A 121,896-nucleotide genomic window follows, 5' to 3' on the forward strand; every position below is an offset into this window, starting at 1 on the left:
AAACAAAGCAAAACAAAATAAACAATTTTATTCACAATTTATCTTGGTAATACTGATTTACTCAATGGCTAATGTTGAGCTGTTCATAGCTTTATCATTTTCACCAACTATTACATTAGATTTTGTTAGTAGGGCAGCCTGGGGTATTACAAATTATATAATATCCACAATCACACCATTCTCAGCTACAAAACAAAAAAAAGTTGAATTATAAACTCCTTTAAAACTCTTTATAAAATGTTTGCATTAGTTACAAACCATAATTTGCAGATATATATTATTCTACCATTATATATACACATACTGTATGCATATATTACATAAGTTTAAAAATCACAGTTACAGAAATTCTACTTGAGATGCAGAAATATAAATCAAGATTTCACAAGAGTTGCCAAGTAAAGTTTGGTAGCAGCATCTGAACAGTTAATTTAAAGTTGCAGTATTCTGCACCCCTTCTCTGTCTCTCTCTCTCCAGTTTACCTATCACACACAAAATGCTAGCTGCAGGTAGGACTGCCAAATCTTCAGGTACACCCTAGAATCTGGAGCTGTAAGCCATGAGCAACTCCCAAGAGTAAGATCACAGTCAGCTTAAAAAAATTTATTTTAGGAGTTTTTATTTACTTAAAGAAGGGAGGGTGAGAAAAAGTCAATCTGACTTAAGGTAAGAGATCATATAGCACAACGTCCGGTAATCTATCAAGAGTGGGCAACTGGAGCTGCCCTAATTTTAAAAACACTGGCTGCACATGAAGTTATGAAACAAGGTACAACTAGGAGTGACTATCTTGATGCAACAATAGAACAGATTGCAGCTGATTAGGGCAGTTAATGAATAACTGAGCAGTCAATGGCCATAACAGGCTGGGAATATAAATGCTGTAAGCTATAATTCAAAACTGCAAGAACATTTTAAATAAGAATGGATTAAAAGAGTATCTACAGAGAGAATGTTCGAGCTACTTTTAAAGTAATGGATTAATATCAGGGAAAGTAATTATATAACCAGAGTATCCCTTGTCTAATTCTTCCCCCTACCTGCCACTGCTTAAGGAAGTAGGATAACTAAGTGGACTGAAAAGGGAAAATATAGAAATACTCAACAGTCTGGGCCACGTAAGCCACATTGGCACTCAATTGTTCTGATAAAAGATTTTTAGAAATGTTTCTTTCTCAGTACAAATAAGGTCTGACCTGGTAAATATTCCAAACACTTCGTTATATTTCAACTTTCTAACATTTGCAGACTTTGATTTTGTCTCAATTGACTTCACTGCTGTCAAGTTCTAAACCAGTAAAACAGTTCCCAGTACAATCTTTGTACAAGATACTCCAGATACTGGACATCTCAAGCAACAAACCAAAAATTCCTCCAGCATTTGGTATGTGTTACCCAAGGTCCAAGACATTGTCTGTGCATTCCCTTCAATAGATGCTGCCTGACTTGCTAAGATGGCAACCTGCTTGCTTTAACAGTTTCCATACATTGGTTTAAAATGGATAAAAGGGGAGGAAATTCGCATGCCAACTAGTGCACAAGCTATCACAATGGAGTTGATGAATACATTGAACCCCTTTCATTGCTGAATAGGATGACCTCAACAAAGACCAATGGATATTAACCCACAAATCCACAGAACAAAACTTAGTGCAACTTTTTTCTAATTGATCCCTAATTAGACACTTTGGTTTATTGATGTGATATTATCTTTGAGGGAACTTAAATTTGGTGACCCAAGATCAAAATTCAATCAGTGTTCACTGATTGACACAGCCAGAGTTGCAATATATGCATTTGTCCAATAGTTATGCAACAGTGTTTATTATGATTTTTTTTAAAAATAGGAATATAAGAATTACTAAGGCTTACTTAACTGTTGGCTTATATCAGCCAGTGGTAGTGTTGAAACACTTCACAATTCTAGATAAGATTTGAATACATAAGCACATCAGCTGGTAAATTTGGAGGTCATTCATCTCACCATGAGTATGACAGCTCTTTAAAAGATCTGTTCAATTTGATTCGATCCCTGGCTTTTTCCTCTACATATCCTCAATGTTCTTCTCTTAGAAACTTATGACTGAATTCCTCTCCCTCACCTTCAACGTGGCGATCCCAACAACTTCCTTATAAATAGTTGGACACAAAGTACACAAGTGCACATTAGATACTGCAGGGCCTGAAGACTCCATATAGCCTGCTTATTTGTGTTCCAATAATTGATCAACTTTTTTGATAAAATGGAGAACAGCTGATATATGGCCATTTACAGAAATTGCTACACTGCATTAGGGTTCCAGTAAACAGATTCTTTGGAGGTAGAATGGATGTGTAAACTCAAAGTCTTAACTTTTCCTCCCTTAAATATACTTGCTTGCATTCACTTTTATGCCAGTGAAAAGCCTATTAAATGGGAAGCAAAGCAAGAGTGGCTTGCAATGATTTCAATAACTTAGTCCTATAACATCCTGTAAAGTATTCCCACTGCAGTGAGAAAATGAAATACTTTGAGTGAAAGGAAAAGACACAACATCAGGAAATACAAAAGCATACATGTCTTAAGATAAATGTTGATGCTAATTTATCAATCACTTCATAATGTTACAAAACACCTTCAAAAACCTATACAAAGGAGCATTCAAGCAGTTTTAAAAATGTATTAGTACCTAAAACATGGATTGTTCATAGACTCAGATTACCCAAGGTTTATTCTGCAGAAAAACTGATTAAGGAGAATTAAAATTCTCTGCTGAAGAAAGAAAAAGTAATGTCAGGTGCCAATAGCTTTCCATTAGAAAATAACAAGGTGACATAGGATATCTTTGGGAAGAAGCAAGAGAAAAGATCAAGACGTAAAAGCAAGGCACAGATTCCACTGGACCTTGACAGATACACAAAGGCCATAAGGTGAGCTGTAAATTTTCATCTCATTGTAGTAAAGCAAAGTTATCCTAACCAGATCCTATAAGGTAATGCATCATGTATTACATATACATCACCACACCATGGCCAGATTCAAGCTATTAAACACTTTTCAAAACTTATTAAAGGAAAAGGTAGCACGTGGGCAACCATTACAAAACAGTTAAAATTTACCTGAGGTCATCTACATTTTTGTGTGGCTAAAATTCTTCTGGATTGCATAGCCGGATCATATTAAATACTAATTTTACTAAATTATCACTATCTACAGGCAAAAATTTAAAATTAAAACTATACACCTCCATTTTACACAATTCAAAATGTTGTGTTTTGTAATGTTTGTAAATTCGAGTATAAAGAGGATTAAAGGGGATTTTAAAAACGTAGCACGTTTTTACCTCATCATATCCTGCCAATATTCCTGCAGACATCACACAAAAATACAAGCAGAAACCAGAGATCTTGAATTAGATTCTTGGTCCATGGCACAATTTTTTTCACTTCTGGATTGTCAAAATTCTAGTCATCTCCAACATACAACAGTTCCAAACACTCAGAAGGGTATAAATAGGAAGTTTTACAAGATTTTCCAATATTTTTAACAACCATGCAAATATTGGAGACCAGTGAAAGTCCCTTTAGGACCTTAACTCTTTGTGAGTTGCTGGCTGGAAAGCACATTTTGATAGCTTCTAGATTTCTTATATAATCACTGTTCTGTGAGTACTAGCTTGCACACCAATATTTATTGCTCATTGGAAAGAGAATAAATTAGGGGTTGAGTTTCAAAATCCTAATTACTGTGTTGAAATTGCTTTTGTCAACAGGTAATTAAGTGGGGAGCAAGTGTGGTCCCCCTGCTTATGGAAAAGAAGCAGACATTGCCATACTGTAAGCCTGCAAGGAGAATGACAAATGTAAACTCTACAAGTCAGTGGTCACTCCAGTGGGTTGTATAGAAAACAACACAAATAGTAAATCAGCGAAGACTGACTATACACACCTCAAGCATATCAATCCTCATAAGATAGGAACCCCAGAGCTAATGCAAATCACAGGGTCCCTCAGATTTAAAAAAATCCATTCTACTTCTGAATACATTGTATATTCTATAAAATGCTTCTTACAACATCCTAATGGCAATTTCCAAACCTTTCACACAATCAACAGCAAACTCCCCCACTGGTTAGAGGTTATAACCACACAAGTGATAGAATGCAAGATATATCTTGTTAACTCATCGATAAAAAAGTATGCAATGCAGACTTGTTTATAAAACTATACTTAATTTTTTATATTAAAATAGTATTTTACAAGGATTAATACATAGAGGATTATTGCTTCCACTGACCATTGGTGTCCCAAATGTAGATGCAGCAACAGCCTTAGCAAAACAATCCTATCAAATAAACTTAAAATCAACAGTACGCAACGAAGCAGAGTGTTAAATGAATAGTCAGTTAGACATTGGCTCAGTTTGCACCACCATGGAGGAGACAGAGACAATAAATATGCTCACTCTCAGACATTTTAGTCTAGTTTAACCATTAGCTTAATAATTTCTAGAGTACTGGTAGATAGTGGAGGATGGGAATGGAAATATGCATCTCAAGATTCAGAAATTCCCCTGCAAGTTTTTTTCCCATCCCTTAACTTTTTTCATAACTTCCACACAAAAATTATGCCTTTCCATGGTAGAAGCTATCCAACAAGATATTATCAAGTATTTCCTCAGCTCTCCTCCCAGTGAGGAGGCCCCATTGAAACTACTACTTCCACCAGGCTATCGGTCATCTTCTCTAACTTTCCAAGTGAATTGTTCTCAAATTTTAATGTATAATTAAAATAAATCAGTTCAACACTGAATTAACCATTTGGTTTCAGAATTGGCTTGCCCATAAGACAGAGTGTAGTGGTTGATGGAAATTTTTGTGGCTGGAGATTTGTGAGTTGTGATGGTCTGTAGGGATCTGTACTGGGACCTGTGACTGTCTCTCAATCTATATATACACACACACACACACATTTATTTACGTTTTCATCCATCTAGATGGGTGGGTTAGTAAGTTTGCAGATGAGAAGATTGGTGGTGTTGTGTATAGTATAGAATACAGGCAAAGTATCCAGTGGGATCAGATGCAGAAATGAGTGGATAAATGGCAGATGGAATTTAACCCAGGCAATTGTGAAATGTTGTACCTGGAGAGATCAAATGTAGAGAGATGATACACTGTTAATGGATAGACCCTTTAACAGTGCTGATCAGCAAAGAGATCTTGGGGTTCAAGTTCCTCTCTGAATGTGGCTACACAGGTTAATAGGGTGGTATTACATGTTTGCCTTTAATAGTTGAGGAACTGAGTTCAAGAGTCAGGAACTTATGTTGCTGCTTAATAAAACTCTAGTTAGGCCACATCTGGAGTATTGCATTCAGTTCTGGTCACTCCATTATAGGAAAGATGTCAAGGTTTTGAAGACAGGATACTGCCTGGATTAGAAGGCATGTGCTATAAGGAGGTTGAGCAAATCTAAGATTTTTTTTCTGAAGCAGTGGAAGCTGAGGGGAGATCTGAGAGAGTTTTATTAGATTATAGGAGGCATAGACAGTATATCAACCCCTCCCCCCCCCCCCCCCCCCCCGAGTTTAAATGTCTAATACCAGAGGACATGCATTTAAGGTGAGAGGAAGCAAGTTCATAGGAGATGTGCAAGAAGAGTGTAGTTGCCTGGGGTGCTGGTGGAAGCAAATAAAATAGAGGTGTTCAAGAGGCTCTTAGACAAATGAATGTGCAGGAAATGGAAGGATATGGACTCGTAGTCAGAAAAGATCAGTTTAGTTGTACATTTGATTAATAATTTAATTAGATTTGCATAATACAATTTGCCAAAGGTCTTGTTCCTGTGCTGTACCTTTCAATGTTCTATTTTCTGATTCTGCTACTAAGTGCCTTGGGATATTTTGCTATGTAAATGCAAACTGGTGCTACCTGTCACCTCAAACCTTTGAAAAATCAAAAAGGTGGTTTTTATTTAGAGATTGCCAGACAACCCAACTTAACCCTAAACTAATCACGTGATGATTTACAATGACCAATTAACATACCCGGTATGCTTTTGGACTGTGGGAGGAAACCAGACAATCCAGGGAAAACTCACACATTCCATGGGGAGGGTGCACAGCAACTCCTTATAGAACAGCATCAGAACTGAACTCCGAAACCTAATGCCCTGAACCGTAACGTCATTAACTGCTGCATTACCTCCAATACCAGTAACAGTGTAAAATACATTATGAATTTTAGTAAAGGAGCCTCTATCACTGGGTTTCAGCTCATGGGTATGCCATATCTTTCTATTCAGCAAGTACAGAACTGATCCAGGCAAAAATGTGATACTCTCAAATCCCTTTGGGAAAGAACACCTTTGTACTGGAATGTTTTCTCGAGTATCCCTTCAGCCTTGGCTGCAGTGTTTTAACTAAGGCCATTTATAGTCTGCATTCCGTAACAGCTACTCCATGGAGAAAGGTCAATTGCCAAATCAGGTCTGATATTTAGATTAATATCCTGTGCTGGTTTCAACTAGCTGATGGAACTACATATTTACTCATAAATTGCTCATTTATTAAGAATTCTGCAAAATCAATGCAACACAATATGTCCTAGTTACTTGGGGAACAGTGTTATTTTTCAAGGCTACAAAATGCATTATTACTGGGTCATTTACACTATACATATGGTCACCATTCAGCTATACATCACACATTGTTCATGGGGGTTCAGTGTGTTTGCCTCACTTTCAGGTGGATACACATTTCCTTTAACTGTTGCTTTTGAAAATATTGGCTTAATTAGTTGCAGGGTTTCTTTACAGACATTTCTAATCAGACAGATTTATAAGTCATTGTACTGCAACTACAATTAATGCCTGGAGATCCAGTCCTTGTTTCTTTGACTGTACCAATCAGCATGTGTTTTTAACATTTTGATGTCTTCACAAATGGAACACTCAGTTGGATTTGGAGACCAAAAGTTGGGGAATTATTGCTCACCGTCTCTGGACAAACACGTCATACTCAATGCCAGCAAGTCCATGTCATCCCATCTTGAAATATACTGCAGAGCTATTTGAAAAAATTACCCTTGCATGAAATCTCATTGATATCTCAAATCAAAAATGCCTATTTTGTCCCCCATGCTTGTTTAACCCTTTTACATTAGCCTCATCAAGTATGTAAATTCTCACTTTCCTTCCTCAAGTTTAAAAAACACTAAAGATCAAAATGTCTTGTGGAAGTGTATACATTTTTAATAGAGGTTTCTTGTTTACGACAACAACAACAAAAAAAAAGAGAACTTCAACTTCAATTGGGTCTCTGGGTTTGAAGGAGGAAGGACAATTGAAGTTTCTGCTCTGTGCTCAAGGGAAAGCATCTATTTGTATTTACTCCCAAGCATTGATGGAACAAGAGTAGATGATAGTGTGGCGATGGGAACCCAACAGTAAAAGCACAAGTCATGTTTTAACGGTTTATTACAAGGAGCTCTAGTTGATGGTGAATGAACACTCTTCTTATTACCCGAGTTTTGGAGATTATATTTTACCCCACATTTCTATGGCTCACATGTGAACATCAGTGACTTTATATTCAAACCATCTTTCTTTTTTAAAAATAAAATCACTGTATCATGTCTTAATCACTAAAATATGCCATGTGCTTTCAACTTTGAGTAAAAAATACTGTGAATTGCAAAATTTTGTTGACAATGGTGCAAATGAAAACTAAATGATTTCATTTTGAAAAAGGAATATGTTGAGTTAAATGTAGACAGGTTACAGTGAATTTAGTAGTTTCTTTGTTCCAAGTGATGGGATTGCACCAGTCAGATCAGGGGTTTCCAACCTGGGGTCCACAAACCCTGACTAAATGGCATTAGTCTATGGCATTAAAGATTGGAAACCCCTGAATTAAAGTGATTATTAAATTATATGAAACATTGTTTTATTAGTGAATTATAATAAAGGTGTTGCTCAGCAGAAATAAAAGTTGATGGACAGCTTTAATATCAGGTACTGTAATGGTTTGGTGCAGATATGTTTCCAGTTTTGCAAAACAAGGTCAAAGGTCTTCCTCACTCTTGCAATGGAGAGAAATTGTTGTACAAGTCTGCTATACTAAAGAATAACACAGATATGCTTAAGGTAAGCAAGCTGGGAGATTCTTGTGTGAGTATTAACACCAGCACAGATCAAAAAGGCTGAATGTTTCTGTGGTGTAAATTCTTACACCATATATTTTCAGCTGCATCTTTTCAGAGAATAATGTATGGTCTTAACAGGATTGCAAATGATGCTAAGTAGTTTCCAAAACCAGAGTGAGGGTACTAAACTGCTAATCTGTTACTTTGAGTAGCTGAATGAGTTGTACATGGGCTGAAACCCTTGGGCATGATGAGTGACTTTTAATTTTACCATTTCTTTCCCAGATACGTTTCACAAAAAAATATTTAAATCATTTTGAAAAAAAAGGTAAAAATGCTACATCTTCTGGCCACTTCCCAGTTGTTTCTTTGGGATCTCTACCCCAGGGTATCAAGAGTTTTACTTCAGGCAGGATACAGAGTAAAAGCCCAGCATTTGGGATAAAACTGTTTGAAACAACATATAAAAGAATAATAGGTCATTGGGTGATAATTCTTTTTCCACAGATGCTGACCAACTAGCTGAGTAGTTTCTGCATCTTTCATTTTTATTTTAGATTTTCAGTAGTTTTCCCACTGCTTTATTTTTGGACACCAATGGCATTGTAATTAAAAAAGAGGCAAGTAACAGGAGGCTGGACAAGTTAGAAGTATGTGCCATTTCAACTGTGGACTCTTAAGGGAGGGAATGCTCTCCCTTAAATCACCCCACCTCTCCTTTAAGACTTTCTTTTGAACCTTCTGGTCACTTCTCCAAAGTGGATCATGTTGCTTGAGAATACCTTTACCATGTAAAAGGTGCTAAGAAAATGCAAAATTTTGCAAACTTCCCCAATATGCTTGGAAATAATATAAATATCAAACAATTGGAGAAAAATTATATTCAGGAGGTTGGGGAGGGTAGGGTCAAGAAGGAAGAAAATCTCTGAGTTTTAAAGTACACATCTGCAGCTACACCCTATTTATAGTCAATCCTGTGTTTAAAAGAGATCTTTTGCTTAAAAGAAATCTTTGTTAATCTTTCTTCATACAGAATAAGTAGTTTACCCCATTCCAAATAAGGTTACACTTGCAAGGGCTATTGTTGTCCCAACCTACCTGTAAAATTCACTTCACATGATTTCAATTTGTTTTGGGTGTTATTTCTTAAAATTAGAACAAATAAAAGCTTGAGGTACTCCTCAATTACAGGCCTACATAGTAAGCATAAAATTCTCCACACTGCAGGTTGTACATCACTGCATCAGTGTAGTGTTAAAACACTATTTTTTCCCCTCTCTTCTCTCAGAAGGGCCTTGTAGTGAGACAGCCAGCATTTAATCTCCTAAATGTGCTCTTTAAGGCCAGGAGTTGCAACTTGGTTTTAGTTGCAGGCAGATTCAGTTGCCCAATCGGAAGACACCGTCTTTGCTGGTACATGATATGCTGATGGAAAAGTCTCTGGCCTATGAGAGGATAGCATTAGAACGACTAATTCCTATCAAATTGTCAGCGCTAAGTGATCGCCTTATAGCAGCTTTGCTCATGTCTTTGTATTTGTCCTCACACAACCTGGAGATTGCCTGCAAAGAATAAAATAAATAAAATAATTACTCCACTATTTTACTTCAGTCGTTATTTTAAACTACATACGACCTGTGCTACAGCAGTTTGGGTAATGGAAATTTACCATTACAGATATCACAAATCACTACCAAAACATCCAAAGAATATAATAAAATTACACTCACTGAATTTTTATCAACAATATTTTCATTTTTCTTAAACTTGTATTTCTTGGCATACATGCAGATGCTTTGATTTTGTGTTACAGAAAATTGTGATACAGGCCATTTTCTATGAACACCACATCCCCCACCCCAATAATGTAGAGGCTGCCCCCACTTTCTTCCAAATCTCCCCTCCGCATGCAGCATCTCCCACCCAAGGTAGTCCCTGCAATATAACACCATGCAAATCCCCAGAAGGGGGACAATCTAGTAAAAAATTATTAAGTAAAAATCAGCTAACTTCAAAGTAGAGAAGTGAGTAAAGACAATTTTTGTGATGATGTTAGATGACTCATGTTTCATCAGGAACAGTCTATTTTGCTTTGAAATTGAATTACAGAAGATCTGCATCCTAACACTCATATGTCCACATTAACCTCCTATGATAACCTAAAAGAAAACAGAATCAAACATAGTGTAGTTGAGGTAGGAATTGATATAAAAACTGTGTGTGAGGAAATACTTCCTGACATTATACCAATGAATTCTACCTCCAATTTCATTACACCATGAGAGGTAAGAATGGATGTTTAAGATATTAAATGCTTTAATAAAAGACTCCTCTGTTAGATAAATTTATGCTAAATGCTTTCAAGTGGGGGGTGGAGGTAGGTCTCTGGGCACATAGGTATTTATTACATTTTATTGACTTAAATATTATTTCTCTAGTTGCATACTATTAATGAGACTTGCAAGTCCTACACGCCATTTAACTCCCTCATCAGTTTTAGTTTGTGATGTCACTGCTGACAGCAATGGCAGCATTTACAGTTCATCCTACATTGCTCTCAAAAATACAAGGGCGAACTTCCACCTGAATGTTGGTCAAGGAGATATAGGATTTAAACCGACAACAGAAACAGTACTCTGTATTTCTGTCAGGATAGTGTGTAACCTGGGTGGATAATAAAGAGAAAGGCAATACCAATGTGCTTTCTCCCCTGTCCTTCTTAGTGATCAAGCTAATAGGTTTGTGAACACAGAACAACCTATGCTCCAAGCCTACACCAGCATCACTCCCAAACTTTTCCTACATTACATCAATGTTCTATGCATTGATGCTGCTTCCTGCACCCATGCAGAGCTCACTGACTTCATCAACTTTGCCTCCAACTTTTACCGTGCCCTCAGACATCTCATCATTTCTGATCTCTCTCTCTCTCTCTCGCGCTCATCTATTGATATCTTCTATAAACCCACTGATTCTCACAGCTGCCTGGACTATGCTGTATTTAAATGTACATTCGTATTTGGAATAAGTTGGATGAACTCATGGTGCAATTAGAGATTGGTTGGTATGATGTGGGCATCCCAGAGTCATGGCTGAAACAAGGTCATAGTTGGGAGCTTAATATCAAAGGATATACTTTGTATTGAAAGGACAGGCAGGAAGGCATAGGTGGAAGTGTGGCTCTGTTGGTTACAGATGGAATTACATCTTTAGAAAAAGGTGACATAGGGTCAGAGAATGTTATATCTTTGTGGGTGGAGTTAAGAAATTGCAATTGTTAAAAAAACATTATGAGAATCCTATATAGGCCTCCAAATGGTAGCCAAGATGTGGTGGTGAGATTGCAAAGGGGGCTGGTAAAAGCATGTAATAAGGGTAATGGTACAATTATAATGGGGGATTCCAATATGCAAGGGGATTGGGAAAATCAGGTTGGTGTCGAATCGCAAGGAAGGGAATTTGTTGAATACCTACCAGATGGCTTTTTAGAGCAATGTACTCAGGGAAAGGCTATCTTAGATTGGGTATTGTGTAATAACCCAAATCTTATTAGGGAGCTTAAGGTAAAGGAACCCTTAGGAGAAGGTGATCATAATATGATTGAATTCATACTGCAATTTGAGAAGGAGAAGCACAAGTCACATGCATCAGTATTGCAATGGAATAAAGAGATTTACAGAGGCATGAGAGAGGAATTTGTCCAGGTGGATTGGAGGGAGATACTGGTGGAGATGAAGACAGAGCAGAGGTGGCTGAAGTTTCTGGAAATAAGTTCACAAGGCACAGGAAAAGTTGTTCTCAATTGGCTGGCGTACGTAACTGTGACTGACAAGGAAAGTTAAGGACTTATATGCTAAAGAAAGGGCATATAAGGTAGCAAAAGTGAGTGGGAAGTTGGATGATAGGTAAGTTTTTAAAATCCAACAAAAGGCAACTAAAAAGGACACAAAAGAGAAAAGATAAAATATGAGGGTAAACTGGACAACAATACAAAGCAGGATACTGAAAGTTTTTCCAGTTATTTAAAGAATAAAAGGAAGGTGAGAGTTGAAATTGGACCACTGGAAAATGATGCAGGTGAGATAGTAATGCAGGCAAAGAAATGGCATATGAAGTTAATAAGTACTTTGCATCAGTCATCACTGTAGAAGACACAAGCAGTATCCCAGAGGTCCGTCAGTGTCAGGGAGCAGTAGTGAGTGCCATTGCTATTACAAAGGAAAAACGCTAGGCAAACCAAGGGTCATAAGGTGCACAAGTCATCTGGACCAGATGGACCACATGCCAGAGTTCTGAAAGAAGTTGCTGATGAGATATGCATTGGTTATGATCTTGCAAGAATCACTTGATTCAGGCACGGTTTCCAAGGACAGGAAAACTGCAAATGTCACTCCATTCTTTAAGAAGGGAAGAATGGCAAAAGAAAGGAAATTATAGACCAGTTAGCCTAACCTCAGTGGTTGGGAAAGTGTTGAAATCAATTATTAAGGATAAGGTTTCAGGGTATGGAGACTAATGATAAAAATAAGTCCAAGTCAGCATATTTTCTGTAAAGGGAAATCCGAGAGTTCTTCAAGGAAATAACAAGCATGGTGGACAAAGGAGCAGCAATGGATGTCATTTACATGGATTTTCAGAAGGCATTTGATAAGGTGCCACACGAGGCTGCTTAACAAGATAAAATCCTATGGCATTACAGGAAAGATAATGGCATGGATTGAAGAATGGCTAACAAGCAGAAGGCAGTGAATGGGAATAAATGGGACCTTTCCTGGTTGGCTGCCAGTGACTAGTGGTGTTCCTCGGGGCCAGTATTGATTGGACTGCTACTTTTCACATTGTTTGTCAATGATTTAGATAATGGAATTGATGGCTCTGTGGCAAAGTTTGCAGATGATACAAAGATAGGTGGAAGGGTAAGTAGTACTGAAGAAACAATGTGATTGAAGAAGGAATTAGAGAAATTGGAAGAATGGGCAAAAAACTGGCAGATGGAATACAGACTGGGGAAATATACAACAATGCATTTTGCTAAAAGGAACAAAGATGTGGACTATTACCTAAATGGGGAGAAAATTAAAACATCAGAGGTGCAAAAGGAACTAGGAGTCTTTGTGCAAGACTCCCAGAAGGTTTATTTACAGGTTGAGTGTATGGTAAAGAAAAGAAATGCATATCAAGGGGACTAGAATATGAAAACAAGGAGATAATGCTGAGGCTTTATAAGACACTAGTCAGGCCACACTTGGAGTACTGCCAATAGTTTTGGGCCTCGTTTCTCAGAAAGGATGTGTCATCATTGGAGAGGGTCCGGTCCAGAGGAAGTTCATGAGGATGATTCTGGGAATGAAGGGGTTACATACAAGAAGTGTTCAGCAGCTTTGGGCACATACTCACTTGAATTTAGAAGAATTCGGTGGTGGGGGGGGGGGATCGCATTAAAAGCTATCAAATGTTAAAAGGACTAGATAAGATGAATGAGGAGAAGATGTTTTCTATGGTGGGGGTGTCCAGAACTAGAGAGCACAGCCTCAAAATTGAGGGGTAACCCTTTAAAACAGAGGCAAAGAGGAAATTTTTTAGCAAGAGAGTAGTGAATCTGTGGAATACTCTGCCACAGACAGCTGTGGAGACCAAGAACTTGAGTATATTTAAAGCAAAAATTGATAGTTATTTGATTAGTCAGGGCATCAAAGGATACGGCGGGAAGGCAGGTGTATAGAGTTGAGTGGGATCTGGATCAGCCATGATGGAATGGCCGAGCAGACTTGATGGGCTGAATGGCCTAATTCTGCTTCCATGTCTTATGGTCTTGCACCTCTTCCCACACTGTCAGTTGTAAAAATGTCATCCCTTTCTCTCAGTTCCTCTATCTCCATCACATCTGCTCTCAAGATGAGGCTTTTCATTCTAAAACTAATGAAATGTCCTCCTTCTTCAAAGAAAAGGGCTTTCCTTCCTCCAGCATCAACACTGCCCTTACTTGCATCTCTTCCATTTCGTGCACGTCTGCCCTCACCCAATCCTTCTGCCACCCAACCAGGGATAGGGTGCCTCTTATACTCACCTACCACTCTACTAGCCTCTGCATCCAGCACATAATTCTCCATAACCTGCCATCTCTAAGCACTTTTTTCCTCCCCCCCCCCCCCACCGCCACTTTCCACAGGAATCACTCCCTACATGATACCCTTGTCCATTTGTCCAACCCCATTGATCTTCCTTCTGACACTTATCCTTGCAAGTGGAACTAGAGCCACACCTGCTCCTACACCTCCTCCCTCACTACCATTCATGGCCTCTAACAACACTTCACCTGTGAATCTGCTGGGATCATCTACTGTATCCAGTGCTCCTGGTGTGGCCTCCTGAATATTGGTGAGAGCTAATGTAGACTGGGAGACTGCCTTCACTGAGCGCCAACACTCAGTCCACCAGAAAAAGCCGGGTAATCCTGGTGACCACCCATTTCAATTTTACTTCCCATTCCAACACGTCAATACATTGCCTCCTCATCTGCTATGATGGGGCCACACTCAAGTTGGAGGAGCAACACCTTATATTCAGAATTGGTAGCCTCCAATCTGATGGCACAAACATTGATTTCTCGAACTTGCAGTAATTGCTCCCACCCTCTCCTTCATCATTCCCCTCTCTCACTGTATCTCCTTACCCGCCCATCATCTCCTCTGGTGCTCCTCCCCCTTCTCCAGCCCTTTTGTAGGCAGCTATGCACCTATAGCTATAATGTGCCCACGGAGGAGGAACTGAATGTTTAGGGTGATGGGTGAAGTTACAATCAAGTGAGCTGCTTTCACCTGGATGATGCCGAGTTCCTTGAGCATTCTTGGAACTTGGAGAGGGTTCCAATGCATTCCTGACTCTTGCCTTCTACGTGATAGGACTTTGGGGAATTTGAAATGGTGGGGTGAGTCTCTTGCCACAAGACACTCAGTTTATGATTAACGCTGTAGCAGTGGTATTTATGTTGCTTAACCAGAGCAATTTTTAAGTAAAATTTCTGATTAATAGTGAGCAGAGTGCTGATTGTGAAGGGGGAAGAGGAGTTTGAATACTTTTGAATGCCAAAACTAAGTGGTTAGATTCACTTACTTGAAATGATTATGGTCTGGACACACAAAGGGAAATTTAGCTGCCACTGATTTGTTCACAACATGCCTGAATTTTTTCCAGGTCTCTCTCCATCCAGGTATTGTTTGGCTCATTGGCTAAGAGAGTTGTTAATGGAACTGAATGCTACAGAATCATTGGTTTCTAATAATGACCACGGTTCAAAATGCATGCACAATAAAATGACTATGTTGTAGGACTGACATATATTCTTTTAAAGCAGTTGGCAAACAAGTCAATATAATTATGCATGCACAATTCTCTTTCTAAAGAGATTAAACATTATAATTCTCTAAAGTAGTATTTGCATTAATTAGGAAAGTTTATTTTCAAGAGATTGTGTCACCAACAATGTATTATTTTAAGAGGAATGAATGCATTTGATAAATTTTGAAAATCACTTAATTAGTAACACACACAAAACGCTGGTGGAATGCAGCAGGTCAGGCAGCATCTACAGGAAGAAGTACAGTCGACATTTCGGGCCGAGTCCCGAATTAGTAATGACTGGAGAACGTGCCAAATGACCATTAGTCCACAAGATGAGGTGTGAAACAGTAGACTAACATTATGAACAGGCTCAGGTTTATCCATATTTCCTTGTTATTTGCTCATTGATGTAACTGACAGTTCCCAATTAAACAAGTCTGTTGGCACTAGAGAATAACATTGGCATGCCTAAAGTACTCTCGTTAATTATCAGGAATTTGAGCACAAACTGGATTGACACCATTCTGCAATTTAAGAGGGAAATGGCCTTCAGACAAAACTTTAAATTGAGGTCCCATGTCCCATCCCAGTAAACAATTCCAGGTTACTTTTGAAAGAACAAGTGTATTATTGCAATAATTATCTCCCATCCAAAAACTGTTTCCTTTCAGATTTTTCATATCATGGATCACAATGCAGATGGTGGGATCTTGTGGATGAATAAAACATATTGGGCTGACCTGTGGTTAAAAAAAAACCTGTTCTGTGAATGCAGTGTGTTGCTTGATCTTTCTGACAGTCATTACCTCCAGTTTTTGTGCTCGCTCTTTGCTGAGTGGTTCCAAGGGGAAGTTCATATTGTTGTCATCTGCCAGGGAGCGCAGATCAAAGTAATATTTGGCATAAACACTAGCAGGAACATTAATATTAAACTGTAGCAACTCTAGGAACTGCCTTTCCATCTCATTCCTGTTGGGAAAAAAAACACAAAATGAAAAAGGTTTGAATAAACAAAGTAACCAATCCTTAATTTACCAATAATATGCACTTCTGGAAAATACTTCATTAAGCAAAATTTCATGAGCAGAAAAGGCTGGGTAAAATATATTCTGGGAGTTTCCCTTCCAGTATATTCCTCTGGGCAGAGCATCCACCGCTATTTGTTAAATCAAAGTAGATTCTTAAATCATGTACCCCAAAGAGTGGACGGCATCAAAGCAAACATTTTTTAAGTTGATATCTGTAAATCAAGGAACAGTATGCTTGACAAACAGATAATCAAAAACTTAATTAACTTCAACAAATAAGAGTCCTGGGATGTGCAAATATAGCAAAACGCCAGAAGTCAGCCCCTTCCATGTTATCATTTGACTCATCTACGTTTAGAGCTCTCAATATAGTCTGTAAATTTAACTAAATGCTTTCACACCCCAAAGCATCTACTATACAAATCCATATCAACACTACTCAAGTAGCTGCGAACACACAAGCTTCCAGTTGAAAAGAGCCAAATAGTACTGGCACTCAAAGTCAGTTGACATGGTATTGTGGCAGAATTCCCTGCTGCAACCAAGAAATAGGACAGAAAAAGAAGTAGCAAAATCGCAAGAACCTGTAGAAGGTTACATACCCATTCAGCTCCACCAAGGTATTAACCCTTTCCACCTTCACCTTTCTGAACATGCCTTCTTCTTGATGCTACCATCAGGGAAAAGTTTAGGGCTCTTGATAGTCTGTAATTTTAATTAACTAAATGCTTTCACACTCCAAAGAATCTAACTCACAAATGCCAGAAGACCCACATTGAATATTTATAGTAATTGTTTTTGCACTGTATTGCTGCTGTGAAACAACAAACTTCATATCATTTTAACATTAATAAATACGACAGTTCCTTAAGGTAGTGGGGATAAACTGCCACTGCCAATTAAATACTCCCAATGACGTGCGCCTCAAATAGCCTCAGACAATCAAGTCCAGCTCTTGGCCTTCACATCTAGTTTAGTTACCAAGCCAGGGGAACTGTTTCTACTGACAGGAGAAAGGACAAAAGCGTGTTACTGGTGCCTTCAAAACCAGCTACTTCAGGCAGATGGGGCTTGTCATCATCTGTGGTTGGCAGCTCAACTAGGAGAAGAAAAGCTCTGAATTTAAACCTCTGTGCCTTATGGCTACACTCATGGAGAAGACTTCAGGAGTAAATCCCGAGGAAAAATCTGGATCTGGAGTCCTTAAGGCAGTCCTATGTTGAGTTCAATGCTGACTGAGAAATCCTGTGACGCCACTGGGGCCAAACTGTATCATGTCTCTGTTTTTCCTTTGGACTTTCTCAACGGCTTGGAGAAGGGGAGCCTGTTACATGGGCCACAGATTGTTTCCATATCGTACTGCCCTGTCTTACATATCACAAAGACAGCTGGGATGCAACATCCATGGTTGTCCCCGCCCAAGGAGGGCCTTAATACATCTGATTCTGACCAGGTGTTGCTACAGAAGTAATTAGTATTTCAACTAACCACCTCTTTTATCTCCAACTGAGTTTCATTTAACAGGAGCCAAGACTTGGAGCGAGAGACACAAGAGTTTGAAAGAGACAGATCTCAGGAGTTGCTGATTAGTTTCTTATAACAAATCTCTGAAAGAGGAAATTGTTGGTTAATAATTGAACAGTTTATTAACAGCAGCCAACAAAAATATGTTACAGTCAAGTGGAGTAGCTATTTTTGTTATTTGCCAGTTTAAGAACGGGAAGCTAAGGCGATGGCTCAATGTGAAGAAGTGAAATGGTCCGGGTGTGGGGAATGCGAGCTGCATTTTTTTTAAAAGGTTTCAGAGAAGGCAGGATGGTAATCAAAAGATGGAATACTCCTTCTGACGTGGGTAGTGATGGAACCTCACAGTCTCCCGGATGACTACGGCAGTGAGAAGTGCAACCAATGCAGCTCCTGACAGACCTAGAAATTAGAGTTGGATCTGGAGGTATTTAGAGTCATCTGGGAAGTAGATGAGACTTTTACTGAAGTGGTCACACCCAAGGAACAGGCTTCAAATAGGTAGGTGACCACCATGAGAAGTAAATGGAGTTACAACACAGAGCCAGCAGCTGTAGTAGGTTTTTGGTGTCATCACCAGCAATGAGGCTCAGAGGGAAAGGGTGCAGTCAGGGTGATGGTGATCAGAGATTCCATAGTGAGGGTGTAGACAGGAGATTCTGCAACACAGAAGAGACAATAGGATGGTGTGTTGCCTCGCAGATGCCAAGGGTTAAGGATATCTCTGAGCAGTCACAGAAAATTCTTGAAGACAAGGGTGAACAAGCAGAGGACACGATAACACAAACAATATTAGTAGAACAGGGGATGAGGTCTTGCAGAAAGAGGGTGGTAGGTAACAAATTAAAATGATGGATCTTGAGGGTAGTGATCTCTAGATTACTCCTGGTGCCATGTGCTACTGAGTACAGCAATAGAAAAATAGGCCAAATGAATGCATGGAGGAATAGCAGATGCAGGGATAGTGATTCAGGTTCTTGAATCATAGAAAACCTACAGCACAATACAGGCCCTTTGGCCCACAAAGCTGTGCTGAACATGTCCCTACCTTAGCAATTTCCTAGGGTTACCCGTAGCTCCATGTACCTGTCCAGAAGTCTCTAAAAAGACACAATCGTGTCCGCCTCCGCCACCATCCCATTCCATGCACTCACCAATCTCTGCATAAAAAACTTACCCTTGACATCTCCTCTGTACCTACTTTCAAGCACCTTAAAATAGTGCCTTCTCGTGATAGCCATTTCAGCCCTGGGAAAAAGCCTCTGACCATCCACACAACCAATGCCTCTCATCATCTTATACATCTCTATCAGGTCACTTCTCATTGTCCGTTGCTCCAAGGAAAAAAGGCCAAGTTCACTCAACCTATTCTCATAAGGCATGCTCCCCAATCCAGGTAACATCCTTATAAATCTTCTTTGCACCCTTTCTATGGTTTCCACATCCTTCCTATACAAGCAGTCCCCGAGTTACGAATGTCTGACTTACGGACAACTCGTACTTACGAACCGAGGAAGGAGAACGCCGTCCACCATTTTAAGTCGTTGCCGTTGACACCATGTTAAGTGTTTAACTTTGTATTTTTCTTAGTAAGATTCACCCTGGAACCCCCCCACCCCCCCCGTTCCAGTCAGCTGTTGGCGCAGTCATATCAGCACCGGGCTAGAGAATGGAGGTTCCTGAGTTCGATTTAGTGACAGATCTCTCCCGTGCTGGGTTGATGTCGATCCAGTGACTCTTGTATTATCCGCGGTCGCAACTCGACCTCGTAAAAAAACCACAGCCACCTCCAGTTTAAATTCCCACGTGGAATATTGTGGAGGATCAAATATCCAAATCCAGCACAGTCCCCACTTGTCCCATTTAACCTGTCTCAGTGTGGTGCAATTTAGCACCTGGGGGATTCAGTGCTGTGGTCCTTAGGACCCAGCGGACCTCGGGAGCCAATGCAGATCAGGACCCGCTGCCTGCAGTGTTTCTGTTCCATTGACAGAAGCAATCACGATTGAAAATAAAGTGGAAATAAAGCATTTGGAAAGAGGTGAAACACCATCAGTCATTCAATGATCGGAACAATTTTAAAGGATAACGGGTAAAGTGAGAATAATGGAGTATGTGAAAGGCCCTGCCCTGATGAAAGCTATAAATATTACTAAGCAACGCAGTGGTTTAATTATTGGAGCACACATGTTTCTTAAGTGTTTTATATGCATAGAAAGGTAAAATATATACTATATACTAAGACAAATGTTTGACTAACTGATGCTAAATAATACCGGATGTACTTACCTACAAATCCGACTTATAGACGGACTGAGGAACGGAACTCATACATAACCCGGGGACTGCCTGTAGTGAGGCAACCAGAACTAAGCACAGTACTCCAAGTGGGGTCTAACCTTGGTCCTACAGAGCTGCAACATTACCTCTTGGCTCTTAAACTCAATCCCATGACTGATGAAGGCCAATGCACTGTATACCTTCTTAACCAGAGTCAATCTGTGCAGCAGCCTTGAGTGTCCTATGGACTCGGACCCCAAGATCCCTTGATCCTCCACACTGCCAAGAGTCTTACCATTAATACTACGTTCTGTCATCATATTTGACCTACCAAAATAAACCACTTCACACTTATCTGGGTTGAACTCCATCTGCCACTTCTCAGCCCAGTTTTGCATCCTATCAATGTCCCACTGTAACCTCTGGCAGCCCTCCATTCTATCCGCAACACCCCCAACCTTTGTGTTATCAGCAAATTTACTAATCCATCCCTCTACTTCTTTATCCAGGTAATTTATAAAAATCATGAAGAGTAGGGGTCTCAGAACAGATTTCTGAGGCACACCACTGGTGACCGACCTCCATGCAGAATATGACCCATCTATAACCACTCTGCCTTCTGCAGGCAAGTCAGTTCTGGATCCACGAAGCAATGTTCCCTTGGATCCCATGCCTCCTTACTTTCTCAATAAACCTGGCATGGGGTATGTTGTCATATGCCTTGCTGAAATCCATATACACCACATCTACTGCTCTACCTTCATCAATGTGTTTAGTCACATCCCCAAAAAATTCAATCAGGCTCGTCAGGCACGACCTGCCTTTGACAAAGCCATGCTGACTATTCCTAATCACATAATGTCTCTCCAAATATCCTCTCAGGATATTCTCCATCAACTTACCAACCACTGAAGTAAGACTCACTGGTCTATAATTGGCTGGGCTATATCTACTCCTTTTCTTGAATAATGGAACAACATCTGCAACCCTCCAAACCACTGGAACCTCTCCTGTCCCCATTGATGATGCAAAGATCATCGCCAGAGGCTCAGCAATCCCCTCCCTTGCCTCCCATAGTAGCCTGGGGGTACATCTCATCTGGTTCCGGTGACTTATCCAACTTGATGCTTTCCAAAACTCCAGCGCATCCTCTTTCTTAATATCTAAATGCTCAAGCTTTTCAGTCCACTGTAAGTCATCCCTACAATTGCGAAGATCCTTTTCCATAGTGAATACTGAAGCAAAGTACTCATTAAATACCTCTGCTATCTTCTTCGGTTCCATACACACCTGTCCACTGTCACACTTGATTGATCCTATTTTCTCACATCTTATCCTGTTTCTCTTCACATACTTGTAGAATGCCTTGGGGTTTTCCTTAATCCTGTCCGCCAAGACTTTCTCTTGGCCCATTCTGGCTCTCCTAACTTCTTTCTTCAGCTCCTTCCTGCTAGCCTTATAATCTTCTAGATCTCTATCATTACCTAGTTTTTTGAACCTTTCGTAAGCTCTTCTTTTCTTCTTGACTAATTTACAAAAGCCTTTGTATATCACGGTTCTTGTACCTTACCATCCTTTCCAGCTCACTGGAATGTACTTGTGCAGAACACGCAAATATCCCCTGAACTTCTGTTCCCAATTTATGCTTCCAAGTTCCTGTCTGATAGCCTCATATTTCCCCTTACTCCAATTAAACACTTTCCTAACTTGTCTGTTCCTATCCTTCTCCAATGTAAAGGAGATAGAATTGTGATCACTATCTCCAAAATGCTCTCCTACTGAAACATCTGACACCTGACCAGATCAAGTACAGCCTCTCCTCTTACAGGCTTATCAACATGTTGTGTCAAGAAACTTTCCTGAACACAGCTAACAACCTCCACCCCATCTAGGGAAATGCCAATCGATATTTGGGAAATTAAAATCTCCCACCCCGACAAAGCCTGTTATTATTACACCTTTCCAGAATCTGTCTCCCTATCTGCTGCTGTTACTATTGGGTGGTCTATGAAAAACACCCAGTAGAGTTACTGAATCCTTCCTGTTCCTAACTTCCGCCCACAGAGACCATGTAGACATTGTCTCCATGTCTTCATCCTTTTCTGCAGCTGTGACACTATCTCTGATCAACAGTGCCACGCCCCCACCTCTTCTGCCTCCTTCCTTGTCCTTTCTGAAACATCTAAAGCCCGGCACTCGAAATAACCATTCTTGCCCCTGAGCCATCCAAGTCTTTGAAATGGCCACAACATCATAACTCCAAGTACTGATCCACACTCTAAGCTCATGCACGTTATTCATAATACTCCTTGCATTAAAACAGGTACATCTCAAGCCATCGGTCTGAGATGGAGGTTGCAGAAACTTGTAAAATTAGTCAGCTCCCTCATGGGTACTAACCTCCACAGTATCAAAAACATCTTCAAGGAGCAGTGCCTCAGGAAAGTAGCAGTCTATCATTAAGGACCCCTATCACCCAGGACATGCCCTCTTCTCAATGTTACCATTAGGAAGGAGGTACAGAAGCCTGAAGGCACCCACTCAGTGATTCAGAAACAGCTTCTTCCCTTTTGCCATCAGATTTCTAAATGGCCATTGAATCAATGAACACTACCTCACTACCACTTTTTTAGTTTCTGTTTTTGCACTATTTATTTTAACTGAACTATACACAAAATGTGATCAAACCTTCATGTGAGTCCTAAAACTACATAAAGAGAACCCAATTAAATAAATAACAAAACATTATTGAGAAAAATGATCTGGTTTGTTCGAAAAAGTATGTGAACCTTTGCTTTCAGTAACTGGTGTAACCCCCTTGTATAGCAATAACTTCGACCAAACGTTTCCAGTAACTGTTGCTCAGTCCTTCACACTGGCTTGGGAGAATTTTAAGGCCATTCCTCCTTACAAAACTGGTTCAACTTTTGGATGCTGGTGGGCTTCCTTGCATGAACCGCTTGCTTCAGGTCCTTTCACAACATTTCTATAGGATTATGGTCAGGACTTTGAATCGGCCATTCCAAAACAAAAATTTTCTTTTTAAGCCATTCTGTTGTTGATTTACTCTTTTTTTTGGATCACTGTCTTGTTGCATTATCCACATTCTATTAAGTTTCAGGTGACAGACTGTTACCCTGATATTCTCTTGTAAAATGCCTTGATACAATCACAAACAACAGAAAATCTACAGATGCTGGAAATCCAAGCAACACACACAAAATGCTGGAGGAACTCAGCAGGCGAGGCAACATCTTCGGAAGGACTGGAGAAAAAAAGTTGAGGAGTGGATTTAAAAGGTGGGGGAGGGGAGAGAGAAACACAAGGTGAAACCTGGAGGGAGAAGGATAAAGTAAAAAGCTGGTGAAAGAGACAGGAGGCCATGGAAGAAAGAAAATGGGGGAGGAACACCAGAGGGGGGTAATGGGTGGGCAAGGAGAAAAGGTGAAAGAGAGAAAAGGGGATGAGAAATGGTGAAGGAGGGGCAGTGGGGGGCATTACCAGAAGTTTGAGAAATCAATGTTCATGCCATCAAGTTGGAGGCTGCCCGAACAGAATAAGGTGTTGTTCCTCCAACTTAAGTGTGGCCTCATCACAATGGATGGGTATATTGGAATGGGAATCGGAAGTGGAATTAAAATGGGTGGTCACTGGGAGATCCCACTTTTTCTGGTGGACGGAGCTTGGCAAAGAGATCTCTCAATCTACGTCGGATCTCTCTGATGTACAGGAGACACCAGGAGCATTGAACACAGCTAATGATCCCAACAGGCTCACAGGTGGTGTTGCCTCAACTGGAAGGAATGTTTAGGGCCCTGGATGGTCGTGAGGGAGGAGGTGTAGGGGCAGTTGTAGCATTTGTTCCACCTGCAAGGATAAGTGCCAGGAGGGAGATCAGTGGGGAGGGATGAATGGACAAGGAAGTAGGGAGCAATTTCTGCGGAAAGCAGAAAGTGGAGGGGAGGGAAAGATGTGCTTGGATTCCGTTGGAGGTGGCAGAAGTTATGGAGAATTATGTGCTGGACACAGAGGCTGGTGGGGTGGTAGGTGAGGACAAGGGGAACCCTATCCCTGGTAGGGTAGGGAGGTTAGGGTAAGTGCAGACTTGATGAAATGGAAGAAATGAGGTTGAGGGCAGCGTTGATGGTGGAGGAAGGGCAGCCCCTTTCTTTGAAAAAGGAGGACATCGCCTTGATTTTAGAATGAAAAGCCTCATCCCGAGAGCATATGTAGCGGAGACAGAGGAATTGAGAAAAGAGGGGTGGCGTTTTTACAAGTAACAGGATGGGATGATTTATAGTCCAGGTATCTGTGAGAGTTTGTGGGTTTATCATTGACATCGGTAGATAAGCTTTCTCCAGAGATAGAGATAGAAAGGGGAGGGAAGTGTCGAAAATGGAAGGTCTGATCACATTTTAGGTCATATTTATGCAGAAATAGAGAAAATTCTACAGGATTCGCAAACTTTCTAACATCACTGTGTATGTATACACATACATTGTAATTCAGATTTTTTAAATCTTCACTGTGTATTGCCTTGTACTGCTACCGCAAAATAGCAAGTTTCACGACATATGTGGTAATAATAAACCTGATTCTGATTCTGAATCTGAATAGATAGGGTGGTGCTAATGGGTGATTTCAATATTCCTGGTATTGACTGTGCCACCTAAAATGTAATAGGCCTGGATAGGGCAGAATTCGTGTGGTATGTCCAAGACAGGTACCTGATGCAATATTTGGAGGAACATACTTGGGAAGGAACAATGGGGAATGAGGTGGACCAAGTGGCTGAAGCAGCAGCTGGGGAGCCCTTTTGGTCCAGTGACCATAATTTTATTAGTCTTAAAGTGGTTATGTAAAAAGATAGAACTGGTCCACAGGTTAACGTCCTGAACTGGAGCGGGGTTATCTTTGACAGCAACAAGCAGAATCTAGCTGAGCTCGACTGGACAACTCTAAATAGAGTTGGAACTTAGGAACAGTTGGCAAGTAGGGCAGTTTTAATAGGGTTACTTCAAGAGTCCAAGGGCATCATGTTCTTGTTAGGGTGAAGGGTTGACATACCAATTTCAGAAAACTGGCAGATGAGAGATATTGAGGTTCTGGGTACAATGGGTACAAACAATTGGGTATGAATGAATCCATTAATGAATACAAAATGTTGAACAGCAGGCTTAAGACGGAAATCTGGAGGGCAAAAAGAGGGTATGAGATGATTTGATAAACAGGATTAAAGATAACCTCAAGAAGTTCTTCTGTTATATTAACTGTAAAAGGCCTACGCCCCCTTAAAGACTACCTTAGACACCTATGCAAGGAGCTGCAGGAGATGGCGGATATTTTTAATGTTTATTTCTTCTTGGTGTTTATTAAGGAAAACAACATAGATGCAAAGTAATATTTTAGTAATATTTGTAATTAGTAAACTTAGTAATGTTTGTAGCTTTCATCGGGGCAGGACCTTTCACATACTCCATTATTCTCACTTTATCCGTTATCCTTTAAAATTGTTCTGATCATTGAATGACCGATGGTGTTTCACCTCTTTCCAAACGCTTTATTATTTCCACTTTATTTTCAATCACGATTGCATTCCATCAATGGAACAGAAACACTGCAGGTGGCAGGTCCCAAGGTCCATTGGGTCCTAAGGACCATCTCACTGAATTCCCCAGGTCCTAAGGAGCACTGAGACAGGCTAAATGGAACAAGTGGGGGCTGTGCTGGGTTTGGGTATTTGATCCTCCACAATATTCCGCGTGGGAATTTAAGCTGGAGGTGGCAGTGTTTTTTGCGAGCTTGACATCAACCCGGCACGGATGGTATGGGAGTCATTGGATCGACATCAACCCGGCACGGGAGCAGTCTGTCACTGGATAGAACTCGGAAACCTCCATTCTCGAGCCCGGCACTGTGCCACCGGCCGACCGGAACTGGGGGGGCGGGAGTGGTCAGGGTGAATCTTAATAAGAAAAATTTAAGCTAAATACAAAGTTAAACACTCAACACAGTGTCAACGGCAATGACTTAAAATGGCAGACGGCGTTCTCCTTCCTCAGTTCATTAGTACGAGTTGTCCGTAAGTCAGACGTTTATAACTCGGGGACTACCTGTATATTGGTGAGACCCAATGTAGATTGGGAGACTGCTTCGCCAAGCACCTACTCTCCATGCACAAGAAAAAGTGGAATCTCCCAGTGTCACCCATTTTAATTCCACTTCCCATTCTGACATGTACATACTCTCACAATGAGGCCACACTCAGATTGGAGGAGCAACATCTTATATTCCGTCTGGATAGCCTCTAACCAGATACCATGAACATTGATTTCTCTAACTCCTGGTAATGCCCCTCTCCCCCCCCACTTCACCATTTCCCATTCCCCTTTCCTTCTGTCACATTATCTCCTTGCCTGCCTATTGCCTCCCTCCGGTGGTCGTCCTACTTTTCTTTCCTTCCATGGCTTTCTGTCCCCTCCTATCAGATTCCCCCTTCTCCAACCCTTTATCTGTTTCACCAGTCAACTTCCCAGCTGCTTACTTCACCTCCTACCCCCTAGTTCACCTATCTTCGTGTGTTTCTTCCTCCCCTTCCTTCTAAATATCTCATCTTTTGTTCTCCAGTCCTGCTGAAGGTCTCTGCCCGAAACATCGACTGTACTCCTTTCCATAGATGTTGCCTGGCATGCTGAGTTCCTCCAGCATTTTGTGTGTGTTGCTTGGATTTCCAGTATCTGTAGATTTTCTCTTGCTTGTGATGGGAGTAATAAGTAGTCAAGTCTTGGATCATATGCATATTACAAAGACGGTGGAATCGGCAACCTTGAAGTACATTATGGTAAGCATATTTCCAAGGGTTGACCTAGTGCACCCCCTGACATTATGGGAGACCAAGGAAGAAACTGAGGGGCTTTTTGAGATTTACTTCATCATTAACCATGGGGAAAATTCCTGAAAACTGGCTAATGTTCTTATTGTTTAAGAAGGGTAGCAAGGACAGACCAGGGAAATAGATACTAGTGAGCCTGACTTCAGCTGTAGGGAAGTTAAAGGAGGGAATTCTGAGTGACAATATCTGCAAATACTTGGATAGTCAAGGCCTGATCAGAAATAGTTAATATGGCTTTATCTGTGAGAGGTTATGTTTGATGAATCTTGGAGTTTTTCCAAAAAGGCAACTATGGGGATAGATGTAGGTATCGCTGTGGATGATATCTACATGGACTTTAATAAGGCATTTAACAAGGCATTTAGCATGGCAGGCTTATTGGAAAAGTTAGGTCACACAGGATTGAGAGGGAGGTAGCTTGATGACAAGGAAGCAGAGATTGATTCAAGGTCAATTCTCTGATTGGAGGCCTGTGACTGGGGGGTGCCTGGGGCTCTGTGTTGGGACTTCTGTCATTCAATTATTTATGTAAATGAGTTGGATGTGAATGTACCAGATTTTTTTTATTTTTACACATTGAGTGCTGCTCTTCTATTTTCATTCTTTTTTTCTTTAAATGGGTTCTTTCAGGTTTCTTGCTTTGTGGTTACCTGTGAGCAAATAAATCAAGGTTGTATAACTTATACATTCTTTGATAATAAATGTACTTGAATATTAATGTTATTGAATTAGGGGATCTTTTTGATAATGAAGCAGGTAACAATTGCAAAGAGATCTTGATCAGTTATGGTGGTGGGCTGAAGAATGGCAAATGGATTTCAACTTGGATAAGTGTGAGGTGATATAAGTTGGACAATCAAACCAGGTCAGGGGTTGTACAATGAATGGTAGAGTACTGACAACTGTTGTGGAACAGATTGCCATGGTAGTTCAAGTGCACAGTTTGCTGCTAGAGTGCATGGTCAACAATTTAAAATTTTAAATTCAGATTTCAGCATGTCTTATAGAATTTATGTTCAAGTAAATAATCTGGAATAATTTCCAAAAGTCATTAATAATGATGACCACAAAACTACTATTGTACAAAAAAAAATTTGATTCACTAATATCCTTCAGTTGGGTGGTGAGAATAGCAGAAGGGAAGATGGGGAAAGAAACTAGAGTCAATTCAGTATATAACATTGACAGCAAGATTGCTAAATTTGTTTTAGGCAAGAATATCAAGAGGAATAAGATCAAAATAGGTAACTGGAGTTAAGATACCGATTAGCATGAATTGAATGACAAACTAGGGTCTGAATGACCTATTCTTGTTCCAAATGAAAACATAAATTATGAATTTGTAGACATTTTCATAGCTTAGACCTCTCTTAGCTCTATCCTCAAATTATTCTGAACACAATGACAGCAAAGATTTTAGGAGATCAATCAGTTTAGCCTCAGGACATACTGCAGAGGCTTCTCAAGACTATGTCCTATACCCAAACATTTCCAGCTGCTTCACAATTAACTTTTAATATGAAACCAAGTAAGGAACATTGATGTCCATTCACAACTTTATTTAATTCACATCTGGGTGCCATGATAGCATAGCATTAGCGCGACGCTATTACAGCTTAGGGCATTTTGGAGCTCAGTTTAATTCCAGCGCCATTCTGCAAGGGGTCTCATTACATTATTCCTGTGGGTACCTCGGGTACTCTGGTTTGCTCTCAAACTACAAAGTTGCACCAAGTAGGTTAATTGGTGATTGTAATTAGGTTAGGGTTAGTCGGGGTTATAGGGTTACCAGGGCAGCATAGCTCAAAGGGTCTACTCAGTAAGTAAATGATGTCCTGCTAAGTAAATATATAAATCTGCTCAAATAATGAACAATTTGTGTCAGAACACAGCAAGTCCTGGATGATAATCAGGGTATATGGGTAAGTAACAACTTCTCCAAAAAGAGGATTCAGTAGGCTCTACTTTTTATTCAATGACATTCTCCTTTGTTGAATTACCTGCCTTCAGCACTTTGAGGATCAATATTGACCAAATAAATATTGAGGCTACAAAACAAAGTCAAAAGCTCAAACACTGAAGTGTGGGATACATCTCTCAATTCCCCAGCCTTTCTACATTCTACAAGGCAAACCACTCACCCAGCACCATCCAGGATAAAGCTGCTTACTTGCTACATCTCTTCCGCTGAGTAAATATTCAATCTTTTGTCAATGGATCCAGTCTAAAAGACACATTTCAGCAATTCACCAAAATTTCCTCCACAACACTACTTAGTCCTACAATATTTACTTTGCCAAAGCAAAAAGCAACAGAATAAGTACTAAGAGAGCATCAAAGGATTTTTCTCCCCCCAGTCAGAGGGTGGTTAGAACTTGGAGCACACAGCCCAAAAGTGGTGGTGGAAGCAGGTACTCATAAAATTTGAGTAACATCTGGATGAGCACTTGAATTCCAAGACAAATAAGGCTACAGACTAATTACTGGTGAATGGGATTAGTACAGATTCTAACTTGATGGTCAGGATGGAACATGATGGGCCAAGGAAATAGATTTTGCACTGTAGGACTGTGACTCAGGAAGTTAATGAGCCATAAAACAGAAGTCCACAATTACTTCTTTGAGTAACAGGGGGCACTTTCAACTGAGAACTCTAGAGATTTCGAGCTTGTACTTCAACTTTCTAATGTATGAGATGCATGTGGTAACTAGTATCCTATTGTATAATAATTTTGCAATAGGATGGCAGTAAAGGCTGTGCAGCAAAAGGAAATGTAAATGTATGCCAAGCTAACTGCCTGATTTAATAGCACAGAACATTAAGGTTGCAATCACAAAATGAAGTGAGATGACAATAATTGAACATCCACCACATAAGCTTTATACAAAAATGCTTTGCCCTTTAAACTGACTGTTAACAAAAACAAATCTAACAAAAAGATGTCAGTCTTCCATCTTTCAATAATATAGCATATCTATTGCAGATCAAAAGGATTCATATGTTGTGCATTATCAGAGCCACTTTCACCAGGATCATAACAGACAGAGATTTAGTGGGGAGCAGAAAACACAGACATATATACACACATACACAACACACAAAGGGCTTAGCCAGTCACCAAGGCAACAAATGGACTCTCAGAATACTGCTGTTATCATGTCAGAGGATGAGGGCTCTTGAACCTGCAGAGACACATTACAGAAAAGGCTTTTAACAGGAGGCTGCTCTTCGTTATGCAACAGGCTAATACATAGGTAGCATATAGCAAGAGTGCTACACTTCATTGCCCTTGACATCTGCAACCATGGAAGCTGTGCAATTCTCAATGAGCTTTATTAAATAATTATCTTAAAATGAACCTCTGCATCCACTTACTCTTATCTTTTATCAGCTTCCATTTTTAATGAAGCTGAACAAAGGCACCAATGCAAAACAAAGACCAGCTTCAACATTTCTCAATTCATTTGTCAGTCATTTGGCATTCAATCCAACATTCATAGCAAGAACCTTCGGAGGGGACATCAAAAACAATTTGCAAGTAAATAAAGCAGAAGCAGATCACTAAAATTTGCAGCAAGCTTCTTCACCCTGTTGGTAAAATGCACTTAATGTTTACTAGAACATTATTCATTCGTTTCCAAATATGAAATTTCAGTCAGTTCATACATTTATGTACATGCCTGAACCATGAGTTGACCCATGCTTTTTATTATAATGCTCTTCAGAATGAGAAGCTTTTTATAAATGTGAGAGAAATCACGAAGAATGATTAAGATGATAGAATTTGGACTTTTCTGTTTCCCCCCCCCCCCCGCCCCCCACCCCACAGGCTGAATGATTTCACACATTCCTGGCCCACATCCTATATACGACCCTATCCAAACGAGGTTATCAAAATTTTGCAGATCTCCTCTTAGTTATATTGCATAAAATCTTGTTCTTCCATCATGTTTGTGCATGTTCATCTACATTAGCTCTTAGCTAGGCAATACCTTGCTTCTTTATGAGAAATATTCAATTCTTTTATCATAAGCCTCAGATCTCATTTCTCTGCTTCTATAATCTATTCCAATTCTCTGAAATATCCAGGCTATTAGTCTCTTCATAAATTACTTTGCAAAGAGGTTTTAGGATGTTCCTTAACATCTATCTTTGATAACATTCCTATACGGCATACTGGGAAAGTTTACTGCATTAAAGTTATTTTATAAATGCAATTTACAATTAGCTCAAGCATGCTAATTAAGACTGAATGGCTATGCTGATTCAGAAAAGTGACTTTCGAATGTTGCAAAGCAGAGATGGCAGACACTGGAATCTGGAGCAACAATCTGCTGAAGAAACTCAGTAATGGTGCACCATGAGAACTGATGCAAGGGTACCAACCCAAACTGCTGACAATTCCTCTCCTCCCCAGCAGATGCTGCTTGACTTGCTGAATTTCCCCAGCAGATAGTTTATTGTTTAACTTTTGCAAGTTTCAATAAAAGTAAACTCAAATACTTACATATCTTCGACGGTCATGTCTTTCAGAATCTGACAGTAGTCTACATTCCAGACTGCCTGATCATCCCATACCTTGGAAGCAAGCAGGATGGCACCCAGTACAATCCGTTTCCAGTTACTGGGGCAAATATCTATCTCAGCATATGTTAGCAACCTTTCTAGATAAACCTAGGAGAAAGGATGTTTTTATTCATGTTATAATTGTATAAAAATGAGCAAACTATACATTAATAAACCCTTAAAATGTTCATCTGTAGGAATTGGAGAAAATGGTTTACTACCAGAAATGTCAAGAGAATCCTCATAAAGCAGCACTGTAGAACAAAATAAAAACAGAAAAGACCAACATTGCCCTCAGTCCGTTCGACAGATGAACCAAACATTTTTTAGTATTTTTACTGTAAAGTGTCACTTGACGGACATCAAAGCAGATTTGAGTAACAGCTGTTTTCCTGCTGCAGCAATCTGTAGTTTCTGCCATGCAGCCCAAAGGTGATGAAAACTGATTTAATGGGTGGAGCTTAGCAGGACAATGGCGCCTAACGGCAACTCCTTTGCTTGCATCTTCAGAAACAGCTCTATTTCTATCTTTAATATTTCTTCCCTTTCAGGGTTCTTTTGTTGGACCTGGAGTTACATGCTGACTTTGGTTCTTTGCAGGAATGGGTTCCACTCTTAGGGTTGCTATACCAAGGACGTGGCCTACCAGCGCACCTTCAGGGCTCTGAAATTTCTTAGCTCTGGATGCAAGACTCTTAACACCGTAAATCAGCGAGTTGAAACAGAGACACCTCTTTTTCCCTTATTAGGGAGAGGGGGACAGACTGGTTTGTCGAATTATCGGATGAACCAGTAATCTTTGGGGTACTGCAAGACTATGTCTTTGTTGATGCTTTGCTGCACACTTGAATGCTCAGTGGGGGGGTGTCAATCCTTTTTTTTGCTGTTGGGGGTTTGGGAATCATTGCTTTGCTGCTGCTTATGCGTGGGTGGGGAAAACTGGAGGGGCTTTGGGGTTCTAACATTTAACTGTCATTCATTCTTTAGGGTACTCCTCTGTTTTTGTGGATAGTTGCGAAGAAAAAGAATTTAAGGATGTATATTGCATACATTTCTCTGACATTAAATGTACCTTTGAAAAAAACTGAGGCCATAGAAAATCTGGATTGATCTTGCAGGTTTCTTAGCAGAGGTCTTAATCAGTAGCAAAGGAGCATTTGGCTTGCTTGGGTGCTTAGTGGTGTATAATGACTTAAAGAGGACAAATCAAAAAGAACAAATATAAAATGCCATACCATTGTGGAGCTGCACACACTGTAACACTGACTAACATGGAATGTAAGCTAAGATTCACAGCAAAACTCCTTCCTATTACTTATGTCACCCATGAGAGGAGTGAGGGAAGAAAGAAAGGATTTGCCATTTAAAAGCTCCCAAAAATACAAAATGAACAGAAGAAAGACAAACCAGTTGGTCCAGCTAGCATATATTCATTAACTTGAAAAGGAGGGAGAGAAAAAAACCCCCAAAGATTTACAATAATGGTGTATAAACATACAAAAGGCAGTCAGCCATTTAGTTCCTTTTGCTTGTTTCTTCAATTAATCAAATCCATGGCCAATGAGGGACCTGAAGCTTCTCAAACTTTTAACACTTTTGGTTATCAAACATACATTTTCATGGACCAAGTATTTGACTGCCATTGACAGAAGAGATTTCCATATTGTGCAGAGGGGTTTCTATTTCACCCCCAAAAGGCTTAATTCTAATTTTATGTCTATTTAACTCCTAGAATTCCCAATGTTTAAAAAATGCTTTATTATCTACTTCATCAATTCCCCATATCTCAAGACCACATCAAAGAGTGCCTTAACCTTCCAAATTTCTGGTAAATGCTAGTTTCTGTGAACTCTTCATGTAAGTTAACCTGTAGTGAACGTTTTTCACTCTATATCTACACTGTGCTGCTTCCAACACCTTTCTAAATTGTGGTATGTAAAACAACTCTCAGTACTCGAGAGTGGTCTAACCAGAGTTTTTCTCCCCCATATGGATAACTATAATATAGTTCCTATTCCCCAACAATTCACTCCTCTAAATGGAAGTACAACATCTATTAACCTTCTCTTTACACCTGTTCATGTAAATTTATGAATGCACATGTCTGCATTCTCTTCCGTCTTCAACTGCTTTTAGATTTCCTATATTTGAAAAGTATTAGGTCTCTCCAATGCATATCCAAAGTGGATAATGTGACATCTGCCTCAATTACCTTGGGTATCCCCATTTGCTCAATTACTAACAATATTTTCTCCCTATATACATTACACACAATACTGCCATCTTTACCATTCAGTCAATCTAGTCTATGCTGATGCATTTTTCAGCCTAGTCCATCTACCAACATAAAAAAAAACCATAGTCCTCCATTCCCCTCTCATCCATGTACCTATCCAAACCTCTTAAATGTGGCAATTGAACTTGCATCCATCTCTTCCAGTACAACTTGTTCTACATTAACAACACTCGAGTGGAGAAGCTCCCCTTAGATCCCCCTTAAATATTTCATGTTTTACCCTAAACCCATGCCCTCTAGTGCTAGTCTTACACAACCCTAGGGGAAAAAGCCTGCATGCATTTATCCTATCTATACTCCTCAATAAAAGATTTTTCCTCATTTTCCTATTCTCCAGGGAATAAAGTCCGAACCTATTTAACCACTCCCTATAACTCTAGTCCTTAAGTCCTAGTAATATCCTTGCAACTAATACCCACTAATGGGGGTAGGCTTCAGAGTAAACACAGAGGAAAAATTCAAAGCTGGAGTCCCTACCTATGTTGAGTTCAATGCTGACTGGCATCTCCTGCGATGCCACTGGTGCCAAACTCTATTGTCTCTGCTGTTCCTTTGGATTCATCAGCCTTGTGGAGATGGGGGAGCCTGCTACATCATAATGATCTGGCTTGTGCGTCATGCAGACAGCTGAATAGTAAAATCCATTGTAGACCCCATCCAATGGACAGCCTCAGTTACAAGCCCTATAATGTTATCTAACAATCTTTTAAAACGCATCTTCACAAAGTTGTTTCTGAGTCCATACAAATAGCATCCATAGACTTTCTCCTTCCCAACACTTTGATCAGTCCTCAAACAAAATATGAAACTGACTTGACAGGTACAATCCACCCTTCACAAATCAGAACAATAATCCATTTGATGACATAAGAATTTCCAGCTGAGATTTGCACTCTTCTTCATAATTAAAAAGAATCAAGGATCCGTTAATAACCTTCTTCTGTCCTTGAGTAGTTCCTGTGGATTGAAGATTACTTACTTACACCTTAGACCAGCAAGTTCTGAGGTGACTTAAATGGCAGACTGAAAACCTGCAGAATCTTCCAGATGGGGTAGATATCAATTGGCATGTTCCTTCTGCCATCTATGTTGCACTTTCAAGTGCTCTTTTGAGAGATTTTCATCATTTTGAGAGACTGTGGGTCATGCATTCTCACACATTTATTCTAACAAACTCAGTGTGAGACTTTCCTAAATCCAGATACAAATCAAGTGCTCTGCTTTCCAAAGTTCTCTCCATAACATTAAAAAGGGTCAGTCAAGTTAGTCAAACATGATTTACCTCTGCAAATCTGTATCACATACACCTTAAATCTACATTTTTCCAGATTGTTGAATTTCAAAAGACTTCCCAACCAAGAACTTTAAAACTATGGGGAAATGATTAAGGCCAGCTCCAGAAAATGATGCCTCTAGTTACAGATGCAAGAAAAAGTTGGTGTGAACCCTTTGCAGTTATCTGGTTTTCTGCATTATTTACTCATAATGTGTGATCTAATCTTTATCTAAGTCAAAATAATGCACCAACAAAAACTGCCTAAACTAATAACACAAGCAATTGTACTTTTCACATCTTTATTAAACACATTGTTTAATCATTCACAGTCCAGGCTGGAAAAAGTATGTGAGCCCTTGTATTTAATAATTGCTCTCTTAGCAACAATAACCTCCACCAAACGTTTTATGTAGCTGCTGATCAGACTTGCACAATGGTGAGGAGAATCTTAGACCATTCCTCCAAACAAAACTGTTTCAGTTCATCAATATCCTGGGATACCCTGCATGAAAAGAATTGGGTTAAGGTCTGGACTCTGACTTGGCTATTCCAAAACACAAATTTTCTTCTTTTAAACCATTCTGATGTTGATTTACTCTTGTGTTTTTGGATCATTGCCTTGTTGCTCATCCAACATCTATTAAGCTTCAGGCAATGGACCGCTACCCTGACATTCTCCTGTAAAATTACCTTGATAGTATTTTGAATTCATTGTTTCCTCAACAAATGCAAGCTGTCCAGGCCCTAAGGCAGCCTCAAACCATGATGTTCTTTCCCCTATGCTTCACAGTTGGGATGAGGTTTTGATGATGGTATGCAGTGCCCTTTTTCCTCCAAACATAGTGGTGTGCACTTCTGCTAAAAAGTTCAACTTTTATCTCATCTGTCCATGGAACATTGTGCCAGAATCGCTGTGGAGCATCGTGGTCTTTTGCTGAAAACCAGATCATTGCCAAGGGTTCACAAGCTCTTTCTTGCAACTGTACACTGCTTTCACTCTATGGTAGACTTGTGCCAATCTAGAACTGTGCTTTAAGTAAGGTTCAGATTTGACCTCATTGTTTAAAGAGATGAGATAAGATTATAAGATTACCTTATTTATCATTTGCGTATTGAGACAAACAGTAAAATCTGTTGTTTTTCTCAACAACCGACACATCCAATGTGCTTGGAGCAGCCCACCAGTGTCACCATGCTTCTAGCCAGCATAGCACACCCACAAAATACAAAAATACAAATACTTTATTGTCACCAAACAATTGATACTAGAGCATACAATCATCACAGCGATATTTGTTTCTGCACTTCGTGCCCTCTGAAGTACGAATCTAAGTATAATAAAAATTTAAATTATAAATCATAATTAAAAATAGAAAAGGGAAAGTAAGGTAGTGCAAGTCAGGTCCAGATATTTGGAAGGTACTGCCCAGATCTGGGTCAGGATCTGTTCAGCAGTCTTATCACAGTTGGAAAGAAGCTGTTCCCAAATCTGGCCGTACGTATATTCATGCTCCTGAACCTTCTCCTAGAGGGAAGTGGGAGAAAAAGTGTGTTGGCTAGATGGGACTTATCCTTGATTATCCTGGCAGCACTGCTCCAACAGCGTATGGTGTAAAGTGAATCCAAGGATGGAAGATTGGTTTGTGTGATATGCTGGGCTAGGTTCACGATCTTCTGCAGCTTCTTCCAGTCTTGGACAGGACAACTTCCATACCAGGTTGTGATGCACCCCAGAAGAATGCTTTCTACGGTGCATCTATAAAAATTAGTGAGGGTTTTAGGGGACAGGCCAAATCTCTTCAGCTTTCTCAGGAAGTAAAGGCGCTGGTGGGCCTTCTTGGCAGTGGACTCTGCTTGGTTAGACCAAGTCAGGTCATTTGTGATATTCATCCAAAGGAACTTAGAGCTTTTGACCTGTTTCACCTGCGCACCACCGATGTAGATGGGGTCGTGCAGTCCGTTCCTTCTGAAGTCAACAACCAATTCCTTCGTCTTGTTGACATTGAGGGATAGGTTATTGTCTTCGCACCATGCCACCAGGTTCTTAATTTCCTCTCTGTACTCAGACTCATCATTACCCAAGATGTGGCCTACAGTTGTGGTGTCATCAGCAAACTTATATATTGAGTTCAATGGAAACTTGGCTACACAATCATGGGTGTACAGTGAGTACAGCAGGGGGCTGAGTACACAGCCTTGTGGGGCACCGGTGCTCAGAGTGATTGTAGAGGAGAGCTTGTCCCCTATCTTTACAGCCTAGGTCCTGTCTGTGAGGAAGCTGAAGATCCAGCTGCAGATCTGAGTGCTAAGACCCAGGTTCCGGAGCTTAGGAATCAGTTTATTTGGAATGATGGTATTAAAGGCAGAGCTATAGTCAATGAAAAGGAGCCTTATATTTGCATCTTTATTCTCCAGGTGTTCTAAGGAGGAATGTAGTGCCAGAGAGATGGCATCTGCCATTGACCTGCTGCTCCGGTAGGCGAATTGCAAAGCGTCAAGGTTGACCGGGTAGGTTATGGTTGATGTGTGCCATAACCAATCGCTCAAAGCACTTCATAGCAATTGATGTTAGAGCCACAGGTTGGTAGTCATTCAGGCATGCCACCTTGCTTTCCTTCGGCACCGGGATTATCATTGCCTTCTTAAAACACAAGGGGATCTTAGACTGAAGCAGGGAGCAGTTGAAGATGTCAGCAAACACTCCTTGCTTGCACAGGCCCGGAGAACCCGTCCCGGGCCACCATCTGAGCCCGTCGCCTTCCGTGGATTTATCTTCAGGAAGGCTCTTCTAACGTCTTCTTCGCTGACGATCTTGATGCCACCAGGTCCGGTTCATCCAGAGGGGGCAGGACGCTCCTCTTCTGTTCAAATCTCACGTAGAATACGTTAAGTTCGTCAAGAAGAGAAGCGCTACAGTTATTGATATTCCCAGCCTTTTCTTTGTGCCCAGTGATCACAACTTACTAACCCTAACCTGAATGCCTTTGGAATGAGAGGGGAAACTGGAGCACCTGAAGGAAACCCACATACTCATAGTAAGAGTGTAAAAACTTCTTATGGACAGTAACAGGAATTGAACCCCGATCACTGACCCTCTGTGCTACCATATGACCCCAGATAACCACCATTGAAAGCAGCTAAGAGTTTACTAGGGGGAGGATAGGGAGAAACTGTTTTGCTCATTGCATTTATTTGTAGAAGAGAATGGGTAAAATGGACAAGTAAGCCAGCTGAGTATTTGTAGTCTTAAATTTACCAGGATTGCTACAGACCTCTTATATAGGTAATGAAGCTGCCTGGCAAGTATTCAGATCTGCAGTCACTGAATGGTTAGAAGGAATTATTAAAATAAAAAAAGATTATTTCAGGTGTAAGAATGGTGAGAATTGAAGGCAGATGAAAAATTAGATCTTTTTTGTTGTGGTTAGATCATGAGGAATAGATATGACCTGTTTGAAGCATGATAGATTAGCTTGGCCAAAAAGCCTTCCTCTGTGCTGTAAATTAAATTAAAAATTAGAACACTTCAAAGTACAAATATCAAGTTCTGTTTTGAAAATTGGCAAGCAGAGTTGTAAATTTTGCTGAAATTACCAGATTGGCAAGAAGCAACAGTACCACCTAGTGGTAAGGGATTATTTGCAAAAACAATTGCAAATTACTGTGGATTAATTGAGCCATTGATTACTTTGGGGCACAGCTGCTTATTTGGGACAACTCTTAACAAAAACGAATCAAGAAAACAGCTGGGATTCCCTTTATCTGGGACACCTTGCCACTTAATTGGGATAGGAGACTGTTTGTTTCAAAAGCACACATTCCAAATACAACACCCTTTGCTGAAATTTGATTAGTTGACAAAATCCCTAATTCTTCAACTGAAGGAACAGAAAAAATGAAAACAAAACAGGAATCCAGGCATGGCTCACTGAATGTCTTTTCATTGGCTCGATAAATTAATGTGATAATGTGGTTAGTTGTAAAGCGCACAAGTGGAGGACAACTTTAAAAATGCAAGTCTTTCCAAAGCTTAGAGAAACTATGAAAATAATATGAAGCCAGTTTATCATTTTCAACCTCAAAATATCATGCAAAGCTACAGCTTGGGAAGTTAGTATATGTTGTTACCTATTCAGAAAACAACACAGTCATTTACAGAACCTCTCACTGAAGATTAGTTTTACTAATGGTGTAATTCTGCTGCATCTCCTGGGGATATTTTTGCTTGGCCAGAATATATCCTGCAACTGAGCTAGACTAGACCAGTGGCACCTAATTAATTAACTTGTTTATTTTGGCTTTTTTTCTTAAAGATGTGCTGGGTGCGCTCCAGCTACTACTGCACCACTGCATGCTTTGCGGCCCAGATGCTGGGGACCACTGAGCTAAACCACTTGATAGTTTGGCGAAATAATCAGAACCCAAGCAGCTGCTGAAAACCCATAAGGATTCCATTAGCTGTAACTGCACCTACTGTCATTCTTGGCTGGAAACAATGAAAGGGGTTGATATCTTTTCAAGAAGGGTAGACAATAAAAGAAATTTAAATATCAGACAAATGTAGAGTGCATATAAAAAGAACTCATCCCTCCCTCGGATGTTTTCATGTTTTATTGTTTTTACAACATTAAATCACAGTGGATTTAATTTGGGATTTTTTTTGACAATGATCAATTAAAAATAAGACTTTCATGTCAAAGTGAAAACAAATTTCTACAAATTGGTCTAAATATATTACAATTGTTCAACACAAGATAATTGATTGTATAATTATTCAACCACTTCAAGTCAGTATTTAGTAGATGCACCTTTGGCAGCAATGACAGCCTTGAGTCTGTGAGGATAGGTCTCTTCAGCTTTGCACATCTGGACACTGAAATTTTTCCCCATTTTTCCTTACAAATCTGCTCAAGCTCTGTCAGATTGCATGAGGATTGTGAGTGAACAGCCCTTTTCAAGTCCAGCCACAAATTCTCATTTGGATTGAGGTCTGGACTCTGACTGGACCACTGCGGGACATTAACTTAGTTGTTTTTAAGCCATTCCTGTCTAGCTTTGGGCTTTATGCTTGGGGTCATTGTCTTGCTGGAAAACAAATCTTCTCCCATGTTGCAGTTCTCTTGCAGACTGCACTATGTTCTCCTCCAGGATTTCCCTGTATTTTGCTGCACTCGGCTTACCCTCCACCTTCACAAGTCTTCCAGGGCCTGCTGCAGCAAAGCATCCCCACAGCAAGATTTTAAATCACAGCAAGAGGCAGAAAAGAAAGAGGTAAAAGAAGCTTGGAGAGAAGCTGTTTTTTAAAAAAAAACTGATCGGGGCAAAGAGGCTAGACTGCGCAGGCACGTGATGTAGCACGCCAAAGGTTTAAAAAGACGAGGAAGTTTTCAACAGTTATTTAAATTCAAGGAAGAGGTAAAAGAAGCTCGGAGAGAAGCTGTTTTTTTTTAAACTGATCGGGGCAAAGAGGTTAGACTGCACAGGCGTATGACGTAGCGCGCCAAAAGTTTAAGAAAGACCGCCATATACAGCGGCCAATGTCGGAGTGGACTGAGGCAGAGTGGGATGGCTTTGGCTCAATCAGGCTTCGGCGAGAACAGGCAGAGGTGAGGTTGAACAGGGCACGACTGTATAAGCACGTGAAAGTCGGCCTCTGAGATCAATGGGGGAATTTAAAAAGCAAGTAGAGGCTGAGTACAAGCTTCACTCCAGGTGAGGTAAGGCCAGGTAAGCTCCTTTAATTAATCTAATTAGCTTAGGAGTAGGTAATGGAGGCATCAGTTAGGGCAGTTGAGTGCTCCATTTGCAGTATGTGGGAAGTCAGGGTGAACACAGCAGTCCCTGATGACTACACCTGCAAAAGGTGCACCCAGCTGCAACTCCTGACAAACCGTGTTAGGGAACTGGAGCTGGATGAACTTCGGATCATTTGGGAGGCAGAGGCAGAAATAGACAGGAGTTTCAGGGAGATAGTTACCCCTAGGAGTCAGGAGACAGGTAGTTGGGTGACTATCAGGAGAGGGAAGGGGAGTAGACAGGAAGAGCAGAGCACCCCTGTGGCTGTTCCCATCAACAATAAGTATACCGTTTTGGATACTGTTGGTGGGGATGACCTACCAGGGACAAGTTGCAGTGGTTGCGTCTCTGGCACCGAGACTGGACCTTCAGCTCAGAAGGGAACGAGGGAAAAAGGAGGGAAAAGGAGAGCAGAAGTGATAGGGGATTCGATAGTTAGGGAGACAGATAGGAGGTTCTGTGGAAGAGATCGAGAATCCCGGATGGTCTGTTGCCTCCCTGGTGCCAGGGTCCGTGATATCTCGGATCAAGTTCTCAGTATTCTCAAGAGGGAGGGTGAGCAGCCGGATGTCGTGGTCCATGTAGGGACCAATAACGTGGGTAGGAAGAGTGAGGAGGTCCTGAAAGGTGAGTTTAGGGAGCTAGGTGCCAAGTTAAAGGACAGGACCTCCAGGATAGCAATCTCAGGATTGCTACCACTGCCACGAGCAGGTGGGTTTAGAAATAGTAAGATAGTGCAGATCAACACGTGGCTGAAGACATGGTGCAGGAGGGAGGGCTTCAGATTTATAGATAATTGGGCAGTTTTCCAGGGAAGGTGGGACCTGTTCTGGCGGGACAGTTTACATCTGAACTGGAGGGGGACAAATATTCTTGCAGGTAGGTTTGCTAGAGAGGCTCCAGTGGATTTAAACTAGATACGAGGGGGGAGGGGAACCAGAGTGTAGGAACAGATGTATGGGAGAAGGAAGAAAAAGACAATAAAGTTCTTTGTATGTTTACAGATAAACAGAGAGGAAGAGGTGGAGAATTTCTTAAATGCATTTATTTTAATGCTAGGAGCATTGTAAGAAAGGTGGATGAGCTTAGAGCACGGATTGATACCTGGAAATATGATGATGTAGCTATTAGTGAAACATGGTTGCAGGAGGGGTGTGATTGGCAACTAAATATTCCTGGATTTTGTTGCTTCAGGTGTGATAGAATCAGAGGGACAAGTGGGGGAGGTGTTGTGTTGCTTGTCAGAGAAAATATTACAGCAGTGCTCTGGCAGGATAGATTAGAGGGGTCATCTAGGGAGTTGGTTATTAGTTTCAATATAATTATGGCCAAGGATAGGACTGGACCCAGGGTTGAGATTTTTGATTGGAGAAAGGCTAACTTTGAGGAGATGCAAAAGGATTTGGAAGGAGTGGATTGGGACAATTTATTTTATGGGAAGGATGTAATAGAGAAATGGAGGTCATTTAAAGGTGAAATTTTGAGGGTACAGAATCTTCATGTTCCTGTTAGGTTGAAAGGAAAGGTTAAAAGTTTGAGAGAGCCATGGTTTTCAAGGGATATTGGAAACTTGGTTAGGAAAAAGAAAGATCTACAATAAATATAGGCAGCATGGAGTAAATGAGGTGATCGAGGAATATAAAGAATGTAAGAAGAATCTTAGGAAAGAAATTAGAAAAGCTAAAAAATACGAGGTTGCTTTGGCAAGTAACGTGAAAATAAATCCAAAGGGTTTCTACAATTAAATTAATAGCAAAAGGATAGTGAGGGATAAAATTGGTCCCTTAGAGAATCAGAGTGGACAGCTATGTGTGGAGCCAAAAGAGATGGGGGTGGGGGGGATTTTGAATAATTTCTTTTCTTCAGTATTTACTAAGGAGAAGGATATTGAATTGTGTAAGGTAAGGGAAACAAGTAGGGAAGTTATGGAAACTGTGATGATTAAAGAGGAGGAAGTACTTTTAAGGAATATAAAAGTGGTTAAATCTCGGGGTCCTGACAGGATATTCTCTAGGACCTTGAGGGAAGTTAGTGTGGAAATAGCAGGGGCTCTGACAGAAATATTTCAAATGTCATTAGAAACAGGGATGGTACCGGAGGATTGGCGTATTGCTCATGTGGTTCCATTGTTTAAAAAGGGTTCTAAGAGTAAACCTAGCAATTATAGGCCTATCAGTTTGACGTCAGTGGTGGGTAAATTAATGGAAAGTATTCTTAGAGATAGTATATATAATTATCTGGATAGACAGGGTCTGATTAGGATCAGTCAACATGAATTTGTATGTGGAAGGCCATGTTTGACAAATCTTATTGAATTTTTTTTGAAGAGGTTACTATGAAAGTTGACAAAGGTAAAGCAGTGGATGTTGTCTATATGGACTTCAGTAAGGCCTTTGACAAGGTTCCACACGGAAGATTAGTTACGAAGGTTCAATCGTTAGGTATTAATATTGAAGTAGTAAAATGGATTCAACAGTGGCTGGATGGGAGATGCCAGAGAGTAGTGGTGGATAACTGTTTATCAGGTTGGAGGCCGGTGACTAGTGGTGTGCCTCAGGGATCTGTACTAGGTCCAATATTGTTTGTCATATGCATTAATGATCTGGATGACGAGGTGGTAAATTAGATTAGTAAGTATGCAGATGATACTAAGGTAGGTGGCGTTGTGGATAATGAAGTAGGTTTTCAAAGCTTGCAGAGAGATTTAGGCCAGTTAGAAGAGTGGGCTGAACAATGGCAGAGTTTAATGCTGATAAGTGTGAGGTGCTACATTTTGGTAGGAATAATCCAAATAGGACATACATGGTAAATGGTAGGGCATTGAAGAATGCAGTGGAACAGAATGATCTAGGAATAATGGTGCATAGTGTGGATAGGGTGGCGAAGAAAGCTTTTGCTATGTTGGCCTTTATAAATCGGAGCATTGAGTATAGGAGTTGGGATGTAATGTTAAAATTGTACAAGGCTTTGGCAAGGCCGAATTTGGAGTATTGTGTACAGTTCTGGTCACCGAATTATAGGAAAGATGTCAGCAGAATAGAGAGAGTACAGAGAAGATTTACTAGAATGTTACCTGGGTTTCAGCACCTAAGTTACAGGGAAAGGTTGAACAAGTTAGGTCTTTATTTTTTGGAGCATAGAAGGTTGAGGGGGACTTGATAGAGGTATTTAAAATTATGAGGGGGATAGATAGAGTTGACGTGGATAGATTTTTTCCACTGAGAGTAGGGGAGATTCAAACAAGAGGACATGAGTTGAGAGTTAGGGGACAAAGGTTTAAGGGTAACACAAGAGGGAATTTCTTTACTCAGAGAGTGGTAGCTGTGTGGAACGAGCTTCCAGTAGAAGTGGTAGAGGCAGGTTCGGTATTGTCATTTGAAGTAAAATTGGATAGGTATATGGACAGGAAAGGAATGGAGGGCTATGGGCTGAGTGCGGGTCAGTGGGACTAGGTGAGGGTAAGCGTTTGGCATGGACTAGAAGGGCCGAGATGGCTTGTTTCCGTGCTGTAGTTGTTATATGGTTTATATGGTTATAATGCAGCCACCACTGTGCTTCATGGTAGGGATGGTGTGGTTTTGTTGATGTGCGGTATTTTGGCTTGTGCCCAACATAGTGATTAATCTGACAGCCAAAAAGCTCAATTTTGGTTTCATAAGACCACAGAACCTTCTTCCAGCTTACTTCAGAGTCTCCCACATACCTTCTGGTAAACATTAGTTGAGATTTCATGAGAGTTTTTTTTTAAAACAGTGTCTTTCTCTTTGCCACTCTCCCACAAAGATGTAACTGGTGAAGCACCCAGGCACCAGATGTTGTATACACAACCTCTCCTATCTCAGACATTGAACCTTATAACTCCTCCAGAGTAGCCATGGATCTGATGGTGGCCTCCCTCACTAGTCCCCTTCTTGCACGGTCATTCAGTTTTTGAGGATGGCCTGCTCTAGGCAAATTTAAAGCTGTGGCATATTCTTTCCATTTCTTGATGATTGACTTAACTGTACACCAAGGGAAATACAGTGACTTGGAAATTTTCTTGTCTCCATCTCCCAACTTATGTCTTTCAACAAACTTTTTGCGAAGTTGCTTAGAGTGTTCTTTTGTCTTCATGGTGTAGTTTTTGCCAGGATACTGATTGTTGGACCTTCCAGATACAGGTGTATTTTTACTACAATGATTTGAAACATCTTGACTGCACACAGGTCTTCAAAAACAGATCTCCATTTAACTAATTATGTGACTTCTAAAACCAATTGGCTGCACCAGGGATGATTTAGTGTGGCATATTAAAGAGGGTGAATACTTAAGCAATCAATAATATTGTGTTTTATATTTGTAATTAATTTAGATCACTTTGTAGAGATCTGTTTTCACATTGACGCGAAAAAGTCATTTTCTGTTGATCATGTCAAAAAAGACAAAATAAATTCACTGTAATTCAATGTTGTAAAACAATAAAACATGAAAACTTCTAAGGGAGCTGAATACTTTATATAGACAGTGTAGGTGGCTTTTTTAGTTTGTATATATTGCTGAATGATAGCAATTTCAAGGAATATTAAGATTAGAACAACATGGCGGCACGTTCGCATGCAGCAGCCCCCTCTCGGGGGCCAAATAAAGGGGGTTCTCTTTTTGTTAACTTCGGGTACTGCAGAGCTATTCCATCAGTGAGCTATTCATTGATTGGAGTAACTGAACTGGTGTCAGCGGCGGAGCCAGTTTGGGTTCGGTAGAGCTGGCCTGGCTGCGGACTGTGTTGCTGATCGTTACTCAAAGGCATCAGAGTTACTGCATGAAGGCAATGGATAATATAATCATGGGAGATTGTCTCGGACATTTCACTTGCGACAAAAGACTGTTGGTCAGTGATAACACAAGTTGCTACAAGCCCATGTGCTAGACATGGAAGCTGTGTAGCCTTGGTTGTAGCAAGGACTAGGCCTCAAGCTGTGGGCTTACCTAGTGCTGCCCACTAGGCATTGCTGCGTGTTGTCCATGCTTGGTTGGCCTCTCCCATTGGTGCTGCTTTCCCATGATCGAGTGGTGGAATGGAAGGCTGGATTGCGTGTGTCTGCACACTACCAGGAGACTTTACCATCAATTGTGGACATTGCTGATGGCCTTCGACTATATATGTCTTTTTCTCCCATGTGACAATGCTTCTTTTTTATTCTATTTTGAATATGCTATTTTGTTTGCTTTTGTACCTTGGCCCCATATGAACGCCGTTTCATTTGCTGTAGCTATAATGGTTGAATGATAATTAAACTTGATTTGATAACTAGAGGGCATTATTGCTGCTGACATCTAATATTTTAAATTCACCAGTTTTATGGCATTCAAGTCTTCCAAAGGCAATTATTTCAGATTCTCACCATCCAACCACCCTGCACCCCCCATGCACACACATCTCCAAAATTATTTGAAGAGCAAGCTGAAATAAATGGGAAGGAATCATAAGATTGTAGAGCTGTACAATCCCCAGCACCAAAAGCACTTATATGCACCAGGATGAGTCCCTTACCAAAGTTACTATTGCACATTCAGCAGTCAGTTGGGCAGCACTGAAGAGAGTCCGTACGAACCGGTATATATGCTTATGTTCGGGGTCACGTTTATAATAATCTACTGGCACTTCTTCTTTCTGCAAGATGAAACAAAAACTCAAAAAGTTATTATTGATAAAGCACTTTCTCCAAAATAAATTCAACTGCAGCTAAACAGCACTTCTAGAGCTTCTATCAATATCATGCTTGCACTATTCAAACTAGTTGGCCACAAAAGTCACCAAATTACATTCACCAATTACCACAGCCAAGTTCTGGAGCATGGCATGCAACAAAATGACAGAAATTCAATTTTTGTCAGCTCTGGATCCACCCTCACCACGTGCCAGTGTTCTCCAGCAAAGTTGCATGACGTAAGCTTATCAGATAACTGACTGTGAAGAACATAATTCCAGACACTCGAGCCCAGTTGAAAAAGTTCTTTCAGTAAATGGATTTGTATATTTAAAAAAAATGGAAATGGAAGTAACTTAGCAGTCACACTACATGTGTGCACCAACGCCATAGGCATGATTCCTATTAAATGAAACAGACTAGATAACTACGCTATAATGATAAACAACTAAAAAGAAAATTGACAAGTGCTCCCTGCTTTAATTCTTCCCAATATATCAACAACTGGAATGATGTTGCCTCCTGCACTCAAACAGAACCTTCAAATTTCATTACTTTTATTGTCCTAATCTTTGCATGTTTTGTCTTTGACTCTTTCCTTCCAGGATCTCCGTCTTGGGAAGTAGGCTAGTGACAAACATCCTTTTACAAGACTATAGGCACTCACCATCTCGATTATACTTCCTTCCACTCTGCTTTCTTGAAGGATTTCATACCTTTTTCCCAGTTTTTCAAACTCTGCCATAGTTGAATAAACTTTCTTGAGGTTCCAGCTGGGTATTGATTTTAACTAACATTTCCATGACAAACTCTGCCATCTTCATCAGGGATTATGCCTGGGCACATCTAGTCCAGTGGTAGTTGCACCCCCGTCATTTGTCCATCCTGATTGGTTAGTCCTCATCCAAACAGGTTTCTGCTGCTCCGTCTTGTTTACAATTAAATTCCAGTTCTTACTTGCAGCGAGATCTTCGTCTTTTTTAAAATTCTTTTCCTCTAGTTTTAATTCAATGGCTTCCTTCACCAGGTGTCCAAAAAGCCATTGGCATAGTACAGTAGTTTTGTGCCGAAGTCAATCCTATGTCCATAGTGAATGCAATGCTCTTTTACTGCTGATTTCTCCGCGTAACCCAAGCAGACACACCTGTGCTCCTTGACATGAGCCTCCACTGTGCATCCCATCTGGCCGACGCATGCTGCTCCGCATTCACTGGGAACCCTATAAAACCCCAGGCATCCTGTGTCCTAAGCCATCTTTGACCCACACTATGCTGTGATCTGAGCTTCCTTATGGGTTTGTGGATGGTATTAATCTGATATTTCTTCAGGATCCAGGTGAATCTTGCAGAAACAATGGAAATACAGGGAAGACATGTGGCAGCGATGGGCTCCTCTTTGTTGTTAGGTTTCCTGGTTTTTCCTTCCACCCTTTTAAAGGCCCAATTGATTTCCTTCACCTTGTAGCCATTACATAGGAACATCATGTGTAATTGTCTTATTTCCTTGTGGATACTCTCTGGGTCCAAAATAGTTTTTGCACGGTTTGCACAGTAGAAAGAACTGCTCTACACTGGGAAGCATGATGGTGGCTGTTAATGGTGAGGTACAAGCCTGTGTCAGTGGGTTTCTGATAGACGCCATGTCCGAGGCTACCATCCAGTTTCCATCATATTAGAATGTCCAGGAATGGAAGACAACCATCTCCATTGTAAATTGAATTTTTGGATGAATTCTGTTCATATGGTTGTGAAACTAGAGGAAAAGAATTTTAACAAAGACGAAGGTCTTGTTCTTAAGTAAGAACTGGAATCTGATTGTAAAGAAGGTGGAACAATGAAAACCTGATTTGTTGAGGATTAACAAATCAGGAGGGACAGATGATGGAGATGTAATTACCACATGACTACACACGGTCAGCCATCATCTCTGATGAAGATGGTGTCATCAAACGTTGGTTAAAATTGATACTTGTACCTGGCTGGAAGCATGAGAAGAGTTCATTCATCATATGCGCCGGGAAAGCACTAACTCCTTTTTCTCTCATCGTTGCTACGACGACAAGATTTTCCATACAAGTGTTCTGAGATGTTTCCTTCTTCCTTCTGTTTACTACTAATTGACAGAGCCCTCATACTTATTTCCTGTAAGTTTGCTCTCATCCCCTCTCCTCTTGAAAAGGGCAAAGATAAAGTTCCACTGGTCTTCACTTTCCACTCCACTAGGTTTCACATTCAACATGTCCTCTTTCACAGTTTCAATGAAATTCTACCACTGACCACATCTTACCCTTCCTTCTCAGCATTTCAAAGGGAACCTTCGAGTCTCCCTGATCCACTCTTCCAATCCCACCCCACCACTTCTTACAGCACTTTTCCATGAAACCATGGATGCAAAACCTCCCTTTTTATCTTTTCCCTTCCCATCCTTTGTGGACACAAACAAATCAATCTTAAATTTTACAACTTAAGGCAAGTCATTTTCTCTAGCTGTATTAGAGCCAATCATTTCTGCTGAAATTCATTTATTTGTGATATTATCTCAATTTTCTCCTTCTATTAGCCCTACCTGACACACTGGGCATATCCCATAGCCCTGTATTTCACAACTTTTGTTTTCTTATGCTTTTTAACTGCCTCATTTAGTTTTTGCTCATTTTTCCTGTCTAATTGCCCCTATTAATTAATTAACTGTATGATCTTTATAACCTATCCCCACAGCAACCTTGGCATCATCCTATCAGAGCCACTGATTTTTTCCTATCTATTTGCTACATTGCCCTCTCAACAACTTAAAATCAACTGCTTTCTCGCTTCTTCAACTTCAATAAAAGGCTTAATCCAAAACATCAACTGTTTTCGCTTTCCACGGATGCTATGTGACCTGCTGAGTTTTATTTCAGATTTCCAGTATCTACATTACATTTTTATATTTTTCACCCAAATACTTCATTGTGATGTAATGTCTCCAGCAAAAATAAATGGTGGACTAACGTCTTTTTCTGGATTGGGTGCATTGCCATTGCACTCTATAGTTGAACTACCAGACGATATAAGGAGGCCAGAAAGTTAAAAGACAGGACGAAAGAGGTTGAAATACAAGAGCCATGTGTTGGGACATCAAATGAAAGATAAAGGAGGGCCAAATATGTGTGTACAGTCTGAATGGTGCCGTTGCCTAAACCTAACGTATGTACAGAGGCCTACATAATAACGCAAACATGACTGGCTATTGGTACATCAGTCTTTATGTCCACAAAGAAAGTTCAAAGACTTCAATGTCTATTCAGAATGTTTTGTTTAGTTGCTCATTTTGTAAGAACTTTGTGTGCTAAGAATTGTAAGATTTCAATAAGAGTACTTACAGTCAACGGATGCAGCTTCTCATCAAAAATATCTATTGATCTGTCTGAATCTCTGCAGGAAAAAAAACACAAAATACACTGATCACTCATTACCTTTTTCCAGCCTGTAATCTACATTTTTCAGCTCCTTCAACTACAAGGCTACATAAGTTTCTTTGCTCAGTATTGCTCTCTTCGCCCATGCCTTTCAAAATTATTTCAGTTCAGTAATTCACATTTTGTAGATCTAGTGACCTTTTGTTACATGTAGAACAGTAAAACTCAGATTTTCCTGATTTAGGAGCTCCAGAAATAAGAAGTATATTGAATATTTAGCATTAGTATTACCAAATCAGCCCAAACCAATCATGTTTACTTATCCATGAAACCTTGCTCACCTTATTTCATCTATCCTAACGAAGTATTCATCTATTCCTTTCTGCATTGTTTTTATTTACCTCTGTTTAAAAATATATTCAAATACCATTTGCCTTAACTGTAAAATATGAAAGTGGATTCCATATTTTTAAGTATTTGCTGGGCTGTTTCTTATTAATTTCTTAGTGATCAATCACATTGTTTTATTAACATACATCAGAAGTATTTCATTTCACCAACCTTCAAATAAGACTACATGACATAGGAGCAGAATTAGACCATTTGGTCCATCAAGTCTGCTTCACCATTCTGATCCTTCATCCCCTCCTCAGCTCCATTCCCCAGTCTTCTCCACATAACCTTTGTTGCAGTGTCCAATCAAGACCCTGTCAAGTTCTGTCTTAAATACACCCAACAACCTGGCCTCTACAGCTGCCTGTGGTAATAAATTCCACTAATTCACCACCATCTGGCTAAAGAAATTTCTCTGCATCTTTGTTTTAAATGGACACCCCTCCATCTTGAGGCTGTGCCCTCTTGTCCTTGACTCCCCCACATGGGAAACATCTAGACATTTCAACATTTGAAAGGTTTCAGTGAGATTCCCCTCCAGCCTTCTAAATTCCAGTGAGTACAGACCCAGAACCATCAAACGTTCCTTGTTATTATTATTTAATTATTTATGGTTTTATATTGCTAACTTTCTACACTATTCTTGGTTGGTGCGACTGTAACAAAACCCAATTTCCCTCAGGATCAATAAAGTATGTCTGTCTGTCTTGTACGATAACCTTTTCATTCCTGGAATCATCCTTGTGAACCTCCTCTGAACCATCTCTAATTTCAGCACATCTTCTCTCAGATGAGGAGGCCAAAACTGTTATAATGCTCACTGTAAAGCTTCACCAGTGCCTTATAAAGCCTTAGCATCACATCCCTGTTCTTGTATTCTGGACCTCTTGAAATGAGTGCTAACATTGCATTTGCCTTCCTCATCAGTGATTCTACCTGCAAGTTAACCTTTAAGGTGTTCTGCACAAAGGCTCCAAAGTCCCTTTGCATCTCATATTTTTGGATTTTCTCCGTTTAGAAAATAGTCTGCACATTTATTTCAACTACCAAAGCACATAACCACACATTTTTCAACACTATTTCATTTGCCACTTTCTTGTCCATTCTTCTAATCTGTCTAAGTCCTTCTGCAGCCTACCTGTTTCCTCAACACTATCTGCCCCTCCACCAATCTTTGTATCATCTGCAAACTTGGTAACAAAGCCATCTATTCCATTATCTAAATCATTGATATACAGCATAAAAAGAAGCGGTCCCAACACTGACATGTGTTGGGACACCACTGGTAACTGGCAGCCAACCAGAAAAGAATCCTTTTATTCCCACTCGCTGTCTCCTACCAATCAGCCAGTACTCTAATCATGCCAGTAACTTTCCTGTAATATCATGGGCTCTTAACTTGGTAAGCAGTCTCACGTGTGGCACCTTGTCAAAGATCTTCTGAAAGTCCAAGAATACAACACCCACTGCAACCCCTTTATCTATCCTTCTTGTAATCCCCTCAAAGAATTCCAACAGGTGTGTCAGGCAAGATTTTTCCCTGAAGGAAACTGTGCTAATTTGCCCCATCTTGTCCTGTGTCACCAAATACTCCATAACCATATCCTTCACAACTGACTCCAACATCTTCCCAACCACTGAGGTCAGGCTTACTGGTCCTTTCTGTTGTCCTTCTCTTTTCTTTGCAATCTTCCAGTCCTCTAGCACCATGCAAAAGTCCAATAACTTTTGAAAAATCACTACTAATACCTCTACAGTCGCTACTGCTACCTCTTTCAGAACCATAGGGTGCAGTTCATCTGGTTGAGGTGACCTAGGTACTCTTAGGTCTTTCAGCTTTTTGAGCACCTTCTCCCTTGTAATAGGAGTTCCTGGACACAGCAACCTCTACATATAAAGAATCTGTAATTTATTACGAATAAATCTGGAGATCTCCCAAGTATGATCACTGCAAATTACCCAAGCACAAGCACAGGCACTGGAATTACAGCAACTTTACATTTTTCAATGCAAGCTCTTGATCTCACATGAAAAGACTTGGAACAAGGCATGCAAATTGCAATGACCCTTGGCTCCGCTGATTTATACATTTTCTAGGTACTCTTAAAAATATTTTTGCATATAAGCTAACAAGTCCATTAAGTATAACTTAAACATAGAAAAAATGCATGAACAAAAATTATTTCAATTTTTATGCTTAACTGTCCATGTAATTTTTGTATTCAAGTCCTGGAACAGCACGTGGAAGATCTCACCTTCTACATCTAAAGCAGGGCACTCTCTGAGTAGCGGCTAGTGCATGGCTTCAAAGCAAGTGGCATTTCAACCACTGCCTCAAAGGTTCTTCTGCCTGCCACAGAAAAGATGCGACAGACAATGGATCTGGAGTCCATTTTAAGCATCCAGAGTCATGAGAATTTTATTAAATTCCCACAGGCATGATCAAACCCTATATATTCACAATAATTCATACTGATGGAAAGACATATGGCAAGATGCATATGGAAACTATAAATTGAGATACAAGCTGGCCAATAGCATTTTTAATGCAAATCAAAGGGGATGAATTTTGCTCTTTCTTTCCAAATATAAACCTTTAGAGCAACTTTTCTTTCTAAAATAAACACATATAAACATACAAAGGGTCAGTGTGGACATGGTGGAGGATTACAAGTATCTGGGGATACAAACTGACAATAAACTGGACTGGTCAAAGAACACTGAGGCTGTCTACAAGAAGGGTCAGAGCTGTCTCTATTTCCTGAGGGGACTGCGGTCCTTTAACATCTGCCGGATGATACTGAGGATGTTCTACGAGTTTGTGGTGGCCAGTGCTATCATGTTTGCTGTTGTGTGCTAGGGCAGCAGGATGAGGGTAGTAGACACCAACAGAATCAACAAACTCATTCGCAAGGCCAGTGATGTTGTTGGGGTGGAACTGAACTCTCTGACAGTGGTGTCTGAAAAGAGGATGCTGTCCAAGTTGCATGCCATCTTGGACAATGTCTCCTGTCCACTCCATAATGTACTGGTTAGGCACAAGAGTACATTCAGCCAGAGACTCATTCCACTGAGATGCAACACTGAGCATCATAGGAAGTCATTCCTGCCTGTGGCCATCAAACTTTACAACTCCTCCCTCGGAGTGTCAGACACTCTGAGCCAATAGGCTGGTCCTGGACTTATTTCCACTTGGCATAATTTACTTATTATATTTTAATTATTTCTGGTTGTATTTTGCTATATTTCTACTCTATCATTGGTTGGTGCAACTGTAACGAAACCCAATTTCCCTCGGGATCAATAAAGTATGTCTGTCTGTCTATTTGCCCCTTTTTTTGTTGTTAATCAGGCTGATTCTCGACTGGCTCAAGGATTCATTTAAGCTATGTTCCAAAAGCTACTGTACTATTCAGAAAACTTTTTCCATATTTTGCAAAAATTTCAGAAATGATTGCACATTTTTGTTGGAAAGAGATGGTAGGAGATAAAGGAGCGAAATAATTAGCTGGTGTTCAGCTCCAGCCATAATGACAAAAATTTCAGTTTAAAAAATTATAGGGATTAAAGTCGATCAGTGTCCTAAACTAATGGACTACATACTAACATTTTGAAAAGGAAGGCTACATGAAATAATGGGCGTGTTTATTTGGACCTTCCAGAATGCCTTAGAATTTGAAACATTCTATGTGGATTAAAAATAGGAATTTTTTTGGAGGCTAACTAAGAGGCTAGTTAGCTTCATAAAAAGAAAAAATGCAAGAATATTTGTTCTTATTTGATACATGCTAAAAGAGCAATTAGAAAATAATCTTATGATTTAGGATTATTATAGATTTATGAAGGACTTTGGCAGATTTACTAGTGCTTTCAGGAATTGTAATTAACAGGGTAGGTACATTTTGATTTTCAAAAAAAAACATTCAACAAGGAAATAAAAATTATAATACTAAAGAATGGTGCTCAGACCCTGTATTAATAGACAAAAATAATGTTGACACACAATTCATTTTTGGATGAAATTGACAGACCACCTAAAAATTTACAACATTTTCTGGTTATATTTTGGTTCTCCAATATCTTCAATAATTTTCTTTTAAGTGTTTCACGGTGACCAGCTGCAACTACTTTTCACCAAGTTATTCAATGATTCAGCCTCCAACAATGACTTAAGGAGAGAATACAGCTGATAATCCATCCAAGTTTGTCAGCCATGTAAAGGATGCAAAGGGATTAGCAAGAATGTGGCAAACATGATGCAATTTGGAAAACTGTGATATAGAAAACAAGAGAATCAATTTTTCTTTTAAAAGGGTAATAAGCATACACAAATCACAGAATGATTGATATTCAGGTAATTAAGAAAGCAAATATTATGTTAGCTTTAAATCAAAGAAACTAGAGAACAAGAATAAAAAGCTCTCAGTAATTTTACAGGCCTTATTGAGATGACACTCAAGGTATTTATACACCTTGGTTTTCTAACTCAAAGATAGATATAATTATCAAGGTAATACAATGAAACTTTATTGGATTCTTTCTTATATGAAGATTTACAAGGAGAGATTGAACATACTTAGAAACATAGAAAACCTACAGCACAATACAGGCTCTTCGGCCCACAATGCAGTACCAAACATGTACTTACTTTAGAAATTACCTAGAGTTAACTATAGCCTTCTATTTTTCTAAGGTCCATGTACCTATCCAAAAGTCTCTTAAAAAAACCAAATGTATCTGCCTCTAACACCATCGTCGGCAGCCTGTTCCACCCACACTCCACTCTCTGCATAAAAAAAAACTTACCCCTGACATCTCCTACTCCCAAGCACCTTAAAACTGTGCCCTCGCATGACAGAACATAGAATTGTACAGCACAGTACAGGCCCTTCGGCCCACAATGTTTTGCCCCCCCCACCTTAAATTCCTCCATCTACCAGTACAGTTGTCTGTTAAATTTCAGTAGTGTATCTGCCTCCACCACTGACTCCACACACCAACCACTCTCTGGGTAAAGAACCTTCCTCTAATATCCCCCTTCAACTTCCCACCCCTTACCTTACAGCCATGTCCTCTTGTGTTGAGCAGTGGTGCCCTGGGAAAGAGGCACTGGCTGTCCACTCTATCTATTCCTCTTAATATCCTGTATACCTCTATCATGTCTCCTCTCATCCTCCTTCTCTCCAAAGAATAAAGCCCTAGCTCCCTTAATCTTTGATGATAATGCATACTCTCTAAACCAGGCAGCACCCTTGTAAATCTCCTCTGTACCCTTTTCAATGCTTCTACACCCTTCCTATACAGGGGTGACCAGAACTGGACACGGTAGTGGCCTAACTAGAGTTGTATAGAGCTGCATCATTACCTTGCGACTCTTAAACTCTATCCCTTGACTTATGAAAGCTAACACTCCGTTAGCTTTCTTAACTACCCTATCTACCTGTGAGGCAACTTTCAGGGATCTGTGCAGATGAACCCCCAGATCCCTCTGCTCCTCCACACTACCAAGTATCCTGCCATTTACTTTGTACTCTACCTTGGAGTTTGTCCTTCCAAAGTGTACCACCTCACACTTCTCCGTGTTGAACTCCATCTGCCACTTCTCAGCCCACTTCTGCATCCTATCAATGTCTCTCTGCAATCTTCAACAATCCACTACACAATCTACAACACCACGAACCTTTGTGTCATCTGCAAACTTGCCAACCCACCCTTCTACCCCCACATCCAGGTCATTAATAAAGATCACAAAAAGAAGAGGTCCCAGATCAGATCCTTGTGGGACACCACTAGTCACAACCCTCCAATCTGAATGTACTCCCTCCACCACGACCCTCTGCCTTCTGCAGGCAAGCCAATTCTGGATCCACCTGGCCAAACTTCCCTGGATTCCATGCCTTCTGACTTTCTGAATAAGCCTACCGTGTGGAACCTTGTCAAATGCCTTACTAAAATCCATGTAGATCACATCCACTGCACTACCCTCATCTATATGCCTGGTAACCTCCTCAAAGAACTCTAACAGGCTTGTTAGGCACAATCTGCCCTTCACAAAGCCATGCTGACTGTTCCTGATCAGACCACAATTCTCCAAATGCCCATAGATCCTATCTCCAAGAATCTTTTCCAACAGCTTTCCCACCACAGGTGTAAGGCTCACTGGTCTATAATACCTGGACTGTCCCTACTACCATTTTTGAACAAGGGGACAACATTCGCCTCCCTCCAATCCTCCGGTACCATTCCCTCGGACAACAAGGACATAAAAGATCCTAGACAGAGGCTTAGCAATCTCTTCCCTCGCCTCGTGGAGCAGCCTGGGGAATATTGTGTCAGGCCCCAGGGACTTATCTGTCCTAATATATTTTGACAACTCCAACACCTCCTCTCCCTTAATATCAACATGCTCCAGAACATCAACCTCACTCATATTGTTGTCACCATCATCAAGTTCCCTCTCATTGGTGAATACTGAAGAGAAGTATTCATTGAGGACCTCGCTCACTCCAGGCACATCTTCCCACCTTTATCTCTAATCGGTCCTACCTTCACTCCCATCATCCTTTTGTTCTTCATATAATTGAAGAATGCCTTGGGGCTTTCCTTTACCCTACTCGCCAAGGCCTTCTCATGCCCCCTTCTTGCTCTCCTCAGCCCCTTCTTAAGCTCCTTTCTTGCTACCCTATACTCCTCAATAGACCCTTGCTTCCTAAATCTCATGTATGCTGCCTTCTTCCACCTGACTAAATTTTCCATCTCACTTGTCACCCATGGTTCCTTCACCCTACCATTCTTTATCTTCCTCACCAAGACAAATTTATCCCTAATGTTCTGCAAGAGATCCCTAAACATCGACCACATGTCCATCATACATTTCCCTGCAAAATCATCATCCTAATTCACACCCGCAAGTTCTAGCCTTATAGCCTCATAATTTGCCCTTCCCCAATTAAAAATTTTGCTGGCATCTCTGATTCTATCCTTTTTCTGGTGGTCACTGTCCCCCAGATGCTCACCCACTGAGAGATCTGTGATCTGACCCGGTTCGTTACCTAATACGAGATCTAGTATGGCATTTCCCCTAGATGGCCTGTCAGCATACTATGACAGGAATCTGTCCTGGACACACTTAAACTCTGCCCCATCTAAACCATTGGAACTAATCAGGTGCCAATCAATATTAGGGAAGTTAAAGTCACCCATGATAACAACCCTGTTATTTTTGCACCTTTCCAAATTCTGCCTCCCAATCTGTTCCTCGGTATCCCTGCTGCTACCACGGGGCCTATAGAATACTCCCAATAGAGTAACCGCTCCCTTCCTGTTCCTGACTTCCACCCATTCAAAAGAGGATCCTGCTACATTACCCACCCTTCTGTAGCTGTAATAGTATCCCTGACCAGTAATACCTCTATCTCTATCCCCCCCTCTATCCCTTTTAAAACACTGAAATCCAAGAATATTGAGAATCCATTCCTGCCCTGGTGCCTGCCAAGTCTCTGTAAAGGCCACTACATCATAATTCCATGTATGTACCCAAGCTCTCAGTTCATCACCCTTGCTCCTGATGCTTCTTGCATTGAAGTACACACACTTTAGCCCTTCTACCTTATTACCTTTACATCCTTTATTCCGCTTCTCTTTTTTCAAAGCCTCTCTACATGTTAGATCTGGCTGTATTCAATGCACTATCGCTCCAGGCCCCATCCCCCTTGCAAATTAGTTTAAACCCTCCCGAACCATGCTAGCAAACCTACCTGCAAGGATATTGCTCCCCCTCGAGATCAGGTGAAACCCATCCAATCTGTACAGGTCCCACCTTCCCCAAAAAAGATCCCATAGCCATTTCAACCCTGGGAAAAAGCCTCTGACTATCCACATGATCAATGCCTCTCATCTGTCAGGTCACCTCTCATCCTCCGTCGCTTCAAGGAGAAAAGGCCAAGTTCACTCAACTTTTTCCTCAGAAGGCATGCTCCCAATCCAGGCAACATCCTTGCAAATCTCCTCTGCATCCTTTCTAGTTTCCACATCCTTCTTGTAGTGAGGTGACCAGAACTGAGCACAGTACTCCAAGTGAGGCCTGACCAGGGTTCAATACAGCTGTAAACATTACCATATAACCATATAACAATCACAGCACGGAAACAGGCCATCTCGGCCCTCCTAGTCCGTGCCGAACCCTTAATCTCACCTAGTCCCACCAAACCGCACTCAGCCCATAACCCTCCACTCCTTTCCTGTCCATATACCTATCCAATTTTACCTTAAATGACACAACTGAACTGGCCTCTACTACTTCTACAGGAAGCTCATTCCACACAGCTATCACTCTTTGAGTAAAGAAATACCCCCTCATGTTTCCCTTAAACTTCTGCCCCCTAACTCTCAAATCATGTCCTCTAGTTTGAATCTCCCCTACTCTCAATGGAAACAGCCTGTTCACGTCAACTCTATCTATCCCTCTCAAAATTTTAAATACCTCGATCAAATCCCCCCTCAACCTTCTACGCTCCAATGAATAGAGACCTAACTTGTTCAACCTTTCTCTGTAACTTAATTGCTGAAACCCAGGTAACATCCTAGTAAATCGTCTCTGCACTCTCTCTAATTTATTGATATCTTTCCTATAATTTGGTGACCAGAACTGCACACAATATTCCAAATTTGGCCTTACCAATGCCTTGTACAACTTTAGCATTACATCCCAACTTCTGTACTCAATGCTTTGATTTATAAAGGCCAGCGTTCCAAAAGCCCTCTTCACCACCCTATCTACATGAGACTCCACTTTCAGGGAACTATGCGCAGTTATTCTCTGTTCCTCTGCACAGTTATTCTCTGTTCCTCTGCATTCCTCAATGCCCTACCATTTACTCTGTATGTTCTATTTGGATTATTCCTGCCAAAATGTAGAACCTCACACTTCTCAGCATTAAACTCCATCTGCCAACGATCAGCCCATTCTTCTAACTGGCATAAATCTCCCTGCAAGCTTTGAAAACCCACCTCATTATCCACAACACCTCCTACCTTAGTATCATCGGCATACTTACTAATCCAATTTACCACCCCATCATCCAGATCATTTATGTATATTACAAACAACATTGGGCCCAAAACAGATCCCTGAGGCACCCCGCTAGTCACCGGCCTCCATCCCGATAAACAATTATCCACCACTACTCTCTGGCATCTCCCATCTAGCCACTGTTGAATCCATTTTATTACTCCAGCATTAATACCTAACGACTGAACCTTCTTAACCAACCTTCCATGTGGAACTTTGTCAAAGGCTTTGCTGAAGTCCATATAGACTACATCCACTGCCTTACCCTCGTCAACATTCCTCGTAACTTCTTCAAAAAATTCAGTAAGGTTTGTCAAACATGACCTTCCACGCACAAATCCATGCTGGCTACTTCTAATCAGATCCCGTCTATCCAGATAATTATAAATACTATCTCTAAGAATACTTTCCATTAATTTACCCACCACTGATGTCAAACTGACAGGTCTATAATTGCTAGGCTTCCTTCTAGAACCCTTTTTAAACAATGGAACCACATGAGCAATACGCCAATCCTCCGGCACAATCCCCGTTTCTAATGACATATTAAAGATCTCCGTCAGAGCTCCTGCTATTTCTACACAAACTTCCCTCAAGGTCCTGGGGAATATCCTGTCAGGACCTGGAGATTTATCCACTTTTAAATTTCTTAAAAGCGCCAGTACCTCCACCTCTTTAATTGTCATAGGTTCCATAACTTCCTTACTTGTTTCCCACACCTTAGACAATTCAATATCCTTCTTAGTGAATACCGAAGAGAAGAAATCATTCAAAATCTCTCCCATCTCCTTCGGTTCCACACATAGCTGACCACTCTGATTCTCTAAGGGACCAATTTTATCCCTCACTATCCTCTTGCTTTTAATATAACTGTAGAAACCTTTCAGATTTACTTTCACCTTATTTGCCAAACCAACCTCGTATCTTCTTTTAGCTTTTCTAATCTCTTTCTTAAGATTCCTTTTACATTCTTTATATTCCTCGAGCAATTCCTTTACTCCATGCTGCCTATATCTATTGTAGACATCCCTCTTTTTCTGAACCAAATTTCTAATATCCCTTGAAAACCATGGTGCTCTCAAACCTTTAACCTTTCCTTTCACCCTAACAGGCACATAAAGATTCTGTACCCTCATAATTTCACCCTTAAATGACCTCCATTTCTCTATTACATCCTTCCCATAAAACAACTTGACCCAATCCACTCTCTCTAAATCCCTTCGCATCCCCTCAAAGTTAGCCTTTCTCCAATCAAAAATCTCAACTCTAGGTCCAGTCCTGTCCTTCTCCATAATTATATTGAAGCTAATGCTATTGTGATCACTGGACCCAAAGTGCTCCCCAACACATACATCTGTCAGCTGACCTATCGCATTCCCTAACAGGAGATCCAACACTGCCCCATCTCTAGTCGGTACTTCTATGTATTGTTGCAAAAAACTATCCTGCACACATTTCACAAACTCTAAACCATCCAGCCCTTTTACAGAATGAGCTTCCCAGTCTACCTTTCAACTCTTGAACTCAATCCCACAGTTGATAAATGCACTGAATGCCTTCATAACGACACAGTCAACCTGCACAGCAGCTTTGAGCATCCTTTGGACACGCACCCCAAGATCCCTCTGATCCTGCACACTGCCAAGAGTCTTACCATTAATACTATATTCTACCATATTTGACCTACTAAAATAAACCAACTCACACTAATCTGGGTTGAACTCCATCTGCCACTTCTCAGCCCAGTTTTGCATCCTATCTATGTTCCACTGACAGCCCTTCACATTATCCACAACACCCCCAACCTTTGTGTCATCAGTCATTTGGGAGAGTTGAAACATTTTAAGTCACATTATCCAGCAATGAGCATTTTAATTTCTTGCATCGTTGTTCTCAGATGTTGAACACTGTCAAGGCAGAAACCAATAGGTTTTACTCTATTAACAAGATCAACAAATATGGGGATGGTAGAGGAAGGTATGACGGAATAGTTCTCCGATTAAAGAGGCCTCAATGAATTGCTCTTAACTCTATTTCTCATTTTATCAGAAACAATGAAATTGAATGGGATGACAATTTCTGGAGCAAAATGGCTTATTCCTGTACTAACATTCCTAAAATGCAAATTTTCCTGCTTTCCTACTTCTAATTAGAAACTCAAGAAAAGAAAGTGTGGGGATACTGAAAGAACCAAAAATTAGTACACAGGTATCCTGTTTACTTCTGCTGCACAGAGCACCAGTTGTTACAGCACTCTTAGATGTCCAATCTGAACATTCATAAGTACATTATCCCCATATTTTAAGACATGTGGTCAGATTGTACATCACTAGGAATCTGACTACAGAAATTTGGTGTAATTTCCTGACCCCCTCCATTACGTAGTGTGCAGAATTTGACAGAACCCTTTGCTTATGTTCCTGCAGTAGGCTGCCAGCAAATACTGTGGCAGCATAGGGCTGAGATATGGGTCTCGGGCCACAGCTGATTGTAAGTGAAGGTCATCACAGGGGACTGTTCTGTGTATAGATAGATAGCCAGAGGGGGACAGCAGTTTTCATCATCTTCACCAGGAGACTACAAAATCTGGGTGCTCTGTCAGCACATGAAGCAGTTGCTGTCCATGCGACAGCCAGGATGTAGCCCCAAACCCCACATTTCACCACTAAGCAAATGAACTGTTTGTTCCAGCCCAGTGAGCATCAACCCTCCCTGATGTGACAGACTCAACAGATGGCAGGATCTAGTACCACATTCCCAGCATAGCAACAGGAGGGAATGGTGTTTGTACCAGATTTCAATGTAGCAATGCTGACAGTAATGAATCTCTATAAATATATTAAAATGATGATCTCTTTTAGTGATGATTCCATTATTCTTGCCCTAGGAACAGATCCTGAGTATGACGCAATGTAACAGTATGTTGGTTCAATTAATCATGGCATCACCAGACAATGTACTCAAAATAAGCACATGGAAAGTTTAATGTTTTTCTAGAAGTGAAGGGATTGGATAACTAAAATAAGAAAGGGTTGCTTCACTCCTCTGATTATCCAACGTATATTTCAGAATCTAGCCTTTTTATGATTTTTTTCTCCTCTATCCAGCAACTACAAAGGAGGGATCAAATCAATTAGCTTTCAAGAATTTCTTCCACATTATAGGACTTCCACTTCACAGGTCTTTGGAGTTATTCTCACTGTTTCACAAAGAATATTTGTGCATATTCAATCGCATCCTACACAACTCTTTGTTAGATGCCCCCTTGCCAAATGTTCCAACAAATAATCTATCTGTATAGTTGGTTTTAGTTTCTTTTGTGACTTACTCTTTTTAAAAAAAATAAAATATATAAATAAATAAAAAAGAGTGCCTGTAAAGAATAGGTAATATTAATCTAACTGCATATCTTTCATCTAAAGTGACTTGCATAACACCTTTCAAAATCTTAGCTCACCCCATGGGGCTTTATACCTAGTTATGTACATTTGAAGTGAAGTTACATTGTTACATAGGATTCAGTGATAATGCTTCAAGAATACTTTATTAGGTATGTAATCTAACACATGGAGCCCACACATACACACAAATGTTTTGTAAATTTCTTCTTATTACCTCCATGAATACATTATTTTAACTTAATTTTTAAAATGGCCACCACCAACTCTAAAGTTTAACAGTGTATCAATGACTTAATGTCAGGTTCCATTGTGGCTTATCATGAGCTCCAGGTGGCTTTAATTTGCTAAAGTAAATATTTTCACTTTATTTGAAAGGCTTTTTTTGTCAGATGTAATTACAACCTATAAATTTTATTGAAAGCCTCAGCTGGTTTCTTAATTTTGAAAGCTGCTCTTCTACATTTCTCGTCACCATTTTTTGTGGTACATCAGAACGTCCAACATTGTCATTAGCACAAAACTGTTCTCATCTCCCTAAACAATTGTGTGGTAGGTAGCGCTGCTACCTCACACCTCCAGGAACCTCCAGTACTGTGTGTAGTTTTCATGTTTGCGTATTTCATCCCACACCCAAATACATGCTGGTTGACAGGCTAACTGGCTACTGCAAATTTACTTTGGTGCAAGTACCCAGTAGGAGAATTAGAGTGGAGTTAGTAGCAACTAGAGTAAGTAGATTACAGGAGAATAAGTAATCTAATTGGAATGATGAGTCTACCTGAGAGCCAAGATGGACTCAAATAGATGGATGATTTTCTTTTCTTTCATAAGGAAATATGAAAGTATTAGAAACTAGCAAGACTGACTGAATCTCTGACCTTTTGTGTTTAATTTTTGAAAATATCTGCGGGGAAAGTTTCAAAATAAAAATCTTCTCTACAAGTCTCTGCCCTTTTGCAAACCTGTTACAGGTCACCTCAAAAAGTGACATTTAGCATTATATATATGCCTGAAGTACAGAAGGGGATATCAATTTCTACAGTGTGATGCAAAAAAGTTTTATATTCTATTGGGTTTGGTTCTAATCCTGAAGTACAATTTACATTTTCTACTTTTTACCTATCAGGAGACACATTTTCCAAAGAAAACAGCTGAGTCTACTTGACTGCTGCTTATATTGATACACAAATCTATTTTTGGTAAACATGATTGACTGTCTATCCGGATCTTCATCTCCATAAATTGTCTTTAACCACAGTAGACCAGTATTGTCTTTCAAAGTCTCCAGAAAGAGGATGGATATAGGAATATATAAAGTGCTTTCCTTACCAAACTTTAGTCTAATAACCTAACTACCCTCTGCAAGGAAATCACAAACAAGAGAAAATCTGCAGATGCTGGAAATCCAAGCAATACACAAAAAATGCTGGAGGAACTCAGCAGGCCAGGCAGCATCTGTGGAAAAAAGTACAGTTGATGTTTTGGGCTAGTTCTGCTGAAGGGTCTCAGCCCAAAACTTAACTGTATTTTTTTCTATAGATGCTGCCTGGTCTGTTGAGTTCCTCCAGCACTTTGTGTGTGTGTTCCTCTGCAAGGAAGTTTATTTTCTCTTTCAATGACCCCTTCATTTAAACTAGTGAAAGTAGTAATTTATTAAGTGCATAACTAAGTTATTGAAGGACACAAGAGATCCTTTTATAATGCTTACCAACCCACTCCACGTTCCCCAAGCCATGGGCTTCTAAACAAGATGCAAAATGACTAGATACTTCAACAATAAGTTGATTACTATCTGTCCTTCCGTTTAGAGAGGTTATCAGGAACAGAGCAAATCAAATAGCCTTCTCTTTCAACAACATAGTTTCAGATGATCCTGCGAATTCTGTAAAGCCGATCAGAGACAAAGTAATCTTCTTGAATAGTCTTGATAGACAGACGAGTACAGCTGTAACTATTAGACAACTGCAGACAACTTTGTGTTGACTGTTCGCGTAATGAAAATTCGAATTTAAAAACCACTACCCAAAAATTTGATAAACAAAATAGAATTCACCGTCAAAGAATTTTCCATGTATCAAATATCAAGTTTTATGCTGTTTATGTGGCAAGTAAATACAGAAACAAAATATTATTCTTTGACTCGTGTTTCTTGCACAGCTGATGCAGCTTCATGCTACAGAAAATCATGATACAGACCATTTCCCATAACACAACCCAGCCAGTAAGGCAAAGGTCACCTACAATCTGTTTCTCAAATTCTGAGCAACATGAGGCAATAGTGTTGAATATTGGATGGACTATTAACTAAATTTCCAGTTCATTATCTTTTCAGATGTTCAAAGTTCAGAGCTTCTTGTCCCTCCAACTAGAAAATGACTGTTCCTGCTTTCATTGTTTCTAGATCTAGTCCAATACTCTCCCTGTCAGCTTCCCATCTTCTAGCTTATATTAATATACTCACGAGAAATTAAATGACTTCTGGTTCCTATGTCACATGGTCATACCCATCTATCATCCTGTGCTAGCTGACCTAGACTGGATCTGCCCAGCAAAGCCTCGATCTAGGACTCAACATGTTGCCTTTCCAAACTCATTCATGGCTTTACCCCTCCTTATTTCTAAAGCTGCTTTAGCTCTACAATCTTCCAAGAATGCTTTCTTATAAACTTTAACCCTAACTTTTACTACTGCACCATTAGCAAAATATAACCTTTCATTGCATTTGAGGTACAAGCTGTTGTCACTGAAATGAATTCATTACACTTGGACATAACTTAAGCTCATTACTGACAATGGTTTCAGACTATTATCCCAGTTCTTTACATTAGTACACAAGGAAAGAGAGGTTGGAACCCACACAAATGCCCTACATAATGCCAGTTTTAAATTCAGAAGTAGAAAATTGCAGAGTCCTTGTTTGTGTGACTGCTCCACTGGAGATAGAACTTTTTATAGAATCACACAAACAAGTTACAACTAGATAGCACTAGGTAATTACCAGGACCAAAAGGAACAGTTTGAAAAACATTAAAATTACCTGTTCTTTGTGTGATAATAAATTGCAAGAGTAACACTGTTAGGAAGAGAAAAACAAAGTCATTAAAAAACCTTTAAAACTGTATCTTCATACAAATTAAAACACAAGCTGACATTATAATATAAACTACAAATACAATTTTCCATTATCTCTTACCACTACAGGTTCAATAAGCACTGCTGGGATAGAACCGTTTACAGATTTTATAATTTCTCAGATGTTGAAAATGGAAGGGAAATACAAGTTGCTTTTTTTTTATTTACAAGCCACATTTTCTTATTCTTCACTTCCAAAGTAAGGTTGGGTGTTTCATGTAAGTCTGATCACTTTAGAACTAGAGTAACACAAAATTGTAAACAAATCTGTAAAAACAGAGATTCTGGAAATGTCCAATTTTCACACTTGTCTGGTTTTCTGGAAATCTGAACCTTGGATGGATGTCAGTCTGGTATCAATTCTCAAATAGAACAGCAATTTCATCCTTATCATCAACCTCACCCTCTCAATTTACTCTTGGATTCAACAATCATAGCCTTCATATTGACCTATACTTGTAAGAAAAAGGAATGGGCTTCAGTTAATAGCATGCAATGGTATAGATATTTTGCCAACAGAATCAATGTGAAGAATGGCTATTGCCATCAATTATGATCTTAAAGTGGTATGGCCAATTTGCATACAATAAACTTCCACTGTGAAGTTAATGAAAAATTGAATTGTCTCATGGTATTCGTTTAAAGAATAAATGTTGACTATGAGTTTGAAACCACCCCACTCTCTTTGATAGATACAAGATCTTTCAGATCAACTCAAAATATCTCAGTTTTATGTTCTAATGTGATGGCCATATCTGAACCACCCGTACATCAAATGATGCATCTAATGTACTATGTCTTTTTCTTGGCTTTAATTCACCAAATCTCTTTGCTGAACGTTCTACCTTAATATAGGAGCATTAACTCAGATAATTCATTGTGAGTGGCTATGCAACTGCATAAGGTAAAGGCAGTGTACAGAATTCTTGCCTTAATTAGTAGGAGTGCTTGAGTACAAGTGTAAGGAAGTAATGCTGCAGCTACCTGTATATAAAACTTTACTGAGACTGCACTTGGAGACTGTGGAAAAGGTGAAGAAAATGCTGCCTGGATTAGAGGGTATAAGCTGCAAGGTGGAACAAATTTGGGTTGTTCTCCCTAGAGTATTGGAGGCTGAGGGAAGATCTCAGATTTTTTTATATTATGAGAGATGGAGACAGTCAGAAACTTGGCCCTAGGGTAGAAATGTCAAACATCAGAGGACATACTTTTCAGGTTGGGGGGAAGAGGGGGGAGCTTTACAGCAATGTGAGGGGTTTTTTTTTTAATTACAGAGACTGGTAGGTACCTGGAATGGGTTACTAGGGGTAGAAGAAGAAGCATGCAGTCTGGTGGATTTATGAGGCTTTTGTACAGACACATGAATATGAAGGGGATGAAGGGATATGGATGCACTTGATGAGGACAATTAGTATAAACTGACATCAAGATCAGCACAACATTGTGGGCCAAATGGCCTGTCCACTGCTGTAATGTTCTATGTTAATCACAATTTAAAAGACTGTTGGTTTAAAAAAACTAGTGACTACAAAATCCCATAGTTAGGTAAGCAAAGAAACCTAGGCAAAATTTTTGTTTAAAAACTGCTAGAGGAATTCATCTGTGGGGGGGGGGGGGGGGAGACACTGTTGAAGTTTCAGTTTGAGACCAAATCCTCATCTGCCTTAGAACGTCTTCTGGTATTTTGCCATTGGCCCTGGGGAAAAGATTCTATTTACCCAATCCATGCCTCTCATAATTTTAATAACCTTTATCAGGTCTCTCCTCAACCTCCAATGCTCTAGGTGCAACAACCTAAATTTATTCAAGCACTAACAATTATTTCCCTCCTGCTTGAGCCTGAGGTCCTACAAGAGCATGCCTTTTCCCCCCTCATTCCAGCATCTGCAGGTCTCTTGTCTCTCCAAGCAAGTAAACTTAACTGGTTCCATCTGCTAGCTTGCCCCAAAAAAATCTGTTGATATCCTACCATTTAATTGTGCTTTTCAGGTTGGGCTGGCTTACAGTGCTGTCATCAATAAATATCGTTGAACATGAACTGTATTTTTTACTGAGTTGACCAGGAGATACCTGTGTAAAATAAAATGAAATCACTGCCCAAATACTTTTAACATTGCATCAGGACAAGTCAATTTGTGAACCAATTATATAAAGTAAGCAGGGGTGTATCTTAAGAGCTTACTTCTCCATCATAACTGGATGATGTCATGCAACTCTATAGCATATTACAAAACACTCTAAACTAAAGGACTACTTTAACTACAAGGCTATTTACGTTATGGGCAAAAACACCAAATCATATACACCTTGCAAACCATCCCTAGTTGCTATAATTAAAAGAAAAGTCATTCCTGATAATCTTATTCAATAAACATAAATTGAACTGGTCTCGAACTGTAGCTGTATCAAGAGATTGAACAGTATGTAATTAAAATAGTTATATCTCTGATCATGATCATCGTTATCAACTTAAGTACTTTATGCTCCCATCTTTATTTGTAGAATTGTCCTCGTATGATAGTTTTACATGAATATCAGTAACTCATAAAAGAATCAAAGTTCATTGTGGAGAATCATCTGAAGAAAAAAGATAACCAGTTCACAAATCTCTACAACTGGTCCCAAATGATCAGGAAATGTGAATCACTACAAATAATTAGAAGAATTTATGATTTTCTAAACATTTGTGCATTATTTCTTAATATACATTCCATACTACTGGTATTAGCACAGTATCTTTAATTAAACACTCAATCTGGACAAAACTGCACAAAAACAAGAGGAAAAGAAATGCACAAACAATGAGAGACACACATTCCATTTTTCTAATATTGAAAAAATTTATAAACATAATTGTAAATGAGAAAATAAGCCAAAAATGAAGTTGAAAGGAGTTCACATGAGGAAATCATGAAGAATACATAACATTGTTTGATCAAGTTGCTGGCCACCAACTACATTTCAAATCCAAGTCCAACCTGCTGATGCCTTGCTCCAAAAGAACAATCCAAACATAAACTACCAGGAAGCTATGAACTTGAGTTACTTTGGAATTTTAGCAATAAAAATGCCACCACACTCACATCAAATACTTTAGGTACAAAACAATTCTGCACATGGTTCCATTCAATACTGTAAAGTGAAACATGAGAAATATAGTTCAAAGTAAATTTATTATCAAAGTACATTTATGTCACCATATACAACCCTAAGACTTGCTTTCTTGTGGGCATACACTGTAAATCTAAGAAACACGATAGAATCAATGAAAGAGAAAATAATAATAAATAAATAAGCAATGAATATCGAGAACTTGAGATGAAGAGTCCTTGAAAGTGAGTCCATCGGCTGTGGATAGATCAGTGATGGGGCAAGTGAAATTGAATGGAGTTGTCCCCATTGGTTCAAGAGCCTGACGGTTGATGGGTAATAACTGTTCCTGAACCTGGTGGTATGGGTCCTGAGGCTCCTGTTCCTTCTTCCTGATGACAGCAGTGAGAAGAAAGCACATTGGGTGGAGGAGACACTGCTTTCCTGCAACAGAGCTCGGTCTACATATGCTCAATGACGGGGAGGGATTTACCCATAACAGAGTAGGCTGTATCCACTACTTTTTGTAAGATTTTCTGTTCAAGGGCATTGATACTTCCATACCAGGCTTTGATTACGCCAATCAATATACTCACCACCAATCATCTGGAGGTTTGTTGAAGTTTTAGATGTCATGTCAAATCTTCAGAAACTCCTAAGGAAGTAGAGGCACTGCCGTGTCTTTGTATTGGCACTTAAATGCTGTCACAGGACTGATCCTTTTGAATGATGACATCAAGGAATTTATAGATGCTGATACTGTCCACCTCTGATCCCCCCCATCAGGGCTGGTTTGTGGACCTCTGGTTTCCTCCACCTGAAATCAATAATCAGCTCCTTGGTCCAACTGACATTGAGTGACAGGTTGTTGTTGTGGTACCACTCAGCCAGATGCTTATTCATTACCACATCTGATTTGGCCAACAACAGTGGTGTTGTCAGCAAACTTAAATATGCCATTAGAAATATGCTTAGCCTCATAATCACAAGTATAAAGTGAATCGAGCAGGGCATTATGGTGCACCTATGCTAATGGAGATTGTGGAGATATTGCTGCCAATCCAAACTGACTGGGGTCTATAAGAGAGGAAATCGACGATCCCATTGCATAAGGAGGTATTGAGGACCGGGACTTGGAAGTTTATTGATTAGTTTTGAGGGGTGATACTGTTGAATGTCAACCTGTAGTTGATAAAGAGCATCCTGATGTATGAACCTTTGCTGTCCAGATATTCTAGGGTTGAATGAAGAGCCAATGAAATGGCATCAGCTGTTGACCTGTTGTGCAGGAAGGCAAATTGGAGCAGATCCAATTCACTTTTCAGACAAGAGTTAGACATAGAAGCGGAACTAGGCTATTCAGCCCATAGTCTGCTCCGCCATTTCATCAAGCCTGATCACGGATCCCACTCAACCTCATACACCTGCCTTCTTGCCCTATCTTTTGATGTCCTGACTAATCAGAAAATGATCAACTTCCACCTTAAATATACCTACAGACTTGGCCTCCACCATAGTCTGGGGCAGAGCATACAACAGATTCACTACTCCCTGACTAAAAAAAATCCTTACCTCTGTTCTAAAATGTCACCCCTCAATTTTGAGGCTGTGCCCTCTAGTTCTGGATACCCCCACCATAAGAAACATCCTCTCCACATCCACCCAATCTAGTCCTTTCAACATTCTATAGGTTTCAACAGACCCCCCCCCCCCAACGCTCTTACAGAATTCCAGTGACTACATGGCCAAAGCCACAAGATGCTCCTCATATTTAACCCCTTCATTCCCCAAATCAACCTCATGAAACTCCTTTGGACTCTTTCCAATGACAACACATCCTTTCTGAGATATGGGGCCCAAAACTGTTAATACTCCAAATAAGCCTGACTAGTGTCTTATAAAGCCTCAGCTTTATCTCCTTGCTTCAATATTCTATTTGCCTTGAAATAAATGCCAACATTGCATTTGCCCTCTTTACGTACAAGGACTCCTAAGTGCCTCTGCACCTCTGATGTTTGAACCTTCTCCCCATTTAGATAATAGTCTGCACTATTGTTCCTTTTACCAAAACACATCATCATACATTTCCCAACACTGTCTTCCATCTGCCACTTTTTTTGCCCATTCTTCCAATTTCTTTTTTTGCCCACTCTTCCAAGTCCTGCTTCCTCAGCACTACCTACCCCTCTACCTTTCTTTGTATCATCTGCAAACTTTGCCACAAAATCATCAATTCCATTATCCAAATCACTGACAAACATCGTGAAAAGTAGCTGTCCCATAATTGACCCCTGAGGAACAACCCTGGCATGACAATGATGTTGACTCAGGCCTGAGAGGCCAGCGTTGGGCATTTTCATGCCTTAGAAGGCGCAGAACGAAAGACTGTGCGGCACGCCACTCCTTATACAGACATTTCTCAGTATTTTTCTTTATTTTATGAGGTCGAGTTACCTCCACTCCAGAGTCTGGCACTGATGTCACTGCGCCACCAGCCTGGCGACCAACCAGAAAAAGCTTATTTTATTCCCACTCACTGCCTCCTGCCTATCAGCCATTCTGCTATCCATGCCAGTATCCTTTCTGTAACACCACAGGATTTTATCTTGTTAAGCAGCCTTTAAGCAGTGAGGCACTTTATCGAATGTTTTCTGAAAATCCAAGTAAATGACATCCACTGCCTCTCGTTTGTCTACTCTGCTTGTTATTTCCTCGAAGAGCTCCAACAGATTTGTCAGGCAAGATTTCCCTTAACAAAAACCATGCTGGCTTTGACTTATTTTATCATTAGTCTCCAAGTACCCCGAAACCTCATCCTTAATAATCGACTCCAACACTTTCCCAACCACTGAGATTAGGCCAACTGCCCTATAATTTCCTTTCTTTTGCCTTCCTCCCTCCTTAAAGAATGGAGTGAAATTTGCAATTTTCCAATCTTCGGGACCATACCAGAATCAAGTGATTCTTGAAAGGTCATGTCCAATGCATCTGTTATCTCTTCAGCAACCTCTTTCAGGACTCTGGGATGTGGTCCATCTGGCCTAGGTGACTTATCCACCTTAAGACCTTTGAGCTTGCCGAGCATTTTTTCCTTTGTAATAGCAATGGCACTCACTCCTGCTCCCCGACGCTCACAGACCTCTGGCACACCACTAGTGTCTTCCACAATGAAGACAGATTAAGTACCCATTAAGTTCACCTGCCATTTCTTTATCCCCCATTACTACCTCACCAGCATCATTCTCCAGTGGTCCAATATCAATTTTCACCTCCCCTTTACTCCTTATGTAACTGACAAAGCTTTTAGTATCCTGCTTTATATTATTGGCTAGTTTGCCCTCATATTTTATCTTTTCATATTTTTTATGGCTTTTTAGTTGTCTGTTGGATTTTAAAAGCCCCAATCATCCATCTTCCCACTCACATTTGCTACCTTATATGCCCTTTATTTCATCACCAACCTCTTGAAGCATTTCATCGCAGTAGATGCAAGTGCTACTGGACGATAGTCATTGAGGCAGGTTGCTACATTCTTCTTATGCAGCGGTATAAACAAAGCCTGCTTAAAGCCGATGTACCTAAGACTGCTGAAGTGAGAGTTTAAATATAACGAAGAAGACTACAGCACGTTAATCAGCACAGGTCTTTAGTACTCAGCCAGGTACCCTATCTGGGGCAGATGCTTTCCATGGGTTCACCCTTCTAAAGGACACTCTCATGTCAGCCTCAGTGACTGAAATCACAGGGTCATAAGGGGGGCAGTGGGAGTTTGTGAAGGTGCTTCCATGTTTTGATGGTCAAAGCAAACTCAGATGGCATTGGGCTCATCTGGGAGTGAAGTCTTGCCACTGCTGTTGAGCATCCCCCAGTGACTCAAGTTTGGTTCGGAACTGTCACTTCACACATGAGATGACTTTCCAGAGATCGAACCTGGATCTCTTGTATCTTACTTGGTCGCCAGACCTGGATGCCTCTGATCTGGCTCTCAGCAGATTGTAGATCTCATGGTTCATCCAGGGCTTCTGGTTGGGGAAGACTCTGAATAATTTTGTGATGACACACATTCACAACTGTTTTAATAAAGTCCATTATAACCCTGATGTATTCATTCAGATCCATAGGACTCCATGAACACAGCCCAGTCCACAGACTCAAAGCAATTCCATAGCCACTCCTCTGCTTCCTATGACCACCTCCTTATTGTCCTCATCTCTGGAGACTTGCTCTTTAGCTTCTGACTAAACGCAGGTAGAAGTACAGCTAAGCGATCAGCTTTCCTCAAATGTGGTCCAGGCACGGAACAGTAGGTATTCCTAACCATACTACAGCAGTGGTCTAGAGTGCTGGGATTCCTGATGCTGCAGGTTATATTGTGTTGATAATTTGGCAGAGATTTCTTCAAACAAGCCTGACTGAAGTCCCCAACTATGATTTGAAATAGGTCGGGGTGGGCAGTTTCTTGTTGTGATGGCGGCATTCATTATTTCAAGTGCCTGGTTAATGTTGGCTTTTGGCAGTATGTAAACTGTGGTCAGGATCATGAAGGACAACTCTCTTGATGTGTGTAGACCACATAGCTCATCAGTTCTCACACAATATGCAAGATGGTTGTGGCTGATTTTAGGCAAATTTTTTTTGCCCTATCCCAAGACTTTTATTTACCCCTACAGTTCACTTTGGATCTTGGGACACTGGGACACAGTGACCCTAGCGCCAACTATCCTCTGCTTTCACATAAAAGGGTGTTCTTAACATAACTTCCACTTTTAATATTGTAAAATTTCAGGGAACATCTCAAATGAAGAACAATACATGGATGCTCTGTGTTTGCTGTTTGATTTGAGCATTTCCACAAATTTTATTTTGGAAATAGGAATTAAGGTGATGTTCCAGAGCTGAGGGACAAGGCACCTGATGACACCACTGCCGCTGGAGGGTCAAAAGGAAAAAGGTATTATAGAGAATAGAGTTTGAATAATGGAAAGTTATGAGGCTAACAGTAACAGAAATGGGTGGGGGGGGGGGAGCAAAGATGTATTTTGTGATCTAAATATTCAAAGCAGAGCCATCATAACTGGAACAGTTTTGCTACTAAATGCATGTGCTCTTTGCAGCTTGTAGCACTGTGAAGTGGTGAGAATTCTTCATTTGTCATCCAGGGCTACCTTGAGGCAGTTGCATTATTGCCAAAAAAACTTGAATAAAAATAATGGATAGAAATTACAGTTATATCTGAACCACTTGCATTTAAACACTGCCTTTTATTAGGTTAGACTGACCAATGTAATAATCACTCTATAATGGAAGAAAAGCAGTAGCCAATTTATATAACACAGTGACTGGCAAATAGCACTGATATTCTGTTTGCAGGTAGTTTTCTTATTTAGTAAATGATGTTAGCCAGTAGGGAGAATTTCACAGTTCTTCAGAATACTACAGTGTGGTCTTTTTTATCCTCAATATTGCAGTAGGAGAGCTAAGAAATTATGGCCTATTTAGTTTTGAATATTTTGCTTCTGCATTGTTCAAAAAGGTAACATAATCTATCCTATGAACATGCAGAGTCAGTCTACGACATTTCAGTTGGAACAATTGTGATCAAAATAATACATGACTATTTCTGAAGCAACCTGTTTCCATTGCAGCTGAGCATATGCTAGCTCTGGTTAAAAGCCTTTGGAGCTCAAAACCTTAAGGATCTATATTGATATCATTACTGGCTGTGAAAGAGTAAAAACCCAAATTACATCAACTAGTGTCTACTTCATCTCCTCAGAAAAGCAAAGTAATTTCTCCAAAAATAAGGATAAATATATAAATTATGTACCTGAAATCAATGCCTGGCATTTACAGCAGAGTGGTTATCAAGAGTTATTGATAAAGAAAATGCCCATTTACCTCCCTCCACTCTGGCTGGTCAAAGCATTCTCACTATATGCTGCCTTTTTGACTGGACCATCAACTTGACTGATCTTGGCAGGCTAATTTCATGTGGACTCCCTACCACTCAAGAATCTTGCATGCGGTGGAGGGGAACATGTGACCAGCCTCTTGTGCTGACAATATCAGGATTAAAGCCATATTCCCCATTCCCCAAAGCCTGCTTTGCTAACTTTTACAAAAAGAAACTACGTGTAGAGGGGTCATAAGTTTCCTTCAGCAACAAGTGGATCATCAATATTTAGTAAAATATTGCTGATCATTCCAAAGATATAACATCCATGTTTGAACAAAATATTAAACAATTCTAACCAGTTTATTTTACTTTTTAAGCTATTATTTCAAAAACAACTGACCGCTACATTTAGACTAAAAGCATATTTATCAATGGAAATAAAAATATCTGACGGAACCATATAATCAGCTTAATATTTGGCAGACTACTTGATCTATTTCTGAAAGTAGTAATATCCTTTCAAAGAATGAAATAATAATTTTATGGGTTACTTTACTTTAAATCAAAAGCTGCTGCAATATTGGCCCCGTAGCCAAAATATTCATGCATGCAATGTGAAAACACCAGCTCTTTCAATTCCTCCCTTCCCATCATCCAAGACCCAAAAAAAAACATACTATTAGATGAAAGAACTTTTAATTTATAGCAGTATGTTTTCTACAGTATAACCATATCTGTAATTCCAAAATACTTCATTTGCTACAGAATTAAGGGACAGCGTAACAATGTCAGAAGCACAGAATTACACGATGCAAAATGCATTAAGCGGTATGGGGAAACAAGCCAAATATATGATATGGAAAAGATCAGGCACGGTTCTCTGGGTGATGGAACTCAAAAGGGCTGCATAAAACTGCTGTGTCTACACTTGGAATATTGTATGCGATTCTATTCACTCTTCATTATAGCAAGAATGTGCAAACTTTGGAAAGAGTGCAAAAGACATTTACCTGGATGCTGTTTAAAGTGCATGTGCTATAAGGGGAGGCTGGACAAATTTTGAGCTTTGGAGGCGAAGGGGACATCTGATAGATGTTTGTAAGATTAAGGGAGGGTAAATAGTCATGTCAAATTCTAGAAGACATACATTTAAAGTGAGAGTGGGCAAGTTTAAAGGAGATGTGCAGGGCAGATATTTTTTGTTTTAAACACAGCAAGTGGTAGATATCTGCAATGGGCTGTCGGGAGAGAGACAGAAGCAGATACTATAACTGCTTTTAAGAGGCTGTATGTAGATACATGGATATCCAGGTACATGGACAGTGGGATTTGGATCACATACAGGCCAAATAGAACTACAGTCGGTCCTCCTTTCCATGGGGGATTGGTTCCGGGACTCCCTTGCAGATACCAAAAAATGCGGATGCTCAAGTTGGTGTATGTTAGGACCCAGCAGAGCTTGGGACTCACCGCCCGTAGCGTTTCTGTTCCGGAAAACGATTACGATTGAAAATAAAGTGGAAATAGTAAAGAGATCAGAAAGACCTGGAACGTCAGTCATTGGAAAAGCATTAGGCTACAGTCAGTCAATTGTCGGAGCAATTTTAAAGGATAAATTGAGAATAATGGAGCATGTGAAAAGCCCTACCCCAATGAAAGCTACAATTATTACTGAGCAATGCAGTGGTTTAATTATTGAAATACATACGTTTAAGTATGATTTGAGAGTTAGAGGGCAAAAGTTTAAGGGAAACACAAGGGGGTATTTCTTTACTCAGAGAGTGATAGCTGTGTGGAATGAGCTTCCTGCAGAAGTAGTAGAGGTCAGTTCAGTTGTGTCATTTAAGGTAAAATTGGATAGGTATGTGGACAGGAAAGGAGTAGAGGGTTATGGGCTGAGTGCGGGTAGGTGGGACTAGGTGAGATTAAGAGTTTGGCACGGACTAGGAGGGCCGAGATGGCCCGTTTCCATGCTGTGATTGTTATATGGTTATATTTTACATAGAAAGGTAAGATATATACTATATACTAAGACAAATGTTTGACTAACTGATACTAAATAATACTGGATGTACCTGTTCCAACTTAAGAGAACTTATGTTTTTTTTCAATTCCCCATCCGCGGTAACCTATGTACATCCTCCTGTACACTTTAAATCATCTCTAGATTACTTCTAATACCTAATACAATGTAAATGCTATGTATATAGTTATTATACTGTATTGCTTAGGGAATAATGACGTCTACATGCTCAAACAACGAGTGCTGGAGAGAGAATTTCCAGTGTTTTCCCGATCTGCAGCTGGTTGAATCCGCGTGTGCGGAACCTGCGGATAAGGAGGGCTGACTGTAATTGGGTGCTTGATGCAGACACTATGGCCAAAGGCCTTTTCCTGTGCTGTTTTAGATTCTTTGTTCTAGCCGGTCTCAACAGTACAGAAAGTCACTGAAACATCTAGCTGTCCAAGTTTCACTTATTATACTATATATTTCACTGAACTGTAGAGAGATACTCTGTTTTAGCTTAAGAATACCTGCGCTCTTCTGAAACATTTTTCCAGTGGAAATGCCAATCCATTTCAAAATTAATGAATTAAACCTTTATTAAAATAACAGTCAAAATGTAAAGCATTCTTATGCTAATACCTTATAGTACAATTTCTGCAGTCTGCAAGACTCAACAGTCAACAATTCAACTTGAAAATCTTCCATTTTATGTGTTTCTTGCAGAAATCAGTGTTTTCTTTGCAAATCCCAGTGCATACATTGGACACAAGGTGGCACCAAAAAGCTTGCCAGAATATCCAGCACAACACACATTAAAAATATTTTGAATCCTTTTCTCCTAGGATTGAAAATCATGCAGATAGTTACACGCTACTGACAAAAAAAAATCAAAATTAATAAACACATATTCATGAAAATAACAATAATTATGTCCCTGAAGTCAGGTTTTAAAAATGAAGTCCCGCATCACCAGATTTAAGAATATAGTTGCAAGTTTGTGAATCCTTTGCAAATACCTGGTTTTCTGTATTAATTTCTCATACTTTATCTAAGTCACAATAATAGACCAACACAATCTGCCTAAACGAATAACACAAACAACTGTACTACTCCTTGTCAAAACTGAACAAGAATGTTGTTCATGGAAGGACACCACAGAGGAAATTATTGCTCTCCAAAAAAAAATTGCTGCACTTCTCAAGTTTGCAAAAGACCACCTGGATGTTCCACAACACTTCTGGGTCAATGTTCTGTGGACTGACGAGAACAAAAGTTGAACTTTTTGACAGAAATGCACACTGCTCTGTTTGGAGGAAAAGGACATTGCACACCCACACCAAAGCCTCATTCTAATTGTGCTTTGCTACCCTAGGGCATGGACAGCTTATAATCAATGAGAAAACAATTCATTCAAAATTGTATCCAGACATTTTACAGGAGAATGCCAGGGTAGTGGAACAATTGCTACTTCCCTTCCTTCAATTATTCAGTTTTGGATCATTTGGGTAAACTCTAATTACAACAGTTTAGCAACACTATGACCACCTTGATCATTTTGCTCAAAAATGGACCTCTGTTCTTTTTTGTTCTTTGTTGTAAATTTTTTGAATAATTTATGTTTTTCTCATGAATGCCATTTGCCTGTGATGCTACAAATTTTCCATTGTACCTGTGAGTACACATACTTGAACATTGGACAATAACGACTTTGAAATGTTAATTCTGCCTTCTTCCTACAGATGCAGCCTGATCTGCTAAGTATTTTTAACATTTAATGTTTTTATGTTAAACTTCCAGCATCTGCAGTTCTTCCAATTGTCAATTTGATAACATTGCCTTGCAGGCATCACATGCAAAGACATTCTTCATCACAACTGTGCACAAATTTTAAAAATGACTCATTCCAATTGATAAAAGAGAATATTAAAATTGCACAGGATTATCTAAAAGTTGCAAAGAGGATAATAAAAATTTCAGTGGAACTTCAGACTACATTTTTAGGAAAGAAAGTCTGAAGTTCTGTTGAAAGAACCAATGGCTACAACACTAGATAGTTTACAGGAATTGCACTTACATGGTTTATGTGGTTACTCTTCCTCTTCTCCCTCACTGTTTACAAAAGAAGAAATTTAAATAAAAATAAATTTAAATAAAAAAAAGTTAAAACATCAGTAATTTAAATTAAACAGCCAATTTTTAAATTATGATTTATACTGTATGTTGGGACAGCAGATATAGTATGATAGTACAGCAAATGTGTTATCTAATGTCTTCAACACAACATAAAAGACTTCATAACTAGTTAAATAGTTTTCAGGTGTAATTGATATTTTACAGGGAAGCTTGACAGGCAAGTTACACAAAACAAGTTGCTGGAAACAACAATGAGAAAACAAATTAATTCACAGGCTCATGGAGAGGTAAATCACTTCACAGAAAATGACAGTGCAGAAGAACCACTTCAGCTCACTATGTCCACGTCCATCATAAAAGCCATTTAAGGCCATCCTTTTCCTGGTTCTCAGTTTGTAGATTTTGTGGGTAATCATTCAAGCACTTTTCAAAGGTGATGAAGATTTTAGCACTGACTACTCTTAGAGAAAACGAGTTCATCATACTCATGGAATAGCAAACTGGGATTTTTGTCATGCACCTCAGTACTGCAATTTCTAGACAAGTTTCAACTATTTAAAAATGGGGGCACTAGTCCATGAGTATCTGAACCAAAGGACAGCACTGCTACTGGACTGACTGGCAGTATTTTTAAGCTTTTAACTTTGGATGGGACATTATGGATACACATGGAGCTGCAAAATTTAGTGACACTTGTTGCATCACACAAGAATCAAAGTACAGACAGTTCAATTGAAAACTTATCAGCTGTATAATGTGTGCAACATTCATGCATTGAAGCGGGTGGCAGAGAGATGCAAGAGGATGTTGGAAGAAAGGCAGTTCTTGGTAAATAATTTGCACTCTTCGACACCATCTCAAGATATTGGCTTAATGAATCAAACAAAAAAAAACTCCATGATATATCTGCCTATCAGATGGAATTACTGGAAGGATGTGAAGCTCTAGAGTGAAAATTCATTAGAATGATTCGAATGATGAGGAGTTTCAGCTAGAAGATACTAGAGAAGTTGGGGTCTCCTCTTAGAAAAAGAGATTGGCTAAATGTGTAGAAGGTAATGGTGTATATAGGGTGGTTAGAGAGATGCCATGCCATCGTGACTAGATAGTTCGAGACTCAGTGAGCACAAGATTTAAATTTTTCAGAAGAACATACAAGTTGTACATGAGAAGAAAAACGTTATTTTGAATATTTATGAACTAACATCTCTGTATTTAAGGTTGATGGAAATGGAATCACTGCTTTCAAAGGAAAACCTCAAAGACTCAGAGGGAATAACGAGGGTTCCTATCTCAATCTAACACTACAGTTTAATCTTGTCAGATAATATTCAGTGCCATTTGTAAGCTACACAATGGCCTAAATGATACACTGAGATATGGACTTTTGATGGCATATCCTCTCATTTGAGGAGATTATTTTAGTCTTGGTGTGTAGTACTCAGAGTGCTGTGACATTAAAGGTGCCATCTCTCATTTGAGACATTGACATTCTAACATGCACTCTGTGACCTCAGAGCATAATTTGCATCCTGATTTTTTTTTTCATCCTCAGGGTGTGAAAATTGTTAGTTATGCTTTCTGAATTCCATCAAGACAATGTATCAAAAAGGATAAATACCAAAGAGGAATACACAAAACATTGGAGGAACTCAATGAGTCAAACAGCATCTATGGGGAGAAGTGGACAGTGAGGTTTTCATTTGCTTCTGTCCTGAAATGTTGACTGTCCATTTCCCTCCTTAGATGCTCAGTTCCTCCAGCATTTGGTGAGTTACGCCAGATTCCAGTATCTTCAATTTCTTGTATTTCTATGTTCAAAAGTGTGTTTGGAGGCAGATGAAGGCAGTGTAAAAATGGAAATCTGCCTCATGTGCTGTATTTGGCTAGCTCAACCTCATCTGAAGGAGGAATACAAAATCTCTTCAGTTTTCAAATTTACAAATAAAATCTGCCAATCAAAAATTCTTAAAAAGCTATTTAATAGCAACTGTTGCACTACAAACCTGATTGTGAGTTAAAAGGATTTAAATCACTCTCAACTCAGATGAGTTACTGAAATATCAATGTGAAGATTTTTTTTACCTTCAGAGTTCCTGGTTACCATGACCCCCAGGTTGCTGACATATTGGAACCTGCGGTCCTGGTCATTCCTTATGGGTGACAGACAGCTCTAAAGGCAAATAAGGAAAAACAACCTTCACATTATATTTCAGCAATTGACAGGGATGAAAGTGGGCATCAGTTCTCTCCTTAGCCATTTAATGTTGTGAAGTTCAGCACTTGATAGAAAGATGTTTAATGAGAAGTAAAAAGCCAAAGTGCAATTTGAACTAAGAGGAATATATGGGTTAAAAGGCTTATAGAAAAATCTAACACTACCGTTAAAATTTGATGAAGCAAAGCATTTTATTTACAAAAAAACTGATGCCTTAATATGATACTGCATGATATTTAATTATCAAAATGAGTAACAGTTCCAATATGGAGTCTATATTTATTATGTTTATATGATGAACATGAAGCAGCTGGAATTTCTCAGTGTAACAAAGTTATTCTGGGAGGTAAAAGGAAATAGTAGCATGCAGAGCTCACACTGCTAATCTGACTTAAATCTACTCACCATCTGGCTGTGATTTACTCAGGAAAATTGTGCTGGCCCTTGGGTGGTCAGAAGGGTTGGATTCAAAGTTCATATCTGAAAACAGGACAGAGGAAAAATTGAAATGAAAGAAATCAAATATACACCAAGCCTTAAAATTCAAAAGAAAAGACTCACTAAAAGATAAGTATTGCAAAGATATTTTTATAACTCTGGGGAAAGACAAAATACAATCATCAGAATTTGCTACATCCCTCATTACAGCAATATGGGTAAAAGAAATTTGCCCATACAAAAGTTACAAATCCTGATACAATCACAAAAGTTTGAGATATGGAATAAAACTTGCCACGATGGAACTTGTGAAACAAATAAAGAAAGTTTCTTTATTTTCCAACTAACATTGTTTAAGGCATAAGCAAATTACAAGATTTTGCATTCAGAGAAGTTGCTATTTAGACTACTTTCTCAGAACACAATCACTTTCCACCAACCACAAAAGTGGGAGTTGTCTGAATTTGTAATTATATCAAATCCAATAGAGCTTTCAGAAGAAAAATCTTTACCCAGAGCACAGTTAAAATAAGGAACTCAGTACTGCATGGAATAATTATGACCTATACACACAGGAATTTAAGGAAAATCTAGATAGGTACGGGAGAGAAAAACAAATAGAAGGATATGGCATTAAGACAAAATTAAACAGGTAAATGGAAATTTGTGTAATATAAACATTAGCAATGACTTTGAGCAATGACAAGGACCTTGAGGGAAGTTTGTGTAGAGATAGCAGGAGCTCTGACGGAGATCTTTCAGATGTCATTGGAAACGGGGATTGTGCCGGAGGATTGGCGTATTGCTCATGTGGTTCCATTGTTTAAAAAGGGTTCTAGAAGGAAGCCTAGCAATTATAGACCTGTCAGTTTGACATCAGTGGTGGGTAAATTAATGGAAAGTATTCTTAGAGATAGTATTTATAATTATCTGGATAGACGGGATCTGATTAGAAGTAGCCAGCATGGATTTGTGCGTGGAAGGTCATGTTTGACAAACCTTACTGAATTTTTTGAAGAAGTTACGAGGAATGTTGACGAGGGTAAGGCAGTGGATGTAGTCTATATGGACTTCAGCAAGGCCTCTGACAAAGTTCCACATGGAAGGTTAGTTAAGAAGGTTCAGTCGTTAGGTATTAATGCTGGAGTAATAAAATGGATTCAACAGTGGCTAGATAGGAGATGCCAGAGAGTAGTGGTGGATAATTGTTTATCGGGATGGAGGCCAGTGACTAGCGGGGTGCCTCAGGGATCTCTTTTAGGTCCAATGTTGTTTGTAATATACATAAATGATCTGGATGATGGGGTGGTAAATTGGATTAGTAAGTATGCCGATGATACTAAGGTAGGAGGTGTTGTGGATAATGAGGTGGGTTTTCAAAGCTTGCAGGGAGATTTATGCCAGTTAGAAGAATGGGCTGATCGTTGGCAGATGGAGTTTAATGCTGAGAAGTGTGAGGTTCTACATTTTGATAGGAATAATCCAAATTGAACATACAGGGTAAATGGTTGAGCATTGAGGAATGCAATGGAACAGAGAGATCTAGGAATAACAGTGCATAGTTCCCTGAAGGTGGAGTCTCATGTAGATAGGGTGGTGAAGAAGGCTTTTGGAACGCTGGCCTTTATAAATCAGAGCATTGAGTACAGAAGTTGGGATGTAATATTAAAATTGTACAAGGCATTGGTAAGGCCAAATTTGGAATATTGTGTACAGTTCTGGTCACCCAATTATAGGAAAGATATCAATAAATTAGACAGAGTGCAGAGACAATTTACTAGGATGTTACCTGGGTTTCAGCACTTAAGTTACAGAGAAAGGTTGAACAAGTTAGGTCTCTATTCATTGGAGCGTAGAAGGTTGAGGGGGGGATTTGATCAAGGTATTTAAAATTTGGAGAGGGACAGATAGAGTTGACGTGAATAGGCTGTTTCCATTGAGAGTAGGGGAGATTCAAACGAGAGGACATGATTTGAGAGTTAGGGGGCAGAAGTTTAAGGGAAAAACGAGGGGGTATTTCTTTACTCAGAGAGTGATAGCTGTGTGGAATGAGCTTCCTGTAGAAGTAGTAGAGGCCAGTTCAGTTGTGTCATTTAAGGTAAAATTGGATAGGTATATGGACAGGAAAGGAGTGGAGGGTTATGGGCTGAGTGCGGGTAGGTGGGACTAGGTGAGATTAAGAGTTCGGCACGGACTAGGAGGGCCGAGATGGCCTGTTTCCGTGCTGTGATTGTTATATGGTTATATGGACTAGATCTGACTTACTCAATCTATGTAAATAGAAAATTCTCAAGCAATTTTCCAACAATTACTTCTGTTACTCATTGTTGCTCATGCATGAATAAAGATTAGTATTATTTGGCTATTTTATCATATCTATCATTACAGTTGTGCCCAATCTTACGCAGAAATAGAAAATTGCTCTGGCAGCTCCTCCACAACTTGAGCTGGATAGCAACTCTGAATCATGACCCTTCCCCCGGTCTTTCTATACCAAGGTAAAATGAATGTTACTTAGTCATGAACATACAAAATAAGAGCAGGCATAGACAATGTGGCTCCTCAAACTTGCTATGCCAATTAATAAAATCATAGCTAATCTGATTGTCATCTCAACACTGCATTTCCACTATAATTTTTCAACTCCTCCCCCCCCCCCCCCCCCCAAGTGATCAAGTATCCATAAAAATATTTCAGGATTCTACATCACTACTCTTTGAGGAACAGAACTCTAAAATCTTGAGACTGACAGAGACCACATTTACCTTACCTCTCTCTGAAGCGTGCAACTATTTTCAGTCTCCTCATTCCAGATTATCCCGCAACAGGGAATATCCTCGCTACATTCACCCCACCAAACCCCTTAATCTTATATATTTCATTCAAAAGCTTTTTAACTTTTCTGAACTTTAGTGAATCCAAACCTAGCTTATCCAATCTTTTCTCATATGACAACCCACCCATACCAGGTATGAACTGGGTAAATGTTTTTGGAACTGTTTCCAATGTATTCACATCTTTTTCTAAGGGGGCCAATACTGTAAGGTATATTCCAGATGTGGTCTCACTAAGAACATGCTTTCCTTACTTATGTATTTAATTCCACTTAGAAAAATAACATCTGGACAGCAAACAAGTATACATCAGGCTGCTCTTCATCGATTACAGTTCAGCAATTAATACTATCATTCACTAAAAATTAATCAATAAACTCCGAGGCCTTGGCCTCAATATCTCCTTGTGCATCATGGATTTCCTCACTTGTAGACCCCAGTCAGTTCAGATTGGTAATAACATCTCTTTCATGATCTCCATCAACACAGGTGCACCACAAGGCTGTGTGCTTAGCCCCCTGCCCTACTCGCTTTGCACCAATGACTGCATGACTAAGTCCAGCTCCAATACCATATTAAAGTTTGTTGATGACACCACTGTTGTGGACCAAGTCAAAGGTGATGTGTCAGCACATAGGTGGGAGAATGAAAACTTAGCTGAGTGATGTTTTAACAACCTCTCATTCAATGTCAGCAAGACTAAGGAAATGATTGCAGACTTAAAGAGAGGGAAACCAGAGGTCCATGAGCAAGTCCTCATTGGAGAATCAGAGGTGGGGAGGGTTAGCAACTTTAAATTCCTGCGTGTTACTATTTCAAAGGGCTTGTCCTGGAGAAAGCATGCAAGTGCAACTGCAAACAAAGCACAGCAGCACCTCTACTTCCTTAGGAGTTTGCAAAGATTTGGCATGACATCTAAAACACTGACAAACTTTTATAGATGTGTGGTGGAGAGTATATTGACTGGCTGCATCCTGGCCTAGTATGGAAACACCAATGCCTTTGAATGGAAAATCCTACAAAAGGTAGTGGATTCATCCCAGTACCACACAGGTAAAGCCCTCCCAACCACTGACCACATCTACATGAAACTCTGTCATAGGAAAGCAGCATCCAACAGAGATCCTCACCACCCACGTCATGCTCTTTTCTTGCTGCTACCATTAGGCAGAAAGTACAAGAGCCTCAGGTCTAGCACCACCAGGTTCAAAAACAGTTACTACCCCCCAATCATCAGGCTCCTGAACAAAAGGGGATAACTATACTCACTTGCCCACACATTGAGGTGTTCCCACAACCAATGATCTCACTTTGAGGGCTCTTTATCTTATTATTTCATGTTCTCGTTATTTATTACATTTATTTATATTTGCATTTGCACAGTTTGTTGAATTCTGCACTCTGGTTGATCTTTCATTGATCCTTTTATAGTTACTATTCTATAGTTTTGTTGAATATGCCCACAGGAAAGTGAAACTCAAGGCTGTATGTGGTATCATATATGTACTTTGATAGTAATGTTTACTTTTCTTAATTTACTAGGTGTGGCTACAAATTAGGTTTTTGCAAATCATCCAAAGGAAACCCATATCCTATGAATCACAAAGCCCAGCAATCTCCCACCATTTAGATATTTCATTTTAATTTGTCAAAATGGACAACATTGCTTCTTTATCCCACATGTTAATCCACTTCCCAGATCTTTGCCCACTCAGTTAATCTTAAAGTAAAATCAAACTGCCAGAGGAACACAGAGGATCAGGCAGCACTAGCTATTTTTCTGCCTCCACAGATCCTGCCTGTATCATTGAGTTGCTCCAGCTGTTTTTAGGTCCAGATTCCAGCATATGCATCCCGTGTCCTTTATAGCATCTTTACATCCTTGCACAATTGACTTCATACCTTCAATGCCTTCATCCAAGTCATTTATGGCTTGAACATTCCAAATAAAGATTTTTTTTCTTTCCCAGTCAGACCCTTAAAGTGTAAGTAAATGCTTTATTCATATAGCCTACCAAGACACACAATTGTCAAAGGTTAGGGTAAAGTAGACAGTAAATGCTGGCTTTGACACCATAGATACAGTTGAAAAGATGCTTACATCTTGTGCAAAAAAATTAGAGTGGAAAACCTACACAGGTTTAAATTTTACAATCATAATAATTTCACAACAGGCTCTGTTAAATATCTCTAAAAATGCTTCTAAGTATTTGGTAACTTCTGAATGTATGCAAATGGATTTGTAAACAAGAAATCAGAAGTCTTTATTTACTACCTGCTCTTCCATTCCTTCACCTGCATATCCTGCTAATTAAGCTTCATTGAGGTGGTTCAGACATTAGGTTTTAGAAAGACTGTTGGTCTCTTTGCCAAACTTTTAAAAAAAATTTGGTTAATTCTAAGAATTCAAAGGACTTTCTGATGCTCTCAGTTAAATCAAACATTCAAGGTTGCTGATTTTGATTCATAATCAATCAAGTCCATGCTGAGAGACAATTAAAGAGTCAATATACATAAAACATCTAACAACCCTTCAATTCAAGTCAGAAAAAAAAAGTTAAGACTACCTGCTGATATACAGATAAAAAATGACACAGGAGTAGGCCATGTAGACCACCATTCAAATTACATACAAAAACCACAGCTTTATAATAGCTGAACCAACTCCTTAGAATAAATTGACTAGTTAAATCAATGCATCTGGCAGATGGTAACACATGCAGCATCAAAAATTTTGGACAAGGAACTGAAAAATGCAAGTAATACTACAGAAAATAAACTGATCTCATCTAATATTGCATTAAGGAAGAAGACAACAAACATTGAAACAAACTGACAATATATAAGCCATAAGCACAAACAGTTACAAGATTTTTGATGCAAGGGCGATCACAGAGATGAGGCTCAAAAACTGATTAGGTACTATCCATTTCTGTTCTAAGCTGCTTTATCTTTTAAACTACTTGTTATCTTTGCATGGTTCCTAAAAGCTGTTATAGCTGGGGATGGTAGAGGGGATAAGTTCCCATTACCTATTAAATGCTGCCAATAGCATGCATCTCAAATAGCCTCTGACAACAAAGTCTAGCTCCTGGCCTTCATGTGTGGCTTAGCTACTAAGCCTGGCAGAACCATTTTTACTGACAAGGGGGCAAAGGTGGGTTATTCATGCCTTTAAATCAGCCACTTCGGGCAAATGGAGCTTGTCAGCTGTGGTTAGCAGCTCATCTAGGAGGAAAACTCTGATCTAAAATGTCCGCTGCCTTGTGGCTACACTCACTCATAGCGAAACTAAAGCAGTCCAATGTAGAGTTAAACACTGACTGGCAACTCCTGCAATGCTGCTGGTGCCAAACTATCAGTATCTGCCATTTTTATGAATTCTTCAGCTGTATGGCAAGTGGGAGAATACTACATGGGCAACAGCTTGCTTTCCATATTGTATTGCCCTGGCTTGCATATCATGTAGACAGCAGGGATGCAACATTCATGGTCAACCCCAGCCAATGGAAGGTCTCAATACTTGCATGTTGTGCTTCAATAATTCATGTGTAAGGACACCAAGGTCTATCTGAACAACCCGTCACAACTTTTTAAACACTGTTTTTCTACATTTTTCTATCAAAGTCAATGATTTTTGTATTTTTCCCCACATTGTTATAACACTCTAAGAATTCAGCATGCTCTGTTTTAGGTGGAGCCAGACTGGTGGATTTTTCCAGACTACTGGATGTCTTTCCCATTAATGGCCTGACACACTTTTAGCTCATCTTTTGACCAGTTGTGTAATGAATTTGCCAGTGAGCCAACTGCTTCATGGGAGCATGGGAAACATTACTGAACCTAAAGGGACAATGGGTACCATTAACAACCTTGGATTTATTACACTTAATCCCTTCATTCAAATCACAGATAATTTTCAGTGTGGAGACCATTTATTCTTTTAATCAATGGTCTGCCAATGGCACAGATTTTTTAAAAATAACTTCTGTAGTACCTTGAAGGGTAAAATTCTTCTGAAATGCATCACATCCATTAGTTCTCCCTATCTATTCTGTTGATTATAATTTCAGGAAAAAAATCAGATACATCAAACATAATGCTCTATTTATAAACTCATGCTGATTCTCCCTAATCCCATTATTATTTTCCAAGTGCCTTATCACCACTTATATTATCATCCAACATTTTCTCTGCTACTTGAGTCAGGCTAACTGGTTGGTAGAGCTCTGTATTGCTCTCCCTCTTTTCTTAAACTATGGGGTTACATTTGCTATATTATAAACTGTGGGAAAGGAATCCTGAAAAATTCAATTAGCGCATCCACCATTACTGCCTTGCGATGGGGGTTATCAGTTCCTAAGAATTTTAAAGCAGCTCTCAGTCCTATTACCTTTTCCAATACATTTGTTATTAACTAATTCTAAATTTCTTTCAGTTAATTTGCTCATGACTGCTGTCCTGCACTATTTTCAAATTCTATTTTTTTGCTTCTTATGAATTTCTTAGCCTTTTTGTCCTAAATTCCAATCCTTAGTTCCCTTTTTGACTACACGAGTCTTGTCCTTTGATTTCACACTAATTTCTCTTCTTAGCTACTCTGGGTAACACAATCTTATAATCTCTCAAGTGCACAATGAAAGATCATGAGGCAAGAAAATTTGAATTTATAGCATATGAGGTTGATAACCTGGCTGGGAATTATGCTGAATATCAGAAGGGAAAGGTTATCAAAGCATTATAATGCAATTAATGCATTAGAGAATTCAAAAGTCTTCAACAGGAAATACATTTGTATTTTCATCCACTTCCACTGAGATTCCCTGAGCAGGAACATCTTCCCCTCCCCTTTCAGCATTCAGCATGGAAATTGCCTCTGGAACTCCTGATCTACTCTTCCATCTCTACCAACAGTTCCCTTTTCATGCAACCAATGGACATGCAACCTGTCTTTTCTCTTTTCATTACACTTTCCAGAGATCTAAATAATCCTTCTAATTGAAGTCACAACTGAACTGCTTTCCGTGTTCACAGTGTGGTCTCCTGAACTTTGAAGAAACCAAGCGTGATCCCAATCCTCCCATTTATTTTTTCCCCATGCCTCTTCTGACTTGTCTATTTTCAGCCTCTGATGATTCTCAATCAACAATGCTTAACATCAGCCTGAGGAAAGCAGCAGATGATTTTTCCTTTGGATTGGCTGCAATCTCAGGACTCAATTCTTCAGGTACTGTAATCATTCCTTTCCCCCTACCAGCTCCCACAGATGTGGTTGTATCCTAGTTTCAACTTGCTTTTCTTCCATCTCAAACTATAGGTTAAGTAATTATTACTTTGAAAACTTTGATCTCCATTCTATTGAAGACATTCTCTCTTACTCCTTACATCTCTCTCCTCCTTTGCAATTACAACACATTTTCCCAATTTGGGCCTTTAACTAAAAACTCCAAATCTGTTTTTCTACCTATTGACATTCAGTGTTTCCATCATCTTCTGTTCTTGCTTCAGCAACACTACTAGGGTTGAAAATCCTGCTTATGCATCAATATAAATAACTCATTGGATGACAAAACTGATGCGAGAAATCTCCTGTGGCTGATGTATTTGCATTTACCACCCACCAACAAACTGCCCAAAGTTAAGCACAGTCACGCGGGCATCTTTTCATCCTGGGAATTTTATTATCACACAGACATAACCAGCTGCAAAGCTGTTTTTGCTATGGAAATTATCTGTATGCAGTGGTACCAATTTGAAAACCTCCCCAGAGGTTATCACAACACTAGCTACAGAGACTGAAATATTACACAGTGGATAAAGTTACTTGGAAAGGAGTATCTGTCACTGAAATGAGAAAATAGTCCGTCCTTGACTTTTAACACCTCAACAACAGAGAAATGCTTGCAGCTTTCTCATCTCTCCCCACACATCTACCGGCAGCCTAATGTGATTATTCAGAAACAATATTTCTATTACCCTTATAAGTTCAATAAAATGATCCTTGGGTCTCTAGCAGCCTTGCATCAACCAGTAGTTTGACCTTGCAGCTGCAGCACTCAAGAGGACTATATTACAGGAATCTGACTGTAATAATATGTATCAAATGGAATCATAATGAGTTACGCAGCACAAAAACAGGCCCTTTGGCCTAACTCATCTGTGCTGACCAATTTGGCTATATGAACTAACTCTATTTCTCTGCATTTGGCCCATATTCCTATAAACATACCTGTCTAAATGTCTTTTGAATGTAACCATACCCTCTTCTGCTTTGAATAAATGAGCTTTGTAAATTTCTTTGGCAGCTCATTCTATATACCCAGATCCTCTATGGAAAAGTGGTCCCTCAGAACCCTTTTAAATCTTACCCCCTTTATCTTAAACCTATGCCCTCTAGTTTTCAGCCTCCCCAATCCTGGGAAAAAGACTGACCATTATCTCTATCTACACCCTTCATGATCTCAAACACCTATTTGGTCACCCTGAAGCATCCCAAGCTCTAGGGAAAAAAGGCTCAGCCCATACTCCTCCAGTCCCAGTAACATCCTTGTAAACCTTTTGCTGCTCCCTTTCCAGGTTACCATCTTATCCTATACCCAGGTGACCAGAACACAGAAGCGCAGTTATAAAATGAAGTCCCAAATCTTGTACTCAGTGCCCTGACCAATGAAGGCAAACATGCCACACTGCACTACCCTGTCTGTGCCTTCATATACTTAGGTCCCTCTGTTGACAACATTTTCCAGGGCCATACCATTTATCATGCAAATCCTGCCCTAGATTTTTCTTTTCAAAATGCAACCTCTTGCACTTAACAGACTTAAATTTCATTTGCCATTTTTGTCCCACCCCCTTCTTTTCCTAGTTGGTAAGATTCTCTTGTAAAGTCAGAATACCCTTCACTGTTCACCACACCAGCAATTTCAGTGTTGTCTGCAAACTCGCTAATGTCATCCAAATTGTGACTTTTGTCTTTCAATTTATCAATATGTGGTACTTGCAATACACACTTCAAAACCTTCACATTACTCAAAATCTATATAGATCATTTTCACCCAGTGTTACCTTTCTTTCATACGTACATCTCCTATTCTAATTACATTTTGAGACTCGAGTTATAACCATGCTTTGAATTGCTCAGAATATATAGGAACATGACAGCTTTACTTGTAAAATTTAATTGCAAATATCCGCAATACAAATTGTAAAATCCCATACAAAAAAATTGAAAGAATGATCAGTTAATCTGTTCTTAGTGAGTTTAAGTGAAGGGGAAGTTTGGTCAGGTTTGGAGGAACTACACTCTGAAGTGTGCCATCTCTTGATCCACTGAGCGGGCAAAGCAGTCAGCTTAAATGCCTCACTCAAATGATGACATGTCTGACAGCATGGCACGAGAAGTGCACAGATTAATGCTCTCAGGTGATTTGAACAAGTGAAGTTAATAGGAGACAAAATTGTCAACAGTCGTTAAATTGAGTCCCTGTATGCCCTCTTAGGGGAATATTTAAATCCCATGCCATTTATTCCAAAAGAAAAATCTAAATGTCCCACAAGGAGACAGTGGCGTTCTCGGCAGTGTCTGAGCCACCACTTATCCATTAACCAATCTTTAAAATTAGATTACTAGGTAATTTGAATATAACTGTGCTTATTATCAGTGTTTAACAATAAATGCTGGAAACCTTCAGTTTGTTTGACAGCACCCATGTTACTTGTTTTTTTTTAAAACAGTTTTATATTTCGTACGTCTGCAGTTCAAAGTGTTATGCAAATTAGTGATATCAATGAAAACAAGATCTGTAGTGACACAACAGGGTTTCTTTGAAATTTGGGAATTCCAGTTATTTAAATACAATATTATTTAAAAGAACAGCAAATCACATTTATTTGGTAGGTGGGGGAGGGAGGGGTGATAGATACATGTGGACCTCAAAATTAGGATTTGAAATTGTTTTATGTTTATTGACAGTAGCTCAGTCTAAAATTAACATTTCAGGATTCCAGGTGTGATAAATCCCAAGGGCAATCATTGCTAAAGAAAGCAGCTGTTACCATTAAGAGCTTTCCATGGGCCAAGAATGCATCTTGATCATTGGGAGTCCACGCACCTTAGAGAATTTCCAATTACACAAATCACCTATTTGAATAGGAAGCCGGTGAACAGTAAAGAAATTTGGCTTTCAAATTTCACCCATCACTTCTCAGCCCTGGCTAATAAGAATTCATGGTTATCAGTCACCTTTGTCGTCTCACCCTCAAATGACCATTATTCATATTTGGCCTTTGTCAATGACCGCCCTAAAGATGATTTGAATATGATGGAAGGAATCATACTGCAGCTGAGCTCAGCAGCTTCATCAATTGGGGAAAAAAGAGGAGTGGGACAGAAAAAGTTTGTTCATCTATTCTATTAGGATTGGAGACTAATCACAGGACTATTACCACTGCACAAAAGTGTAAAATGAGACATGCACATTCATTTCAAGAAATAAAATATATATTCTTTAAGAACATACGAAATCAAAAATTGAGGCACTTTGTGCACAAAAATGTAATTATCTAAACATATATAAAACAGTAAGTAGGAATGTAGTGCTGAAAATTGACAAAAAATTACTTGACAAACAAAATTAATTACAAACCATCTACAATATATCATTACTCCTGACTTGACAGAAATGCATTTTGGTAAAATCTGAATGCAACTAATGAAATCTTACAATACATAATCAAGAATTTGTAAGAACGTAATTATTTTTAAGAACTCACAAAAAAGTAATCAATACTTTCAATCAACAAAGATCAGGGATTCAACCACACAAAAAGCCCAGTTTCTCAACGATTTAGAAGTAGATGTTGTCTATATGGAAGTTAGCCAAGCCAGGAAAATTTCAACCACAATTTTTCTTCACAATTCTGCAGTGAAGAACTGGCTGATAGGCATAACACTGAATAAGAACTAGACTCGGCCATGATCTCACTAAAAAGCACATGTTGCCATAAAGTTAATGACTTTAGGTTAATAGAGCAAAATGTTGCAAGATAATTCATGGTATCATAACCAAAGCAAAACAAAATTGAACCACGAGGTTTGGACCGTACTAGAGGAAATAACCTAAAAATTGTTCACACTGCATATTTTAAGACAAATATATCTGCAGTAGCAAGGAAAGTTTCAAATACAGAATCACCCATTTGATGACAATAAAAATTTCTTCAAGTTGTGAAGCAGTAGTGACAGGGGACTCAATAGTCGGGGAACAGACAGGAAATTCTGTGGGCATGAACAGGACACACAAATGTATGTTGCCTACCAGGTGCCAGGATCAGGGACATTTCAGATCGCGTCCACAGCACTTTGGAGGGAGGGAGAGCAGCCTGATGCCTTGGCACATATTGGTACCAATGACATAGGAAGGAAAAGCAAAGAGGTCCTGAAGGGAGAATTTAGAGAGCTAGGCAGAAAGCTGAGAAGTGGGACATGCAGGGTAGTAATTTCTGGATTGCTGTCTGTGCCATGCACCAGTGAGGGTAGAAAGGGAATGATCTGGCAGATTAACACATGTCTAAGAAGCTGGTGCAAGTCAGGGCTTCAGGTTCTTGGATCACTAGGATTTCTTCTGGTGGTGGTATGCCCTGCCTGTACAAAAGTGATAGGTTGCACCTGAACCCAAGGAGGACCAATATTCTCACAGGCAAGTTAGAGCTGTTGGGGAGGGTTTAAACTAATTTGGCGGGGAGGTGGAAACCAAAGTGAAGGGATTCAGGATAGGGCAGATAGTAAAAAGGCAAAGATAGCATGCAGTCAGACGGTCAAGGACAGACAGATGACAAAATTGCAGCCAGCAGGGCGAGTACCAGTGAATTTAGGGTGCAAAATTAAAAAGGGTAGGTAGCAAATACAGTATTCAAAGTGTTATATCTCAATGCACAGCGTAAAAGAAATAAGGTGGATGATCTTGTTGTACTATTAGATTATAAAGAATATTATGGCCAACACTGAATCGTGGGTGAAGGATGGCTGTAGTTGGGAGCTGAATGTCCAAGTTTACAGGTTGTATTGAATGGATAGGAAGGTAGGCAGAGGGGGTGGTGTGGCTCTGCTGGTAAAGAATGGCATCAAATCAGTAGAAGGATGTGACACAGGATCAGAAGATGTTGAATCTTTGAGGATTGAGTTAAGAAACTGCAAGGATCATGAAGGGCAGTTACATACAGGCTTCCCAACAGTAGCTGGGATGAGGACCACAGATTACAATGGGAAATAAAAAAAAGCATGCAAAAGGGCAATGTTATGAGATGGGAGATTTCAACATACAGGTCGATTGGGAAAATCAGGTTGGTAATGGATCTCAAGAGTGTGAATTTGTTGAATGCCTGCAAGATGGCTTTTTAGAGCAGTTTGTCGTTGAAGCTGCTAGGGGATCAGCTATACTGGACTGGATGTTATGCAATGAACTGCAGGAGCTTAAGAGGTTGTGATCACAATGTGATTGAGCTCAACTTGATTTTGATAGGGAGAAAGTAAAGTCTGACGAAGCAGTATTTCAGTAAAGCAAATTACAGTGGTACAAGAGAGGTGTTGGCCAAAGTAAATTGGAAGGAGTTGCTGCTATCATCCCAGCTAGATCAGCAACGGTGAGAGTTTCTGAGGAAAATGAGGAAGGTGCAGGATGGATGTATTCCAAAAATGAAGAAATATTCAAATGACAATATAGTACAACCATGGCTGACAAGGGAAGTCAAAGCTAATGTAAAAGCAAAGGAAAGGGCATACAACAAAGCAAAAATTAGCAGGAAGATAAAGGATTGGGAAGCTTTTAAAAACCCAGGGAGAGCAACTAAAAGAATCATTAGGAGGGAAAATATAAAAGCAAGCTAGCAAACAAAATTAAAGTGGATAGTAAAAGCTTTTTCAAATATGTAAAAAATAAAAGAGAGATGAGAGTGGATATAGGACTGCGAGAAAATAAGACACAGTAGAAGACACTAGCAGTGTGCCAGATTCTGAAGGGTGTGAGGGAAGAGAACTGAGTGTGGTTACTATTACAAGGGAGAAGGTGCTCAAAAAAGCTGAAAACCCTAGGGATACATAAGTCACTCAGACCCAGGGTTCTGAAAGAGGAAGCATTAGAGATTGTGGAGGCATTAGGAATGATCTTTCAAGAAACATTGGACTCTGGCATGGTTCTGGAGGACTGAAAAATTACAAATGTCACACCACTCTAAAAAAGGAGGAAGGCAGCAGAATGGAAATTATGGACCAGTTAGCCTGACCTCAGTGGTTGGTAAGATGTTGGAGTCAATTGTTAAGGATGAGGTTATGGAATACTTGGTGACGCAGGCCAAGATAGGGCAGTGTCAGCATGGTTCTCTTAAGGGAAAATCTTGACTGACAAACATGTTAAAATTCTTTGAGGAGATTACAAGTAGGATAGATAAAGGGGATACAGTTGCTGTATATTTGGACTTTCAGAAGGCCTTTGACAAGGTGCCACACATGGGGCTGCTTACCAAGTTAACAGCCCATGGTATTACAGGAAAGTTATTGGCATGGTTAGAGCATTGGCTGATTGGTAGGAGGCAGTGAGTGGGAATAAAAGGATCCTTTTCTGATTGGCTGCCAGTGACTAGTGGTGCTCTGCAGGGGTTGGTGTTGGGACCGCTTCATTTTAAGTTGTATATAAATGATTTAGATAATGGAATAGATGGCTTTGTTGCCAAGTTTGCAGATGATGCGAAGATTGGTGGATGGGCAGGTAGAGGTGAGGAAACAGGACTTACGACTGATTAGGAGAAAGGACAAGAAAGTGGCAAATGAAATACAGTGTTGGAAAATGCATGATTATGCACTTTCGTAACAGAAGTAAATGTGCAGACCATTTCCTCGAGATAAAGGGGCGCCCATTCACAGCAAAGATGTAGATAAATTTCTTTGGCCAGAGGGTAGTGAAATAGTGGAATTTTTTTTAAACCACAGGCAGCGGTGGAGGCCAGGTCAATGAGTGTATTTCTTTTCAAATCTTATTATTAAGTTTTGTCAATGAGTGTACTTAAGGCAGATCTTGATAGGTTCTTGACTAGACACAGCATCAAAGGTTACAGGGAGAAGGCTGGGGAGGAGAGCTGAGGAGGGGAGAAAAGGATCAGCCATGATTGAATGGTGGAGCAAACTCAATGGGCCAAATGGCATATTTCAGCTCTTATGTCTTATGGTCTAAATTCAAGGTTAAGAATTTCAGACAATATAGGAGTTAACAGTAATTTTCAAATGGTCATAGTGAAGTTTAAAGTTAGATCAACTATGATTTTATTGAAACACAAGATTGTTGCTGTATCTTTAAAACATTGTTTCATTAACACCAATTATGCAGGGAATTCAAGAAATGCTATGTATCACATTTTAATGGGAAGAATAAGACACAATACAAGTAGCAGAAACAATTCTAAAAGATGCACACAAGAGACCTGGAAGAACGTGCACTTTGAAAGTACCAAGGCAAGTGTATCCAACTTTATAAAAAGAGGAAAATACAAGTGAGTGGAAATCCTGATAAATCTTTATAAAATATTGCTTTCTCTATATTGTCTGGTTTTGGTCACAACACTTTAAAATGGAATGGACGCAGAAGCAGTTTAGAAAAATGAGGGATTTCAGATAAAGTATATGGCTAAAATAGAGCAGGGAATGCAAGTTAGAAGTTTAGCCTGACTAAGGAGTCCGAATTGTTGGTAACAAAACAAGGGCTAGATCATTTAAGACCACAATAAGGAGATGTTTCTTCATTTAAAATGGCTAATGTTTAGAATTCTTAACCCTGTAGGGCTATGGAGGCTTTGTCAATCCCATGTCAGATCCTTTTGGACACACCTTTTCCAAGGAGTACATGACAAGGTGCCCACTACAAATTGTGATATTCTCATGGGAAAAGGTGAATTCAAAGGGATCTGCCATACGATTTTAAAAATTTAACACACTTAATTTGCTCCCATTGGCTGTGGCTCTCAGAGGGTAGAACCAGGGAACATAAAATGAAGGAGACTAGCAAAAACAAAATAAAACGAACATAAGAATAAGTCTTACCCCCCCCCCCCCATAGATGCCCCATGACCTGCTTACCACATAGTTTTCAGTTGGCAAGAGGAAAACTGTTTTACAGAGCAAGTACAGGTAGTCGGTGGAGGCAGATTCAAAACGAAGCTGAGCACAGGAAATAACTATAACTTGCAGAAGGAAAGAAAAGCAGAGTGTGAGTAGGTCCAGCTAGTTTGCAGCTACTCAGCCGTCATGAACTTCAAGGAGCAAATGGGCTTCAGGATGACACCCAATTGGATGAGGAGTCACATGCCTGCTGCCCACAGATCCCTCATTTCAACACAATTCCCCAGCTCTTCCGGCCACTATAAATAGCTCGGTAAGTCACCAGCATCTAGCACAACAGTTTTGCCATCCCCCGAGCCCCTCGTGCAGTGTTACTGCTCTTACCCTCCGGTGCTTCCCTGTCGCTGATGTGCTGCAGGTTGGTTCCGGGGCTGTGTTCGGGTTCCCTGAGCTCCGCCTCCACCCGATAGGCGTCAATCCGCTCCTGGTGCCGCAGCTCCTGACCTCGAAGCCCACTGCGCCCCGAAAGCGTAGGGCTGCCTCCGGGCGATACACAGCAGGACAAGGTGTTCCCCATCGCTCCTCTGACAGCCCGGGGAGAAGGCGGGAGCTGAGAGATAAAGAAAACTCGCTCGGCGAGTGCGGCGGTTTAGCTTCAGGGAGGGGGAAAGGAAAGGGCGGCCCACGTACGACGTCGCTGTCACCGCCGCCTCTGCCAGGAGCAGGTAAGGGGAGGGGTATGAAAAGAAATGTCCGCCGGCCACTTTCGGCAAACGTTAGCTCTCCGACTCGGATCTGTATGATGTCGACCCCCCCAGGCTCAGCCCTGCAATCTTCGCCTCTTTCCGCCTTCGCAGAATTCCCCTGCCATGATGCGCGGCGCCTGGAGTCTGGGGCCCGGCATGGCAACCGAGCCCGCCTACGGAAAGCCCCGCCCCTTACCCCGACTGCCATTGGTTGCTGTCAGGTATATCAATCATAGGCACTTGTCCCTCATTGGTCATGGACTTGGTCAATCATTCAATCTTATTATTGCGAATTAAAGGCGCCTTAAATACTTTAAACCCTCCTATTTTGTTTTCGTAATTTGCTACACCTCATAGTGAGAGCCTACCCTGTCATTAATACTTAATTATGACATACAAACTTAGACATGGTTAAACTTTGGCAGGCATCTTATTTTAAAGTGGTTGTTGGATCCTTGTACATCATGCTGTTTGCATTAGATTAAACTAGATAATTAGATTGAACCTTGACCCAGAGTTTAACCATAAACCTTGTTTATTAATTCAAACTTGCACTTCAGAACGCCAAAGAAAGTGGAAGAAGATTTCCAACTGTGCCCATTGGAATTCGTTATGTCTTATACAAATACAGATCTCTCAAAAATATGGTCTATTTTCCTCTCCAATTCAAATAAAATATTTCTTCCTGTTTCAAACTACTGACATCATTGTAAGGAATAACTCAACTGGCAGTTGTTCTCTTCTATCTCATTGAAAAGACGGTGCTTAAAATTGAACAAGTGTCTAAGGAGATTGACTCTTGTTTTAAATAACATGACAACAAAGCACAGGATAAAGGAAAACTCAATTAATATTTGAAGAGAACAATTAACAGGTTATGAGATTAGAGTTGAATGAATCTGAGGAAAGATGGTCATCAAAGGCTAAATGGCTTTATTCTGTATAAAGTTGAAAGTTATTGTCAAACTCCACAGAAAAATTTACTGATCCATTATCTGATTATCCATTACTGATCCAAAGCGTAATCTAGTGCATGGGAGGAGAAAGTCTGATCAATTAGCGATTGCAAGCTCACTATTTTACAAAATATGGTGAATGTTGGAAATGCTGAAAGGGGCAGTTGTGTTTGGAACATAAATCGGAGCAAGAGTAAGTTGGACCCTCTACCTTGTTGCGTAGATCCAGTCTTGGCTTCAATACCAGGTGCCCTTGCCCCCCCCCCCCCCCCCCAGACCCCCACTTTCTTGCACTCTCCAATGGATCAGACCATTTATGATACAGGGTTTTTACTCTTGTAGGTTTCAATGGAGTAAGTGCAGAGAATTGTTTCTATTTATAGTTCCAAAATAATTAGCTATACATATGGAAATATTTCTATTTAATGCAATAAGGCATTTGAGAGAAACAGCATGCTAGTGATATTAAACCTGATTGTAATACTTGGTTATTCTTAGCACATGGAGCTCTCTGGCAAATTAGGCTGTTGAGAGGAATATAAGTAAATGGGACAAATCATTGATTAAGATCTTGGAGGAAGTAGTGGTATGTGTAACCAGGCCGGATGATCTGATTAGACATTTTCATGGTTCAAATTCAGTACAATGTGAGAAACATGGAGGCAGAAGCAACAGCTGGGCAAGTAAAAACAAAATGGAAGATCTCATGGCAGAGGCGAAGGGTGATTTAATCACAAGGGCACAAAGCAAAATGGGTGGTCATACAATGAGTAATGGAGAGGTCTGAATGGTTACAGGTTGCTACAGAATACTGGTTAAGACTAAACATGAGAAAGTCTTCAGATGCTGGAAATCCAAAGCAACACAACAGGTCGGGCAGCATCTGTGGAAATGAACAAGCAGTTGACGTTTCGGGCTGATTAAGGACGTTAGTTGGAAGCAATTATGGGATAATCTCTTCAAACATCACTATGTACAGAAATTGATTTTCATCTTATATTTATTTAATTGTGGCATTCAATTCCATATCCTAACCAGTAGTACACAACTGTTCAAATCTCAGCATTGACCAACGTCAAGTAAGGTTGTGTTGCCTTGTCAGCCGAGAAATGGTGTTGTCCCTTCTCCAGAATCAAGGGCACCCCAACCTCAGTAGTCAAGCTGTGTATGGTATGCAAGAGAACACTTATGCTTACAGAACCTCAGAAGGCTGACAACAGATATTGGAAGAGACAGAGTAAAATGGTAAATAGTTCTCGGTCTGTTAGGCAGCATCCTGATCTTGGATGACTTGTTGAGAGTGTTCATCATTTTCTGTTTTTATGTAATCAAACCTGAAAGTTTTCAGGTTTCACACTCTATCTGCAGAATTGTACTTAGGAATCAACAATAAGTACTTTACAAACCAGAGATTTCATACACATTTATGAACAGTTAACAATGCAAATTCATCTATTTTAATTGATTGATTTGTTTTGAGGAGAATAATCAAAAACTTTTAGTGAATCTAATGCTTCAGGGGCCCAGACCACAAGAGTGTGGAGACATTAAATCAACTCCCTTTCTCAGGTGGACACCAAAGATCTCACTGAGAATGTGATGGAGGATCTTTGACCTCAAATGTCAACTCCGTTTCCACAGAAGCTACCTGACCTGCTGAGTCTTTCCAGCATATATTTGTTTTTATCCTACTGAGAACATTCTCTCCAATGTCTCCATAATACTTAACCATGAAGCACCATCATAAAAAGAGGTAACCTGAATAATTTCATTTTACTATTTCTGGGGATGATTTACTGCCTCAGTTCCTAAATTACAACGAATCATGAGGCAAAAATACTTAATAAGTTATGATGTTCCTTATTCCAGTTGTGGGTAAAATGCTATATAAACACCAGCCTTTGTTTCCTTTGCAGTCTGCATGAAAATCCAGACTAGACCATAATGGCACTACTGCCGTATGATGCTGCCATGATACCAGAACTCCGGAAATTCCATGAAGCCTCTGCAACTTTCCGATTTGCCAACCAGGACATAGTGATCAGGCAGAACTGGAAGCAGCTTGGGGTAGCGGCAGTGGTGTGGGATGCAGTAAGTATTGGATATCATTTGTGTTCAAGGCCACAGTCAGTGGAGGACTGGCTGGTTTCTATTTGTCAGGCATGACTTAAAAAGCTTTTACTTCCATACATCATGAAGCACTTTGCAGCCAAGACGTTACTTTCAAATATGACCACAGCTTTAGGAAATAGCAACTAAATTGCACATAGAGCTATCTAAGATCCACTAATGTTAGTGTCCAGAATCTTTCTTTTATTGATTTGGATGAAGGATAAATATTAGCCCGGATAGTGAGAGAATTCCATAGGTTCTCTTCAGAATGGCAGCATGCTTCCAAAAGGGTCTGACTTAAGGATGCATTTCAAAGATAGATGTCACGGGCAGCAGGATAGCATTTTGGTTAGTACAATGCTGTTGCAGTGCTGGCGATCACCAACTCAGGCTCACTTCCCATCGCTATCTTAAAGAGTTTGTACGTTAGCCCCATGACCACATGGGTTTCCTCCAGGTGCTCCAGATTCCTCCCACATTCCAAAGACGTACAGGTAGGGTTAGTCAGTTCTGAGCATTTTACGTTGGCACTGGAAAAGTGGCGATACTTGCAGACTACCCAGCACAATCCTCGTTTATACTTTGACTGTGAGGTTAAGTACAGCTCCAATGCCATATTCAAGTTTGCTGACGACACCACTGTTGTTGGCTGAATCGAAGGTGGTGACGAACTGGTATGTGGGAGGGAGATTGAAAATCTGGCCAAATGGTACCATGACAACAACCTCTCTCACTCGACATCAAAAAAGCCAAAGAGCTGATTTTTGACTACAGGAGGAGGAAACTGGAGCATAAGCTGGTCCTCATCAGGAGACCAGAGGCAGAGAGGCTCAGTAACTTTCAGGGGATCTGTCCTGGGACCAGCATGTAAGTGCCATCACAAACAAGGCATGACAACACCTCTACTTTCTTAGAAGTTTGCACAGATTTGGAATGTCATCAAAATCATTGATAAACTTCTGTAGATGTGCAGTGGAGATTATCCTGACTGGTTGCATCCCAGCCTGAAAAAGGAACACCAATGCCCATGAACAAAAAAGCCTAAAAAGATGAGAATGGATACAGCTCAGTCCATCGCCGAAAAAGCCCTCCCCACCATTATGCACATCTATAAGGTGTACTGCCCCAAGTACCATACCATCCAATGGCTGGCTCTCTTCTTCTCGCTGATGCCATTGGGAAGGGGGTACAGGAGCCTTAGGTCCCACACCACCAGGTTCAGGAACATTTATAAACAGTTATTAACCAAGACCAGCATGAGCAATTTCACTCACATCAACACTGAACGGATTTCACAACCTATGGACTCACTTTCAAGGACTCTGCAACTCGTGTTCTCAGTTTTATTTATTTCTTTGTTTGTTATTTATGTTTGTTTTGTTTTGTATCTGCACACTTTGCCCTCTTTTGCACACTAGTAGTTGTTTGTCCACTTTTGTCTGTGTTTTTATTGATTCTATTGTGTTTCTTTGTATCTCCTGTGAATGCCCACAAGAAAAGGAATCTCGGCAGTATATGGTGACATCTATGTACTTTGATAATAAATTTACTTTGAACATTGTTGACACAAACAACACATTACAGGGAACGTTTTGATGTACATGTGAGCTAATTTATATCTGGAAAAGACTGCAACTTTGACAATGCAAACTCCTTTAACACACTGAAGTGAGACATGTGACATACGTCACAGCCCCTACCACTGGTTGCAGCATTGAATCACAGAAAGATAAACACGGAAATCGGTCCTTTGGCCAGCAAATCTGCACTGACCATCAACCACCCATCTACGTTCATCCTACCTTAATCCCACTTATTATTCTTCCCCTAGACTTCCAATGAGTCACACATGGGACAATTTACAATGGCCATCTAACTTAACAACCTGCACAGCCTTAGGATGTGGAGGAAACCAAACCACCCAAGTGGCCAGAAGAAGACTGTATAAACTGCGCATACAACACTGTAAATTAAGATTGAACCCATAATTGGAGACATAAGAACATAAGAAATAGGCCATCTGGCCTGTTGAGTCTGCTCTGCCATTTAATAAAATCCTGGTGATCTGGCCATGGACTCATCTCCACCTATTGCCTTTTCCCTGTAACCCTCAGTTCCCCTACTATGCAAAAATCTATCCAGCCTTGTCTTAAATATATTAATAGAGGTAGCCTCCACTGCTTCATTGGGCAGAGAATTCCACAGATTCACCACTCTGGGAAAAGCAATTCCTCCTCATCTCCATCCTAAATCTACTCCCCTGAATCTTGAGGCTACGTTCCCTGGTTCTAGTCTCACCTACCAGTGGAAACAACTTTCCTGCCTCTATCTTATCTACTCCTTCCATAATTTTATATGTTTATGAAAGAGCTCCTCTTGTTCTTCTGAATTCCAGCGAGTACAGTCCCAGGCGACTTCACCTCTCCTCATAGTCTAATCCCCTCATCTCTGGAATTAAAGTGGTGAACCTCCTCTGCACCACCTCCAAAGCCAGTATATCCTTGCTCAAGTAAAAAGACCAGAACTATGCAGTACTCCAGGTGCAGCCTCACCAATACCCTGTACAGTTGCAGCATAACCTCCCTGCTCTTAAATTCAATCCCGTACCATAATAATCAAGAGGATTAGTACTATAAAAGAGGTTTGAAATTGAGATTCTGCAGATAGTATGCATGAATATTTTGTTCAAGCATTTTGCACTGTTCAAATCAGTGATTTTAAACAAGATGGAAATTCAGGTCAGGCTAATAATAGTATCTATCATCTGGTTACAAGTGACACATGAGACAAAATTTGTGAAGCTTGCCATTGTCATCATGCTAACTAGTCAATACAGAAGGTGAAGAACCTTCTCCACAGCTGCCACGACTACCCTTGTAACATGGGCTTCAGTGTCCTGAGCGAAGTAGTACAAGGAGTTGGATACAGCCAAGTACAGTGGTCACGTGCAAGAAGAGATACAGCCCTGGAGTCAGCTGGAGACGCTCATGGAGTGAGTACTGTTTTGGATTCGCTCCATAACCTTTACTTTTTTTAACCTTTCATCACCCTTATTCAGCTTATTTTTACCTATACCAAAAGTTTCTTTGTTAATTTTTTTTTTGGATTTACTGCTAAGAGTTTGTTGTGAACTTTTGAAGATATGCAAACAGAAATGTCTCTCAGGTCTAAGGGACGGGATCCCGGACGCAATCTGAACGGTAACGGAAAAAAGCAGGCTCCGCCACAACAAACTCAATTAACTTTTTAATTGTTTATGGAGGTTTTGGATAAAAAAATTTGCTGAACTACAACAATTTTTTAAAGAAGATATGAAGGCTTTTCAAGAGTACATGGTTAAGACGGATTTAGTAATTAAACAGCAACAAGCTCTTATTGCGTCTCTGCAAGAAGATGCTCGGAAGCGAGATTTGACTATTGAAAAACTGCAACAGGATTTAATTTCAACCATTAAGCTGATGGAAGCCCTTAAAGCCAAGAGTGACGATTTTGAGAATCGGTCCAGAAGACAGAACTTACGTATACTTGGTCTTCCAGACGGCATAGAAAAAGATGACCCTTCGAAATATTTTGCTCAACTTTTAAAAGAAGCGTTTCCGACGATTTTCCTGAATAACCCTCCTTTATTGGATCGGGCACATAGAATTCGGCGTCGATCACCGAGTGCTACAGACAAACCTTTGGTGGTAATTGTCCGGTTCCATTATGTACATGACAAAGAACAACTTATAAGAGCAGCTCGTCGAGCAGGAATGATTAAATTCAAAGAATTTTGCTTCCGCCTGGTCGAAGACTTTAGTCCTGACCTTTTAAAAAGAAGGCTTCTTTTTAAACCGTTGATGGCTGAATGTTATGAGAAAAATCTGAAACCTGCGCTTCTATACCCTGCGAAGCTTAGAATTTCTCCGTCGAATGCTCCACGACAGGTTTTCATTTCAACTTCAGAAGCGAGAAAATATCTGGAGGAGAACTTCCCTACTGCTACAGACACCGGTCTCTAATAAATGAACGATTCTGATCGTGTAAGATGGTTCTCGATCTCTTAAACCAGAATTAAAATCTGGTTATTGGTGTAGGTTCATCCTACACTTTATACTTAAGTTAAAGTGTGTTTTCGTCATATTAATTGTTTTGCCTTATACACTTTAATCATTTAACTACATACTTGTCCATTAACTTTGTTCCTTCGAAGGTATATTTTTAATTCTTTGAAGGTGAATTTTTCTTTGATTAAGATGGTGGTTTTTTGAAAAAGATTTTTGGTTTTGCTTAAGATGGCGTTATGTTTTTACTTTTTTCGCCTTTTTCCTACAATGCATTGCTTATCATAGCTTAAATATTTTTTGTTTTGTCTGGGCTAGAGCCTGATTTATAATTTTTTTAGTGATTATATTTTTATTCTTTTTACAACTAACTGTACTTAGAAATATGGTTTTTATTATAGCGATTTTAATTTTTAAAGATGGGGTGATTCTTTTATATATATCCTTTATATATGGAGTGTTCTTCAGCTGACATGGGGGTAGGATTAGTCTTACTTTTTCCCTTTTTAAGTCATATTTTGGCTTTTTCTCTTTTTCTTGGGGGGTGGGGGGATGGTCTGTTTTCTAATTCTATTTTTTTTGTACCAGTTTGTGTTAGTTTTTTAATTTGGGCTGTTTTTGAACTTCAAATATGTCTGTGTTGTCATCACTTCCGGGTCTTCTCTTTACTTTTGTTCCTCTTCCGGGTGCATGAGTTTATAAGTTGGTTAACCCTTTCTATATCAAAGGGTTGATTTTAGAATTATGGCTCAGACCATTAATTTTGTGTCTTGGAATACTAATGGTTTAAATCATCCAATTAAACGAAAGAAGATTTTCAAAGTATTCCAAAGACTTAATGCTCATATCATTTTTGTACAAGAAACTCATGTGAGGAAGGAGGACAAATTTTGTTTTTTTTAGATTTTGGCGGGGTCAACAGTATCACGCAAATTCGAATGCTAAAGTAAAAGGAGTTTCAATTTTTATTGACTCCTCTATTTCATTTGTTCATCATGATATTTTTTCGGATCCGAATGACAGATTTTTGTTAATTACGGGTTTACTTTGTAATAAAAAGGTTGCTTTGGTTAATGTTTACGCTCCAAATGTGGATTGTCCTGACTTTTTTAAGTCTTTATTTACCTCTTTACCCAATCTAAACAAATATAAGTTAATAATGGGTGGAGACTTTAATTGTTGTTTAAATCCTCTGATGGATAAATCTTTATCTATTCAGACTTTACCTAATAAGTCGGCCACTTGTATTAACTCTTTTTTGACTGACAATGGAGTTTTTGATATTTGGAGATTCCGGCATCCTAAAGACAAAGAGTTTTCTTTTTTCTCACATGTTTATCACTCTTATTCGAGAATTGATTATTTTTTTATAGACTCTTGTTTTATTCCATTGGTAATCAGTTGTAACTATGATATTATAGCTATCTCTGATAATGCTCCATTATTACTTTCTATGAAATTTACGGATACAGCTTCTAATGCTAGACAATGGTGATTTGACTCTACCTTGTTGCAAGACTCTGACTTTATAAAATTTATGGAGGAGCAGATCGACTTCTTCTTTTCAACTAATTCTACAGATGATATTTCCTGCGGAACACTTTGGGACACTTTTAAAGCGTATATACGTGGACAGATTATTTCTTATTCTGTTGGTTTGAGGAAACGTACTAAGATGGAAACTCTTTTATTGGTTGATAAAATTAAAGAGATTGATAAGAAATATTCGATTGCTCCCAGTAAGGAGCTTTACAAACAAAGGGTTGAACTTCAAATGGAACATAGTTTATTACTTACATCCTCGATTGAAAATCAATTAATGAAAACTAAATCTGATTTTTATATACATAGTGATAAATCTGGTAAACTGTTAGCTAGTCAATTGAAGAATGCTCTGGTTAAACGTCAAATCACTAAGATTGGTCAGCAGAATGGGAATCTGACAGTTAATCATGATGAGATAAATAAGGCATTTCAAGACTTCTATACCTCCCTGTATCAATCTGAATTTCCTCAAGATCATAATACCATGTCTGATTTTCTTGGGAAATTAAATTTTCCAAGATTATCATCTGATGATCTTTTGATATTGGATACTCCTATTACGGATGTAGAAATTAAGGGGGCTATTTCCTCAATGAATTCTGGGAAAGCACCGGGTCCGGATGGTTATACAGTTGAATTTTTAAAATTTTTTTCCGCTACTCTTCCCCCTTAGTTAGGTAAGGTTTTTGAGGAAGCCATTAGATTGGGGAATTTGCCACAATCTTTTTATAGAGCTTCCATTTCTTTAATATTGAAGAAAGATAAAGACCCTACTAACTGTGCTTCTTATAGACCTATATCTTTATTGAATGTAGACTCCAAGATTTTTTCCAAGTTACTGGCATCTAGATTGGAGAAGGTATTACCCAAAATTATTTCAGATGATCAAACTGGTTTTATTAAAAAGCATTATTCTTTTTTTAACATTAGGAGATTGTTGAATATTGTTTATACTCCCTCACATGACACTTCAGAATGCGTGATTTCATTAGATGTGGAGAAAGTATTTGATTGAATTGAATGGCCTTACTTATTTAATGTGTTGGAGAAGTTTAATTTTAGTCCGATATTTATATCATGGATTAAATTGATTTATCATACTCCAGTAGCCTCAGTGTTTACCAATAATCAAAGATCTCCCTTTTTTCGCCTATTTCGGGGCACTAGACAAGGATGTCCTCTTAGTCCATTACTATTTAACATTGCCTTAGAACCTTCGGCAATTGCCATCAGACAATCACAGGATATTTTGGGTATTAATCGTGGGACAGATATTCATAAGTTATCTTTGTATGCAGATGATTTATTACTATTCATTTCTAACCCGGAGAAATCCATTCCAGCAGTTTTATCATTATTGGCTCAATTTAGTGAGTTTTCTGGGTATAAGTTAAATCTTAATAAAAGTGAATTGTTTCCTTTGAATAAATGGGTCCCAATTTATGGAAATTTACCTTTTAAATTAGTTAATGACTCTTTTACTTATTTAGGGTTCAAAATCACAAAAAAACCATAAAGATTTATTTAGATTTAATTTTTTACCCTTAATTGATCAGATTAAAGGTTTGTTTACTAAGTGGTCACCTTTATCTTTATCCCTAATAGGTAGGATTAATGCTATTAAGATGGTTATTTTACCTAAGTTTTTATATATTTTTCAAGCGATACCAATTTTTATCCCGAAATCTTTTTTTTACTAATGTTGACTCTAAAATTTCTTCATATATATGGCAGTATAAAAATCCCAGGTTAGGTAAAACATATTTACAGAAAACAAAAAAGGAAGGCGGGTTAGCATTACCTAATTTCAGATTTTACTATTGGGCAGTTAATATTAGATATTTGTTATGTTGGTTGAAAGATGGGGGTGGATCTTTTGGCCCTTGTTGGGTGAGTTTAGAAACTAAATCTGTATCAGCTTATGCTCTGGGTTCTATTTTAGGGACTTCTCTCCCTTTTGCTCTTTCTAAATTGCCGAAACGAATTGACAACCCGATAGTTAAACATACTTTGTGTATATGGTTTCAATTTCGGAGATTTTTTGGGTTGACTCAATTCGTTTTAAATAGTCCTATTGTATCTAATTGTTTTTTTCACCCTTCCATTATAGATCAAGTTTATTCGGCTTGGAAAACTAAGGGATTACTAAGATTTTCTGATTTATTTTTAGATAATTGTTTCATGTCTTTTGAGCAATTATCCAACAAATATAACTTGCCTAGATTTCATTTTTTTAGATATTTACAGATCAGACATTTTTTAAGTTCTGTACTCTCTACGTTTCCAAATTTTGTGCCTTCAGATATTTTGGAGAGTTTATTTGAATTAGACCCTTTTCAAAAAGGGCTTATTTCAAAACTTTATAATATAATTATGAAGATATGTTCAGAGCCTCTTTATAAGACTAAAAAGGATTGGGAAAGAGAGCTTAGTCTTAATATTTCTAGTGAGAATTGGGATAGAATTCTTCAATTAGTTAATACATCATCGTTATGTGCCAAACATTCATTAATACAATTTAAGGTCGTACATAGGGCCCATATCTCCAAGGATAAATTAGCTCATTTTTACTCTCATATTAGTCCTATTTGTGATAGATGTCATTCTGAAATTGCGTCTTTAACTCATATGTTTTGGTCTTGTTCGTTTTTGGAGAAATATTGGAAAGATATTTTTGATATTATTTCTGCGGTTTTGAATATCAATTTACAACCTCATCCTATTACCGCAATTTTTGGTTTACCAATCTTAGACTCACTGCATTTATCTTCTTCTGCCCGTCGAATGATTGCATTTCTAACTCTGATGGCTAGAAGATCTATATTGTTGAATTGGAAAGAAATTAATCCTCCCACTGTATTTAATTGGTTCTCTCAAACTATGTTATGTTTAAATTTAGAAAAAATTAGAAGTGGTACTTTTGAGACTTCTATTAAATTTGAAAAGTTATGGAGACCATTTATTCAACATTTTCATATAATGTAATATGACCCTGTGCCAAATTCATTTGATTTCCCAGCTTTTAGCTTATGTATTTTGAGAGGACCGGAAGTGACGGCATTGATGAATACTTATTTTTGTGAGATATTATAAACAGCCCCCTTTTTTTTCTCTCTTTTTTTTGCTTATTTTTTCTTTTATATTAGTTATTAGATTAGATTAGCTAGTTTTGCATTATATTTTTTTTTGTTTTTTTTTCTTTCTTTTTTTCTGTTTTCTTTATATCATATATTATGAAATATTTAGACTTACTATGTTCATACATATATTTTATGGCTTATGTCTCGGTAAACTCATTTATATTGTAACTATTATGTATTTTTTTTCATATGCAATGGAATTTATATGTTGGTAATTTCTTTATCAATATATCATTTGTATTCTGTCCATATTACTAATATTAATAAAAAGATTTAGAAAGAAAGAAAGAAAAGCCCTTTTAGATCCCAGCCATCTCCCATTCCATGAAAACACTGCCTCAGTACATATTTTGACTTCTCTGAGATGGAGGCACCCTGTTGAATTGGAGAAATCCAACAATACACAATCTCAAATTCAGGAGAAAGCTCTGGAATATTTCTCGTTGGAGGAATTATGTTGAATATGGGGAAAGAATAAAACCCTAGTGTGTTACCTCACGGTTTGGTCCAAGAAGACCAAAACAATCAGAGTACAATATTCAAAATGTACAGAAAATACTAAACCAGGAATGCACAATTGCATTTAGACCATAAGACATAGGAGCAGAAGTAGGCCATTAGGCCTGTCGATTCTGCTCTGCCATTCAATCATAGGCTGATCCAATTCTTGCAGTCATCCCCACTCCCCTGCCCTTCTCTCCATACCCTTTGATGCCCTGGCCAATCAATAACCTATCTATCTCTGCCATAAATGCGCCCAATGACTTGGCCTCTACAGACTCTCATGGCAACAAATTCCACAGGTCTACCACCCTCTGACTAAAGTAATTTCTCCGCATCTCTTTTCTAAATGGACGTCCTTCAATCCTGAAGTTGTGCCCTCTTGTCTTAGAATCCCCAACCATGGGAAATAACTTTGACATTATCGAATCTGTTCAGGCCTTTTAACATTCTATGAGATCCTCCCTCATTCTCCTGAACTCCAGGGAATACAGCCCAAGAGCTGCCAGATGTTCCTCATACGGTAACCCTTTCATTCCTGGAATCATTCTCGTGAATCTTTTCTGAATCCTCTCGAATGTCAGTATACCCTTTCTAAAATAAGAAGCCAAAAACTGCACACAATACTCCAAGTGTGGTTTCGCGAGTGCCTTATGGGGCCTCAACATCACATCCTTGCTCTTATATTCTTTACCTCTAGAAATGAATGCCAACATTGCATTCACCTTCTTCACCACCAACTCAACCTGGAGGTTAACCTTTAGGGTATCCTGCACAAGGACTCCCAAGTCCCTTTACATCTCTGCATTTTGAATTCTCTCACCATCTAAGTAATAGTCTGCCCGTTTATTTCAACGCCAAGTGATTAAGGCGTTGGTCCAGTGATCGGAAGATCGCTAGTTTGAGCCTCAGCTAAGGCAGTGTGTTGTGTCCTTGAGCAAGGCACTTAACCACACGTTGCTCTGCAACAACACCGGTGCCAAGCTGTATTGGCCCATGCCCTTCCCTTGGACAACATCAGTGGCGTGGAGAGGGGAGACTTTCAGCATGGGCAACTGCTGGTCTCCCATACAACCCTGCCCAGGCCTGCGCCCTGGAAACTTTCCATGGCGTAAATCCATGGTCATCTGTGGATGCCTATTATTATTATTTATTTCTTCCACCAAAGTGCATGACCATACACTTTCCAACATTGTATTTCATTTGCCACTTCTTTGCCCATTCCCCTAAACTATCCAAGTCTTTCTGCACTACCCGCTTGTCCACCTATCTTTGTATAATCGGCAAATTTAACCACAAATCCATTAATCTGATAGTCCAAATCATTGACATACATTGTAAAAAGCAGTGGTCCCAATGCCAACCCCTGTGCAACTACACTGGTAACCAGCAGCCAGCCAGAATAGGATCCCTTTATTCCCATGCTCTGTTTTCTGCTGACTAGCCAATGCTCCACCCATGCTATTAACTCCCCTGTAATTCCATGTAAGCAGCCTCATGTGTGGCACCTTGTCAAAGGCCTTCTGAGAATCCAAGTACACCACATCTACTGCATCTCCTTAGTCTACCCTGCTTGTAATTTCCTCAAAAAATTGCGGTAGGTTATTCAGTTAGGATTTTCCTTTCAGGAAACCATTCTGGCTTTAGCCTATCTTGTCATGTGCCTCCAAGTATTCCGTAATCTCATCCCTAACAATCGATTCCAACAACTTCCAACCACTGATGTCAGGCTAACAGGTCTATAGTTTCCTTTCTGCTGCTTCCCACCCTTTTTAAATAGCGGTGTAACATTTGCAATTTTCCAGTCATCCGGTACAATGTCAGAATCTATTTATTCTTGAAAGATCATTGTTAATGCCTCTGCAATCTCTCTAGCTACTTCCTTAAGAACCCAAGGGTGCATTCCATCAGGTCCAGGAAATTTATCCACCCTCAGACCATTAAGCTTCCTGTGCCCCTTCTTAGTCGTAATTTTCATCATACATACTTCACTTCACTCTTGAATGTCCAGTATACTGCAGATGTCTTCCACTGTGAAGACTGATGCAAAAAACGCATTCAGTTCCTCTGCGTCTCTCATTACAATATCTCCAGCGTCATTTTCTATTGGTCCCATATCTACCCTCAACTCTCTTTTACCCTTTGAATATGTAAAAAAGCTTTTAGTATCTTCTTTGATATTAGTTACCAGCTTCCTTTCATAATTCATCTTTTCCTTCCAAATGACCTTCTTAGTTTCATTCAGCAAGTTTTTAAAAGCTCCCTAATCCTCTGTCTTCCCACTAGCTTTGGCTTCTTTGCATCACTATTCACATTTCTGCTTAAGACACCCAGAATACTTTACAGCTCAAGATGTATTTCTAGAAGATGAGCTGCTGGAGGTCATACATCATTTATGGAGGGAAACAGACATTTGATATTTTGGGTCAAACCCTTTAACCAAAATGTTGGTAGTCCATTTCCCACCACGATGCTGCTCATTTCACTGAGTTATTCCAGCAGCTGGTGTTTTGCACCAGGTTTCAGCACCTATGTTCTCTTGTTCTCCGTGCCTTTCCAAGGTGCAGTCATAGTTATCGCTAAAGAAACACAACTCAGAAGATAGCAAACAGAAAACTAGCAACTCAAAAACTAGAAAAGAGTTAGAAAAACATGCAAGATGGGCAGACTGGTGGTAAAACTGAATGCTAGGAACTGTCAGTGCTGCACAGAGATGGAAAAATTAATGAGAGATGTGCTGTACAGAAGAGGTGCAGGGGATAACAGATTTAACAAAACACATCCAAATGATTTTGACAAATAATCAGCAACCACTGAATGGACCACTGAATTCTATCATCAAAATAATCTGAAGCCCAAGAACATTCTTTTTAAAGAAAAATTAAAGACAATATAATAACACTTGGAACACAACTGAGATTAAGGAAATAAAACATTTTGTATTTCAGGCCATTGTACTGTGCACATATCTAGAAATGGGAGTAGTCCAGCTACGAGACCACACTGTTATAGAACTTGGAGCAGGAACTGGGTTGGTTGGAATAGTTGCAGCACTTCTAGGTAGGTGTTGGATTGCTATTGATCTTTAGTTCCACCTTATCAAAACCACTTCATAGTTCATGAAGGAACCCACAAACCAGCAGAATGCTTCTTTGATTTTGCTGCTATCTCATTTATGCTGTAATTTGAGTGATGTTTAGCATCACTGGGGGAATGTGGGTCTAAATCTTCAGAACTGCAAATGCTGGAAATCAAAAATAAATTTAAAATACTGGAAATTACCTAGTAGATAAGGTAGCATAAGAGAACTAAGAGTCTGAGCTCATTGTTAAAGTCAATTATCTCTCATCAGAACAAAGAGAGTGACCTTCAGGTCACCATTGTGGTGGAAATTTTGACTCTAGCAGTTCCTCAAAGACTCAAGTGTCAGCATCTTCCACAGTAGCCTTGACCACATCTTTGGCTAGCTAACCACCAACTTGTTCAGTTTCTGAGTCAGAACATCTTGTATTATTTAACCTCACAAAATGTAGACTGCTGTGTTGATGACATTTACTTAGGTAATATAACTGTATAATTCCCAATCCCTCACCAGTCTTTTAACACAGTTTTGTTTTTTGTTGGACTTAATCCAGGTGCCAATGTTACGATCACTGATAAAGAGGTGGCTCTACAGTTCCTGGAGTCCAATGTCCGAAATAACATCCCCCATGACCTTCAGAGTATGGCATGGATCAAGGAACTGACCTGGGGGGTCAGTTTGAGCCAGTTTGAGCCCGCCAGCTATGATGTTATCTTGGGGGCTGATGTGGTTTATCTGGAGGAGACATTCCCAGCCTTGCTGGAGACTCTGGAATATCTCAGCTCTGAAAGGACCACAATACTGCTGTCCTGCCGCATCCGATACAAGCGGGACCACAGCTTTCTGAAGATGCTCGAAGATCACTTCACAGTGGAGAGAGTCCATTACGACAGCGAGAGGGATGTTCACATTTACAAGGCACAGAAAATGAAGCTGAAGGACGAACTCTAAGGGAAAAGTAATTACAAATTAGGTCTATAAAGGAACAGGAAGAAGCCTTTTAGCCACTCAAGCCTGCTCTACATTTCAACTTTGACTTTTTTTTTACCTCTTCATGCCTTTATTCGGGATAGAGCAGAGAAAGACAGAAAATGCTGGAGATAGCATCTGTACATAGAAAAGATGTCAGGGCCTTCATTAGTTTTGATGAAATACCATCAACCTGAAACATTAACTTTAGTTTCTCGCCCCCTCCCCTCCACAGCTGCTGCCTGATCAGCTGAGTAATTCCAGCATTTTCTATTTTTATTGAATGTGCAGGTTTGTTTTGTTGCTTTTAGAAATAGCTAACCATTTCAGTACTTAAATTTTCATTTGGTGCCTAGCTCAACAGCACTGTGGAGGAGTGTGTTCCTGATTTTCACAATCTGTTGTTTGAAGTACTTTCTGACCTCAGTCCTCAATGGCCTTGCCCTTGTCACAAACTTCCCATCCCCATCACAGAAAATAACTGATCTCCAGCCACACTATCAAATCCTTTAATCATCTTAAAAACCTTAATTAGATTATCTATTACCCTGCTGCACTTAAGGGTTTATAACCCCAATCTGCAATGCCTTCACAATTTAACCCTCTTGATTCCGGAGACTCTGTGCAACACTCACAAGTCGGAATATTATTACACCTGACCGAAAACCTTTAAATAGCCAGAAATGACTTCCACTGTAGAATTTTCAGTGGGATTGAGATGGTGGGCTTTTGGGGGTAACGAAGAGTGGCATAGCTCATCAAGTCACTGTTTCATAGCACCACAGACCTCGCTTCCTGTCTCTGTGGAGTTTGCACAATCTCCCAATGAGCAGGCTGTATCTGTAGTCGAACCATTCAAATTCCTAGAGACCATCATTACCAATACATTGAAGGGGGGCAAGCACATTACGCTCACCACTAGGAAAGCACAGTAGAGATTGTTCTTCTGCTGCCAGCTTAGGAAACTTAACATCTCAGGGCGTATCCTGATGAATTTCTACTCATCCATCATAGAAAGTTTTGTAACCATATCACCATTTGGTTTCCTGCCACCTCCTCCAAGTCCAGGTTGCAGTGAATAGCCCACTCAGAGATCTTTGGCTCTCAGCTACTGGATTTAAGAGATCTGTCCATCAGCAGGGCAAAGAAAAGAGCTGAAAAAAATACTGCTGACTCCACCCACCCTAGCAGTCACCTATTCACCAGATTGCCATCAGGGAGACACATGTCCATCACCACCAGGACTACACATCATCTCTAAAGCTTCTTTCCTGTAGCTATCCTGCTTTTCAACAAAACTCACTCAGGTATAATACCCTGCCCAGTGTAATAAACTGTCACTTCATAATATCTGTTAGATGGTCTTTCCTGCTCTCCTTGTTCTGTTGATAATTATGGAGTCTGTTGATATTTTCACATTTATTTAAGTTTGATTATTGACATTTGTGCTTGTGACAGTTCTGCTAGTTGTTGATGCTCATTGCTCTTTGCACTATTGTCTTATAAATTCTTGGTTGCTATTGTGTTGTCTGTTACGGTAGCTTCCTGATCTTTATGTTTGGCACCAACCCACAATCAGTTCTGGTGTGTTTCACATGCTGGCAATAAAGTGATTCTGATTCTAATCCTCCCACATTCCTAAAACCTGCTGGTTGACAGGTCATTTGCTTACTGCTGCAGATTAGCCCTAGTGTGTAGGTGAGTGGGAGAACCTGAGGGGGGGGGGGGGGAAATTGATGGAACTATGGGGCAATAAAAATGGGATTAGTCTTAATGGCTGGTTGATAGTTGGCATGGATTTAGTGGGATGAAGGGCGTGTTTCTGTACTACATCTCTCAATACTTTATGTAGTGTATTTCAGCAAAAAAAGGCAACATTCCATAGGCCGCCTTCATCCTTTTCTTTCATTTGGACTTCTAAATCTCTGATATTCCATCCCCACCATCATTTCTATTGTTATTTAGTAAATGCTCTGATTTTTTTTTAGATCCAGAATGGGGCATGTCATCTTTTTGGAACCCATTTTCAAGCAATATGCTGGTGTCAAAGGGCTCACTGCGAGAAATCTAATAAAGAAACTTCTGTTTAAGATAATGTTCTGCCAATGTGAATCTTTTTTTTTTACAATGCTTATCATGATTCTTAGTAGTTTATTAATATGCTAGTCTACAAGTGAAAAGGACATGGGCATACATCTTGATGAAGTATTGAAGAAGTGCTGTACTGACTGATGCTATCTTTGGGGTAAGATGTTAAACTGAGGCACTGTGTGGGATCTGAGTATCATCTTTCATGAGCCATCACAAAGTATATTTACGTCTCACCACTCTGATATTAAGCCCCAATGATATTGTAGCGTTTGGGTCCATGCATCAGATCAGAAGACCTAATCAAAGCATTGGAATGACAATTCCACTCAAGTGCAAGTAACAGAAACTTTCAAACAGGGAGAACATGGCTGCGTATAGTTATGGAAACAAAACTTAACAAAAAAAAAGAAGAAAAGTCAGCCCTCTCACACTGGTTTCTTGAACAACATGCATGTGATTACACAGCTAGAAGTCATAATAAAATATGCCTGCATTCCAAGTCACATTTATCCAAAAGCAAAATACTGCAGATGTTGGAAATCTAAAATAAAAATGCAAATATCTAGAAACATTCAAAACAGCAAGAAGCACCTGTGGATAAAGAAAAGTTCATATTTCAAAGTTGGTGAATGATTATCTGCTTGAAAAATTAACTTTGTTTCTACCTCCACAGATGCTGCCTAACCTGCTGAATATTCCTGGAAGTGGATTTTTCTAGCAATACTCAGAGTTGCTTACTTCCAGCAGCAAAACATCAAGCTGTGTAAGGGGATCCAGGTACTCAGCACACTACATCTCTGTCAAGTCTCTGATAGCATTTCTGGGAAGTGACTCACAACATTATGTAAAACACCTTGTATTTTTGAAATAATTCATTAATGTGGAAAAGGCAATTAATGGGGTCAGGCTTTGGCAAAGGTAATTCCTCAGGGATGTGATTAAGTTGTCATGTTGTCCACATGGTGCTGCATGTAGCCATTGACTATTGAAATGAACACTGTGAAATTGTATGTGAACATCCACATGTCTAATCTTCTGATGGAGTAGTGTTATTGAGCTTAGGGCTCTGCCGAAGTAACTGCTACAGTGATTTCCTCACACTGCGATGACTACAACTAAATGCTGGACAGAAGCATGAACGATAACCTCTTATTTGAGATAGTAGTTCCTTAACAGAAGTGAAACTACACTTCAGCTGGATTCAACACCTTCGAAAAAGAAGATCTGGAATGAAAAGAACAATCTGTATTGGAGATATCACTTTAGTGGATAAAGAGGAGTTAATAACAAAGGAATTAGCATGTTGGTCTTTAAGTCTTACCACTTCATTTATTTTCATTTATAGCATGTCTGAACAATTTGTGCAGAGTACTGTAACTTCCAATTATAAATAACAGGTGTGACGTGCAATATCACAAGCAGCTCCACTACCCATTCTCTGCCCTCAACAATCACCATAAACATGCCTTGTTCCCAATAGAAAAAACTTAATTATTTTTTTAAACACTGCATGTCACCTACAATTGAAACTTAAATTAAGCAAGAAACATGACCACTTAACTGTTAATTATACAACTGGAGTAGCAGTTTCACTCCATTAGACTTCCATGGCTTGGGCATATGATTTAATATAATTGCTTCACTAGAATAATTTAGTAGAAAACAAAAGCAGTGTTGCTTTCGATTCCTTAATTTTTTTGTTTATTCTTCATTACCAGCACCATTTTGTTTAAATATATAAATGAAAACTGGTGACAAATCCTGTTAATAAGAACAAATGTTCTTAAATTCTCCAAACAATTAGTGCGGTAACCACTTGGGATACAAATTTAATATATTTACACTGTCACGTGAATTTTTTCATTCACTCAGATTTTCTTAAGGTCATTGGGAAACATACATAATGAAAAAAGTTAATGTCAAAAATAGATTTAAAAGCAAAAATGCAATTGGTGTTGTGGTTCAAGGAAAGACTTGTTTTCAGATGTGTCCATTTACCCGAATTCTGCTGTGTTCTGGAACATTTCTCCACTTGGGCTGCTGGGAATTTAAAACTCAGCCCTGAATCAGGTGGTACTCCTAACAGAAAGTGAGAAAATCATGGATACAAGTCTCATGCAGAGAGAGCACAAAATATAATATTGAAGGGGTGCTGTTCTGCAGAAGAACAGTACATCACAAACCCTTCCTTGCATGATGTTTGTGTCAATCATGATGACAATTGAAATGAAACTGCACATCTGCACTTGCTATAGATCCCTCCATACCCCACCTGTTCATGTGTCTATCTAAATGCTTCGTAAACTTTCATCTCCCTTAGCATTGTGTTCTCGGCATCTACTACTCCCTGTAAAACTTCCCTTATAAACCTTTTTAATTTCTCCCTCTCATCTTAATGTAATCTATTTGAGATTTCCACCCTGGGAAAACTACTCTTTAAAGTGTTTCATTTTAAATAAACTGTAAAACCTAGAACCCCACCCCGTGGAAATAGCACCATTTCAAAGCAGAGCAGCAAAGTTCAAATGTTAAGTTCAACTGACACTAAAACAGATTATGTGGTCATTTCCCACAAAAGGACTCACAGAACTATTTTGATACATGACAGACATTTCAATCAGATAAATAGATAAATTTCAGTGGCAAGCATACTAACTGGATTGGGAAAAGCTGCAGAATTGTAAACTCAGCCAGCTCCAACATGGCTGCTAACATCCCCATCATCAAGCGCATGTTGAAAAAGCGATGCATTAAAAAGGCGGCATCCATTATTAAGAAACTCACCACCCAGGACATGCCCTCTTCTCATTACTACCATCAAGAAGGTTTAGGAGCCTGAAGACACACATTCAATGTTTTAGGAGCAGCTCCTTCCCCTCTGCCATCAGATTTCTGAACGGACAATGAACCCATAAATACTAACTCACTATCTTTTTTCTCTTTTTGCACTACTTTTATAAACACATGCGCGGACGCACACACACACACACACAGAGTATTATATGTAGCACTGTACTGTGTCGATCTGCTGCATTCTTGTTTAATCTTATGAAATCCTGTCACATACAAAGTAATTGAGATGGAGCTAGGAGACTACTAGACTGGCAGAACCAATCAATCAAGCCATTTGCAACAATAAGAATAATCTCGAGGCAGTATGTCACAGTTCAATGGGCATAGATCCTGAGAATAAGAAGTTGTGGCTCAGCATACACTAATCACTGAGGCAACATTCCATCTTAATATTGCTATTTCATGTGGTTACCCTTGACTGACAACTTAATCTTCTGTTTTGAACTGGTAATATTTTAACTCTGTTATTAAATAAAGACAGGATCACTTACCTAGGGGTCCTGCATGTGTATTTATTGAGGTGAAAATGTTCCTGCATGAAAATGGGAAGCTTTATTAAACGGTAGCAGTTTGGTGTAGTTGCCAACCAGCTGTCCTCAGGTAGTCAGGATGCACACCCGCTCCTCCTTCTCCATCATCCTCAACATGGGTGCCCCCAAGGCTGTGTGCTGAGCCCACTGCTGCATGCTCTGTCTCTCATTCTGAAGACCTCAGCTTCATGACTCTGTAAAGACCTGAGCACAAAATCCATTGGAGTGAGTGCTGCCTTGATGGAGGTTTCCTTCTGTTGTCCAGTAGCACTTAACATCTACTGTGAAGTGCTTTGAGAGAGGTTGGTGATTAAACACATCAACTGCCTGAGAAACAACCTGGATCACAACAAGTCAACAGCAGATGCCATTTCATTGCCTCTTCATTCAATCCTGGAACATCTAGACAGCAAAGGTGCACCCATCAGGCTGTCCTTCTACAGTTCAGCATTCAATACTATCATCCCCTCAAAACTAATCAACAAGTTTCAAGTCCTTGGCCTCAATACCTCCTTGTGCAATCGGATCTTCGATTTTCTCACAGACCCCAGTCAGTCCAGATTGGCAACATCTCCTCCACAATTTCCCTCAGCACAGGTGCACCACAAGGCTGCATCTGTAGTCCCTGCTCTACTCACTTTATACTTATAACTGTGAGGCTAAGTACTGCTCCAATGACATATTTAAGTTTGCCACTGATGCCACTGTCGCTGGCTGGATCAAAGGTAGTGACAAATCAGCATAAAGGAAGGAGATAGAAAATCTGTCTGAGTGGTGCCACAACAACTTCTCACTCATGTCAGCAAGACCAAGGAGCTGATTATGAACTTCAGGAGGAGGAAACCAGAGGTCCATCGGGGGATCAAGGGTGGAGAGGCTCAGCAACTTTAAATTCCTTAGACCCATGCCAAGAGCTTCAGGAACACTTATTGCCCTTCAACCATCAGGCTCTTGAACCAGAGAGGATAACTTCACTCACCCCTTCACTGAACTGTTCCCACAACCTATGGACTCACTTTCAAGGATTCATCTCATGTTCTCGATACTAATTGCTTATTTATGACTATCATTTCTATATTTTTTCCTCTTATTTTTTGTATTTGTTCAGTTTGTTTTCGCTTGCACATTGGTTGTTGGCCATTCTGTTGAGTGTGGTCTTCCACCGATTCTTCGGTGTTTCTTGTACATACTGTGACTCAGCACAAGAAAATAAATCTCAGAGTTGTATATAACAACATAGACATAGTTGGATAATAAATTTCCTTTGAACTTCTTTCAAATCCGATGTAAAATCAAGACTGAATCATTCAGTAAAAGAACAAGCAAAACTGTTCCATTAAGAAATTCAGTCTTCCCACCAGTGCCCGTGCCACTGTATGTCTCAACCCATGTCACTGAA

General features: G+C 39.6%; 2 protein-coding genes across 10 annotated transcripts; one reads left to right on the plus strand and one right to left on the minus strand.

Moving 5' to 3' along the window:
* Positions 1-7,213: 7,213 nt before the first annotated feature.
* ccnyl1 (cyclin Y-like 1) lies at positions 7,214-98,506 on the minus strand. Of its 4 annotated transcripts, none has more exons than XM_059967317.1 (11): positions 98,314-98,378; positions 81,958-82,032; positions 81,420-81,507; positions 79,276-79,310; positions 68,177-68,277; positions 66,113-66,148; positions 50,176-50,227; positions 46,658-46,777; positions 31,701-31,867; positions 16,275-16,437; positions 7,214-9,689 (listed from the first exon to the last, which is right to left on the minus strand). In XM_059967317.1, exons 2-11 carry the CDS (start codon positions 81,958-81,960, stop codon positions 9,573-9,575), a joined length of 882 nt encoding a protein of 293 aa, XP_059823300.1. In that variant the 5' UTR covers positions 81,961-82,032; positions 98,314-98,378; the 3' UTR covers positions 7,214-9,572. The 4 variants fall into 4 exon arrangements, with proteins under 4 accessions (XP_059823300.1, XP_059823301.1, XP_059823298.1 ...); XM_059967318.1 differs by lacking the exon at positions 98,314-98,378 and adding an exon at positions 97,948-98,210; XM_059967315.1 differs by lacking the exon at positions 81,420-81,507 and having other exon boundaries at positions 98,314-98,506.
* Positions 98,504-120,466, plus strand: mettl21a (methyltransferase 21A, HSPA lysine). Of its 6 annotated transcripts, none has more exons than XM_059967312.1 (5): positions 98,504-98,654; positions 101,548-101,722; positions 113,921-114,032; positions 114,608-115,012; positions 117,788-120,466. In XM_059967312.1, the coding sequence occupies exons 2-4, from the start codon at positions 101,576-101,578 to the stop codon at positions 115,003-115,005; spliced, it is 657 nt and encodes a 218-aa protein (XP_059823295.1). In that variant the 5' UTR covers positions 98,504-98,654; positions 101,548-101,575; the 3' UTR covers positions 115,006-115,012; positions 117,788-120,466. The 6 variants fall into 6 exon arrangements, with proteins under 6 accessions (XP_059823295.1, XP_059823294.1, XP_059823293.1 ...); XM_059967311.1 differs by lacking the exon at positions 117,788-120,466 and adding an exon at positions 117,012-117,118; XM_059967310.1 differs by lacking the exon at positions 117,788-120,466 and having other exon boundaries at positions 114,608-117,118.
* The last annotated feature ends 1,430 nt before the right edge of the window (positions 120,467-121,896 follow it).

The sequence above is a fragment of the Hypanus sabinus genome, chromosome 4 (assembly GCF_030144855.1).
Source record: "Hypanus sabinus isolate sHypSab1 chromosome 4, sHypSab1.hap1, whole genome shotgun sequence".
Classification (NCBI taxonomy): Eukaryota; Metazoa; Chordata; class Chondrichthyes; order Myliobatiformes; family Dasyatidae; genus Hypanus; species Hypanus sabinus.

What these genes read in the sequence shown, in the direction of transcription:
- ccnyl1 (XM_059967315.1), bottom strand. Translation starts at nt 98,506, where the DNA reads ATGGGGAACACCTTGTCCTGCTGTGTATCGCCCGGAGGCAGCCCTACG. An exon ending in AGAGTAACCACATAAACCAT is followed by an intron (nt 68,278 to 79,275) that starts GTAAGTGCAATT and finishes TATTTTACACAG; the next exon opens with GTATCTCCTGGTCAACTCAG. An exon ending in AATGTGCAATAGTAACTTTG is followed by an intron (nt 31,868 to 46,657) that starts GTAAGGGACTCA and finishes CCTTTCTCCTAG; the next exon opens with GTTTATCTAGAAAGGTTGCT.
- mettl21a (XM_059967309.1), top strand. Translation starts at nt 108,946, where the DNA reads ATGCTATTAAGATGGTTATTTTACCTAAGTTTTTATATATTTTTCAAG.